This window comes from Netta rufina, assembly GCF_964035555.1.
Source record: "Netta rufina genome assembly, chromosome: Z".
NCBI classification, from domain to species: domain Eukaryota; kingdom Metazoa; phylum Chordata; class Aves; order Anseriformes; family Anatidae; genus Netta; species Netta rufina.
Window position 1 is genome coordinate 63062498 of NC_140126.1, and position 144179 is coordinate 63206676.

Consider the following 144179-nt stretch of genomic DNA (forward strand, 5'->3'; position numbering starts at 1 on the left):
TAATGACAAAGGATTGCAAAGGAGAGAGTGGCTCCAGTTTCCCAGAGAGATCCCCTTAAATGGATTACTAAATGGGACACTACATCAGCTAGTTCTCTAGCTGCCTAGATACATGCACCGACAAGGTACAGTACTCCCCTGTCCGCGTCCGTATCCGACGTTTTGGGGTCGCGGGGAGAGGAAGGCTCAGGGCTCGCCCCGGGAGCGGTGCGGGGTGCGAGGCCGGCGGCTGCCTTCTGCCTCGGCAGCGATCGCGACGCCGAGGGGAGGAGGAGGAGGAGGAGAGCCGCCTGCAAGTGCACACACTGCGCTCACCGCTGCCACTTTCCAGGCATCTCGTGGCTTCCCTTTTCTTCTCTCTTTTTTTTTTTTTTTCCTCTCTTCTTTTTCCTCTTCCCCCACCCTCCCACCACGGCTGCTTACCGTGCTAGCGTCCGTCCCTGCCCCGCTGGCACGGCTTGCATGCGCGGTGCCGGGGCTCCCCTCCGCATCCCCCGGCTGCCAGCCCCGAGCCCTGCTCGCCGGCCGGGGGGCTGTGGGGGGTCGGGGGGAGGTGGGCTCTTTGTTAGAGGCACGGTGCAGGCGCTCCGCGCAGAGGCGTAACCCCGCACACATCTCATCGGTGCGGGGTAGTTGGGCTTCGGCGGCATGCCTCGGTTTTATTCATTATTAGCGTTATTAATTGTCGGGCTGGGGCTGCGTGCTGGGGTGGGGGGAAGAGGCCGACAACCGAGGAAACTTCGGTTTTCCCCTGGTGCTGCCGAGGGCTTTGTTCGCGAGCATGGGCTGAGGCCGCGGGCTCCCCTCTCCGCTGGCCTCCATCTCCCGGCCCCCTCCGCCGCCGGCAGGGGCTGCCCGGCCGCCGCTTGGGGGAGAAGGGTGGCTCCGGGGCAGGGTCCATCCCCGCCCCCTTCCCCGGGGTGCTGCCAGCCTCTCCTCTCCTCTCTTCTCGTCTCCCCCGCGGGCCGAAGTCTCTGTCAGCCGCTCCTCCGCGGGGCAAGCCCCGCTCCTCGCCCTCCGCCCTTCCCCTGCCGCTCCCTGGTCCTCTCGCCTGCTGTCTGTCCCCCCCTCATCCCCCCGGGGGGAGAGCCGGGGAGCGGCGGAGAAAGTTTTTCTAAGGGGGAAGCACCGGGACGGCTGGCACAAAGGAGCTGCCGCCCGGCCGGGAGGGAGCGACACGGCTTATCGCCCCCGCCGGAGAGCCGCCGGTGCTGGGGTGGGCGACGAGGGGTGGGCTTCGCCCCCCGCCCCGTCCACGCACGGGCAGGGCTCAGCTCCCGTCTGAGGGCGAGGCTCGGTGGGAGCCCACTGATCCCCCCCTCTTTGGGCGCCGCTGCTGCTGCTGTCGGGGTCGTCCCTCGGGGGGGCGGCGAAGGGTCAGCACCGCCCCGGTGTCCGCCGACGGGGTGGGCGGCGGAAAGTTTGCGTCTCCTCCACGCGTGGAGAAACTACCTGCTCCTTGAGAGGGCTCGGCCGTCCCACCGCCCTTCCTGCTCAGGGAGGAGTCTCCCGGGAGTGGCTCCGGGCGGCGAGCGGGAGGGGGGCTGGCGGAGAAGCGGGGCTGAGCCTGGAGCCCGGTCAGCTGCAGCGGAGATGCTCTTCTGCCCGCCGCCGCCGAGTCGGTCCTGCCTGGCTCTTCCCGGGGTGAGTCGCGAGGCGGCAGCCGCTGGGTTTTCCTCGGGAGGGTGGCTCTGCCTTCCCTAACCTTGGCTGCTTCGTCGGAGGGAGGTTTGTTCTCCTTTTCCTCTCCGGAGATAATCGCTGCTTTCGAAGTTTGTAAACCAGCGCGCTTCCGCCAGCGCCTTTGCAGCATGGGGCTTTAGTTGCTGTACTCGGATTTTTATTTTTATTTATTTATTATATTTTTTTTCACTAATAGACCTGCAGAGGTAGAGGCTGTAGTCAGCTCTGCAATAAATTTTAACAGGCGCTGATTCCTGACTCTGCAAGGTGAACGCTTGATCCTACAAAGGGGCACACGCGGATTGCAGGTGTTGTAAATAATGAATCTCCACAACCATTTTCTGACACAGGGCTGCGTGCGGTAGCTCATCGTTTGACATAGATTCGGCTAACTTTTGCTTCTTGTCCTCCAGCACCAGTATTAATTATTAAGCTAACCCCAAAAATAGTGGGGAAAACCATGCCTCAAGCTACTCTGTATTTGCAAAAATTATTTCGATGACTGCATTTGGTTTGCATTCATTTAATGTGTATGTAATTCAGTGAGGCATTCTCGTGCCAGTAAGCTTTACTTGGCGGGTAAATCCTTTGGCATCAACGACCGGCAGAGTCAGGCTCTTTTAATTGCAGAACTTGTGGAGGTTTTGAGGAGTCAGTGACACCTCTCTGAGAGTAAGATTTATACAACTGTTATCACGTTCGGGGCTTCCCTTGCTATTTGTTTTTAGACCAAAAAAGCAAAATGATCTTGCTCTGGTTAACTTCTCTGGTCTTTTTTTTTTTTTTTTTAATGAGACTAATCTAGTGTATTGTGAAGAAAATTGGGTCTACTCCAGCAAACCCTTTTCTTCACGGAATTGCCTCATACGTGTTTGAAAGGAAATACTAGCTTCAGTAAGATCGGGAAGGTTCGTCACTCTTAGAAAAGTACAGTTGCCAAAGCGTTTCACTGTCTAGGGTATAATTTTGTCTAAAAGGATCCTGTTTTTAATGCGGTAGCTCCTTGTAAGATATATTCCAAACAGAAAATATACTAACTCTCTTTAAAGCCAAACAATTTCCTATGCATGAAAATGCTGATCACAGTTCACCACTACTCTTCATTGCATAAAATCTCTGGCTTTCATGCAAGTTTAGCTCAGCAGCAGAACACCCAGATGAGGTTTCTGTGTGAATGCAAAATGAATTTTAAAATAGTAATTAATACCATAAAGTATAATTGCTACATTTGCTCTTCCTGTAGTAGGAATCAAATGTTTGAAGCGCGGTTAAGTATTCTGAAGGAAAATGAATTGTATGGTCACAGATGTTCTGTGTATTCTCAATTAGTCTAAAACTATTATTCTTACTTCTAATGGCAAAACCAGCCTTGTCAAATAAGCTTGTACCTCTTGAACCAAAAAAACTGTTGGACAGTAACATCTATGAGAAACAAGACTGACTATCATCTTCAGCTACTTGAAGGTGGAAGTGAATGCCTTAGTCCCCTCTTTAATGTTTGTAAGTTGAGGAGAACATTTTCTGCTGTTTCAGAGTGAAGAAAGAGGTAGGTAGGTCAGTTTAAGGATAAGGAATTACCCTCATTGATTTTTTTTGTTTTTTTGGAGGGGGGGGGGGGGGGCAGGGGAAGTGTTGGAGGGGAGAAAAAAAAAAAAAAAGGAAAAATGAAATTAATGACCTGTGATAAATCCAGAATAGAACTGTTTGCATTAAAAAGGAAGTAGGTGATTGTGAACTTGCTTGTGCATGTTTTGTGAAGGGAAGGGGAAATTTGTCATCTTGTTTTGAAGAGCCATACGTAAATACACATGAAAAGAGTTCACATGGTTTACAGCAGGGGAGACATAAAATGTTTTCAGATTAAATTGACCTGAGCTAATATATGCCTCACATCCAACTTGTTTGCAAGAACACATTGTTATACTTCCCAAACAAATGCTTTGTATATAGTATCTGATTCCCATGCACTATACCAGAGTGCTGAAAACAAACAACAGAGTAAATTCTGGAAAATAACATTCTACACTATTAGGCAGAGCGTATGATAGAGAAAAGTTGAACTGTACTGAAACAGAAGTTTTTGCTAACCTAATTTGATACAGATGCTGTAGTATTTTACCTACTACTATTCATTTATTAAGGTGGTACATCTTTATCCCCTGTCCTTACCAGTCTTACTCACCCATGTAAGCTTTACTCACACAGCTACGCCTTGCTTGCCTGAGTAATTGGATGAGAATAAAGGCAGTTGCTGAAATATTACTCAGGGCCATTTTTTCATGTTTTGGTTTCTCCTGTTTTTGAATCTGTTATTGATTCTGGTGGGAATCAATACTTGATGAGGACCTGAAACTGTGGTGCGAGTCCATTTGCTCTGGATCTACATTCAGTGTTAAGTCAAACCTAGGTCTGAGTCTTCTGGAGCAAGCAGCATTTGATTCAGACCTACAATAAATTGTGACAAACTTTGCCTCGACAGGGAAACAGAAGAAAGAGAAGAATAAGTGATGTTTTCTGTGGGTGACCATTTCAGCATTTTATCATTGTTAATACTGTGGTCAGGACTACCCTGTGGTGGGTGAGGAATACACAGAGATCATGTTAATAATAAGATATAGCCAGTATTGGAGTCCGGCTCCAACAACATACAGCAGCCAGGAACAGTGTTGAAAGTCAGAAACAAGCAGCTGAGGGGAAACTCATTGCCTGAGAACAAAACCTCTCCATAGGAATATTTTTATTTTGGGCCTGTCACATCAATCACTTGAGTAAGGAACAACGTGGATGTCTGTAGGGCTTCTGAAGGCAGAAATGAACCTCCCCAATTCAAGTGGAAACCTGGCAGACCAGAGTTTGTATGCCTTTATTTTCTTTATCTGCTGTCTTCTGAGACAACTAATCCATTAATTCTGGCTGTGGAAATAACTGAATGTTTACGTTTATACATGTTAAGGGATCTTTAATTGTCCACAGCAAACAAGGCTTTGGTTTTGGATCTTGACATGGCAAGTATGGCAGAAAAGCTCAAAGACACTGCTTTAGGATTTAAAGGGAAGAGTGCCACCTACTGTGTCATAATTACACATATTTCATGTCCTGCATGTCTTCTGGAGTTCCCAAGCTGCTAACTCGGTTATCCTATTTTAGAAGCTGGGAGATATGAAAGGATTCAAAATTCCACATGATATAGGAATGAAGAAAAAAAAAAAAAGGCAGAATAGAGGTGTGCACCAGGATATTCAGAAAGTCTTAGGAATGGTTTATTAAAAGATATACATAGATGTATTTGCTGTTTTTGTCACTTCAGACTTGCAAAAGCTGCTAACAGTTAGTAGCGGGGCCATAGAAGATAGGAAATGGGATGAGAGATCTATGCCTGCCCCTATTAAAAAAAAAAAAAAAAAATCATATTATCAGCTTTCATGCACTAGACAAAGGTATATGAGGCTGCCAGACTTATGTCCTCTGAAGTCTAAAGTTAAGCTCTACTATAGTTTGAAAAAGGCACTTTAAAAAAAAAAAAAAAAAAAAAAAAAGGCTTCAAAAAAAGAAGGAGAAAATGAGGGGAAAAAAATCCATGAATTAGCTCATAATTCACTGGCAAAAACCTCCTGATAGTTAACTCTTTCCCAGTGTGGAACTGCAGTTATTTATCAGTGATAAGGAATGGTATACTTTACTCTGTGAATACAGAGACATTTCTATATGGAAGGAATTTTTCCCCAATCCCCAAAGTGTTTCCGTAGTGGATGAAATAGAGATGTAAAATGAAGTAGATAAACCAGCTATTAACAGAACTGCCAGTTGCTGTATCTCTAGAGTGAAGACATATGGTAATTCACTGCATTCAGTGATGACCTTTCCTTTAAAAGTATTGTTAATAATAGGCATTTCTATATAGAGTATCTATAACAGATACTTGAAATTCACATGTCATGGACTACCCCATGCCATTTTTAAATTATTTTTTTTTAGCTACTGACAGAACTGCTAATGAGGAACTTTTCACAGAAATACACTTTTACAACATTCATGCTGTGCTGAAGAGCTTCTGGGGGCAGATGCACAGTATTGCATGTGTGCTGTCTTCCACACAGGAAGCCTTTAGCTCCTTCTCCCACACACTTTGTATGTAAAGTTGTGCCATGGCTGTAGGGTCAGTGATAAGGGCTGAGAAAGCATTCCTGTGCTCCTATGATCTCTGTAGCCAATCACCTTTAGTGAAATCTTAATGTTTATAAAAGTGGAGAGAAATTAACTCTATTGTATCATTTCACTTTAGTCTGAAATCATCTAGTGGATGGGGACTATAATGGTGACATTTTTACTGGAGATAACAGTGGAAGTTTGATTATGTGCTTAAAAAAGGTATTTCTAACCTCTCATCAATTTTGCAATGACCCTGACAGACTCATGGGGCCTTCTAGTAATGAAAATGCATAGAGTATATAATAGATATGGTAGGATGTTCCAGTTCAGCAGATGGAAAAAGTACTCTCTTATATGAATCCCCAACACAATGGGAAAAATCTGTGTCCAAATATATTCCTGACTGCAGCAAACATTATTTCTACTTTCTTATCTCCAGCTGCTTGGCTTCATTCAGGTGTTCTGTATATTGAGTATTTTTACATAAGACTTTGATACTCAAATGGGAAATCTGCCGTGTTGGTTCCTTCACCATTGTTAGTGGACGTTTATCCATTACTTGCACTTGCACTCAAGGCAGCCATTCATTGAAATGTTAATGAGAATTTGAACAGTTTCTAGTTCTGTAGAATATTTCCTTTTAGAAGAAAAATAATACTGTTTTGTTGATGCCTTTCAAAATTTACTTTTTATTGGTAGATTGAGGTGGATTCTATGCTAATTCCTTTTGCATTCCTGAATTATGGCCTAGCTAGGCACTGTCGCTGGGATCTTCATCTATTAATCATGGGAGCTGCTTTCTTATTCGGTTGCCATAGTTTCAGGCCTCAGATAGTGTTGGGGTGCCTTGGGAAAGGCTTGAGATATACTCGGACTTGCAAGCCTTGCAGTTATTTTGGCAGTGGTAGCGCTCTGAAGGAACAGAGAACAGCATCCAGCATTATTCAGAGTTGGATTAAAAGAGGAAACTTCTGGATATGTCTCTCTGGACCTTGTTATGTGAACATCCAGCTGATATTTACTCCCAAGATTTGCTTTTTGTTTTGTCTTTCTGGTCAAATTGTATACTTCAGAGACTAATGGCTACCTTTATCCACTGCAAGAGCAAGAAAGGCTTTTCATTAGTTCTGCTGACAAATGGTTGGGTAAATTAGGGGAGTTAGGGTTTCCTAAGCAATCCAGGTAATTTGTTTTGTATTCTCTTTTAACCTAGCTACATAAAACATGACATCAAGTTTGTGACTGTGTTACCATTGTTACCTTAAATTTAATAAAATTACAATAAATACCCTTCTGTTAGCTGCAGAACAGCTTGAATTACAAAGTAGCAAAAGGGAAATAAACTTCTGCTACTAGTGTTCTTTCAGCATTGTGTTGATATTGGCTGTATTTTTTTTTAATTATGTTTCAATATCTGTTCACAAATTTTGCATTAAAACATGAATACTTTTTGAAATGCAAAGCTGTTAGTAGTAAGGAATAGTTTTTCTTGATAAATGAGGAAAGTGGTAAAGTAGTAAATAGATCTAGCAAAAGAAAAAGGAAAAAGTAGCTGGAAGACTATGACTTTTTCATGCAGTATTGGAAGTTTTTTTTGTTGTTGTTGTTGTTTTGTTTTATCTGCTACATATTATATAAAATAATGCACAAATGTCTTTCACTAAGTAAATCATGGCCCTTTTTCCATAAAGCCATAAAAAATTCATCACTACCATGTGAGCAGGAATAAGCCATGTTGTTTAGCAGAAATTTAAATCCAATTTCTCCTGCACTTTACATTACAGTGTCTCCAGAATTAAGTGATTTCCTGCTAGTTTTAATAAAGCAATTTAGTTCTTGCACAGATAAGCTTGATAGGTATTTTCTGTTCAGAAAAAAAGCCTTGAAAATTCACATCAAGCAAAGAATCATGTTAAAAGCTGTGCAGTTTAGCTTAAATAATTCAGTATAATTGGAACTAATCTGGAAAATTAGCCACTTTTTAAACTTTCAAATGGTTAGTTTGTATTCAAAGATGAGTTTTAAAGCTTCAGTCTGGTACTTTACTACTGAGTCTTGTCAATTTTTCAAGTGACATCAACAAGCAGGTTGAGAACATGTGCTTATTATTCGTAATCCACCCTCAGAACTCCTACCAACTGAACAGATTTTAAGTCCAAAACTTTCACAAAAATTTTAAAGATGATAAAACTTTGTTTGCTGGTGGATGTACAGAAAATCTGTATTTGCAGTGGCATACTCTTTCACATAGTATGCAAATTTCTGTTTTACAGTCTGTTTTTTGCATACTCTGTTGTATGTGCATATATTACATGAATTGAATCCCAAACTATTTTACTGTTAAACACACAATGCACACGTATATAGCAGACTGTCAGTCTGATAGGGCAGAGTAATATGCCCTGGTCATTTTGTAGTTATGTTTAGAAGGGATCTGGTGATTGCATTAAAACAAATGGAATCTGAATGCAAAATGAATGAATCAAATGCAAAACAAACTGAAAAAAACATCAGAAGTCAAAGGCTGTAGAGGTACAAATTCAGTTGGTTTGTTTATTGTTGTTGTTTTTTTCCCCTCAAGATTTACCATACTCCATTTAGCTTCAGGTTAGGCATAGAATTGCTCTGTATAGAAATGTATTTAAGCGATTCTCTTAAGGTTCATTTGTACTTTCTTTAACATTAAGTGAAGATGGATTGGTTATTTTTATTTATTTTTTTTAATCCCAAGGTACTTAGCTATGAGTGATAATTGATTGTGTACTCAGTATAGAGGTCAAGTCTCATTCCTGTTGAAGAGCAGAGTTTCTACTGAACACCTCAGCAGCAAACCCTTGCTCCACTTACAGTTCAATGTAGTCCTGTCAGTTTTATTTACAGTCGTTCGTAAGAGTTATTCTACATCCCAAGCAGCTAAATTCTAGTAGCAATATACTGGTCTCATCAAGGAAAGAAAATAATTATTACTGGAAAAGTAGGTATTTATCATATCTGTGTGTTTTCTTGTTTGTTTGCTTGTTTGTTTAGCAATTTTAATCAGTTTCCTTTGCAAGTCTTACACATGTTTAATAGCATCTTAATGCCTGAGTATTCCTGGAAGACTAGGGCTTTCAGTCTTGGGCTGGGTGTTCTTGAAGGGATGGGAAAAAGGAAAGTCCTCCCTTGTTCATCTTCTGGACTGCCCAGTACCTAGCCCAGCGCGCAGGGTACAGTTCAGTGTCCATCATCCGTTGGCAGCACAGAGGTTGAGTCCCGTGGGATTATCTGTCTTGAGTAGTAATTCACAAGCATGGCTAAATGCAGCCTGGTATTTGATTCAAAATGCCATTTTTATTATATAGAGAGGATTGCAGGCTGTTTAACTGCAATATTGAACCTCAGGTCATAGTCTTTATAGTAATGGCTTTTCATCATAGCTTTTTAATGAAAGAATGGCATAATGCATCAAAATCAACTTCTGAATTTATTTTGTGTATGAACTGAGTTTGGTACTATGTGTATAAACTTATGAGTGTTGAACCTATTCCACTTCTGAGTAATTTGTTCTTATTAATTAGAAATGCTCAGTTTTTGCAGTTGCAAAGTATTGATCTTAACCATCTAAGACTTAGATGGTTAACATCTTAACTGTCATCTGTTATAGGGAACTGAATATATGACATATTTTTTAAGATCTCATCCAGTGAGATATTCTTTTCTAGAAATACATTGGGCACAATTTTTTTCTTGTTGGAGAAGGGTTAGGGAGGAGAGTCTCTTCAGTTTGTGCAAAGAAGAAAAAAAAGCAATTTTCTACTGATTCTTTGGGATGCATTTTTTTCTTACCTACTAAAATTATTTTTGAATTTAAATAGGAAAATATGTTTCTTTTCAAATAAATTAAGGATTTAATCTTTTAAAGAGCTGTCGTGGGAAGAGGAAAGATTCTTGCATGAGCCACTATACTTTTTCATTTTTATCTGCAAGGTGTTTCCTTTTAATTCTGTTGTAGGGAAGTTCAGCATGTTCAGATACACTGATTAATTCCGTCACGAGACGCGTATGTTGTAGGGTGGTGTCGTCTTTTTTGCTTTATCCTGTTCTAAGCATAAGACCTAGAGATACTGCCAGAACACTTCCTTTCCCAAGATAAAAAATAAATAAATAAATAAATAAAATCCTGTTCCTGTTCAACAGCATGTGTAGTCCAAAAGGCGTATTTATCCAACCTGGAGCTAATAGCCTGAAGGTGTGAGATGAAGGCTACTGACTGACTGGTTGAATGTGAGAATAATGCAGTTTTGGTTTGTCAGAACATTTTTCTTAGTTTTCTTAGTGTTTTCTTTTCTACATAAGAGTGTTAAAGAATCTACCAGTAGGGAGAGAGAAAAAAAAAATACACCATTGAAAAGCAGTGTCTAATAGAATAAATTCTCTAACATATGAATTCCAATTCCTTTTCATCTCACCTTTTATATTTTTGGCCAATTGTTTTCATTTGTGTTCATCTGTGCTTATGTCATTAACTATCATATGTAGCTGAAATCCTGGAGGTGACATCACTTGCAAAAAAAAAACAAATAAACAAAAAAAAAAAAACAAACACAAGTAGCACCCAACTCAAGTGTTGTGTGAGTGAAAGAGGTGGTTCAGCCTGGACTTTTCTGCTAACGCATTGCTGCAACTAAATGCTGGTGATGTAGGGAAGAGTGGAAAATGTGGACTGTGTAATGACTGCTAATGTCAGAGAAGGTATCTGTAAGAGTGCTTGCATTGATTTACCTTGAATAGCAAATCAGTTCTTCAGACTTCTTTTTTTTTTCATAAACGGTCAGTAATCGGTTTTAGTTTAAAACAGATGAAAGAATTCATTGTTGTTACAGTCAAAGAACTTCTCAAAATATGGAATACCTATGTGGATGCATAGGTGGATTTTTTTTTTTTTTTTTTTTTTTTTAGGAGGACTAATCCTGACCTCATCCTTTGCGTTGTGCTCCCAAAATATGAATATTTGGATTTCCTGCTGTAAAACTCTGTACAAACAAATCACTTTAGCTTACATGAGTATGTCATCAGAAGCAATTATTTTACTTGCGTAAGTATATGTAGAGGGGCTGGGTCAAGGCATAAAAATATGGGTTAGCAGGACCTGACTTTTGATCTGTTAACATCAAACAGAAAAATGAGGTCACAGTTTTGCTTCAGTCTCTTTCTGTATTTATGTCTCCAGAAACTGGACTTGTCTAAAAAGGCTACCTCATTCATATTAGTGACATAACTCTTTTTGATTTAAGTAGTTGTTAATTCCAAAAATGTAAATTTTTGGAAAGAAATCACCTCATGATCCTGCTAATATTAAAACCATAAAGAAGAAACGGTTCTGCAGAATATAATGGCATCTATATGTTGAGTTGATATTTTAGCTTTAAAGAGTCTAGTACTGGATTTTTTTTTTTTTTTTTCCAAAACAAAACACCAGAGAACATGTAAGTTGCCAGGCTGTAATGTTGCTTAACAGCTGTGTTACTTTCCTCTAGACAACCACCCTATGACTGCCTGCTGTAACAACTGTCTGCCTTTAAAAAACAAACAAAAAAACAAACAAACAAAAAAAAACAACTTGTGGAAGAATGAACAAAACCCACTTACACAAAGAGGAGTAAATATTAAAGATTTCAATGGGTAGAACTTACTTAGAGAGAATTCACTCCATTTTCCTTAGATTGCATGTCTAAACCTGGAAGAAGGGAAATAACTTTTCTTGCTGTTATATGGTGGCCTTAGACATTGCTCTAGGTTTCCAGAAGAAAAGACCTTTCACTTTTTGACACATATTCTAAATCCAGGGACAAAGCTTTAACTAATAGCATACTGTCTAAAGAAATGGGAGGAGGGATTGGCCACATGTTTTTATGCTGAAAGTGAGAAATGCTTGTATTTTTCCTACAGCTTCTTCAACTGGACTATCTACATGGTGAAAACTAGTAGGAAAATACTGTGCTTTTTACTTTGCATGTAGGCTGCCCTCTTGTGTTTCAAAATCTCAGTGCAGACACTTCAGGCATCCAGATGATAACTAGGGTAGTGAAAAACATCGAACAGGAAATGATGGACACAAGCCATACTCTTCAAAGGCAATGAATTTTTATGTCTGTTGTCTTGCTGTTTACAGCGTAAGAAGCAATATAGTTTTCAGCTTTCTTGTGCAGACACAGAGATATTTGGAAGTGGGTTAGCCAAACTGATACGCAGAAAAGATCCAGGAGTCAGTTCACAGCCATGAGTAAAGGCCATAATGCACTTGATTAAAGCAAGGTGTGCTGCCTACACAAGGAACTGCTAAAAAGATTCTTTCAGTTTTCATGTCTGAGCTCTGCTTTTACAGGAAATAAATTCAAGTTTAGTCTCAGTGGTTGCACGATTCTGGCTACAGAATCTGTCAGCCCTACATGAGTGATAAGACAATCAAGCTATACGAGTGCAACCAGTTGAACATAAAATAATATAATTTGTGCTGAGCAAAAACTGTGGCTGTGCATATTTGCAAAATGGTGTCCTGGCTAAACATTCACTTGGTCTGTCTTGAGCTTTTGTCATCTTTTTGCTTATTTTTTTAATAGTCAGAGAAGGGCAGCAAAAAGCATGGATAATGTCAAGACAAATTAGTTGTGTTTTGTTTGTTTATTTGTTTGTTTGTTTGTTTGTTTGTTTTTTCTGAGAGAGGGAAATATAAAAAGAGGTTTCATCTCCTTCAAAGGTTTTTTTTTGTGTTTTTTTTTCTTCTCTCCTGCTGTTCAAACAGGATGGTAAAATTTGCTCCAAGCTATTAAACAGTTTCTGGCAGTAGTCCTAGCACTTCCCCATACTCATATGAAGTATATTTTATGTAGCTTAAAAGGGTATTATATACTCTAATGTTTAAAGAGCTTCTAGAATTTAGAAATATAGAAGAAATTTTTGCAGGACGAAGAACAATCTGCAGCAGATGTATGTTGTGCCAGTGTTTAGAAGAATAAAGCAATAGTAATTTGTGTAATTCTTTGATTCCTAAATTACATTTGAAATGGATAAAAATAGGTTTGATCCAAATATCTAAGGCCATTTTACTTTTTAATTTTCCAATTATTTTTTTAACTTCTTGAGGAAAACTGTGCATGTTTGGATTTAGATTTTTCCTCAGGTCAGTTCCAAGTGAACTCAGTCCTGGCTTTAAAGCACTTTATTTCTGTCTTGCCAAGACACAGCATCTTTCAGAATTCATTTGCCTTTTTTTTTTTTATTTAAAAAAAAAAGTAAAAATATTATAGGTCTAGAACAGGTAAAACACAGATTATAGAAGGGATTCTTCCGTCATCTTGCAATGACATTTGGCATCAATCCCAAGCACTCAAGTCTTGACAAATATAACTTGGAGGGATTCACACGTTGTGTTTTTTTGACTTCAAAGCAGGATACCCACAGAGTGAATTTTATATATTTTGGAGTAATTCTGCTCTCACTCCTGTGTGATATGTTGATCACGCAGACAGAAATCAGCAGAAGCTTGTGCTTATTTGGGGTCTGTTGACTTCCCTTGTGGTTTTAACCTTGTGCTGCTACCGAATCTGCTCTGCCAAATATTCTCTCCTGGGCACTGCTCCAGCAGTAGAAGGCCATTTAGAAAAGGTGACATGTTTTCATTTGCATGCTGCAGTTGCTGTATGGTTGGATGACTTAGAAAAAACCTCCTTTCCTCTTAGCCACATTCACACCTTTGCCCAATGCTCAATCCATGCCTCGGTCATGATTCAGTAAGGCTACAGATCATTTCCAACCTAAGTGATGCTATGTTTCTATAATTCCAACAAAGCTTTGGGTGGAAAACTGCTGTTGAGCAACTGGCATTGTGTGTAGAAGAAAGGTGTGTGCACAAAGATGGCCCTAAGTTCTTTGGTCTCATCTAATCAGGTCTCACTTTTTAAGAAAGACTGCAAGCATATAGTTCTTCTCAGTATGCACCACAGACTCTAGCGTTTGTCCCACACCATCTCAATACCCCCTGAACAGCCTGGAAAATAGGGAGGTTGTATGTTGGAGAGGATATTGGATTTTCAGTGGGACCAGCATAAGATGAGAAAAGATGATGAATATGTTCTATCATCGAGCCTTCTTTCTGAGAGCCCTCGCTCTGCAGGTACACTGCCGTCTCCAGCTCCACCATTCAGGTCTCACAGATTCAAACAAGGAAAGGTGTTTTCTTGGCTGTGTGATGCAGTTAGGAAGAGCAGAGGAGCCAACTGAATGACAAGACAATTCACTTTAACTATCAGATTACCTTTTCAGGAATAGATTGGACACTCCATAAGACATTGTTACACACTTTTGATGGAACCTGTGGTTATCCTAGGAGTATATGCAGTATTTCTACTGATATCAATAGATGTTAAACAAGGACGCTGACTTTGGCTGTGGCTTTGGCTTAAAAAACTATAGGACGTCTTAAAGTCACTACTGTCATTCTCTGCCTTGAATTCCGTCATACCTTTATATGATAGTGTAAGATATAAATAGATTAAACATTTGTCTGAACATGCAAGACTAAATGAAAAACTAAGGATAATATGTTTCCCCTAACTGCAGAAAAATCCTTACTTTTTATCACTTTAAATTAATCCGCTTCCTGGACTGAGTGCTTCATACCTAGTGCATTTTCTACATTAACTCCACAGGTTAAAGGATGGGAAGCTGTGTTGTCCTGCTGAAGGATATATTGGAGGAGAATAAGTAATGCAGAATTTATCCACATCAATATTTGTGGTGTCTTTGAAGTGTTAATAATACTTGGGAAAGTTTATATGTCGAACTCATGCCTGCTCTGCAAGCTTGAGAGAGAGATTGCCAGAAAGCTATGAATAATTTCCAGAAAATTGATTTTTTCCCTATAGCAAAACAGCTAAGATGGCCCAGGTATCGCTGTCTTGACTATGTTTTTTTGACTAATGCTTCACTTAAAATATTTTAATAAAAAGAGAGATGTTTTTGATTGGTTCTTCCCAATCATGCTGGAGTTAAATTTATGGAGGCATATCTGTGTTTTCAGTATATGTAATCTCTCTAAAACATTATCAGTGAAAAGATAATGTAATGAGTAAGTCAACCAGAAACCCATAAGCCTGTAAATTAAGAGTAGATTTGTCTGTGGAACAATTGTGGTCATGATTGATCCCAACTACTATGCAAGTGGAGGGACAAATACAGATACCCAGAGTAAGTTTTATGGAAAAATGGCTATGGGGAGTAAGGAATGTAACAAGCTCAGGACTGAGTGGAGGAAGATTTGTAGAAACAGAGGAGTTAAGTCCCTGTCAAAAGTATATAGGATGCTTACAACGAGAAAAATGGATGGCACAGGAGAGGAGAAAGTGACATCGTTTTTCTCTCTGCCTTATTTCTTCACCTTTTGTATAGAGCTTGGTAGGTGGAGGGAAAAAAACAGACAGTACCCTCCTCTGTCCTCATGCTCTCCTCCTGGTGCTCGGAAATCTCACATGATTCCTTTGATTTCTCTTACAAGCTGTTGGTAGAGAAAAGAGAATTTCTATCATTGCCAAGCCTCCCTAGTGGTGGGCTTCTCTCTCTAGTTGTGGGCCTCTCTGTGAGATTAGTATGCAGCAATTTTGTTGTAGTCTAACTCTTGGGTAAAGAGGAGGAAGGAGTCCTTACAGTACATGTGTTCTAAAGGAAGTTACTAAGGGCTATGTGAATTTCTAGATGCTGGGACAATGATGAGTTTACATGGCTGTGGCACGTGGGAAGGGCATTGGCATTACCCTGTGCAGCTGGCTGGTTGGCTGTGTGAAACAAGTTTGTGGCTTTTGTCCAGTTTCCAGTGATATAATAAAACTTCCTTTAAAGCAAAACAAAAACAAATCCTGCACCTGGTACTGTTTGTGAACATTGTCTGCAGCTTGGGCAGGGTAGTAAAAGCATAGGTGGGCACAGAGGTTGAGCTCCCTAAAGTTAGATTTTGATATATCACACTTTCTTTTTTAATAAATAAATAAATAAATAGATAAAGGTGTTCTGTGTTTTCCAAGAGAGGGCTTTTGTCAGTGGACCAGAAGAGGGAGAAGCTGGTGGCTCTGCAGGCAGTAGGCCCCCCAGACCCTTGCAGGACTTACCTTTGATGCCCAAGATGAACATCACAGCAAGGATCATCGCTTTAAGGCATAATGTCGTGTATTTGTTGTAAATGGTGACGTGCCCGTATGCCTGTGCTGCCTGTTCTCCAGCTCAAGACCTGGATGGCTGCAGAGGAAAACCCTGCCGAGCACGCGGCTCTGCAGCAAAGCAGGAGCACAGTGTGGTGGCCGGGTAACACCAGGAGGCAGGGCAGTATGTGCGGCTGCTCCATCTGCTTTGCGGTGGACATGAACAATCTGGTATTTGTCACAGGTCTTAAAACTAAAACCGAGTGTAAATAAAGAACCCTGCTGTGAGTGAGCGAGATTTTTATAGCGGTTTCCAGGAATGAAATCAAACCTAGACTGTGAGGGAATATTCTCTGCCATATCCAGAGTCTGTGTACAGAACTTTTCAAATAAATGCTTTGTAAAAATGATTTAATTCTGCTGTGATTATGAACCTTCACAAACACACTGTTTCACATTATTCTTTTAAATAAATTTTATTAGCAACAGCTGTGACTCCTCAATCCTCTGATTTATTTTTTTTTCAACAGAAGAGAGTTGAAGAAATACTCAAATTATTTTAAATGAAGATTTTGCTTTTATCTTAAGCTAAAAAGTGCCTGACTGTCCTAGTAATAATCAGACAGATGCACTCCTACTTGGATAGGCTGCAATGAGCTGCCTTTAGTTCAGACAAACTGTCTTTTCAATTCCTAGGACATTCTGTGAGTATTGCTGGCTCCATATCACACAAGTACTAAAATCTAACTTAATTGTGAATGACACTGCTTGGTGTCAGACTGCTTGAACCAAGAAGTAGACTGCCATTGCTGCACTGTAAATTAAACCACGTGCACACGTATATTTTCTAGTAGTGTTGGGTTTTAACTCATATCTGAGTATTTGCAGTGTTGTGCCCTGTGGAAAAAGGTAGTGTTTGAATGCTGAGAAGCCAGTCCCCACCTGCTCCTCCAGCACACAGAAGGCAGCCATGGTTCAAGAAGTTGGGGATATGCCCTGTGCCCCTGTGTTTCTGTGGTTTGATTTTCCCCTGAAGGTGCTGAGTTTTAATTGAAGGGCCAGCATAATGCAGAATTTTAGCTTGGCTGGGAGGATTGCCACCCCTAACTCCAGCTACCCCAAGTCCTACCGCTGTTCTGCAGCTTCCAGCATGTGTGGCTACAGCCTGCTTCTCTGCAGTTTGTGACATGAGCAGCGGCTGCAGGCGTAGTGTGCTGCTGTACAGCTCCCTGCTAATGAGCTTGTCTGCTAATTAAATAAAAAAACAAAGTTGGCAATGCCTTTGATATTTATTCTCAGTGTGGCCCTTTTGACTTGTTTAGAGTTTCAGGGTGGTCCTGAGGGAAGGGATTTGGTAAGCAGTTGCTGAGTGTGTATTATACTTTATCAACATTGAAATGAAGTTTTAAAAATACAGTTTTGTTCTTTCTAAGCCAGATAATGCAACAATTTAAAAAAAAAAAAAAAAAAAAAAAAGGAGTAAAGCTGAACCAAGACCAAACATGCTATTTAGAAGAAGAAGAACAAAAAAGTCATCTCAGAAAGTTCTTTTGTGGCATTTGTTAATGCTTTTGTATATGCCACACATGTTCAGTGACATCCATGATGAATGGCAGTCACACATTAAATAGCCACCTTACTTGCACTTTATTTCCTAATTCTTCCTCAAGATTACTAACCATTTCAGTCTTCTTAAACAGCTTCAGGGAGCTGCCAATTTCTTACAGGAAGAAAAAAATAAAATAAAATAAAAGGTTGCCTTTTCACCCAGCAAATGAAGAATTTTCCTATCTAGGAGTACATTTGCCAAGGATAAAACTTTTATTTCTTTTTTTTTTTTTTTTTTTTGCCTCCTAGTTGTGTGACTTACATGGGTATTGGAATGGAAAGCATTAATACGCCTAACACATCTAGACTGGATCGTTCTGAGATTTACAATTTGGAATTAGCTATGTTGTTGTGGTATTTTTTTGTTTGTTCGTTTTTTCTCCCTTCCCTTCTCTATCTACTTCTGAAGACAAATTCTAGCTAGCTACAGCATTAAATTTTGATATTCATAAAAGCATGCAAAGTGGTATGAAGCCTTAAGACAGCTTAAAAGTGAAATGGTACAAGCATTCAGTAATGCTTATGCTAATCATGGCTTTTCTCTGGAGGTTTGTTTATTGCTGTTGCTAAAGGTGGATGGTCCTGTAGGTGACCTTGTGGTCTTGATAGCCAGTATGACAATTCCAGTACCAACAAAGGTGTGAACAGCTCCAGATATGGGCCTTGTCTGCTGTTTGGCCAAAGGGTTTCTTGAGGACCTTTTGTATGCAATCTGAACAAAAACAATTAGTGTTGCCACTCTCGCTCTTTGTCATGGCTGGGTCAACAAAATAATATAGGAAAAGTTAGAATAACCATATGTCAATTTTGTGACATGGTAGTTTTCACTCATGCAGCAGAATGATGTCACCATTAGTGATTTCACTCAGTTACTTCACAGTGCTAATTTCAAGCCCATGAACTAAAGGACTGCCAGTCAACTAGTATCAAGTAACAACTGAGAGACTGTATCTCTGTATAACCTTTCCACAATAATTTCCAGTTTTGATTTTGGGGTGACTGTCAGGCTGGAGGTTCATTGCAGTTGCAGTGATTAAACAGAAACAAGTTCTGCTTATGCTTGTGTCTTCTGAATGAGAAGATTAAAGGTTTAGAAACTGGCATTAGGAAAATACTGTGTTAAAGATTATGAAAGTCTGCAGACATTAAAATTTGTACTTTGGAAAGGTGTTGAAGGATAGATGTATGTTGTAAAGGATGATCTCTCTGATTGTTTCTTGTTAGTGCATTAATATTCAGCATGTATGAGAACTGATCTAGACATTGTAAAGTAAAATGGAAATATGGCTAAATAATTTTCTTTGTAGGATTATGTAGAAAAGGAATCTGAATTAATTATCAGAGACCTACTTATGTATTGTACATTGGAGTGCTGGACTGGCAGGTAAAGAACTCTGGGTAAAGTTATTTTCATTCTGATTCCTTCAGTTATAGACATAGATGGCTTTAGGCTAGCCACTAAATACATTGTCTTAGTTCCATTTTTTCTTTCAAAATGGAAAAAAGATCTTTTCTACATAGGGTTATGAAGAGATGTAATATAGATTACCCATCCTGTATTTTTAGGAGAAAGGCTACAGAGCTATCAGTTTTATTATTTTGCTTAATAACGAAGGCTAATGAAAAAAGAAATGTTTCACTAGAAATGCGTGTGATGATTTTCACAGTATTGCAAATAAAGAGATTTTTATGTTTCTTTTCCCTAAGGGTTTGCTCTTATGGTTTACCTTCATTTGCATTTATGGAGGATTAAGGAAGGTGTCACGACTCTTAGAGTTGCTTAATATTCAACACTTCCTTGTGAAATCAGTGGCAATTGAAGGTGCAGCATGTTTCCAAAATGCAGGCCACAGATCTGTACTTTTTACTTGCAAGAATAGGCAGTACAGGTCTTTCCTTTAACCAGATCTTGTATTGTAGGTCTTGTTTATGCAAAATCTCTGTGGACATTTGGAACTGGGGAAGATGGGCTGTGGAATCAGCCCATCTTTGGATTGGAATGAGTATTTAAAAAAAAAAAAAAATAATAAATAAAAACAGTGTAATCTGCGTCCATTATCACCTTTTTTCCTGTTCCAGAAGGACCAGAAAGTATGATGATGTACCCTGGGGTCTCTCTGTTCAGCCCTTTGTAGGCATGTGCTGGGCTCAGGCCACAAGCTGCCATGATGTGGGCTGCCCACCCAAGCCCCACTCTACACCTTACATCTCCTCCTCTCCCCCTGTGTAGGTTCCCGAGGTGGGATGGGTGCTGCTGGAGGGCAGGCACCCCCTCGCTGCTGCAGGAGCCTCCCAACCATAGGCAGAACAAGCTCACCTCTGCCTGCAAGCACTGGTGCTCGAAATGCTCAGTTTTGTCAGTGGTTTGAGCTCCTCAGCCTGGGTCTGATTTGTGGCAGTGAAATATATTACTGAGTCTTTCCTTATGTCTAGGCATGAAAGCAGGAGAATGCTATTTTTTTCTGTAATTATGAGGAGGTAGGTGTTGTCAATGTCCATTGTTCATGTCTGCCAAATAGTGAAATCAGGAAGCTTATAAACTGTACTGAGGAACCACCGAGTTCTCTTACTCCTGGAAATCCATGACACAATTCCAGGAGCTAGAGCATCACTGAAAATGTTATCAGCCTTGTGACAAAAATTGCAGGAATTAGCAACACTGGCACATAGGAAAACTTCCCTTTACAGGTATAAAGATGTACTGTATTAGCTGGCAAGTGACCTTCTGGTGATTCTTAAGTTATCTTCAAAAAGACATATGTTTTTTTCAGCTGTCACTTAACACAAAGGTCGGCTTGATGAATAAAGAAAAAAAGACTATAAACTTTGGTGTTACTGTTCATTCATCGTTGGCTATCTCAGAGTCAACATGGAGACGTTCCCTGTGAGCAAACAGAGCGTGAAGCTAATAGTGTGCCTTCAGACCCCAGGCTTGTTCAGTGATGGATTTCTTGTAAATCAGCTGTTGGATGTAAATCATGATTTAAACTGCTTTATTCATAGATAGAGGGACTAGAAACCAAGGTCAGTGTAGAATCTGTCCTGTAGTTACTAAAGCTGAAGAGCATTGGCATGGTTGAAAAATGCAAACAGGTCTCTGGTACTTTATTTAAAAGCAAAATGGGGGGAGGGAAGGGGAGGGAGGGAATAATAATAATAATAATAAAACCACCTACAGTTCCGTGGTTTATATTGAGTATGTACTTCTGAGCTCTGAGGGAGCTAAAAACAACTTTAAAAATTCAGGAATGATAAGGTAGCATGAGAGGAAAATTGGAAAGAACTTGACTCTAGGGAAATAGTTTTTTACAACTTCTGGAGAATGTGAAAAGCAGTGACATTGCAGTTTGATTCTTGAACTTTATACAAAAATTTTTGGCTGTCATCAGCAGTCAGACTCTCACTGGGAAAAGAAGTATCTTCTGCAATGAACCCTTTTTGTTTGTTTGTTTGTTTCTTAAAAAATAACAACAAAAACCAACAACACAAAATAGCGGAGTCTTCAGAACTTTCATCTGATTGTCAGTCCTGTTGCATTTGAAAGTAGTAGGAACCAAAGCTGCTAAATCAGGCCTGACCAAAAAAAGAGTTGTGAGAAGGGAAGGTCACTCTGAATAGGCTGAGGATAGTTCCACAGTCACCAGCACAATTAGCAATGACTCTAAAAAAAAAAAAAAAAAAAAAAAAAAGTAGAAATTGGTCTAGTACATTTACTCCAAGTACATTCGCTACCTGGTGAATGGGTTTGCAACAGCTCTGTGTCCCTACCAGCTAGGTGGTCTTGTAGAGCAAAGCGACAAGGAGCAGCATTTTTAGCCTGGTGTATGTGGGCACTGGAGCACAGAAACAGGAAGAATGTTGTCATAGCTCAGCACACAGAGGTTCACCAATTGGCTTCAGTGATTTTGTGCAAGGCACTGTGTACGTGTGTTAGCACAGGGCTCAGCTGTGCTCGATATATTCTGTTTTTAAGTGATTTTTGGTAAGCTCACTCCTTTGTTTGGTGTAGGCTCACTGTTATTTTACCATATCAATATATACGAGGTTTGTATAAATTTTAGTGCTGGTAATTGTCAGTAGTACTGCTCCTATTAAACATGAAAAGAAGTGTAAAATTGTAGACAGAAATGTTTCCTGGTAATGATCACAAGTGAATCAGATAGACTTATGGATGGTAGGGATATTAAGATTTTGCACCTGCTTTCAAAAACAGGATATAGCCTCCAGATAAAGTAGATATATTAAATCAGTGCTAAGTGGTATCTCTCTTCCTTATAGAAGACCTAATATTTGATAATTACTTGCCATTAAAAAAAAAAAAATCCTACTTCTTCAGTTCAGATAAAAACTGTATTTGCAGCCTGCCTTTCTAGTATATAAACACTTTTGAAATGAAGTCAGTTAGTGGGAATGAATTTTTCAGTGGAAATCACAGTGGTTAGAAGCTATTATTCAGCCTATTCTCACATATCTAATTTGAAGCTCTTTGAAACTCTGCTGTGGTGAAGTACAATATTGTAATTTTCATAGTTCGAAAGGAGGGGAAAAAAAAAAAAAAAAACGAAAAAAAACCACAACTTTAGACTCTGACTACAGACTCTATGCAAGATGGTTCTGATTGCCTTCAGCAGCTTGTAAGATCACTGAGACTGGCAGAAACCTTCAGGAGCCTCGCACATGGCCTGATGAGGTTTTGGATTAGTTTGGGTTACAGAAGCCTGGCCTGATATGTGCTAGAGAAAGAAAGGTGTGCAAACACTATGTCACAGCTATGGCATGGATGTAGGGCACAAAGATGCATTGTTCACTACTTCTTCCCCCTCTTTCCTTCCCAAAACACCACTGTATGGGAAATAGTGGTTAAGGACACAGACTGGCAGCTCTGCGCCAACATCAGAAGATTCCCTTTCAGAAAATGCCTTGTCGTGGCTCAGCTGCATGGGTCTGTGGCAGGTTTGCCCTCCAAAGGAAGTTGAAAGCACTGAAAGGGTCTGAACCATAAAACTGTGCCCTGTGAGCCAGCCAGAAAAGTGCTGGCTGTTCTCGTGGTTCAAGAGCAGACATATCTATCATGAAACAGGACAGGATAAAAAAATATTTGTTAGCGTCATTTTTTTTCAACTCCCTTTAATTTTAGAACAGTTTTTATTTTTGTTACTTGTGCTTAAAACAAAAAGCTGCAAGACTTCATCTGAAAACCAATTGCCATAGACCTCAGCTTTTATCATGTATTATGGAACACAACACTTGCACGCCACAGCACTGGATTCTTCATAGATATGACAGGAGACATATTATATCAGGGTAAATAGAGACTCCAGACTCTGCTGACTGGAAATGGTGGGAAGAGTTACCCCAGATCAGGCTGTTGCTTGTACTAGCTTTATCCTTATCAGAGCACTCAACAACAGTTACTTGAGAAAAGTTACTCATTTCATCTGTTCAGGGAGCTATTGTGGATCAGGGCTGAAAAACGTCTCAGAAAGCATTAGGGCTTTCCCTCACTCTGAAGGGAGCAGGGTAAATAGACAAACCTTGTGTGTGTACGGGTGGCTGGGAAGGACCTAGTGGAACTGGCACATGACTGCTGGCAGGATGGCAGTGGGAAGTGGGTTCAACAGTGAAGGAACAACCCAGAATCCTGCAGTACTACCACCTCAGCTAAATTTTTAAATAACAGGAACAAGGAAGGTGAAATATCCTGTGCTCTCACTTGAAATACTTTTGCTTTTTTCAATGTTTCCTGTAGTAATACACACAGGATATCCAGCTGATTAGCCAGAGCAGACTTCATGATCTTCACAGAAACCTTCTAGGATGTAATATCTTGCTGGACCTGCAACAGAAACTTTTTACAACTTACCAGCAATGCCAAATTTTGCTCCTACATATAACTGTTTTGGAGAAATTGAGTGCAGTGAGGATGTCAAATATCTGGACAGCTGGGACAAAATCTTAACAACTTTTATTTTGGCAACAAAACTTTTTTCATGTCTCTTCTTTTCACTGTAACTTTTATCTCCCGGTATCTTTTCTCTGCATCTCCTTGTTCTCTAGGACACAGACAGTTAAGATTCATTGACTACAACCATGGTTTAATTAGAATGCATTGATCCCTGCATGAGTGATCTTATTCTGAAGTGGCCTTACCTCAGCTTAACTCTGCATGCTTCGGAAGATTAGTGTGTTTAAAGAATAAACTTCAAATTCACATCTTTCTTCAATTGTCTTAGTTTTCCTCAGGATCCCACTATTGACAAGCTCCTAATCTTTACTTCAGTTCAACCAAATCCTTTCTTCCTCTAAAGGATTCATATTTCAAGTCTTTCTTCCTTCTCTTTAATTGCAGCTGCTTTTCTTTCCACATCTTGATTGCAGTGGTGTCTGCTCCTTCATATCCTTCCTTCTTCTGCTTAGTTTCTGCCTCTTTACCTCTTGTTAGGTTGTCTGCTTGCCCTTGTCTTCTGCTGTGTGACATCTCAAGAGGTCTGATCATCGCACTCTTTGATTCATTTCACAGTCAGTCTTTGAGGAAAGACAGAACCACCTGAGGTTCAGGAGATCTCCAGAAAGCAAAGAACTTCACATATGCTGATTCCCATGTTATATCGATAAAGATACATTCTTCATAAGCAGGGAGCCTGGCACAGAAATGAGGCATTATTTATGCAAATTGTAGGAAAATGTGGATGGGATTCAGGAAGTGAGCTGGAATTCCAGCTTAATTTTTTCTCAGGTAAAGGTGATTACCACTAGCTCAAATAAAATTTAAATTTTGTATTGAAGGAAGAGACTTGAGTTCATTTTTCTATATCTTTGAAAATACGCTGGCCAACATAAATATCCTGCTAATATGAACTGAGTCATCACTAGCAGAGCTGTTCTGCTAGTTTAATCATTTTTAGTAGTTCCTGCACTTGCAAAGTGTTACCTATAGTGAATGCTTGGGGATGAGTACCCTATGGAACCAGTCACCTGCAGGTCTGTCTACATGATTAGCTGCAAAACATGTACCTTTTATTTATCTTAGGTTAATAACTAATGGCTACTGTACAAAGTAGGCAGAAACACCCACCAAAGTGATCTTCCTCTTAAAAGAATGAGCACTTTCCTGTTCTTAATCTTTTAAAAGTGTGTGTGCTTTCCTGCTGGCATCAGTGAGAGTGAGCGTGAGCCTTACATCAAGAGAGAAATACTTGCTCATGTGAGATCAGTGGCAAAAGTCTCACTGATTGTGATTTTGTTCCAGGATCCTGTGCAGCTGCTCTTAACATGTTGATTTATCAGGGGATGAAACATTTTGGGTCCCCCTCATTACTCCCTGTCAGCATGGTCTGTGATCTCAGCCCTCCAAACTAGCAGCAGACAGAGCTGCCTCTTAAGCAGCACCAGCTCTTCTCTTTCTCATTTGGATCAAGGCTGCTTTCTCTCCTCTTCTGAAACCAATAATTCACAAAAAGTGCCAGTGCAGAGGTGGGGTGTGTGTCTAAGAGCAATACATGTTGCTCCTCCATTTGGAAAGTCTGTAATAGTTCAAGTATTTTTATTTTAACTCTGATGCCTCCCTTTGTTGTGGCCTGCAATTTGTTCTGTTGATTTTAATGATGGACAAAGGAGGAAGTGAAGATGGAGGCAATCCTTTGACTGAAAATGAATTCTCAAAAGGGAAAATGAGATGGAGAATGGGAAAAACGAGGAGAGTCAGATCATCTTTCATGCACTGTGTTCGGTTTGTGAGTGGCTCACTGAAGCAGTCCAGTTGGAATCCCTGGTGACGGGGGCTGTTTCAGTGTGCTAACGAGGAGTGTATCCAAGATACAGTTGCTCAGGTCTGGCCAGAAAAAAATAATGAGCACACTCTCTTGCACTCTTTAAAGTTGCACCAGTTGCAGCTGGCACTTAGTCAAGCCTGTCATCACCTTCAGTGCCTTTGAAAGAATGTTTTGCTAAAAGGTGAAGGCTTATGCCTTTACCCTTGCTTCACCTGTACAACTTTTTATAATCTTCAAGTAAACAAAAATGCCACTTAGGCTGAAAGAGGTCTGTAGTCACAGTGTTGTGATTTATCAAAAATTTTGTTAGCATGTTTTAACATGTTAGTTATTCATTGCAAACAGAGTCAATGAATATGAGTGCAGACAGTCTTGAGAACAGAGTATTTTAAATGGTTTAAATGAACTTTTTAAGAAGCAAAGAATGTAGTTCAAAACTGGTTGTGAAAAAGAAAAAGAAAAAAAAAAAAGAATAAAATTGTTGTATTCTGAAAGTTCCTTAACGTGGGAAGTGTCATGCCTTTTGTGTGTGTGATTCTGGAAAAAAAAAAAAAAAAATTCTTTCCAGTTGGATTTATGCATTCTTAGTAATTACTAGATTGTGTTTCCCAAGTCATTAGACAAAGGGAAAAACAGCAAATAAAATGAAACATGAGGGTAATTGACAACATATATTGTATTAAATATTTGGTATTTATTTATTATTTATTATTTCAAGAGGAGAGGCCCCCAGAGCCTGTCCATCATGTTACTAAGCACCACAGAGGCTAAAAACATGTGCTTTGTAATGAGAACTGTGGAGGTTATCTGTCCATTGAATTCTAGTAAAAAGAGAGCTGTACTTCATTTTACTTTCACAGTGAAGGAAATAGGGAATTGTACTACTGAAGCAAACACCATTGTTTAGTATGAATGAACCTGGTGGCAACTGGGTAAGAATCCTTTATTTCAATCGGAAACTAATATGAAACTATCCTGCAGAGCAGAACAACTGGAAATCATGCACTACTGGAAATCATGCACTAATGCCACCAGTGTGTTCTTCACTGGGATTTGCAGGGTGCATATTTTTCAGTAGGTAGAAGATTAAAGCTCCACTTCAGGGATCACCATGATGGTGAACAGACATCAACAAGGGCTGAGGTTGTCCTCATGAACATCCAGGAGCACCTTCTTCAGTATGCTAGTGTAAGGTCTGCTGCACATCTTTGAATGCCTCTGTTCTATTTTAGATTAAAGAGATTTTATGAAATGGCAGGGTGAAACAACTCATTGAAGTAAGAGAGCACTAATTTAGTAATGGGAGTTACAGAAAGGAGGAAAAAACAAAACAAAACAAAACAAAAAAAATGTAAACAAGGGTATAGTACAGCTACACAAGAAAATTCCTGCATGGATAAATCAATCTTCTTTAAGGTTTACAGAACTTAGAGATTCTCCTGTCCTAGATATCCAGCCATGTGAAAGATACCAGCAAGCAAGCAGAATTGCCACAGTGTTTGAACCTGTAATGGTAATAACATGTTAAGTACTGGAAGACAAGACCAATGTTGGTGGACTATCATCATCAGTATATAATGATTAACCCTTCATTATATCTATGGTAATCTCCTTTTTTAGCTGTTATTTCAACCATATTTTTAGCACCCCATCTTATATGATTTATTAATTCAGAACATCATTTCTTTCAAATGAAATGTCTCTGCAGTTGTTCTTTTCCTTCCCAAAATGATCAGTTTGTTTTTAAAAATCTGATAAGTGGAAGGACTGTGCTGTCTAGTTTCAGTTCTGACATTGTTCAGGATTTTTAGACTAAGGTAATTCTTATTAATTAGCAGTTTGCTTCCGCAAGGCCAACATGTAATTCAAGCTTTCCTCAACTGCTGGGCCTTCTCTCACTACACCCTACACCTGCCCCTCCTCCCCCCAAATCTGTGCAAATGTTCATAGGGATATTCAGCCTTAAGCACATATGGCACAAAACCAATTGTTGACCTTCAAACACTTAGTCTTCTTTTAGAGAGCTCTATAAAAAACTTTTGCAACAGGGATGAGAGAGCTGAATTTTTATATTCCTGACAGTGTAACTTGTTTTAATTTCCATAGTTTACTCTAAAAACTCTGACGCTGACTCAACTTTGCTAGTGGAGATTTATTTGCAAAGAGTTTTTGGCCTCAGTTTAGAGACAGAGCAGTAAACTGTAGCCCAAGGGCTAAGAGAGATTAAAATTAAACAGAGAAAAGGGAAAATTGTGCCAACGAGGAAAAGGGGGGATTTCCAGGGAGCAATAACATCATCATACACTTGCCTAGGATCCTTTATTTGATTATCTTGTAGTGCATTATGAGAATCAATGGAGCCTCATAACTTCCTTGTGAGGCAGGTACTGTATTGTGATGCTGATTTGCAGAGGAATAAACAAAGGCCTCATGCAATCTGGACTCTCAGCAAAGTCATAAATATTCTCAAGAGAAGATGTGGATCTGGGGGCAAACACTAGCTAGCACATTGTGGACAGGTACCTACCAGTCATGCAATGTTCCACCTGAATTTGTTATGGCTTCCTTGCAAGCCCTCTTCTGGACAAAATTTGAATATGAGGAGAAGGGCATTAGATAACTCCCCAGAAGAACAAACTTGGAGACCAGGTATCTCAGTTGGCTCCTATCTTGCCACCAAGAATAGCCACTCCAGTCCTTCTCCGCCTTTCTGTACTGTGGTCTCCTGATCTATACATTTTTTTTCCTCATATTGTTACTTCAGCGCAATTCAAATGAGTCAGAAGTGGCCTGTCTCTGCTCAGACAAGGTTTGACTCATTCGTATAAACAGAGTTTCTAACCTCTCATTTATGTGGCTCTTATTTATTCAATGGGGAGTGAAGATTGGGAACTTGGGGAACTTGGGGAAAAAAATCACCTCTAAAAAAATAAGATGCAAGACTGCCATTTGGTGATGGCTTTGTATCTCCTACATTTGTTCTTACTAGAGAACACAGCTAGTGAGGGGACAGTGCTCCACTTTCACCACACCATGTAGATCAGGCTTGAGTTGCACTGTGACTGAAGGCTCGATCACTGTGTGCCAAAATACTTACCTTCTAATTGACATGAAAGCTGTTTCTGGCTTGGTATTTAGGATGTAACACAGCTCTTAGTGCAGGCTTGGTTTCCAGAATAAGGCATATTCTTTTCTACCTTGCATGTTAATGCATTGTCCTTCTTCTTTCTCCTAATAGCCCGTGAGATTTGAACTTGGAGTCAGGAAAGTAGAGGCTTTGTGAAGCACAAAAGAACACCAGGTTTTTATCACACCACGCCTGTATAAAGAGCTGTTCAGCCATTCAGTTGCTGCTTGTATTGTGCAGCTGTTACTCAGCTGCTGAGAACATCTTGCTGTCGACGCTGCCGTAGTACCTGAAGGAAACGCTGGCACACAGAGCTTTTCAGGAGGAGCAGGGTTTGGGATTTTGCCAGATCCCTGTGTGGAGAGTTGAGGTATTTTACTCCCCCCGCGCCTTTCCCCTTCTAAAATCCCTGCAAATAAGTAACAAATTCTTGTCCACCCGCCAGCATCTGTTCCAAGATTTTTGCATGATGATGTCGCCCCAACACGTTGACAGCCAGCTCTTGTTGTCTGCTCGGCCTACCTCCCCAAACTGCAAGCGGGGCTGCAATGGGCCATGGCAGCGCCATGCAGCCCAGCTCCCAGGGGGGCAGTGGGCTGGCACAACGGCTCTTTCTTCGCTGAACTGATGGTCACTATCTGGTCAGCCTTGGCTATTTAAAGGCAGTCAGGCAGGGACCCCAGCGCTCATGGAGAGGGCGCTTTGTTTGCTTACAAGTTAACAGGAAACTCAACTGTTTCCCATTAAATGCAAACAACTGTGTGAGGACAGTGTGAAGGAAGTGTCTGAAACCCAAAGAACTGAGGGGATTCAGAGATAAGCTGAGCCTCATTCAGTCTCCAGGGCTAAATTTGGCTCTGAGCAACTTGGGGTACAATTCCCACTGTAGTTCCAGGGCTGAAATTCTTCTGTGCAATTAATGTAAATGGATATATTTTTAGCCTGGCATCCTAAGGAAGAAGGCTTCTGTGATCATATTGTCTGCACACATGTGGGTGTCAGCTCTCCCACAGTAACTTTTGAGGGCTTGGGTTGACTTAGCCCAAACCAAGACAGTGGTTTTCCAAAGTACTGCAAGTTTCATGAGACCCAGCAAGCAGGTAGAGGAGTGCCACTTCACTGGGGCCTCCAGAGGGGAAAAGGGCACACAGGGAACTCTGTCCTTTTAAAGACACAAATTCCTAGCAAACCAGACTTCACAGGTTCCAGTGCTTGTTTAGTAGGAATGTTTCCATATAAATAAACACAGCATTCCTGCTGTAGGGTTGTGTGAGGCTGAATTCAGTACGTTGCCTTTCCCAGTGCCCGACACATCCTATAACATAAACTACCAGACTAGCTAGTGCAGAATATTAATTTCATAAGGTCTGACTTACTGGCTGCACTCCCATTGACTTTATTAAATTAAATGGCAGTTTTGTCTGACTATGTATTTCAGGATCCAGATCTGCAGTTTGCATTCTTTTAACAGTTTGAATGTATAGTAGTTCATAGCTCATGATCTTTGCCATATGGAATACGAACCTTATTTGGGACATGTAGCCCCATTAAAATAAGAAGGTATTAAAAAAAAAAAAAGGAAAAAGAAAAAAGCGCGTGGAGAAATGCATGGGAATCAATGAATGACTGCAAGGAACAGCAATGTGTTATATAACAGAGCATGTCAGGGTGTTAAGTATTAATGTCAAATATCTACTGTAAATACTTGGGATGTAAATGCCCTAATCTTAAATATTTATGCATCATTTTTATTTTCTTAATTGTTTTTGAGAAGAGCAATGTCAAAAGCATGTCATCCATATTTCTGACTGGGTCCTTTATATTCAGTGGGAATCTTTAAAAATTACCCTACTCTTTATTTCACTTTGGAATAGTGTAGAAAACATTTAAAACCCTTGAAAGTGCAATTTCAGGCTGTAAAATGGAGTACTGTAGACTCCCTTCTCATGTGGAATAGATTTGATGTCTGGGACTGCCAAATTCCAGTCCGATACAAATTGCAACAGCTGAGTTACAATTTTTAAATCGACCCTGAAGATTAGGGATTTATAATGGTTTCATGGGAAGGATGTTTATCTTTGCAGCTGTATGAAAATGGAGGTCTATTCTATTTAGATTTATCTGCCCAATTCCCATGAGCCAAGTGAGGTCCACGATGTGGTGGGCTTTCTGTGTATGTTCTTGCTCCTTGTTAGATCTTTGAGGATCCCTTTCCATTGTCCTTGCTATTCTTCTGCCTCTGTCCTTCCCATCATCTTCTTCCATGCCACTTTGAAGCTTAGACTTTTTTTTCCCCTCCTTATAGGCCATTTGTCAGTTCTCTCCTTTGCAGCCACTGTCTGAGGTGTATGATAGTGCTCGGCGGGAAGACATTTTCCCATGCTTTTATAACAAGTACATGTGCTGCAGGCAACAGGCACAATTACTATATAAATCAAGCCACACATGGATACACACAGGGAGCTGGGCCCAGACTTCAAATTCTTCATCTCTTAAATATAAGGACAACTCTCATGCACAGGCAAAATTCCCTTGGCTCAGTAAGTCTCTAGCTTTTTTAGTTTAAGTCTCACAAAAGTGATATAGTTGATTTGTGGACCACCTGCCTTCCCAGCCATGATCTAGAAGCTACTTTACCTTTTGCATGTGATCAAAATGTATCTCTGATACAACTGCAGTGACTAGTGACATGGAAAAGTGCATGTAAGGAAGTATTTACTGTGTTTTAATGTATTTATGTGATTTAGAAGCTGATAAAGAAGCAATGTCAATAGCACATGACCAGAGAGAAACTAACAGGAGCAATGTTTTTTCTACTGGCTTTTGGTCCAGTAAAGACCTACAGGCTGTGAACTTGTGTTATGCGTAGCTGTGGTACTGGGACCCATGGTCTTCCTGTAAGCGAGCTGTGGGGAGGGCAATGTCTTTGCCTGAAAAATTCATGGCACCAGTCAATACACAGAAGACTTCCCTGTGTCCTTCCCTCTCCTTTAATTATTTCTGTAAGATTAAAAAGTTCGTGATTTAGTAAAGGAACAAAATAACACATATCCATGAGACCCAATTTCTAAGCAGAGACTCCAAATGAAAATGAGTATAACGTTCAACAGTAGTATTAATGATGTGTTCTCTTACTCTTTCAATTCTTTCCATCCAGATGATGTCCTTATTTCCTTTTCTTATGAATTTCCTCTGAATCTTTTCTCTTTCTTCTCCCTTTGCCTGTAATTGCCTTCCTTCACTTCTAAAGATTCTTTTAAACATATCTGCATCTGTCTGTCTGCCTTGCAGTCTTTTTACAGCTATATTCATTTTAAAATGTCCTTCTTATCTTTATATTTTTCTCCCCATCTCCCACTCACATTGCCAGTCATTTCTCTCCCCCCGTGCCCAGATGCTATGACAGCTCTCCCTCCATAGCTGTTCCAGCTCTTTGAACTTCCAGCTTTTAGCTTTGTTTGTTCTCTGTTGCCCAGTTTCTTTACCTAGGTCTACCCACCTTTTTCCTCTTAAGCCTTGCTTTTCTCCATTTCATTTTCAGCTTTTTCCATCCATAAGTGTAAGTACAACTTTAACTTCAGACACTTCAGTTCTTTAGGTGTGGGAAATCTTTGTAGGAATCTGAGAGTGGGATTTCATCTCAACTGTAAAATGTGTTTTGGAGGTCTTGGTGGTGATTCATGTCTCCTTCTCACATTAGGCCAACTCCTGGTGTTTACTTAGGAGTCTTAATAAATCCCTGGTACTGTAGGAAATCAGACATTGGTTCGTCTGTTGATGGACATTCCTGAATCAATATTGCTTTGAGACCATCATAGCATGAGAACCGATTAAGACAGCAAGCACAAGAAGTGAGGTGTAGAGAAAAGCCTAGCATCAGCAACAAAGAACTATTGGAACTTGTAGTACTGCATCATATTTCTGCATCTTTGCATATGCTGAGTGATATTCATAGCTCTTCTGTGTTGGTCTTCACAGTACTTTCCACAAGGCCTAAAAGTTCACAGGTCCATCTAGGAGCACTGCATTGATTTCATATCTCACTGCATCTACCACCTGGTACTGTACTAGCTTCAACAAATGCCTTAATGCCTTCTTCTGCAACAGCTCCCAGTAGTGAAGTCAATGGGTTTTGTACATGCAGAATGACTGCCAAATTCCTCTACTTTTGAGTATAAAAACTTCCCAGGAGTAGAGATTGCATCTCTCTGTATCTGTACAGTGCTGAGCACACAGCTGGTGCTCAATAAATAATATATGTATAGGCCTGGTAAGAAGTGACTGTTCATCTAGTACAGCTGAGGTGAAGAATCTTTTTGTAATATGAGGCAAAACACTATCACTTTTACTAGTCTACTTTATAGTTTAGGTTTTAAATAATGAAAGTATATTAGCCAGCTAGTTCAGGAGATGTTCATTTACACCGCCTTCACACAACATGTCCCATGTTTCAAATGACAGGAAGGATAGCTAGTTCTCCACAGCTGAGTGCATAGTGATTAAACTGTCTGGGCACCAGCAGTAGGCAGCCATTGAACAGATCATTATTAAGATGGCTATAATTACAGAGTCAAAGAAGCCTCTTGCAGTGCACTGGTAATCTGCTTTGAAAACTGGGGACACAAAAGCATATCTCCTTTATGCGTTGAGGCCCAAGCTGTGTAAAGTAGCTGCAGATTTTTATGTTGTGTCAGTCATGTCTTAAGCAGTTAGCTGCTTCTGTCTGCTGTTTGGAAGCGCTCCCCCCACCACCCCCCCTTCCTCTCCCTCCCTCGGGGGGACCCAAGATAGACGTAAGTGCTGAGTAAAGGGCTGTTTAGAAAAAAAGTAGCTATGACACTTCCACATGAGCTCTCACAGTATTGCTTTAGCCATTAGCTGAGTGGATACTTGAGCTTAATCAGTATCAAAGGGACATACACAAAGTCATCTGTTTCATTAAGCTAATTTGCATGACTCGTCTTACCAAGAATCAAATTTTCATGTATTGTCCATCTTGATGTCAACAAAATGGGGGTGGGGGTGGGGGGGGGGAGCAGGGGGGGGGGGCAGGGGGGGGGGGGAGGCTGGGAAGTGGAGGGGAATGAGAATAGCAATGCAAGACTGAGATGAGGTGGTGTTTGCTACCTGCCTCTGAGATACTTGCTAGCCTTTTAGAAGCCTTCACTGCTTTTGGATACCAAAGATTAATAAACTCTATACAATACATTTTTAGGTTTTGTTTTGTTTTTAGAAAAACTTAGAAATCAAATTTACAAAGCCTTATTAAGTGCAAGTTCTTCAAAGCAGTGAGCAGTTGGGCTTTTAGCTGCTACTATGGTTAAAGAAGAAGGTGAGTGTTGATTCTCAGGGAGGCGATTGGAGGATTAGAATAGTTAACTAAAACAGACCTTCAGCCTCCTTTAGTCCCTCAGAGACACCAATGAAGTGTTCTGTGCATAACATTGCAGTCTCAAGGGAACTGCTGCTGCTGTTTATATCATGCAAGATCTGGCTGTGATTTTAGCTGAAAGCTGTAATGTGCCGGGTTGTATTTTTTTCCCTTCCTTTTTGTTACTGGTGCTCATGATATTGTTTTCCTTCAGACCTGACTCTTGACCCTTTGTCTTAATTTCTTTCTTAAAAGAAAAAAAAAAAAAGAAAAGTGATAACATTGTCTTATTACTACTAAAAATGAAACTTAAAAATTAATTACTGTTGATTGAAACCATATTATTTTAGCTCTATCATCTGGTAACTGTTTGCATGTTAAACCTTAAATTTGTCCAAGACATTCGGAGGACATCCTGAGAATTGCTTTTAAGTGTAAATTTACTCTGATGACTGAAGTATTCTATGTAAATGCGGCTGTTGCAGTCTAATAGTTAAATTTAATTTAACTCAATTGATTAGACAGAACAAAGGAAAATTTTTATAGGACAATTGAAAAATGTGGGGAATCATTTCTCTTGTTATTGAACCAAGACCGAGTGGTGAATTGTGCAATCCATTACCAGACCCTGCCCAGGTTTTTCAAGCACCAATGTTTCTGAAGTCTACTGATTAGGGAAATAATAATAATAATAATAATAATAATTAATAATAACTTTTTTTTTTTCCTATTTAAATAAGTTTTGTAAATTTTGTAGCTAGAAAAAGAGGTAACTCTGACTGATCAGTTGGTAATGATTGAAACACCAAACAAACAGATGATTATGAATTGAACATTGAGATGAATCAAGTTTGTGTTTCTTGAACTGGAAAACTGTGCTCCAAAGCCATGTCTCTGCCGAAACAGAAACTGCAAGCAATAATTCATCTGTCTTGGGGAACGCATCCATGTGTGTGCATGCATGGGTGGTTGAGTTTCGAAGGACTTGGTGCTGGACTGAAGGTCAGCAATTCACTGCGGTTGTTCAAGCCTAAAACTCTGTTGACCTGAGCAGCAGTTTGAGATGTTGGAACACAGTTATTACAGCGGCTCCTATGCTAAAGAAACTCCATCAATAGTTTCACAGTCTAGTTTGTTTAGAGAAAAAACAAAGTCAAAGAAGGCTTGTGTATTTACATCTAACTGTTTTTCTTGTAAAAAGTTGGGAAAAAAAATGCTTCATCCACAAATATATGTGTTGTCTACATGGATTGTAAACTTTTTAGTCTTTTTAAATTCTTAAAAACTGCAAAGCATTCTTGGGGTAAAACACAAATTTAGAAAAAGAATAACCAAAAAGAGCTCCAGTGGAGCAGTATATTCTTCCAACAGAGTAATATTTCTAAAAAATTATTTTCTTGCTGTTGGTAACTGTGTTGATCACATTCTCTGCTTTAATCCCGAGCAGTATTTTGCCGTATGGGTTGTAGCCCAAACTGTATAATTTGTGATAGGCAGAAACTGGGTTACAGCTTTACAACTTATGTGTAGTTGGATCTAGCTAGAAATAGCAACAATAGTTTGGACAGGGTGGGATTTTGTCAGCTTATACAGGACATTGATTGACTGTAGATGATGTGCAGGTGGTTTGTGACAAAGTAGCAATCAGTAATCAGATTCCTATTGTAGGAAATAATCAATTCATCTACTGTATAGATTTGAAAAGTCAAAGAGGAAACGGTATAAGAAGGAGGAAAGGTGAGAGCGGTTGCTGCTGAATAAACTGACAGGAGAGGTTTCTTATTGTAGCATTCAAAACTGTGTTACATCTGAAGTCAAATCTGTTTTTGCTAATTAGAGCTCCTTTATTTCAGGGCTGTCATAAAAGAGAGTGTACCTTTTGTCTGTATTTACATTAGAAATATCTTGAAAGCAGTATAGTGGAAAGGAAAGTTTTTAAGATAAGTTGTGTGTGTTGGTTCATGCAGTAAAATTAATCCCGTTTAAGAGAAATCTAGGCAGGAAGAACCTATGGAGCATGCGTTGGCTTAACATTTTTGTTCTAATATGTTTGACCTTGTACATTTCTAAGCATGCACAGCAAGAGATGAGAAAGCAGTGAAATTTCTTATGAAAAGATTTCTGTGCCCATTTGCATTTCTAGCCAGGAAAAATTCTTCTGGATCACTGTGTCATGCCCCTGGGGAACACACAGCAGGGACTGCACGCTTAGTTCCTGGCAGAGGGAAATGTTACCTTTGTTTGACGGGTCAAGGGAAAGCAGGGTGCCTAGCTCTAGCAACTGAGAAAGAGCAAGGCAGTTGGTCTGTATCCATGATGGAAAAAGAGGGAACATGGCTGGAGAGCTCCAGAAGGAAGCAGCTTCCTCTTCCTTTTCTTCTTCTTCCTTGCCCAAACCCTGTGAGAAATCTACTATACCTCTCTATCCCAATTCCTCCATATAAAACATCACTTCAGAGCTTAACAATATCCAGAAAAGAGAATGTCTCAATTCAGCTTTTACAAAATGTGTGTTAAAAGGTGTATTCCAAGTTTAGTCATCTCTCGATCTTAAAGAACCAGGTTTTGTTGTTGTTGATGATGATGTTGTTTTAAATTCTATTTTATGTGAAGCATTAGTGATCATCTGAAAGCACTCCCAAAATAAGGAGGGAAGATACCATATGTCCACACGAGCTTGCAGCAGAAATAACATTCTCAGTTTTGGGGGAATGTAAGGGTGTGTATGAGTAAGGGGAGTAATCTGTTCTGGTGTAAGGAAAGCCAAATCTGTTCTTGTGTGAGGAAATCCAAGTTATTTTACAAGAGAGTGTTCCTGGAAGTAACTGCAACTAAGGAAAGAGATTATGGGGAGATCCTTAAGAATTAAGAAAGGAAGAGAACATACATTTCTTGCCATCTGTACCAGCAGGGCATCAGTTTTCATTTTCACAAACAAATTTTGTTCTTTATAAAAACATTTTATTTAGCATTGCCAGTTTGCACCTCAGTCTTGCTAGTCATAGGTTCCTGCTGCCCCTAATGACTCCACATGCAGATCCTGTGCAGGTGTTTTTTTTCCTGTTCAGGGGGACTAGGTAATCTTTTAGGGACAAAGAGGAAAAAAGTATGGTTATTTGCTGAGGAAAAAAACAAACCAAGCAAACATGATTTCTACCTTCAAATTAAGGAGGAAAGTTGTAGTAGACCTCAGCATTCAATGAGGTGGTTCAGTAAATTTCAGTCTTTATTTTTCCATGTAGTTTTGAAATATGTAAGAACATTCTCAATATTCAAAATTAAGTTTTGTTGTTTCTTTTGTTTAAAATTTTTGATTGGCGTGTTTGGAGAATGACATTTGTTTTGTGGCTGGATGTGCTTCTGAATCCAAAAGCAGTGAGAGTAGCTGACTAATAAGAGAACTAAATACAGGGCTTCCTTTCCTGAAGTTTTTGATAGTGTGGAAAAGTTCTGGGCTATTTTTCCCACTGAGGTACATTTATAACAGATATCCAGGAAAAGCTATTGCTAAGAACCCTGAAGTAATGAAGATGTCAGGTAGCAGAGCTCAGCTCCCTCTCAGCTTCCTGGAAAGATTTTATTGGTTAGTGCTTTCTTCAAATTTCCACCGGAAGAAAAGTGCCTAAAGGAAGTCCTTTCACATGGCTTTGTTACTGCAAGTCATTGAGAGAGGTCTTCCAAAAAGCTGCTTCAGGAAACTTGCCTATGTTGTCATCTTTTGTATGTCACACTTTTTTTTATTTTCTTTAGACTGAATGTTTTAACACTTTTGTGTAGATGTGTTGTCTGTGCTATATTTGGATCTGAAAGCTTTTTACTGAGCCATCACAGACCATTATGTAGGTGATCCTGCTGTTCAGGATACTAGAAATTGTCAATATGTATAGTCATATATATTCTAAAGTTGATTTTTATAAAAGTTGACTTTTAATATAGGTGCATGTATGTGCAAAGAACAATCTCTTACTTAAATCTAATGTGGTAATGTTTACCACTGAAGAGTAAAACCCATGAGATTTTCTTTTGAATTGCTCACAGGCAAATTTTAATGAGAAGAAATACAACACGCAATATGACCAAAAGCATCTCATTTGGTTACTCTAAGAAAACAAGAATTCAAACTAAAGGATTTTCTTCTTCTGAAAGATTAATGACAACCTCAAATTTCACAGGAAACCTGGATATGGTATTTCCATTTCCTCACTTTAGATGAGAGACATTGCCCAAAAGCCATAAAGTTAGCAGAATGTAACTGAGTCTTTATGTAAGGATATGTGGTTTCATGAGGATGCAGTTGTTAAGTATGTGTAGTTCTTTGTACATGGAAGGCTTATAAATATGTGAAGCAATGTAACCCATGAGCTGATGCAGATGATCTCTACAGCAACTACAGCTTTCTCTGAAGTCCAGTGGGAACAGCTATCTAGTTGCTATTTACAATCCAGCAGATATCAAGATCAGCGTTTCCAGTAGTATAAATAAAAACAAGCCAATGTCCTTTAATCGTAACTGCTAACTGTGTAGTTCTGCTGCAAGCTGGAAAATCATTGCTCTGTGGTATGTCTGGGATGTTAGTCATATATGTAGGCAAGGCTTGATATGGGTTTGCCAGACTGGAGTCTATACCTTTATGGCAACCTGAGCTCTTCAAGCTTTTCTAGGGAGTTCAGCACAGTGCGTGCATTCAGTCTTCAGTCTCATTAGAAAGTAATTTGATTTTATGGTCTAATGTATTTTGTGCTTTTTTTTCTCTTCTCTCTACAGACAGAAATTTGGGTCTTGGCTGTAGGTCAGCTCCTGGCAGCTGATCAGCTGAATGTCCATATTATTGAGGCCAACCCAAAGTTAGAGGAAACTCTCTGTGCAGCATTTGATATAAATCACATAAGCAGCAGAACTGCAGAGTAAGAAATAACAGCAGCAGCTTGCCAGCTATACTGTCGTCTTCCCTGTTGCTACACAGGAATTTCTGTTCTGTCAGGGAAACTATGAAGAATTCACCTGGGTTCAAAAACACCTGGCAGACTTGTAGAAAACCCTAGACTGTGTGTGCCTATTCATCAAGCAATCTTGCTGAATTCACGTAGATGCATTCAACTAATGAACCGTTGCTTTTCCTGTGTTCCCTGTCTTTGAGGAGGAAAGTTGTGGGGGTGAACAGGAAGATTTGGAATAGGTCTTGAGTTGTCTGAGAAAACAGTGGTCTTACAGTTAGAGTTGAACTTTCCTCAGTGAACTTTTAGGTGAGACTCCTCCTGTTCTGGTACTGGTGGATGTGGTTTCACTGTGGGGATGATGCCTACGTTCTGTTTGTTGCACATAGTGTTGTTATTTTCAACTCCACTAAATTAGCTGGAGTATTAGTAATGATGTTTTCAGCATCAATCATTAGCTGGGTGCTGGTGCTGTGAAAATAACTTCTCTTCCCGTGTATCTCATTACTGTTGTTGGAACCTGAATGCAGCTAATCATTCCTAAAATAGCTGTAGGAACCGCAAGCAATATAAAAATGTCTTTGTCTCAGTGCTGTGCTAAAGGCTGCATAGCTGAGCCTACCCTAGCACAGAACCTGGAAACAGACTGCTGCCTCATCTGGGTGACAGTTGGGGTTGTCCTTTGCGAAACCCCTGCACGTGGTTTTGAAAAGGCAGAGAATATTTCCTGGAGAAGAAGAGCTTTGCCTTGCTCCACCAATGAGCCAGTGAACGGATTAGAGGCTTTTCCTATCCACAAGGAAGCTCATCCATCATGCCCCATTCAGGCAGTCATACTCTGTGGGCTCGTTCACTCTTGCTACACTGAACCTTTTTCTCCACAGCTTTTCCAGAGAAGTAAAGCACATAATAACAGAGCTATTGCTTTTGTAACTTGTAGTACAGGCATTTGTCAATGCTGCTTTTGACTCCCTTTTCTATGCTGCTCTAATTCCCTTGTGCTGAGCTAAGAAGCAGGTGTGACTGAACGTGTAAGGATGCTTGTATTCTTCAGTGTGTGGGTGAATGTGTGTCAGGAGAAGAGAGCAGTGTATTTGTGTGGTGCAGGGCCTCATCTCTGTCTAATTGTAATCTCTTTTCACTATTTCTGATCCACAATACCTCAATGTTAAGTTTGCCCTTGAAATCACATCAGATAATTTTGTGTTTCCCCTCAGTAACAGACTCCCAGTAATTAAAGTGATCTTGCACTGTTCTATTAATTAAAGGAATTGTGATTTTTATATGCAGAGGTTAATTGATGATATCTGTATATAGCATTTTGCCTCAAAGTAAATTGAATTACAGTAATTAACCTTATGTCCAGGTTAACTGACAATATAATTTTTCTCAGCAGTATCCTGGAAATAGGATTTTTTTTAATGTATCCGTTGGCTTCTTCTTTTGCCTTCTGAGGTGTTTTTTTTTTGTTGTTTTGTTTTGTTTTGGTTTTAATATATATATATAACCCTTTTGTGGTGCAGTGGAGATATGAGTGAAGAATATGTCATGTTGCCACACTGAGTTCATCCCTTTACCCAAGAGGCGTTCTTGGGGATAGGGTTCTTTCTAGTATTAACTTGTCCATAAAGCTGTTAGGATTATATGTAATGTAAAATTTGGGAATTGTTTGGGCGTGAATCTAGGCAGAACAAAGCTCAGAGACTGCCACTTGCAGCTAACAATTACTAGAAAACTGCAGGAACTGGATTATTGCAAGCATCATGCTCATCTCAGAGGAAAAGCAAACTACATAGATTTTCTGTCTCAGAGTCAGATTTATTTTACTCCTTTAAAGTTTCCAAAAATATCAGCAAAAAAAAAAAAAACAAAAACATTGGGCAGTGAAGAGTAATCATGAAAGACAGTGATCTATGAAATTTCTCTAAAGTTTTAATATAAACCCTTTCCTGTGATAAACAAGCCTTTTAAATTTGGGGTGAATATCTGCGTGTATGGACATGTAGATGGATGGATGGACGGACAGATGGACGGACAGACAGATGGATGCTCAAGGGTGAGAAATGTCAGATGGAGTGCTGAATAACAGTTTTCCCACTTAATTTGATTGTTTCCTTAGCACTCAGAGGTGTTTTTTTGTTTGTTTGTTTGTTTGTTTGTTTCCCATGCAGAGATTGCACTTTTTGTGGATGTTATTCATGTTTGCAGTAGTCTCTTTCATGCTCTTCTGGAAGGTGCAGAGAAACCTAAGAAAGCAGATATCATAAACAATTTGGGGACTAAAGTTATAAATACATACTGCAAACTCTTTGCTTACTTGCAGTTCTTATCTGACATGGACAAGCATAACTCATCAAGATGAATTTGCCTGATTTCCAAGGGGACAAGCCTTACCCGTTCTTTTGCCTGTAGAAGTTGGCTTGTCTGATGGCTCCATGTCTGCATTTCCTTGTGCTTAGTGGCCTTCCATAGCAGGTGATGCTGAGGTCTGCTGAAATCTTGCTGTTGACGTGACTAGGCTGCTGCCATGCGGAGCAGTGGTGGGCTGCCCAGATGCTGCTCCCTAGTGCAGCACTTTGGGGTAGCATGGCATCGTCTGCTGGAGTAATTAATATGAATTAATATGTAGATGTCCATGTCCATTCATAGCATTTGCAGCAGAATTAATTTAAATTTTTATATATTTATATTTTGAGGGTAGGGTAGGGGAGTACCTTGGTATTGTATCAAACCACTTCATACCCAGGCCAATTGGTGCCTTTCATTCAGGGTAAATTAAGCCATGTCAGTAGGTCAACTTTTGCAGAAATCTATTTAGGGCTGCAACTGGCCAAATTGCATGAAAACTCAGCAGTGTGATCTGGTTACTTAACAGATGATTTAAATGTGAGGATCTGCATTTCTCTGCTGTTTAATCACCTTACAAAAATCTCCATCACTTTTATTTCAAATAAATGGGACAAGTTTCCTGAAATATATAGCTGGTTTTCATGCGTAAAGATATAACATCATGTTTCTCCCATTAAAAAAAAATATCCCATTAAAAAAATATTTTTTTTTTGTTGCTGTTTGTTTTGTTTTGTTTTGTTTTTGTGTGTGTGTGATTATGTTAAGCAGCAATTAGGTGCTGTAAGTACAGCAGTATCTTCTGTGGGACCTTAACTTTGTCTTCAGAGTTAACCTGTGCTCTTGTGTATCAATCTGATCTGTCACACAGAGGTAAGAGGAGTGATAATTAAGGCTTTCTTTCTGCTCAGAGGGTGAAGAAGGGCTGGAATCCATTTAAGTATGTACCAACAATGGAAGCAGGCAGATGCTAAGGAATTGAGGAAATCTGACCTGAAGATCTGGCTGAGCTGGAGAGATTGTTTTAGGATTACTGCCTGATCCTAATGTTACATTTACAACTGACACGTGGCAGCTGAGACAATGTCTGCGGAGCTGTGTTCAAACTTTTAATCAGTGGCAATTGTCAATATTGCTGTGTAAATACAGCAGGCTCCATGTTTCACCTTTGTTATCTAAAAGGAAAGGAAAACAAAGGAAGGCCACTTTTCACTCCCATTATAGCTTTGGGTCACCTGCAGCTACATAATTTTTATTCCATCTATCAGATGAGAGAATGGAAGGTCAGCTGACTGGCACTGATATTTCCCAGGCAAAGTGAGGGTTGGGGAGAGTAATGATGTTGCTGGTAGTGTATCTGTTTTCTATTAAGCATGCTGAGATGAAACAGCAGAGTATATATTAGACATGGCATTCTCTCCTGTCAAAAGGCAGTGATTGCTACATTTAGCTCTTAAATCAATTCAAAACCTTGACAGAGGTTTGCTGAAGTCCCACAAATAATCAATAGAGCTATTTTTATCTCTTAAATGTGAGGCTTTTAAAAATAATAAAGACATCTTTGTAATGACCAGCCAAGCTGTTCCAGGGTTAGGTCTGTTGCTGTATGTAGTTGGGGGTGGTGAGTGAAAGGGGTTATTTAGGCACTGCCTTTGTTCCATTCTGCAGGTTTATAACCCCAAAATAAAATTGCAAATGTTTCTGGCAGTCATCCTCCAGGCACAGATGGCTTTCCTCCCAGTTTTGGCAAGCCTGATTTCAGTATAGAATTGAGCAATTATTAGAAAGTGAAATATTGCATGATATAATACCACTACCACCACCATCAACATCATGACAAATGGTGTGTTCATTGTTTCTGGTGCTGTGTGACAGAGCTAGTGCCACTGTGTTACCCCTTCCTCTAAAACCTGTACCTTTGCTATTCCTGGTGCTGCATAGACAGGGGGATGGAACAGAGCAGATGCTTTAGCAAGGAACTGTGGCCATTTTCTCATTTGCTTTGGCTCTATATTTCAATGCAAATATCACTGAACAGGTGGCTGACGAGGCCCCCGTGGACTGTTTACAGTAAAGGTTACAACCAAAATCGATAGGCCTGAGATGCTTCTAATTCCATCTGGGAGATGTTCATCTTCCATCTGACTGTTCCCTCTCTGAACAGCAGCATCCTATTAACGCGGCAGTCATCAGGGATGTCTCACCCAGGTCAGCAGAAGGTTTCTCCTATTTAGGCCTCCATTTGTTCTTTATGTTTTCTTTTCGTACTGTGCTGGATCGAGCAGTAATGTTGATCTTGACAAGACAGGTTGCCAGCATTAGGCATGCTGAGTTTTGCCTACTGACTTGACACCTGCTACTACCGTTCTGCAGGCTGAGGCTCATCAGTTCTGCCTGGGGGTTGTCCAAATCTTTTCAGCTTATCACTTACGGAGGCAGGAGGTAGTGATGTTACATATCATAGCTGACATTATTGTGCCTGATGTATGGCCTTGTAACGTTGCAAACAAAGGGACAGGAGAGCTGGTTAGTACTCATGTTTACATAGATCTGAACAAAATAAGGAGATAACCCTGAATCACTTGAAAAGCACTTCACGTTTTGCAAATTTTGCAAATTTTATTTTAGCCACACATTTTTGCAGATCTTAATGGAAAGCTCTGAATGGTCGGTGTATCTGTGTTTCATCAAACTAGTAATAAAGTTTGCATTGTTCTTTTAAATAAAGGTAGATGCTGTTGCTTACTATATTAGGCAAAATCACTCTCAATGGTGTCTTTCCCTTGGGCCTAATCATCACATCTGGCGTGCAGCCCACAGCAGCTGGGCCATGAGTAAGCAGCACTGAATCCAATTAAAATGGTAGTAAAGCATGTATAGCAGAGGGCACCCATGCATTGCTCTTACGGTCGGGGAGAGCTCTCTGTTACACAGAAAAGGTTAGAGAGAATGTGCTTCACACACAAAAGGTAGGTTCAAAAGGGATGTCAGAGAGGTGTGAGCCTTCCCTGGAGACTCTGCCTCCTTTCCCCAGCATTCAGAAGAGACCCCAGGCCACCATGTGACTTAAAGGAGTTGTGGTGATTGCCTACTGCGTTCACGCACCAGCCTCCCTGGCATAAGGGCCAGATACCTGGAGTGCTAGAGTGTTTTTTTGGCCACATGAAATGAACAGCCAGCTGTAGAGACAACAGGAGCAGGACAGGAGAGGAAAGATGAATGATGGCTGCACTGCCAGTCACAAAAAGATGTTGGAGGCTGGTAGTGGCAGTGGGCACAGAGCTGGCATGAAGTTTCTGTGGCCACCTGCACCACCATTCACGTGGCTGAGCAGCAACTATTAGAGAAATTACAAGAGAAAACAAGCTGGCCACCCTGGCCATTGTCTTGCCACATGCCAATTCTGTTGTGATGTCTGGCACTCCATGCTGCGTCTTGCTGATAGCCACTTGTGTCTCCTGTCTTCTGAGCCCCTCAAGCACCCGCTGAGCTTCTGTTTGCTCACATCTGCCTGATCCCCTTGGCACCATTCAGCCTGGGCATCTTTCATGATCCCTTCTGCTACCAGATGCTGCCACACAAGGTGCTTGAGGAAGAGTCAGCCCACCATCCAAACAGGCTCAGACAAAGGATGCTCTCCTGAACAGCTCCACTGTGCTGGCCTAGCTATCCTCATTTTCTGGAAACCGCAGCCTGCAGGTTGTATTCCTGTCTTCTTGTTGTTGATGTTGCCATTATTGTTGTTGTGTTATTACTAATTCCTTTCCCTGACTTGCAAAGAACTCTTGTCTTTCACTTTCTAGGAACTGTGAATTTAAAAGGGTAAGTAGCAGTAACAACATCTTCCACTCAGAAGTTTCCAAAGTCTTGGTTAGCCAAAGGAAGCAAAAGATGCTTGCCAGCATCACATGGCAAATCTGCATAATAGCGGGGAATAGAATTCAGGTCAGACAGCTGGTTTCTGCACTCTGCCTTCAACATGGCAAGGCGTGTGCATGCATGTATGTAGATCAGTATGTGCTTTTTATATATGAGAAGGTAGGTCTTGCTATCTAAGTCTCTTCTGATGAGACACTGAAGTAGAACTTGGGTTTCTTGTTCACTTGCATGCTTTTAAACCTCTTACCACAGGAAAGCCTCAAATATTTTTGTTATTTCTGTTACACAAACCTTCTGGTCAGTTTCAGTTGTTTTTGTTTTTGTTTTTGTTTTTTCCTGTGTGGTCCTTTTGCATTTACCAGGATAAGAAAATAAGGAATGTTGAATATGTGATGAGAAGGGCTTTTTGTTGAATATATCTGCAGTCAGTTCATAGAAGCTGCTGCTTTTTCTGGTTATGTGGTGTTTCTTATGCAGTAGTTCAGATTCATAAATTTTTGATTTCCTCAGTGTTTGGTTAAATACTATTCCTTTTCACTAGACTTCTAGGCTGTTTGAAGGAGAGTTTATTTCTACATATTTGTAGAAATAAAATATTTTGTTTAACACTGTCATGTTTTTTTTTATGGCTATTAGGTTTCCTGGTCTTGCTTCATGCATAACACAGACCATTGAATTTTGTCTGGTAATTTTCACATTAAGCCTCACAATTTGTGGATTGAAGTGCAGCTGTTGTGCATGAACACATCCCATCGTAGTGTAAAAAAGGTCTGTAATAAATGAATATAACAAGATCTGTCCATTACTGATCAGACTTACTGTGTCATGGGAAAATGCTGACATGGTTACATTCTATGATTTTTCTTGGGCTTTTACAGGGGTAGCTGAATGCAAAGTGAGGCCAAGGCAGCAAGATGGGAGGTTTTCTAAGATAGAATACTGTCTCTTCCAATCATTTCTTATAGATGTGTCATTGCTATTGCTGCTGAATTTGTTCTTGAGATCAAATCTGGCCATTCACTTTTGGAGTTTACCATTAAGTTAGCACTTCCATGTAGGACTTTTCATATGATGATATAAACTTGCTGGAGCTTGCATGCTTACAATAGCCCTGTTACTACTAGGGAGGTGTTTCTGTAGCCATGTGATCATTTCTTTGGCCAGGCAGTTATTCTATACCCATTTCCACCCAAACTGTTGTTCAGTAGAAACTGAAAAGTTCAGACAGCAGAAAGCAGAACTCATCATGCTGGATTCTGGTAGCCATCGATTCTAAAAACCAGGAAGAGCACTAGGTTCAGTCTTTCTTCCTTGATTTGGAAACCATATAAGAATGAATATTGTTTTCTTGAAGTCAGAAATTCCTTCATACCAGCAGCATGGTTTTTACTAAATTAATACTGATGTGTCATGCATATATGCTGTGGAGAAAGTATACATATATGTACATATATGTGTATATATATGTACTTGCATACGTATAAGGAGGCTTTGAGTAAATAAATATAATAGTAATAGCAATTGTATTGAACTAATACTCAAACATAATAAAAAATTAATATTCAAACAAAAACTAATATTTAAAAATCCTACTCAAAGGTGGTTCCACTTTGGGCTGCACTGTACAATCAGAAAAATATATACCATCTAAGAAGGTAAAACTTTGGTTTCCATATACATTAGGAAATTATATGGTCTGTTTATACTTAAACATACTATGACAAAAAGGAGGGAACACAGAAGGAACAAGAAAAAGTCATCTTATATATACAGTATTTCAAAGCACAAACTTCAGAAAGAAGAATCAGAGCATCTTGCATGAAGCTGTATTTGTGTTGGTCTTAGAAAAATGAAAAAAAAAAAGCAGGTTAGTTGGCTTTCTTGAAGCTTGGAAGAAGTCTAATCAATGCCACCAGCTCAATCACTACAAGGCATGCATTAGGCACAAATTCCAGAACATTCTAACATGCATGCAGTACTATATTCCAGGGGTCCACCAGTAAAAGAGCAGCACAACTCACTCTTCTTGTGAACATTAGCATGCTTTATGGGAGCAATAAGTATATTTCGAAAAGGGTTCTGAGAACTCTCTCTGGCTGAGAAGCCAGTATGACTTAAAGTAAGTTTGATTGAACTAAAGTGGTTTACGTTGACTGAAGGTCTCTCCACTGATGTTTGCAAAATGTTTATTTGGAGATGGCACCTGTACTCACCCAGCATTGCCACTTAGCTATTCTTGTTTCCTCAAACACTGCTTTTAGAAGCATTTTTGATTAGGAAGTAGCTTTAGTACAGTTGCAAGTGAGAACATTTACATCACTCCCAGGAGCTCAACCAGAGTTGAGGATTTGCTGAAAAGGAAGTTTGTACTAAAAATAAGCGTGACCTTCTTGAATCAGCACTCTTCTGAAATTTCACTGAAACAGTACAGTTCTTTCCACCATTGTAAGAGCAGCAAAAGTAACATTATGTTTGAATAATTACCTCCTTGTAGAAAGCTGCCTTCGGATGCAACTTGTGTTGTACTCAATGTTACTTTATTGGCACAGGCAGTGGTACAGGTTTGTAGTCCACTTGAAACGTGGACAGACCAAATTAGACATTTTGCAGTTGCTTTCTATGAATTCCAACAAATACATTAGTATTACAGCAACAGAGAATTATGCTTCTTTTTCTCTCTTCTCCACAGAAACTACCTTTAGGAATGACAGAGAATTCCATATACTTCTAAGCCTACTAATCTAATCTTGGTTAAAAGGCAATATGACAGTTCATTTGTTGGCTAATTCTTTTCAGGTAAAGGAAAAAAGATATGGTCTGATAACATATACATAAAATGACAGTGTAAGCATGCTGGATGTTGTTCATTTGCTGGCAGGTGTCTCTGGTATATATTTACGTGGAATGGTATTAATGTCTTAATGAGAAGAAGTCAGTGATTGTGCAGAATCACCCACAAGAAAAGTCTTCCAGGCTCTAAGGCAAAGAGGCTGCAATATGTCTGCAGTACCTTAATGCTTTCCTGGTAGCAAACACACGTTGTTGGATAGTGGATGTTGTGCTGATAGGGAGTAGCAGCAAGCTATTCTTCTGCTCCAGAGTCTCACTGTGAGCCAAGTGGTTTGAATTGTCAGCCTGCAGACTGATACTGTGAATGAATAAGGCTCAAGTGGAAGAAATGGATTGCTTGATAAGTTTCTCTCTGTTAAACTGTTGCTGCTCATGTGCATTTCAGAAAAGAGTTTTGTATTGGACTGTAGCAATTTCAAGAAGGAAATAATTTAAATCTCTGTACATTAAGATCAGATAGTTTGTTTGGCCACTTTCTGGTGACAAAATTTAAAAAGTGGTGAAATTGCATTTCAAATTCTGAAAAGAGAAAGAAATGTATGCCTTTAATGTGTACCTTACCTCTAATTCAAACCTTTTGAGGGAAACTATTTCCAAGTATTGTATTTACTTCTGATGTTTATTTCTACTTTGGGCATCCCTAAGGCCCCCAAATGAGGTTTCACTGGGCACAGAAACAAATAGAAAGAAACAGTTCCTGCCCCTGAGAGTTAGCAGTCAAGACAAAATGTAAGAGGTGATTAAAGAGACAAATGGAGGAAACAGTTAAAGAAAGTGTCTGCAGGCAGACGTAGCTGTGTCAGTAATCATACACAGCTATCAGCCTAACCAGTGCTAGATGGAAATGCTTCTCTTGGGGCTTGTATGTACTATTTTCCAGTATGCATTTTCACATAAGGTATAATAGACAGACAGTTTCTGTATTGTGCTGTATTTATTCTTGCTATTTTTATTCTTTGCCATCCGTCTGACACTTTGCTCAGTTAAGGTGTCAGTCATTGACTCACATTAAATTTTATTTTTTTTCCAGTCTCAGTCTAACTCAGTCTCTCAGCTATTTTGTTAATAGAAAGGGAGAATCAGCCAAGTTTCCAATTTGTGTGTTTGAATAATAGTCCAACACAGAACATAATAAATCATTAGTCCTTATGAACTGTATTGCCCTACAACAGAGCTCTATTCCAATCCAGTTAGGGGAACTGAAATTTTACTTAAAAGCAAATATCTGATAAGGGAAATTAATTATCATGACATTTTGAATTGTGTAAAAGATGGGGAATCAGCTGTGTCTGTGAAATTACAGATGAAAATGCAACACTCAAGACTTGTTAATGCTTTTTTTGGCATAGAGAAGGAGACATAGGTATCTAATATTAAGTGGTGTTGCAGAAGGGCAAGTTAGCACTTTGTTTGCCAAATTAAGTTTCAAAGACTATGTAGGTTATGAAGTTTGACTTTCTGCCCATAAATCTTGAGTGACTGACAGGCTACTGTAAAATAGCTTTGTTCAGAAGGAATCTTCACCAGACGGCATCAAAGGTTTGAAACTCTGGAAGGGATGAAAAGAAAACCCCACTTTTACACTGATTTCCCCTGCAGATCAACGTCTGTGTGAAATTTGCCTGGGAATTATGAGCTGTTTACTGTATTATGCACTGTTTTCTTCCACTGTATCTGAAGGCCCCTGTGGTTCCTTTTATCTTCAAGATTTAGGGATATTTTTTACATGAAATGTGAATGAGTGAATGCATCATTGGAACTCAGGGAAAAAATGCTGCTTTTAGACAGTTCTGTTCTCCCTTATTTTATCACAAGTTGGAGTATTGGTTTTATGGCACCTAAATTTATGGGTACATATTTTTATGGCAAAGCCCAATGACATGCTCTGCATGCTCCATCAAGTTCTCTCTGTGTTTCTTCACTTGATTCACTACTCTGCAGGGTATGAATCAGTCCTGTAACATAACCCTTAATCTCTTCTTAACCAGAATAATGTAGTGTAGTTCTTATTTATTTATCATGTATATCATCATCTAATTATGTAAAGAAAAAAAAAAAAAAAAAAACAATAAACAACAAACAAGCATGCAAACTCAAAATTTCCTGTAAAACTTGTCAGCTATTGACCAGTGCAGGACACAAGTTTCTCTCTTGCATGTAAGCAGATCAGGCAGAAAACTAATTCACAGGTACTTAAGCCTGTCTTTTGCCACAACATGGTACTGCTGGGGCACAGGCTAGAAGGGAAATGCATGGTGGGGCAGTTTCTACTTAGAAATTCAGCATACCTACTCAGTTACAGGAAGAAGCTTGAAAAGAAGGGAAGACCCTCTGTGTTGTGCCCCTCACTATAAGGATATTGAGTTGCTTGGGCATGTTTAGAGAAGAGCAACAGAGCTGGTGAAGGGACTAGAAGTCAAGGGGAGTTTAGTCTGGAGAAGTGGCTGAGTGGAGACCTCATCACTCTCCACAAGTACACAAAAAAAGAGGCTGCAGCAAGGAGGATGTTGGTTTGTTTTCTCAGGCGACAAGGGATAGGACATGAAGAAATGGTCTCAAATTGCAGTAGTGGTGGTTTAAGTTGAACATTAAGACAATTTTTTCTCAGAGAGGGTGATCAAGCATTGGAATGGGCTGCTTAGATAAGTTGTAGAGTCACCACTGGAGGTATACAAGAGATATGCAGACATGTCACTAAGAGATATGGTTTAGTGACAACACTTGGTAGGTCAGGTTGATGCACTTGATGATCTTGAAGGTCTTTTCTAACCTAGATGATCCTATAATTCTGTCCTTTTCATTTGTGCTTTCTATCTTTCCATGTGTACTGGTTGAAACTGAATGACTTATGCCCTTGTTTGTCTTCCACAGGGTGAAGTGAAGAAGTAAATTCTCCCAGCTGAACTACTATGAGGTCAGAAGCCTTGCTGCTATATTTCACACTGCTACACTTTGCTGGGGCTGGTTTCCCAGAAGATTCTGAGCCGATCAGTATTTCGCATGGCAACTGTAAGTATAAGAGGCCAGAGGTCTTCATTTGCTTAGCAGCAATCACTGGACTTCAAATCAACAGTATTTTGCTATTTGCAAGTGCAATAAATAAATTTGTTTTTCATGATTTCTCCCAGATCAACCAATTTGCATTCTCAGATACTAAGAACTAGATTTTCTTATGTTGATTAGTGGCTGCTGGGTGGTGAGCTGCTTGATCCCCCAAAACCACATTTCTCCTCCCCAAACAGACCTTTCAGTAGTATAATCAAAAAAAAAAAAAAAAAAAAAAAAAAAAAACCTTGTTTTATCCAGAAGAAAATGAAGGAAACTTTTTTCTCTTTTTTCTCCATGATCAAGCAATTCCTCACCTGACTTGAGAAACTGTAGCTCTGGATAACCCTTGATACATCTCAGGGTATCAAACATAGCACACTGAAACAGCTGAGTTTTAAAATCATAATTGGTTGAGCTAATACAAATATCCAGTCTTACTTCTTTAAACTCTGATGGATTCTAGGTTAGCATTTGTCCTTTTTGGCTGGAAATGTAGACATAAAAAAAAAAAAAAAAAAAAAAAAAAAAAAAAAAAGGCAAGACAACGAATCTTTTGTAAGAGAATATCTCTTCTTTCTTACCAGCAATTGGCAGACTAAAAAATCTAGGGTAACACAGACAGCTGCAAGCCAGTACTGAGATTTACTGACTAAACAGGTGGAGAGCTTTCTCTCCATTTCACCATGCAAGTCAGGCTTAACATAAGTGATTCTTTCACATTTACCACAGCTCAATTATGATTACTCTAAACAAAAGTCTTCTGAAGTCCCAAAGGTTGAGATATTTAATAAGAAGTACTTAGTACGTGACTCTGTAATGGCATGCTAAGGAATAGCAGGTCAGCAATGAATAGGCTTATGTTTAAGTCTACTTTGGACCAGGCATTTGATTATGCATTGAATCTCCTAATTGTCCCTGCTTACTGTGCTTTGTGGGGGCCTGGACACCCTGAAACCTGTTTGTCTTGGAGAACACAAAACTGAAAGACAGGCTCCCAGAGTGTAGTTGAAGTACTCCAACTGCTAGTAGGCATCTGGGTTACAGGAGCATGGCAGAACTGCTCTGAAGCAAACCTGACTGAACCCTGTCTGGTGTGGCAATTGGGTCTTCAGCACCAACTTTGTCCCAGTCCAGAAGGGCAATGCTGATTTTTCACATGAAACATGGGATGACTTCTCTCCAGCATATCATGAAATTCATATGAACATAAAAGCCCCAGCTCCTGCTACATCAGTGAGCTACAGAGGAAACAGTACTGAATAAAGAAGAGTTTGAAAGTTGGAACTTGACATTTTTTATGTAGGTCTTAGTCAGAAGCATTAAGCTTCTGACTTAAGCTTCCAAGATATCTTGGTTGGAATCTGATAATTTGTTTCTCCAAGAGTCCACAGTGTCTGGGGACAGATAAGTTTCTCTTTCTATCATTTTGTTGTCAGGCTTTCTGACACATGGTGCTCTCAAGTGCTTTGCAAAAGATATGCTGGCAAAGTCAGTACTTTGACCAAACTTGACAGGGAAAAAACCTTCAGAGGACAATAGCTAAAAACACTAAACTGTAACTGAGTTTCTGAAGAAACAGACTCCATCAAATATCTCCAGGTTTCTGAGAAAACATATTGATGGGGAAAAGGTTCAGGCATGGCTCAATGCTAGTCAAATCTGTGTAATGACTGAACACTGGCACAGGCTGCCCAGAGAGTCTCCCTTCTCAGAGATGTTCAAAAGCCATCTGAAGCCATCTGGACATGGGCTTGGGCACCCAGCACTGGTGGTCCTGTTTGAGCGGGGGGTGGTGGGCGTGGATTGGACCAGATGGCCTCCAGAGGTCCCTGCCAATATCAACCGTCCTGTGATTCTGTGAATATACTCAGACAGCAGTTCTGCCTTATGGTGATGTTCATCAGAAGTTTATCCTCTTCTTGTCTTCTAATTGTCTTTTCATTTGTTTAACTGTCTCCCTAGTCTGTGCATCTAGACATCATGATCATGTATTCATGCAATCTAACAGCAAGGTGGATCTCGGTCAAAAGGGTTCACAGTTGTTATAGAGTGAATAAATGCTCTTGCTACTTGGTAGAGAGAGGGAAAAAGCTGGCTTGTTGATAGCATAAACTCAACAGAGGGCTTCCAGTCAGTATTGTTGTCCAGTTGCCAGAAGAACTGCAGTATCCAACTGGTTGCCAAAATAATATGCAGTGACTTTCATTTTAAAAAGTTCAAGTAGTGGTTACCCACAGTTTCTCAGAAATCCCCACAGCTGCTTTACAATGGCAGTTCAATCCTGTAGGAAAGCCATGCAGCTGGCAGTTTGAGCCATGCAGAGCCAAGTCTTTTGCTTTAACCACTACCATTTCAGTCATTGTGTTGATTGATGGGCCACTGTAAAACAGCTTTGTCCTGCTAGATACATTTTGGCAGCCAGGAGCCAGCATTTAAACTCTGCAAGCAGTGAAAGAAAAACTGTGAGAAGTGCCATGTACCTGTGTGCCAAGAGCTCTAGAGCAGCTTTACATTTTAAAGAAATTCACAGTTTTTGTCTTCTAAAAAAGTAATGACTTTCTTCCCAACAACTGCAGACTAACCATGAAGAACCATCCAGCTCTTTGTGCCAATACCTTCCTGCCCCAGGCCATGCTGCTGGGGGAAAAGAGAAACCACAGATTTCAGCCACAGCCAGGCACCAGGGTGCTCTGTGTCAGCATGGTTTCAATTTGTGATTCTCTTACGTCTTGTGCTTCTTCTCCAGAACCCTGTTTTTCTTGCTTTCCCACAGATACAAGACAGTATCCGGTGTTTGTGGGTCACAAGCCGGGACGGAACACCACGCAGAGGCACCGGCTGGACATCCAGCTGGTCATGGTCATGAACAGAACCCTCTACGTTGCTGCTAGGTCAGTAGCCCTCTCCTTCACCACTCCTTCCTTGCTGCTTGCAGAGCAGAAGGGAGGAGAGGAAAGATATTCTGAGTTCTTCTCTGCTGGGCATGTTATTTTTAGGATTTTCTCACACTCAGAGAGGGGTTTGCAGCCTGTTAGCAAGACATATTGGACACCTTGTTAGTCAGTCAACTAAGGCTTAGTTTTGCAAGGTACTGAGCCATTCCTTTCAGGACTACATACCTCCAGCTCCATTTTAGTCATGGAAAAGGGAATTTGCCATATAAATTGTTCAGTGCCGTGGAATAGAGGTCTGTCCTAATCCCGTAATTTTGCTTGTGCACAAAATTAATTACATATTTTAGAGTTATTCTGCTAGTGCAGAAAGGCATGTTTGGTTAAGAGTTGTTAAACTTTAGTGTTGCTGGTTTAGGCATATTTTTAATATCAAAAAACAAACAAACAATCAAACAAAAAGTGATGTGGAAACATGTTTGCTACTGTTCTTTCGAGGTACTCAGGTTAATTGAATTTGGTGTTAGTGGGTTTTTGGTTTTTTTTGTTTTTTTTTGGTTGGTTGGTTTTTGGAGAGCTATACTCTGCAGATACAAACACATGCCCCTTTATAAAAATTGCCTATAGAGCCACCCATTTAGTCAATGTAGTTCAGCATAGCCCTATCAGCCTCTCTGGCGCTACACTGATTTATACAGCTGCCAACCTGGCACAGATCCAACATTAACACTTCCTCTCCCTGCCTGCTGTTAGCAAAGGAGGCTGATGATTTCATAGTGGGAATTACCTGACGGAAACAAGATGAATGCAGGAAGGGCCCTGATTAGCAAGGGTGGGTAGTTTATCTCAAGAGCTCTCAGATCCAGATCCTGTTTGGGAAACCTACCCCTCTAGTAGTAGCTTACTTCCTGACATTTTTCTGGTCCTTCTCCTCCACCTGAGAAATATGCAACCTTCTGTGTGCTACAGAGAGCCAGGCTGCTGCTGCAGATGGGAGAGGAGGTAGGTGAACAAACAAAGTGAAGGAACAGCTGCTGAACAGTAAGCCACTCACCACCACCCCTTTCCTCAAAGCCCTTGCTAGCCTCCAGGAGCTCCTTTTCAAATAGTCGCTCCCTGTCTTCTGTGTGGTCAGATGTGCCCTGTGGTGGAGATCTGCCTATTGATCTCTACTCAACACCAAATAATCCATTGCTTTACACCATCAGAGTCATTGGGTGAGGTTTTTACATAGCTGTTTCTATGGCTGCTTGAAAACTGCACTTGTAACTGCTCACCTACCATTGTATAGGCTAAACACAGCTTCTTCAGGCTTCTCATTTACTGGTTTTTGTATTTCATCCATGTGGCAGGCTTTTGGTCTCTCGCTCATGCCAAGCCGTGTTGGTTTCCCTGCAGCCTCCACTGCCATAGTTTTTACTCCCAAAAGCAACATCAAGAGCCAGAGTCTTAAAGCCAAGTTGTTGTGGAGTTTGAGGTTTTCCAGAAGAGAATAACATTTTTTTTCTGAACACTGTCAGTTTGTTTTTTGCTTTTTTTTCAAAACTGCTCTTTTTCCTGACCTTCCCCGAGGGGTCATCACACTGCTCCCCTCTCCCAGGGGTGCAGATCACACATCCCTGATGCCCTGATGCTCTGGCTCCCAGCCTGCACTCACATCAGGCCTGGCACTCGGCGTGGTATGGCCTGCTCTCAGGACGTGCCAAGCGACCTGGGCCAGCCCCTTGTTTTCTCCTTGCCTCAAGTCCTGAACATAGCATGTAGACCTAATACCAAGAGTGGCTTTAGGGCACAAGAATCCCTTCCACAAGGGATTCACATTCACCTTGAGATCTGTTTGCTGGGCAGTCTGCTGCCAGGCGCTCAGGCCTGGGGCATCTTCCCCCTTGTGCGGGAGCTGTGGTGGCACTGGCTGCAGTGGACAGCCCCAAGGAAAGGCCACCCTGCACTTCGTTCCAGCCCAGGGCTTAGCATTTCTGTTGCCTTCAGTGTGATAACGAGTAGGGCAGGGGAGTGGGCTGAAGCTACTTGGAAGGTGGCAGCAGGATTTCCTCCTTTTCATAGCTGAGTTCCCTTTGCTTTCCTTATTTGTTTTCCTTTAAACTAGGAAATCATTTGCAGGGAGAAGGTGGTAAATCTGTTTTTGTGAATTTTGCTCTGTTGTGTTCATAGTTTGTTCCCAGACTGAAAGATTGACGCAATTAGAGTTACAGTGCCTGAGTTTCCCAAGCCCAAGTTGGGAAAACCCATTTTGGAACACAAAACTACTGTGTGCATAAGTTATATAAAGAATGCGAACATTTGGGGTGAATATGTGTATTGGTGTGTGAATATATATTCTTACATATTCTGTAGCTATACATTTGTATAAAATATTTTATTATAATAGGAGTGCTTCTATACTCCTTGAGCCTATTGACCTGCAAAGAAAGCATAAAGTCTTAGTCTGTTTTGTATTTACACAGGCACAAAAAAATCTCCTTACACTTTTTTTCTTCTGATAACTCACTCTTTGACATATTCTTTTCCCCCTCCACATGTTACTGAATAAAGCCCCTGCTGGGCTGAGAAACCTGTGTTGTATAAGTTAAAATTCAAAGGTCATTTTTAAGTAATAAACTTCAGGGAATTAGTCATCTTGTGGTAATTAGTGTGAATGAAAGTTTACAATACTGCCTTTGTTTCAGAGGCAGTAACATCTAGAGACTGAAGTAAATGTGTACACAATTGAAGGTGTTTCTTAAAGAGTTTTGTAGCAAGATTCATTGAAAACTGCAGCTAACATAAATCCCTTAGCTATCATATCAGGTGTTGCTTTCATGCTTTCAATATGGCAATGCTAAATTTACATTTGTACCATTAGCAGAAAAGCAATCAAAACAAATGATTAAACATTGACAGTTTTGTTTTGCTGTTGCCAGTCTTGTGTTTTACTTTGTTTATTTGGTTGTTTTAGAAAATCTAGTGTTTGCTTTGCAGATAGTCTCCTCCAGTAGGAGAGGGTGAACTCAAGTTTCAGAACTGCCGGCACTTTATTACTGAGTGACTGGCACAGAACGTAATTTCTGTCTGTCCATCATGTCTTTTGTCATAAAGCATGTGTGACTTCTGTATTGAGTATTATCAAATGTAATTCTGTGTCACTTTGGAAAGGCTTTCATATCTCTGCCTTTGGAAAGGCAGAGATAAATTAGCGTAACTCAACCAAAGCCCATGAAACCATGTTGCTCTGCATCTAGGATGTGTGAGGTACAGTGTGTAAAGGAGCAGCTGTTTTCTTTTTTCTCGTGGGAAGGGTACCATCTTGCTGTCTCTCTCACACTCACACACACACACTTTTCTAAGTTTGCAATGCCTCCTCCTCCCACTGTCTTCAGTGGTGGCTGCTTTTGTCCACATTATCTGTCACCCTTCATGTGTGCGTACAAAACAGTTTATTGAACCCGTGAAGCGTCGGGATGGCTCCCTCTTCACTTGCCATTACCCATTTCCAGACACTGCACCGAGTGGCCAGGGGTCATGCACAGCCGGTGGCACGATTTAAATTCCCTTCCTCCACAAGATTATGCCATGGCAACAAAACTCGGTTCTGCTGACTGGAGGTGGGAAAAACGGAAGCTCTAGGATTAAGTCAATTTGTGTTAGAATAACTTAATTAGCAGTGAGCTGTACACATACCACAGCTAGTAGATAGTAGGAGTTGGGCAGCAGTGGGAAAAGGAGGGCAAGGACAATCCGTTATTGTCTTTGGCTGGAGAACCTTCCCCATGATCTGACAGCTCTCTCCCTCTCTACTGTCATTGTCAGCAACTTTGTTTCAAATGCAAAATGAGAAAGTGATATGTAATTTGCCTGATATTAACCCTTTTACATGATCTCGTAACTCAGGGTCTGAATTTTCTTTGAACCATTTCTTAAACCAGAAAGTGAGCCCGCTGAAAGATGTTTTACTGAGGGTGGAACTAAGCAACTCAAGCCTCTTTCTGAATAACATCACTGTACTTTTAATTGTCTTGTTTATAAAGAAAAAATCTTAACTGCTGTAAACTAAGACTGATAATTAAAATCAAGAGCTGTGCTGGAAGAACATTTTTAGAGATCCAGCAGCACCTAATTTGCAATTCAAGAGACTTTGTTCCCACTTTTATATAGTAGGAGTAACAGCAACAAAGAGCAATGTACATTAAAAAAAGGAATCGTGCAGTAGTCTATAAGACTGATACAACACTAACTGGTAATCTGAGCCCAGCACCAACCCTGACCACTGCTCTGCCAGTAGGGTCAGGCCAATAATAAACTGAAGCATTAAACCAATCTTGAGAGAAAATGACAGTTCTGGTTTTACAGAGTCTGGAGGAGAAAGATTAAAAAAAAAAAAAAAAAAAAAAACCAAAAAAAAAACTCAGTTTGGTGTCTTAAAAAGTAAATAGCCTCAAGTGCTGTAGCAGACAGTAGGTTTTAAAAAGCCAGTTCCATGTAACAATGCTGCCTCTTTTCTCCGCATGAGAAAAGTGTTGCTAATTCTTGTTTTGATAATGTTTTGTGTTTGCTTTATTTGAGAGAGAGCACTGTTTCCCCCAAACCCAATAAAGTGAAGCTAGTCTTAACAGCAGAAATTTATAAAATGGAAGCAGTCTGCAGTCTGTATCTTACTTTCAGCAGACGCCCGTGTAGACCCTTTTAATGCCCTGGATCATTCTCCAGGTGCACAGCTTCCCACATTTTTTAAAAAAGTTGGTGTTATTTTGAGAAGAAATTAGATACTCAATATTTTTTCTCTTCATTCTCAATTTGGTGTGGCTGCTACTACAATGTTGTAACATTTATTTTTTTTATTTTCAGATTTTAGGTTCAGAAATGTTCTTATTCTCAGTTTGTGCAGAAAAGAATATTTAAAAATGCTTCTTTACCTGAGTAGCTGAGTCTATTTACTCTTTCCAAAGAGAGATTGGCAGCTAATTGTAGAGAGAGTCAGGCTCTCAGGAAAACAGAAAAGCAAATGCAAGTTTAGAAATGTGAACTTTTTCAGAGGAATATTTTAAAGTTTAGTTTGGCCATCAGCGTGTGAAGAGAAGAAAGATTCCTGGGAAGAGTTTCATGGCTGTCAGCCTTTTGCCTACCATATTGTCAATCAAATAATCACAGCTGAGGTTAGACACATAATTAGAAAGAAGGAAAGAAGGAAAGAAAAAAGCATTAACCTCTTTTTAACCCTGAATGGCTTAATATGGCACAGTGACTGCTAGCCCAGGATGCTGGCAGAAGCTGTCACAGACTATTGCAGCTGGTTTCAGATACATAAAAGCATCTGCATGCTAGACCATGGCATCTGCTCTAAGTCCTATGGAGTAGAAAATATATAGGGCTCATCTCCTTTGCAAACTCTTATTTGTTGAAACAATCCCTTTTAAGAAATAATATTGCTTTGAAGTGTTGTAGAATTTTCCTTTTTTTTCCCCTCCTTTTTTCATAATGGAAAGGAAGATAGTTTATATATGGAAGTGCTTTTCTGAGAGAAACAAGCAATGCTGTTGGTAGTGCTTCCTGGTGAGACCTGTGATCTTTTTTTTTTTTTTTTTTTTTTTTTTGTATGGATTATGGATTACCTCGTGATAGATAATTCTCCTCATAATAAATGAATGGTTTGACTACTTCATTTGACTTTGGATTCATTTGCCTTTGTTTACAGGGACCATATTTATACTGTTGATATGGACACATCACATACAGAAGAAATTTATTTTAGCAAAGTAAGTAGCTTTTATCATCTTCCAGAAACCAAGGACACTAGAACAAGCTTCAAATAAAAAGGAAGATGACATTGTTTCAAACAACTTGCCAACGCTGCTATAAAATCTGTAATAAGCAAGTAGGATGGCATTGCTAATCATATTTGGGGAAAGCTAGAATAGCAATCATGTCCTCTGTGAATTTCTGATAAGTGATTTAGCTGGGCTGATAAGCTATCCATACTGAAATATAGCGTGGTCCCTGATGGAACATACGTCAAACATATTCATTTATATTCAGCAGCTTTCTATAATGGCTATACTATCCCAATTAAGTATACTGAAACTTTCATCATAAAAAGCGAGTGCTATTTACATATTTTCATGCACACAAATTCACTCATGCAAGTACTCACTAAATAAAATCTTATTATAGCATCACTTTGTAGATGTATTCACATTATCTCCATGGGAAGTTACATTCAAATTAAGAAAGAGCTTTGTCTGCATTACCACATTGCATATTAACATAAACATGCTAGAAATAATCTTCCTTCAGCTCCTTTACATTGCACTCACTTTATGTAACATGTGGCAAACAACCTTGGTCCAGCAGACAACCATATCAATTTGACCATTGGGTGTAATCTGCTGTAGGAGGAGTGTTTCATTATAGCTATGAAAGATGCTGAAGATGAGTTTATGCCTTGCTGCTCTTCAAAAAAGTGAGGTCATGGATTTGTCATGAAAATGAAAGCAATGTTGCTACATCCATGTTTATTCTTTCAATTTGGAGTCCTTAGGCAAATGGATAGTGCATCAGTTTACTAATGGGAAACTGTCAGGAGGAAAGTCATGGTTAGAGTGTCTAAGGTGTTACTACTGTCTTAGACCAAGCATTCTTAAATAAAGTTTGATTATAATTAATCAGCCTACCATGTGTAACATTTTCTGGAATTCACTGTAAAACAAATAAATTAATCAATAAAATAAATAATAAATTAAGGCTGGGATTTACCTTTAAGTGTTCCAAAGGAAGAATACTGGTGGATAAAGTCAGTAATATCATGATAGGTACCGCATTCTCTGAGCCAGTTGGCTAACTTGAAGTGATAAGAATTAGCAGAAATGCAATCTCTTTGCTAATCTAAAAAGTTGGCTTCCAAAATACATACTAAATTTAGGTTCCAGCCAGGATATATAGTCCATAAATGTTTCTTCTGATTTGCAAAATAATATCAAATTAGAAGAATAGAGCATCTAGTACTTTTAGAAAAGTGCTCATATTTTCAAATGTTAGCCTACTGTGGAATTCAATAGTTTTAGGCTTTCACAAAAAAATGGGATAGATTTCTGGTCTAATGAATAGGCAGCAACACAAAATTAAGTGAATGCTCCACATCACTGATCTTTCATTGTTACGGTGAATTAATCATGGAGAAAGGGTGTGGAAAGCTTTCAACAAATATATGTTCAACAGTAAGTCTCCCCTAGGGGACTTCTACTTCTGAAATCAAATGCAACAGCCTCTGGGCTCTAATTGATTTTTTCTTGATCCTTGCAGAAATTGACATGGAAATCTAGACAAGCTGATGTAGACACATGCAGAATGAAGGGAAAACATAAGGTAGGCAATTTTCATTTCTTCTGCATCTGCCACTTTAGTTTAGCTGCTTCACTATTATCTTAGGCTGTTGTCTGTGATGTGGAATGGATCATGCCATTCACTTCTCTGCTTGTAATTGCTTTTTCCATCAGCCTACTGAAGGCTTTAATTTGCAAAAATAGTTTACTTTTAATGTGATAAAGCATTACAACAGGAGCCACAGCAACATCCTGAAATGCTTAGAGCACTGGAGATTTTGAACATAATGCTGAATGTCCTGATTTTGCTTAACATTGCCTCTAAAGCTAAATGCTGCTGTCCATCCTCCTTTACGAGTTTACTGAGAAGTTGTGGAAGCATGGGTGTGTACAGATAGAGGAGCACTGTTTCTCATACCAGTCTTCCCTTAGTGTAGCTTATGACTAACACATGTCGAGTCAGAATTAGATGCAGACTCTGATTCTTTTTACCTGCTTCCTCTTCTAGTTACAGCTGCTTTATACCAGTACATTGCATTGATGATGGTACTGTCTTACAGCAACATAGATGAGAAGATTAGATTTTCACTCTTGAGGAAGACAACAGTGTTCAAACAAAATTATCCTAAGTGAACAATAGTAGAATCTGAACTATAATATGAATATCATAGCCTCAGTTCTATGTAACCATTTTAACTAGAATGGAAATCAATTGCATCATGCTCATTGTCAGTTAAACATAGTTGAAATAAAGCCCAGAATATCTCAGTAACTACCAGCCAACTTCATTTTAGACCTGACAATGAAAGATCATATCAACAAAATAAAACCAGACGACCAAAATACAATAGTTTAAATATTTTTTTATTATTTTTTCTTCAGGATGAATGTCATAATTTTATTAAGGTTCTCCTAAAAAGAAATGAGGATACATTGTTTATCTGTGGAACAAATGCGTTCAACCCTTCTTGCAGGAACTACAAGGTATGTGATCTGTTTGTGGGATTTATGACCTACCTTTCTGTTGGATTTATTGTGACTATGCTGGCAACAGCATGATGTGTGTCATTCAGCTACTCCTCTTTCAACCCTGTAGCATTTATCCTGATTTGTTTCAATGCTACAGAGCTCAGTGTTGATTAGATTTCTGAGGATTGCTTGGATCAGTTACCTGCTTCTTTGTGGCTCCCAGACATCAGAGTTTATTGCCACTTTGCATTGCCCTCCATAAGTGCAAAGACCTTCAGACTCCTCTTTCCAGATGCAGTCACTCATGAGAAAGTTCCTAAGCTTGCCACTGACACCCACATCAACACAGAGGCTGATGTTGAGCATTATTTCTGGGGTAACATTCTTAAATGTCACTGTGGTCCTGTTTTCCATCCCAGAGACACTTCTGAAGACACTTAAGGAGTCAGTGCCTTATAACCTGGGAAAATTAGTGTTGGGAACCTAGCAGATATAGAAGTGTAAAGACTCTGCAGTGTTACATACTGTAGCAATGCCTGACAGCAAGCCTCCACAGGGAAAGACACAACAGCAGGGCAGTTGTGGATATTGGACATTAATTCATTGACCCCAGTTTCTTCTTTTGACATAGTGTGTCTCCATCATCTTCATATTGGCAGGGTCCATCTAATCAAATATTTCCAATTTTCTCAGCCATGCAGCAATATAATGTGATACAACCCCCATCAGTGGATGTCTTTGGAGCAGCTGTGAAATTAGTTCACTTAGGCCTTGATATCTAGACTTTGTTTTTTTCAGGCACTGCTATGACTCACAGGTCATTTCTTATCCTTTGAGAAAAAGAAAATTTAGCTTCACTGATGCTGCTTTTGATGAAATCATGGCTCAATTTTCGTTCTCTTCAGTGTTGTCAGAGTAAGAAACAACATAAAGACATTAACATTGAGGAAAACAGCTTCCAGAGTGGTATTCACTGTGACTGCTGTTCTTCCTTGCTTTTTCTGCACTGCTGATTTACCTTGTTTAGCCATTATAATGGCCATAGTCTAGGAAATACATTAGAGGAGCTCATCACAGTCTTTCCTTTTAGTCTGTGGAGGAAGAATCAGATTTATTCACATACGAGCTTGCATCATGGTAACCATCTGATACAGATGGCTGATGTTCTTGTAACAGCCATCTCTCCTCTTCTTCCTCTCCTTGCATCTCGCTCTTAGCGTGCAGTGAGGCTTCCTGGCTTGAGTGCAGTATTCAGTACTACAGCACTGTTTTGTTATTGCTTCATGCTCCGTACCATTAATGCAGCTAACAAATCTCTAACAGCCAGTTTTGTTGGAAAGCTGTCTTTTAATATAACTGCAGATTCTCCTTGGCATCTGGTTGTGGGGGTTAAAAATGGCCCTTCTAACCATTGCTGCAGGCATCTCATTCTCCTGATGCATGGCCTCTGCAGGCTACCTCACCTGTTGTTGAGCTGCTGCTGCCCAGGTAGGAATGCTTCTAGGAGTCAGAGCAGAGCACCTCCCCTGACCTTTCCTCTGTAAACTTCTGCATTACAGAAAGAGAGCACTAACGAGGTGCCAAACACAAAGCAGGGCAGTCCCTCCTCACGGCAAAGTGGAAGTGCAGAGCAGTCTGCAGTGCCTAGATCAGTAGAAGGAGAGCTGCTTGGGACTGCAGCTCATTTCCCCTCATTATTAACTGAAATGCTTTTCTGTCCTCAAATAAGTGCAGCTAATTCCCTTCACAGTGGGTTTTGACAGAAAAGACTCATGACAGAAAACAAATGCTGACAGATCATCCCCACTGGAGGACTTAGGTGCTGTAACGTACAACCTAGAAGTTGGTGGGAGTAGGTGATGGTGCCAGATGGGTTGTTTTTCATGCTTTGTGAATCTGTACTGTATGTGGTTTTCATAGCGTGAGCTCCTCCAATTACCTGAGCATGCTAGGGAGCTGCTTATTCCCAAAATACTGCAGTATAAGAATCTTAAACAGGTAAGAGCTGTACGTTTTCCAGATAGCTTGCTAAACCCTCTTGAACTTACTGTGAAGTTGATCTGTGTATTTGTATAATCATCGGTGCCTGGGGTGAATTTGTCTCCCAGGAGTTACACTTAAGCCTCAGACTTCTGCACAGATTAATTCTTGCCTGATGGTAAGAGGATTTCTCTATGACACAGACTCAACTGATGCAGTAACACTTGGAGAACATCCTTCTGAGTATGCAAATCAAGGAAGAGAGCGCCACTGTTGTGACTAGAGCAGAAGGATCTCCGGACTTTGGGGAGAAAATTGCATGCACGGATAATTGTCCTAGTGTTGTTTCTCCTCACTACTATGGCTTGCAGTCTTTTGCTTTGTATAAGAGCGCTTCTGTTGGACCACTGCTCAGGATAAATTTTGAGTCCATGCCAGAACCACAGACCACATAGCCTGCTACAGTTCAACAGGAAGCTTGTGTACAGATAAAATATTGACTGAAGACTTTTGTAAAATGTATGTAAAAAGTAGGAGTGATTAGTTGTGAAAAAATGCCTGACTTATTGGACGTGCTTTTTTCAGCCTGATTTTATTTAACACTATGATTTTTGTCAGGTTCTTCATTCATAGCCAGGAGCACAGTTGTAGAAAAAGCTTTCCTCCCTGCCCAGAAATGAAGAAATGCTACCATAATCCTGGTCTTAGGTAAGAGGTTTATTTTCTATTTCTGAGGAGATCCCTTTGTTTTTCAGATGGATACACTGGAGTTCCTGGGAGATGAGTTCAGTGGAATGGCCAGGTGCCCCTACGATGCAAAGCATGCCAACGTTGCATTGTTTGCAGGTAAAGAAGAATAACTGAAAAAAACTCTTTTGCTTTCCTTCCTGTAACACAGGCTTGCCATAGTACTGTGTTTCTTGAGTCCAGAATGCCAAAATCTAAAAAGTGGCAAAGGGAGTGAATAATGACTAAAAATAGGGGCCATTAGGAAATCACTTGCACAGGAAGCCTTGCTTTCTCTGGGATTAGTTTCACTACCACAAACAACTTTGCTCGAAGCCTCAGTTTCCTGGCTCAACATTTCAGTATTTCCTGGATTTGCGATAATATCATGCCAGACCAGTGTGAGGCACCATTTCTGGCAGCATCTTGCTTCTACAGAGGACAAGGACAAGACTTGTATGAACTTTGAGGAGGAGGAGGAAAGGTATGCCCTTTAACAACTCTAAACTTAAGTTGGCGTTCATAATAAAAGAAAGAGAATATGCTCTGATACGACCTTTCCTAGGTCTAAAACAGGAAGGGAAGGTGATTTTATTTTAAAGCAGAAAACATCATGATCTTCCATTACCAGCTTACTAGGCAATGTAGAGAAACCTGTTAGTTAATGATGATTTATGCTGCATGCAGCAGAATACAGTTAATTCTGATTTCTACTAGAGTAGGTAAAATAGGGAATGCTTATTAATGGGGTTAGTTTGAGCTGTTGATTGTGACATGTTATCGTGGTATCTCTCTTCTTGAATTCCAGATTAAACTGTTTATTGAAGTTCTTTTAGAATGAACCTTGCCAAACAGTTATTAGATTTGGCTGTAAAATGGATGGCAAAGGCAATACAAAAGCCACCCATGATAACATCAATCCTCTTCAACAGGTGTGCTGAAAGCAGTGACTGGATTATTATGTGGAAATACTTCAGCAATTCCTCTGAGGGTGTAGGAGTTTATATGTATTCCAGTTATCCTTAAGGAAAGACCATGTCTGTGGCCAAAGCACTCTATTAGCCACTACTGTGTTTGAGCTGGCATGATCTGCTTAACAAAGGAGAGATTTCATAGCAAATTGCAAAAAATATTTTTGTTTCCTGTATATCAATGGGTTCTTTTGTTTCAAAATAATGATGGGTGTGATGATGGTGTTACTATGTAATTTCTTAGTTATAGTTAAAAGGTCATAAAGTAGAAATTCTCTGTAGCAGAGAATAAACCGAAAATGCAGAAACACACCTTCAGAACAAGATACGTCCCAAGGTTCATTCCACAATTCCTATCCTTAGGGCAGTCTGAGTCACCTGTCTGACATGCCTTGTTCACCACACTGGCCAGAGTAGGCATTTAAGAGCAACTTAACCTAGACATTTACCTACATGTAACTGAAGTTAGGTAAAAAGAGTACCACTCTGTCACTGAAGAAGTCCTCACATTATTTGAAAATTAAAATAAATATCTGGAAATCATAATTATATCTCTTGGGATGGTTCAGAGTAAAAATTATACTGTTCAAATAAATCCTTAAAGAATATATCTGCTAAAATCACTGTTTGATATGGCATACATATTTATCCCCATGATAACATTTCAGAGTGTAGCAAAAAGCAGTTTCAGAGCAGTTCAGGGCACTAATCCAGCATATTTTAGTCTGCTGGGTGCACTTACAAGAATATGGCTCTTCTTGCAGCTTGTAGCTATTTTAGATGATATGTGTGAATTGTAATTAGTCACATGGTCTTCAGGAACTTGGCAGGAAAGAAAATAAACGTGTGATTGTATTAACATGAGTTCAGACACCCATAGCTAAACAATTCAGCTTTTTATTCTATTTTAAATTGTTTTTAGTATTTGCTTTTATTTGCTTTTTTTTTTTACTTTTTTTTGGTTTTGCTAAGAAAAAAGAGCCCATTTCTAAGTAGCCAAATGCTGATTGGAATTGCAGGGTTCAGAAAGAAGAGTACAGTCCTGCTAGTAAAAAAAGCAATTATGATTTTTAAACCTGGAGCTGAAATTAAAAGTTGTTTTTAGGTACAATAAGGGGAACTCATTATCACAAGGGGTCCTCTGCTTAGCCCTGAATATGCAGTCAATGCCTTCAAGGCCCAAACAATTTCTGTCAAGCTAGAGGCAGGCTGTTCTGATTTTCTGTAGAAACAACAGAGACAAGCTGCTGGGGTTCACGCCATGATGCTTGTGATACTACCAGCCACCATGGTTCCAAGGTCTGTCTCACAAGTGAAAACAGCCCTGTCTTATCATGACCTGCAAACAGTTCTGACAAGTATCAATTTAAACTATTGGCAGAGCTTGTGCTTCTACATCCAGATACTATTGGTTGTCCTTGGGGTGCCATTTTGTAGGCCATTTCTTATCACTTGTCCTCCAGCATTCTTTAAAGGAGAAGAATGCATAATTCATGTGTGAAATGCCTAAAACACATTTTAGAAGAGAAACATAGACAGGCAATCCTCCTTCATGTCTTTGCATCTCTGCTTTGCCTGGGCTCCCTGTACTCTGTTTAATTTTTGACTAGTGACCTTTGGCCCAGAAGTACTCACAGAGGGAGAAACTTGAAGAAATGTCAATTAGCTGGCGGTCCCCAGGACCTGTCTGGTTTTTCCTCCTGGTTAAAACCAACAGTCCTGTTGAGGCACCTCCGTACTTGTAAGCAGAATTTATAAGTATTAAGCTAGAGAAATTTCCAGATAAATTGGATAGGGTAGATTAGTATGCCCTAGCTAAACTGGTGAAGAACTACTTCATAAGGTTTCTTCTCCCACAACATCCCTCTTTTTAAAAATTGATGTTCTGTCCCATTTACCGTGTTGGATTTTTTCACTTCAGTGTTCCTGAAGGAGATTCTCATTTGATTCATGAGCAAAAGTAATTACATTTTTCCTATCACTTCCCACCTTGTTTCTTCTTTCCTTCTTCCTCAGAGGGAAAGTTGTATTCTGCTACAGTGACTGACTTCCTTGCGATAGATGCAGTCATATACCGGAGCCTTGGAGACAGCCCAACTCTGCGGACAGTGAAACATGACTCCAAGTGGTTGAAAGGTAGATAAATGAAAATAAATAAATAAATAAATAAATAAATAATAATTAAAAAAAAAAAAAAAAAAGAAGAAGAAGAAGAAGAAGAAAAAAGAAAAAAAAAAAAAAAAGAAATAAAGAAAGCCACATCTCTGATGATAATCCTGGATTCCTGACAGACCTCTCTGTCATTTCATTTCAGTAACTTTTTCTGGAAAAAGAAGGAACTAAATTACATCTCTTTACTTATGCTGATCTATTTATCTCTTTTCCTCTTCTCCCAACCCCAAGTTACTGGTCTTGACAAAAACTGTGAGCGTAGTAGGCCAGAATATATTCCAGAGACTTTTCCAAGCTGAAATAATCAATTTACAGCTGTTGGATGTGAAGGCTGGAATTTGCAGGGCTCTATGTATTTCATGTACTCAGGCTCTGTTTGAAGCAAGCCATTCCTTGGAAGAGTGTTAGGTACCAGCGAGGGCTTCATGAAGGACAGAGAAGTTGTCCTAAAGCATTAAGATTCATCAATGAAAAATAAAATTATGGGAATATTGCACAAAGGCTTCCTTTTCTACTTCCTAGGTACTGTGCAGCTGCCATTGAATTAAGCAATGTGTGCTCTAAATGCCCTCATTGTTAAGAGCAGTGCTGTTTTGCTTCACGTAGGCGTTATGAATAGTTAACATTTGGAGTGGTTTTAATAGTGAGCAAAACTGAAGTTTGAAGGCTTTTGCTGCATGCAGAAATGTTTTGCCAGGTGTCGACTTTAGCTGTCCCACTTTGCTTGTTGCTGCAGACATGTATGGGCAGAAACAGTTATGGGGATTGTTATTCCCTCCACAGACAGCCTGCAGGCCATAAAGAGCCCTGTTTGGAGCCCTCAGGCATGCCATTACATATTGCCTCTCTACATTTCCTTGTTCACCGTGCAGGGCAGACACAGCAGTGCCTAACACCTCACTGCCTTGCAGGGACTTTCCCCAGGCTGGCCTCCAGCTGTGCTGTGTGTCCCAAGCAGTGGTTCTTCTGCAGTGGTGCCGCTGCCTCTTCTGACAACTGAGCAGGCTTGCCTCATATGTGCATTTAATTGTTGACATTTAGTGTGAAGGAATTTGGCTTCCCTTTGCACCTATAGTGTGTTTGTGTGCTGTATACTGTGCATGGAGCACAGATAGGATGCCTTCTCTGTTTTTTCTAGAACCATACTTTGTCCAGGCAGTGGACTACGGCAATTATATTTACTTCTTCTTCCGGGAAATAGCAGTGGAGTACAACAGCATGGGAAAGGTAAGGGCAAAAATATTGCCTCAGATGACTTAGTGACATTCGGGAGGAGAAAAACATATGCTATTCTTGGACCAGTGCTATTAGGAGTGACCTTGAAATGAGAACCATAAATCATAATGACAAGGTCATCATTTTGAGAAGATTCTTATTGCTCAAGCCAAAAGGTGGGTTGGAGTGAAACATTGCACTGTCTTGAAAGGATACGAGGTGGTTTCTGATGGTGGCAACATATGCCAGAATCTCTTTTCCTAATCATAAAAAGCACAAGGCAAATGTCGTTAGTTCAGCATACTAGGAAGATGTTAAAAATGGCTTCTAAAGCAAGGAGATATTTCTTTTTAAGAAATCTGAATTGGAGTAAACAAGAGTAGAAATTTTGTGCTCTGCCATTCTTCGAAGAATAATTAAACACTTTCTGCATTTTTGTGAATTTCACAATAGCGTTCTGACTAAGCAGTCAGAAAAGCTGACCAAGGTCACAAAGGTGGAGGGCAGGAATAAAAGCCCAGCGAGATTTGCATAGTTTTTAAGTGCTGAAAATACAAGAGTCAGAGCAGGCAGCGTGGGCTGCAGGGATTGTGAATATAAAATGTGCTTTTGTTTGGGGAAATAGAAAGCTAAGCAGTCTGTATGGAAATGAGTTTTATATGGGTTGAGAACAGATCTCCTGAAGGATTTATGACTGTATATTAAATGCCACAGCCTTATCTTTTATAGCACACTGTTCCAAAGCTGATTTTTTTCTGTTTCTTATTTGTCACAGATTATGGAAACATGGGATTAAATTAAGCACCTTGCTGTGTTATTTCAAATGTTTTAAAAGTGAAATTCCTGTCGAGTCTTCAAGTTCAAACAAACATTTCATTTTCTACATTATTTTTGCTCTACTCTTTCCAGGTAGTTTTCCCAAGGGTGGCTCAGGTTTGCAAAAATGACATGGGAGGATCTCAGAGAGTGCTGGAAAAACAGTGGACTTCCTTTCTCAAGGCTCGTTTGAACTGCTCAGTTCCTGGCGATTCGCACTTCTATTTCAATATACTGCAGGCAGTTACAGATGTTATACATTTCAATGGCCGGGATGTTGTTTTAGCAACCTTCTCCACTCCATATAATAGGTAATAGGCGCAATAACCTTTTGTTTCCTTTATGTTTCGCTTTTTATTGCAGTTTGTTTTTACTCCATAAAGGTCCAAGAAGTGATTGCTCATACAATGTAATTATTACATACCATGCACTTACTGAGAGTTTGTGTTTCATTTTAAGGTACCCTGCCATTGCTTACTGCATTTTATATTTGATAATTTAGAGCAGCTTTCAAACATTTACTATCTGGACACATTCCTTGGACATTTTCTTTACATGAGAATAATTCAAACCAGCCACCAAGAAGTTTTGCGGAGTGTAACTTGCAGGTTATTACAAAGAGAAAATACAGTTTTCCTTTCTTCCAGAGAAAGGACCAGGTCTGTCCTGTTCACATCCTCCTTTCCTCTATTTCATGCATCTCTACCAACATTTTGTCCTGGGAGAGCCAATGTTCTCATACTTCCTGCTCTCTGCAAGGAAGGTCTCTAGATCAAAGAGAAGGAAGTAGGGGAGCTGACTAAAGCTTCACAGTCTGTCAGGTCCTACTTTGCTTATTTATTCTCATAAAGGGGTGTCTTGAACCCTTCATACTGAGTCAGCCAATCTTTCAGCTTTTTAACCCCTGGAGCTGCAACCTGTGATGCTCTTAACAGAGGTTTCTGTTAGCAAGGGGGAAAAGAGGAGCTGAGCTAAATCAAAAGTCTCTTCCTTTTCCTGGCCACATCAACATGACTTTGTTCTGCAGAACCTACACACAGGAGTCCTAACCTTGCTGAAATACAGCCATAACACAAGCAGGTACCAATAACACAAGCCATTCTTCAAACACCTGTATTTTCACTGCTCATGTGGTTTCCAAAAAGCATCAGTTCATCTGTTAAGAATTTATTGCCATTACACATTATAACATGTTTCTCCAGAAGTTATTAGAATAGTAACTATCTAATTATTGAGTACTCCTGGAGAAGTTAAAAAAAAAAATACTAACAGTCCAATTAAAAAATATATTGCTGTTTCATGGTGTAATGCGTGAGCTGAAAGGGGAATTTTATTGCTGAAATTCATCTGGTTTTGCTGTACACTTGCCACCTCTTGTCAAAGCCTGACCTTAGTGAGGTCATGCACAGAGCTGATTTCAAATGAGAGTAAGACTAGCCCTCTTCTGTTTAATCACTGACTTTGACATCAAAACAGTAGGAATTGCAGTGGAAAAAAATAATGCCAACAATAGGGAATGAAGTTTTATATTCTCTCTCTCTTTTTTTTTTCTTTTTTTTTTTTTTTTTTGTAAACAGTTTAAATAAAACCAAATAGAGAATCGGCATAAGCAAATAGGCTGTATCTTGAGATTATCTATACATTGAGATGTTCTAGTCTGCTAGTATTTCATGAGGTATGTCATGATAAACTTTTACTTGAAACCCTGTGTTTTAGAATCTAAGTACTTGTTTTTAAATTCAAATTTCTTTGATCTCTGGAACAAGAGCATCCCCCTAGAGTGAGTTGGCACAGATTCCTCAATCCAATCTGAGATCACCCTGGGTGGGAGCTGGTGGTGGGTTGTAGTCAGTAGGTAAGAGATTGCCTGTCTGTGACCCACAGTGCTCCATCCATATTGTTTTATGACACTGTGGACCTGCTAATTGCCATCCTCAATGGAAAAAGTTTTTGCAGTCTTCTCACTGTAGTGATCCCTCTTACACTGTGGAGATACATGATGAGGACAGTTCTCAGTGTGTTTAGTTCTGTAGAGTAAGCCTGAAGGTTTTAGGGTTGTTTTTTCTTTAGTGCTTAATCCAACAATGTGTAAAACCTTCTATCTGTAGTGCGACTTGCAATGCCTTAGGATGTGGTCCTGCATGCATCTAAATACACCCCTGACCAACCCTGACGTTGAAATATATGTGGCTGCCTTGCCTTAAAACTCTTGCTGTGCAGTATCGTGTTAATATAAAGCTTTGAAGTGAGTTTCCTTCCATATAAAAACCTGTCCTGTGGAGATGAAAGTAAGAATAATACCATCTCCCTACTTGTTGTTTCCTTCAATAATAAGCATTTCAAAACCTTTAAATATTCAAGCAATTATTTTCCTATCAATTTATGTACCCTTATGAGTTTAGTTTTATTCTCTGTAACAGTATTATAGTTCCTACGTTTTCTCTTTGGTGTATAATAACCTACTAGCTAAAAGCAGGATTGAAAGCCTCAGCCAGCTGGGTTCATGCTATTTATCTGATAAAATCAAGCAGTGAAAGTCAGACATGAATACAGTAGTTCATGTGTAAAAAAATAAAAGGTGGGTAAATGAATAATTCATGCTTCCAAGTGACTGACCATGGGAAAACCCTAGGCTTTTCAGAAAGCATGTAGGTAAGGTTATAATTATGTTTAGACAATGCTACTGTGCAGTTGCATGCAAATAATCAAAGAATTGAAATTTACAACTTTATCATCTAAAAATGTGATTGTATTTGCTTCTACAAGCTCTTTACACCTCATTGAATAATTGAGTTAAGCAAATTGCTGAGCATAGTTAACTTCTTTCCATTGGGAAAACCTGCCAGAGATGAGGCTGTAAGAGGATGGAGTAATAATATGCAAATGCCAGGCCAGTGGCACAGTGCAGTACGTTTCCAGTTTGATCAGCTCCAGCTTCTGAACTGTCTGCAGTGTGTTTTTGAGGCATGACAAGGACTGTGAAAATTCATACTGAGAAAATGTTGTGACTTACAAGAACTTAAATTTCCAAATAATGGGCTCTAAATGAGACTGGCTATTTCTTCTCATGCATTACCAGTGGTACAGTTTCCCAGATTCTTTCCCCTCTTCAAGATTATTGCAATTACTTCTTTCTATAGAGGCTTTGAAACAAGTTGTGCTGGCAGGAGCTGTCTGCCGATTGGTATGTTTCATTTTTTTCCACGGGGCTGGCTTTTCCTGTCAATACTCAGAGGTTACAAAGTTCGGGATTGAGTAGCCTGTGACAGGAAGACTTCTATACAGCATGTTTTTCACTCAAGATTTTATGCATAACTGCAGAGTGAGTAACAATTTCTGGGAAATGTCACTTTGCAGCATCCCTGGCTCTGCAGTCTGTGCCTATGACATGCTTGACATTGCCAATGTATTTACTGGGAGATTCAAAGAACAAAAGTCTCCAGATTCCACATGGACACCAGTTCCTGATGAACGAGTACCCAAACCCAGGTATGTTTCATGTGTAGTGATATTGTTCTGCTGCATGCAGAGTTTTGACAATTTGAATAGCCTTTTAAAGTACAGATCCAAATGAAGATATATATTGTAGTAATGAAAAAGGAGTTAAGTTGTATTTAGAATTAAGATATGAATATGGGATTTTTTTCATTTAGATCACATTTGTGTAAAATAAATCAGGCCAGTATCATATCCATTTGGTCAGAATAACTGGCATTTTAATAGAGCTATGAGTTACCTGTTGCAAATTGGTTCAGTAATGGATGTTTCTTGTAGCAAAGTCTACACTAGTTCTGAGAATTGCTCTTCTGGGGTTAACAAACAATTCACTTGCAATAGAGGATGGGGAGGCAGGGCATGCAGCGTTCTGTCAAAATAGAGGTTTGTTTTACGTCATTTTTCCCGAGTTGCTTTTCCTGCTTCCACTTCCCTCCTGTTTGCATGTAGTTCCCTTATTACACTTTCTTTGTACTACCTACAAGCACCCCTTTTGTGCAAAATGGTGTTGATAGTCATTTGTTAATCCATTTACACGCTCTAAGAATATGATGTAAATGTCAATAGCGCAAATTAATTTATCTTGCACAACCTCTACCACTTTAATATATGTTTTATATTACCTTTGTTATCTTTCATAACTTAAAATAAATAAATAAATAAATAAATAATCTAAAACTCTGTGGTGGCTACTTCTACACAAGTCCAGATTTAGCCCACTGTGTTTTAGAGACTTACCAAGTATACTGTCCCAATGCTGTGTTTACTCTGAGGTTGTCCGTCAAGAGAAGAACCTGGTAATGCCTGGAAAATCTCATAAATTCTGTGTCTGCTTTTAGTCTGAGCCCTAGAGAGGCATCTACCTGCACTGGCCCTGGATTTTCTTCTCCTTTTTGCAATGTTTCAGCAACTCACTGGATAGGCTGCCTTGGTGAAGAAAGGCTGCAAGAGTGCTCCAAGATCATTTATTTGAAAACAATATTCATATAAAGAATATTTGCAGGGACAAGGGAAAAGCATAAAGAAAAATTTTATTTCTTTTCAGTGGGAGGGGGGAAGAGAAAGTTGCCTTGTAAGTTTATGAGATGATCCAATAGCATGCTAACAGTCACAATGAGGAGAGGATATTGTTCCTTCTTCTAAGTCAGTAGGAGATAATGATAGCTGAACCAGTAAACAGTGTTTCATATAATACTTGGCCATCAATCCGCTTAATGGAAATAATCATTACTAGCAACTCATGTTGAAATTCATAAGAGGCAAAAGATGCCTTTGAAATAAGGTCATTTTTGTTTGGATATCTCAGTATGGTGCAGAAACATTAGTGCTCCTATTGATCCTAACATTTGTCAGAGGCTTACTGGAACCTTTCAAGAGCCTTGCTTCCCTTTTTTGTTGAGATGAACAGGAGGGTTTACTCAGTTTTATGTTTATTCAATTAAGCCAGTTTTGAGATTATAACAGAATTAATCCAATTATGTGATTAGGATTTAGGAAAAAATAGGCCTCCAGATTAGATGTACAGAAATTCTAGGTACTGAAGTGCCAGAAAGCATAGGCTGCTCCCTAGAGAATTTCACCCAATAAATCAATGCATTTGTCAAGGACTTAGGAGATCGGTGATGCCCTTTATTTCTCCTTCTCTCCCTTTATTGGTAATTCTGTATGTAGTCACAAAAATAACCAGAATATTTTGGATCTAGAGAGGCAGAGCACACAATCTGTGCACATACTGTTTATTACACATCTGTGCAGGAGTATATTCATTGACCCAGTTAATCCCTTCTGGTCCTGTGTTAGCTTCCTACATAACATTTGGTTACCTAAGTTTTGAATATTTATCTAAATCAGAGTGGCAGATATGACAGAACCAGAATTACACTTTGTTCAAGGTGGAATTACTTCATTGATGTTAGTGGCTCTACCTACTTTAGATCAAATGAAGATTGGACACTGCAGAATGATTATGAGTGGATTATCTTCTCATCTCACAGTGGCTCAAAGGCTGAAGAATCATAATGGTCCAGGAAATGGGATCAAATGAATTTTTTGTTGGAGAATGTAATCCACAAATTATTAATAACAGGCAGAGAATGATGCTGTTGATTACCTGTTGAAGCATGAAAGTTAAATTACCTTAGAGGAGGAGGAGAGATTTTAGGAATACAGTGAGTAGATTTGCATTTAAATTGTCCAAGAATGATTATTTAACTTTTCAGTCAAAGTCCTCTATGTGCTACAACACTTAAATTCTCCCTGAAAGAAGGGTAAAATCAATGCTTGCATGGATGCTAGCTGGGTTGTCTTCTTCAGTAGTCCTTCTTCTATCAGAAAGTACTGAAATCAGCACTCTTTGAACCATGAAAACAAACTCCTTCCATATGATTTCTTTTATTCCAAGAAAGAACGAACGGTCAGCTAGTCAAGTTACACATCAGAAAGTGTCTATGACAGTGAACATCATTAAGTCAAATACACAGATACGGTAATTAGGTTCCTTGTGAGTGGACGAACTACAAGCTGTGCACATCGAACTCTGCTAAAGAAGTGGATTTGTTCTTTTACATGGCAGCATGGAAGTTCTTTTGGTCTGGAGTGGAGGATAGAAGGCTTCAGGCTTTCCTGAGGGGCTGAACAAGTCCAAGAGACTTCTCAATCCTTCGTTTAAGACATTGCAATGCACTTCAGATTTTAACAGAAGACATCATGACAGTTGTTACAGAAATGAGATTTGCACTTAGACATCAAAGAAGTGTTCTGGATTTGCCTTCTTGTTTTATTTAGGCCTGGTTGCTGTGCTGGCTCTACATCATTAGAGAAATATGTAACCTCTAATGAGTTCCCGGACGATACTCTGAATTTCATCAAAACACATCCACTGATGGATGAGGCCGTACCTTCTATTGTCAATCGACCCTGGTTCCTGAGAACGATGGTCAGGTAAGTGCCTCCAAATGGACACTTCCTCATTGTAGCATGCTGTCAGGTTGTGCTAATGATCTTGCTTACAATGCTCTCAAATTCTATAAACATCCCTGGTGTGCTGGGCATGACTCCAGCTAGGAAAGATGGCAGATGCTGTAGAACTCCCTGAGCAGCTTCCAAGATAGGAAAAAAACCTCGCTTCTTTCCAACCATGCTGGGCTGAAACCGGATCCTGGGGGAAATGAAGTGCAGGGAATGTTGACCTGCCTCTTGGCTTATGGGTCAGTGTTTGAGACAGCTCTGTAGAAAACTTTGGGCAAGGATCAACAGATAGCCTAGGGATATGTATACAGGATACAAGCATCCGTACCAGGATATGTTCACAGGATATGAAGATGTCTGTTGTGATTATGTACTGGTATGTTTTACTGTTTACAGAAGTGTGCAGGCAGAAGTAATCACATAATCTATATTCTTTCTATGACAACAAGAGAAAAATAATAAAGAAGAGACTTGAACAAAGACTCATAAATCAAAAAGCCTCAAATACACCATACCCTTCCTCTGAAAATATGTCCCCACTCTCCTGTGTCATGCTGTGGTCACTATGCTACTTTTCTGCCCTCCAGCTGTGGTTGGAATGAAGTGACTAACTTTTGCCATATTTCCCATATTATTTGCCATATTATGAGTAGTGTTTAGCACTGGAAGGGTTTAACTTAGTTTTATGAAGTGTATGTTCTGTCAGGTACTTATGCTGGATCAAAGGCCACTGATTTTCTATTTGGAGCAAAAAACAATGACACATGATGATCCCTGACTAAGATCAGTTCTCTGATCTTAGTCTAGTCCTGGACAAGCTGCTTCCCACATGGACCATCTTTAGCTTCCAGTTATGTTATATCTGGGGCCTCACTTGGGAGCCAAAATGCCTGGGCTGGTGTGCCTTGAGGTTAAAGCAGAGACCCTGTGTTTAACACTGTATGAACAGCTGGTGCAAAGAGTTGTCGTGAGGTCATGGTAAACTACGTTCCTGAGGAAATGTTGAAAACCCTGGGGTTTATAAAGGCCAGGTGGTTTAAGGCCCAGCAACATTGCTCTACTTCATTCCAGTTACATACCTCCAACCAAAGATGAGAACAGCAAGCTCCGTAGAGTGCTTTCCTTCGATCTACAGTACCTGATAACTATTACCAAATAATCTCCAGTACTCATCTTTAATAAATGATGTGATCCCACAATTTATACTGCCTTAACACTGAATTTGCTTAGTGGTTGTTATATGATTATTTTTAGTCAGATAAAATAATGTTTACTTTCTCAGCATTTTCTCAGCGTTGTATAGGCACAGCTTTTCCTGCCAAAAAAAAAAAAAAGTTGAATGTAGATCTGTTACCAGTATTGCTGCTTTTAATGTAACTGAACATGAAATTAAAATAAATAAATAAATAAAAATCACTGTGCTGATTTTCTTTCCCTGTCTGTAGAAATCATCAGGCTAGTACTTTGGTTTTGTTTGGAAGGATAATTCCTAAATTGTCTCAGACTCTTAACAGCCCTTCAGCCTTCTGCGTGAGGTTTGCTGTTGCAGACATGTCTGCTAACTATTTGACATCTGGATAAGCACAGAAACACATGGAAATTCCCTACCATTTGGGGAGCCAAACTGGTACAGTCTGTATTGACTTACAGGGTTTTTCAGTCAGAAGTGCTTAAATATGCTATATGGCTGCTCAAAGGCTATCACACAGTTACTTGAAGTGGAAAACATGATAAAATAAATGGCAATCTAATCCACATGATGCAAAATGCGATATTGTTTTTCTAGATACCGTCTGACCAAAATTGCTGTTGACTCTGCTGCTGGGCCATATCAGAACTACACTGTGGTTTTCTTGGGATCAGAGAAGGGAATCATCCTGAAGTTCTTGGCACGGACGGGAAACAGTGGTTTCCTAAATGACAGCCTTTTCCTGGAGGAGATGAACGTTTACAATCCTGAAAAGTGTGTATCTGATTCTTTGTACTCATGTATGGGTGACTTTTGACACTTCTGATTTTCCAGAGATCAAGTTGTCCCATGAAAAGGGAAGCAGGCTAGAAGAAGCCAAGTTCTCTGAGTCATTTTATATTGTTTTGGGGGGATGTCTGGTTGTCAGTCTCTATATTGAAATAAAATATTTTTTTCAGCATGTCTAGAAAATAGCCCATCATCCTATGCAGCAGTTGAGGGATAATTAAAAGCAAAATTCTGCAAAGGAAGATTAATTTTCTAATCCTATAAAAAACTGATTCCTCTCCAAATAACTCACTAACCAGCAAGCTACTCTCCAAGGGAAATTTCCCACATTTTCGCCTTCCTCAAATATGCCTAAGGGGGCTTTGAAGTGGGTCATAAGCATGCAGAAATTTCAGCTACTTTGAGTGCTGGAGAAGGATAAACAGAAAAACTGAAGGGCCCTCAGAAATCTTGTCTGGTGTGTAGTATCTCTCTACTTCTCTGGCCCCATGCATTTTTAATGCATGCTTTAATACTTGCTTATATATCTTTCTGTCACTGCATTTAATGGCTATTGTGTGTTATTTTTCTTCCTTGGCTTGTTCAGTTCTCCCCTTTTCAGATTTTATTTATGTTTTTTGTTGTTGTGTTGTTTTTTTTGTTTGTTTGTTTTGTTTTTGAGATTGAGGAATCATTAGGTTTTCATTTGGTTTCCAGGGGAACTCACTTGTAACTTTATCTCACATTTTTGAATCAGGTGCAGTTATGATGGCGTGGAAGACAAGCGGATTGTGGGTATGCAGCTTGACAAGCCCAGCAGCACCCTTTATGTTGCCTTCTCTACCTGCATCATCAAGGTTCCGCTGGGGCGGTGTGAGCGCCATGGCAAATGCAAAAAGTATGTGCTTTGTGGTGGCACTTGCCCTCTTGTTGTAAGCCCATGTTCCAGGTGTGGGGAATACGAGAGCACTCAAGAATGCCTCCTTCTGCTCTTCTTTCTCAAGGGCCTGCATAGCATCCCGAGACCCCTACTGCGGCTGGGTGAAGGAGAGCGGGGTGTGCACACAGCTGGTCCTTGGCGCTAAGTGAGTAATGGCTCTTGCTGGAAGGGCCTTGAAGCGCTGGCAGTGGCGCCGGACAGACTTGGAGTGAGCTGTTTGAAATGTGGGGCTCTCAGGGTAGAAAAATGCGTGAAGTGTTTGTTCCTACCTTATTTGCATTCTCTGAAATTTCTCACAATTATTTTTTTTTTTGGTGTGAACTGTCAGCTGATTGGTGACTGCTGAAAGAAGAGGAAGAATAAAATGAAAGAGCTGTACTAAGGCCCACGTGTTGTTGAAAAGAGGGAACTGGATGGCTGTGTCTGGACCAGCCCACACTGGAGCCATCACAGCTGATTAAAGAGGCAATAGAATCCAAATTAAATTACTGAAGCAATTTGTCCACTGAAAACAAAACCAGTCCTTCTAATTTACTGTGCATTACTAAGAGGAATCACAGAGCACAGTAAGAGCTTAAAGTAGATTCAGAGAAGTGCTGGATCTCCGCTTGCTTAACAGTAGAATTTAATTATTTTATAATAATGAAAGTCTGTGAGGTTTTGTTTAAGTATGGTTACTTAAGCCTTGCAGGAAGCAGACCTACTTCAGACCTCTCATTTCTTGGACACATTTGACACAGCTCACACTTTCCCACTCTAAACTTCAAGATAATGGTGTAAGTGTAGCATAAACATCACATAACCCCAGCAGCCCCACAGCCAGCCCAGCTTAACCCTGTGTCTGTATAGGTCTTCAGCATATAATGGATGAGTTATCATGTTCTTAATTTGCCATTTCAATTCAAATAGTCTTGTCCACTTTGAAAACTATAGCTATGTCTAAATACTTATATGCTTTATGGAGGCTGTTTCTGTTGGATATTTGGTAAAATACCATTGAAGTTCACCTGTGTGCATATGAGGTTTTCTCAGCCTTCTAGAGGTGCTTGAGGTTTTTTGCACTTGCCAGGACAAGGTTATGGGGAGTTTTGTACCTTACTTTCAAAAATGTCTCTACTGTTTATCAATAAATCCATCAAGACAGGAGCAATGCAGCTTCCAGTGGTGCAGTTCAGAGGTGAGCATGGCAGGTTGCTCTCTATCCAATACAAACCACATGGGAGGAGATCCAGATCAATTGTTCGGATGTCTGGTGGACTTCTAAATTAACCAACAGGAGGCAGAGATGTTAGGTGCCCTCCTGGAGTAGGTGACAGTTGAGCAGTAGTTTTAAGGACATAGTGCTGGGAATTAAGTGTCTATATGGGTAATGATGCCCCCACAGAAGGATCCTGTCTAATGTAGACAGGAGCTTGTATTGGAGGTTTTCCAGGGCTCTTGTCACTCATCTCTTACTGTATCAGGAACTTGGAAGAACAGCTTCACTAGTTATCCAAAATCACTGGCACAGGTTAGGAGTCTGAATTGAGCTGTCAGCTAGGAAAGCCTTTAAGTATTAATCAGTACAGACCCTTAAATTCAGCATAATTCACTTTGTGATCTGGACCTTATGCCCTGCGACCATGTTCAGTGCACTACCTACAAAATTTTGAAAATGCAAGTTTTTCCCCCCAGCACAGTACCTAGCCAATAGTTTAGCTTCCTTCCCATTTCAAAACATTAGTGCACTTTGACTACTGTATGGACAAGTCAAGGTAGGATTGTAACTGCTCATGATAATGTCTTTTTTTTTTTTTTTTGATTGAATAGTTTAAAAATATATGAATGTTTGCCTCCCTTGACAATGAGGTATGCAGTAGATTTTGAAAGAAGAAAAAAAACAAAACAAACAAACAAATGAAAAACACAAGGAGTCATCAGAAGTCAAAGACTCACTTAGCAATGACAAAAGAATTGAATGCCTATCTTGGAATTTTTTAGCCTTCACGGGGAAGTTTCAAAGAAATGGCTGGTTTCATGGTGTGTCTTTATTTCAGTTGCAGATGCAATAATTTCTTTCTGGTGGTGCTTGTGACTGTCGTTACTCATACTGTTATGTTTCTTCCTATTATTTAGGCTGGCATTTGAGCAGGACATAGAACATGGCAATACAGATGGCCTGGGTGACTGCCAAAGTAAGCAAAGCTTTTACCCTCTATTTACCATGTGTAACAGTGTCTTTCTGAATGCCTCAAATCACCCTTACCTGTCGAGCATTCTTTTGTAGCAATGTAAGGCACAACAGGGATGGCAACTGCAGCTAAAGGTACAGGAAGAGGAGGCACAGCTGTTTAAATGTATTTAAATAGCCCAATTGATGTGATTTATACAAACACTGGTCTTCATATCAGTTATGTACTGGAAAGACCATGGTTCTACAGGATATTGATTATAGCAGTGAAATAATGAGATGAGTGTTCATTGTGTTTATCAGTCGTGATGGTTGGATTGTTTATCTAGATGTGCAGAAGGAGCTTGGTTTCTTGTATAGACTGTGACTTGGACTACACTCCCATGCATAACAGGGAGACAGTGAAACATGTCTTCATCTTTGGATCAAAATCAAGAAGTGGGAGCTTATGTGTTTGTGAACCTTAGTTGATATTACAAACAGGCTGGACAAAGTAGCAATGCTAAGGATCAGGTACTACTGATCCTGTCTAAGAAATGTTAATGGTAAACCTTAGGTACTGACAGCATGAGTTGGAAGCTTAAACACAGTCTTTAAACATTTACATTTTGCACTGAGATGCTTAAAGATGCCCAGCTTGCACTATGTGCAAAGAAACCTTGGATGTTGATTTCTGAGCTGTCAGGAACACCAGCAGCTGTATAGCTTGTTCAAGACAGCTGTTGTTCCAAATGTTCTTGCCAAAATTGGTTTAATTCTGAGCCCCAACTATTATTTACAAACCTTATGAAATCAAGAATCACATTCTTTTTGGTGCAATTTGCACTAATGCCTGTAGACACACACCCAAAACAAAACAAAACAAAACAAGAACAAAAAACAAAACAAAACAAAACAAAACAAAAATAAATTAAAAAAAAAAAAAAAAGCACTCAGGAAGTGAGAGAGTCATTACTTTTGGAATATAGCACAAAATAACAGAGGGCAAGAGTGTGCTCTGGGATACAGTGCAGTCCATAATCTATGGAGAAACCTAGAACTTTCTTGTGCCTTGCACATCCTTGTTCAAGAGTCATTTATTATTGTGATCACTGTACTTATGGGAGTACAAGGATTTCAGTCTCTGCATGCCCTTGTCTCAGCTACACCTCCCTGTGCCCTAAAATTGGTCCATTTAGGGCTCTTTAAGTTTTTTGAAGGAGGTGTACTCACAGTCCGTTCTGTGATCCCTGTAAAATGGGCTAGCACCAAAACCGGGTCAGTTCCCAGCTGGTACAACTTTGCCCTTTTCAGCCCTTTTCAACATAGTTCTGCTCTCCTTGGGCAAATAGGTTAGACAGGATTGGAGTCTACCTGACATCAGTTACACATTAAAGAAGTGTAGGAGATGATTCAGAAAGAGCAAGTTGTGCTCATGGAGAGAGTTCTGCTCCTGTACAGCGAGCAGTAAAGCCAATACCCTGTCTAAGTCCCTCTTCAGCCCCGAAAGATGCATTGAACCTTGACACTGCACAGGGGTAGATTTCACTCCCTGCTAAGCTAACTGACCTTTTTACTTTATGTGGTCTTGTATCATGTGAGTTTTGTCCTCATCAGCTCATGATTATAGCTTTATCACTCATTCTGCCTTGTACTGGAATAGGATGTGACCTTGCAAAGAAAGCCATGGCAAAGGGAAAACTGTCCTTCCCATTTGTCCCTTGCATGGGGCTAGTCATGAACACTTTTAGAGTCAGACATTGTTTAAAGGTATGTCTGAATATTAATTTTGCCTGGATCCTTAGGATAAAAATCATATACATATAGATACCGGCTGAAGTATAAAAGGTTGCTAGCAGCAAACTACTAAAAACAAAACAAAACAAAAAGAGAGAAATAATGATTTTTCCCCTGTTATTTGTCTTTCAGATTCCTTCGTAGCCCTGAATGGTAAGGAAGTTCGTAGTTTCACTTTTTACTGACAGAAAATCCATTTTGGAGGAATCACTTTTTACTAAACTTTTACGTATTTTCATATTTATTGTTTTATTTAATGTTTCTTCCCAATTTATTTTGTTCATAGACATTTCAACTGCTTCACCTGATCATGAAATGTCTTACCACACAGTGTATGGTCAGTTTATGGGTGTTTTAAATATTCTTCCTGGATCTTTGTATTAGCTAGTAGTTTCTCTAGTCAAATAACAGCTAACGCTTTCTTATTTGTTTTGTCTTGGTTTTGAGGGCCTGATTCACTAATCACGAGTAAGGTTAAGTCATGCTTCTTGATTTGCAATCCCTCTTTCCTAGTCCTCCCTCAAAACTCTCTCCATTGAATTAAAGTCAGATATGGCCAATTTTAATGGCACTCCAGCAGGCATGATTAAGAGCACGCTTCATCTGAACACTCAGACAAAGGAACACTTGGAAACACTGATGCATCTTATCTGTTCCCTGGGAAAAACAAAATAGCTTACATCCCACTCATGAGTTGTCCAGGCTGGTGTTATGACTGCTACAGCAGTTAGTCACTGATAACTTAGGGAAAGGAGCAGAACTGTCCATGGGTGATAGAAAATCTCTCATAAAGCAAATTAACTATTACCTGTGTCAGTTGAGATGGGGTTATGCCCTGAGTCCCAAAGGTTTCTCTCACTTCTGGAGTAAGTAATTTTTGTTGTACATGCTTGCAGTATCATAACACCCCTATGGTACCTGGTCTGTAAATAAAAAGGGGGATTCGCACACCAAAGTTGAAAGAAGCATTCTTGCTAGCCTGGAGTAGCAGTTTCCCACTAGGTAGCTGTTAATCTGCACTTGCAGTACTTTACACCACTTTGTTCTATGTTTGGAAGTGGATTACAGTGTCACTTGGAGTGAAGAATAAGTGTCTTCTTGAGGAATTATTGCAGAATAAATAATCACTTTAAATTCAAACCTAGACTTATATTGCAATAGTTTCTCTTCCTAGACATCCTGAAAAAAACAAGTACTCACAAGCTAAGAGGATGTGTGATAATGTTCCCAATGAAGGCAATGGCTAATTCCCATTTGGAAATTTGGAGGGCTGGGAACTTGCTTGTGAAATTGCTTTCATTCAGGCTGTGCAAGACAAACAGTTCATCAGAGCTTGGAGAAAATTATAATATGTGTGGCTGAATATATCTAGAGGTAGGTTAGTTTGCTGTTGTGACGATGCACATTAGATCGGTCCCTTCGTCTCCTGCCTGCAAAATATGTAGATGCAAACAGAACCAATGGCAACACATGATAGTACAGCAGAATATAAGTAACACAATAATACTGATCAGCATTTAAAAATAAATTAAATAAAATTTCCCATGTTATTACCAGGAAATGGAAAATGTGCAGGTGAAATTTGTTTGCAAGTCTGATAATAAAAAACAATGAGGGGAATACACAAAATCTAAGTTGAGACTTCATAATGTATGGAAGACTGATGGTTTCATCTGTATATAGAGTTTGTCGTTTCTTTCTGTTGAAAATTGCTATACATCCAAAACATAGAGCAGTAATTAAAGGATAAGTAATAATAATAAAAACCATACTGCTGAATCTAAAGAAAAAGAAAATAGCCCTGGGCCTACTGCTAACATGCCAGAAATGTCTTTGGATTCCTACTACTAAGTGTGTTTGGAGGCTGCACAGTTATAGCTGTAGACTGTGGTTCTGAATCCCATCAGCTACCATATTAAGAAGGACTTTAGCCAAAGCTGGTATTTTAATCTGACCAAGAAAGCAGAAAAATGGTTTAAGTGAGTGTCAAAATGAAAAACTGTAGTCCCAGAGGAGTACAGTATAGTATAGGTATAGGGAGTATACTTGCATGTCAAGCACAGTGATAGATTTCATGAATGAACCCAGCTCTTAAAATAAGATCCTACTGCCAAATGTGAGAGAAAATCTTTCACAGATGATTTCATTGACATTTCTAATGTAGATTCTGATACATGGTCACTCAGCAAGACAGCCTTTCCTTTATGGGTTCAGTTGAAATAACCTTGATGATGTTACTGTAGTTAGTCTCTTTCCACCTACCAGGGCAAAATACAAAGGGAAAAGTGCTAGTCACCTCTCTTGATCTTCCCCAAGAAGACTGTAGGAACTTCCAGCACTAGACAATAAAACAGTCTCAGTAAACAGCTCATGTTTGCTAAATGTTATGTCTGCTCTTTTTTTTTTTTCTTGAGCAAATAAAATTTTATAAATAGTTTATTTTAGTGTTATTGAATACAATTAAATATGTAACTAAATGATAATTCATAATAGATTAAACCTCAGAACACTGGAACATACCAGGATGCCAATCAAATGAATGTTCAGGATGCCAAATGCTCAAATGCAAAAGACTTATAGCTAGATTACCCCTTTTGACTGATTTACACCACTATAAATCAGATCTCTGGTAGACTTACTGCCACTCTGTAGCAGTGTACATGAAAGGAAAACTGAGCCCTTAATCTGTGTATTCCTTACATCAGCCTCCTTCTGAAATTGGCAGATGAGCTCCCTTTTCCGGGGCAGTCTTACATGATCAGTTGTAAACAAGTAACAAAAGTGCAAAGTCCACACAGGTGACTATTCAAGCACATCATTTTTGACACCCAAGGGGAGAGAGAATAGGAGGCTGAAGTTGTGTTGCAGAAGGTCAGAGATGAATGATGTGAGAGACATATTTAAACAAAGAGATGAGCTTAGATTCTTCCACAAAATTGTAAGCAGCTTCAATTACCTTTGGAAACATCAATTCTTAGTGAATTGGGCCCTTATCTCACCCCCTAGCCATATTCCTTTCTCCCTCTGTAGTATTGATTTAGCCTTTCCCTCTAATTGTCTAATTGGGTTGCTATAGCTGTTAATAGGATAGTGTGTGGACATCTTAACCTCTGAGATCCTAATGACTTGTGCATATTAGAGCAACTATCAAATACGTATTGAATCCCTGTCTTTGTTTTAAAGCTGAAAAAATCTCCTTATATTTTACAAGTGCACTTCAGAACAAGCTGTAGTTACAGAAGTGCAGCCCTTCTGAATCATTATCCATGCCCGTAGACACTAAGTGCTTTTACTGAGGTCCTATTACTTGATTACAGCACTCCAAATGAAAAGTTTTTGCAAATAATGGAAGCACCCTAAAACAGATTTTTTAAAAGCCTGTCTATTTTGAAATTTTCATGTTTGCTTTAAACAAAGAAGTTTGAAAAGCACTATATCTGCAGCTTTTCAGGTGGATTGTTTTAAAACAAAGGCAGATCTTTAGTTTTTAGATGTTTAGGTGTATGAAAAGCTAGTCAATACTAACATAGATGTACTGGCTACACCTCAGATACGTTAAAGCCTCTTTAAATTGCAGAAAAGCCTATTTACACAGTCAGAGTGGTAAAAATGGTGTGATGGGGGAAAAAAAAGCCCACTACATGTTGCAAACCATACAGCACATTGTAAAGGTTTAATAATGGCTGCATGTGAAAGGGACAGGAATGGGTTGCCTGCCACTTCAGCCTTTTCTCTGTTTATGAAAGAAATAACTAGCTCATACATTTCTGGTGTCACTCAGCTCGGAGGTGAAATTCACCCAGCGGGACTGACTGTTCAGCCACTTACAAGACACAGTGATAATGCTTATGGTGTCTGGTGTGGCAGCCACTGCCCAGTAGCAACTGTTTGCAGAATACAGCTCCAACACAAGCAGGGTAGGTTATTAAGGTTAATCTGCTCCTGCCCTGCTTCCACAAAATGGAAGAAAGTTTATGTTGATTACATGTGGAGGACTGTTTCTCAGTGTGTACTAGACTAGCACATTAGTAACAGAGCAAATAGACTGATTTCTCATGATTGTGTGAAACCTTCCTCTACCTAACTGCCATCTGGTATACATTACTATCTTCACAAAGCCTAAGCTTTCAATTTCCAAGAACTTCTCCATGTATTTGCAGCATATGGTTGAGGAATTTTTTTAATTTTTTTTTTTTTTTTTTTTTTTAGAAAATGCGTCCCTTAGGCATACCTTTCCTCTAGATTACTGTATTAAGAAACATTTTTCTTCAGCCATACTTTTGTCTTTTCCTTAAAATTGTCCCTTTAAGCACACCAAAAGTAAAAGTGTCTGGACAGAGATATGGACATATAAATGCATATGTAAGGCACGTATAAAATATAATTACTGCTTTGCAAGATTTCCTTCTCTTCCACCTCCTTATCAAGCTTTGACTAATTGCTTTCTTATGTTGAGTGCAGCACTATTTGTAGGCTGACCAAATGTTGTACACATTATTGTGGCCATTGAATGGGGTATTAACTTGGAGACTGAAACCCCATGAATTCTGGCACTGTGGTTTAGTTCTTAGGGAAAAGAAGACATGGAAATCTCATAACTTTGGCCTATTCTCTGGCCTATTCTATGTCCCATTGTTCCTCTTATTTCTTGAGAATGAGCACAGGAATTGACAAGCGTAAAATGGTATAGAAGTGAAAGCTTTCATGCTCCAGTGTATTCTTGCTTCAAAAGGGCACGTATTTTCAGCCACTGGGCCTCTACCCATCCTTTTGGAAACAGGCAGCCCTGTAGAACTGCTGTGGAACAGGCAGCAAGTCTGGATTGAAGCCCATCATCCATCTAACTGTGTGTTACCAGTGCTTCCAGCCATGCTGTTGCTTACAGAAACCTTCTAGTAGAGAATAATATTTGGCTTCTCTTTCCTATTTGAGCAACATTAAAAGCGCCATCTTAAACAAAATACACCCTGTAGTTTGCCATGTTAAAGAAAGGTGGCTAGAGGAGACCACCCTTCCTACCAGGAGAGAGAAAAAATAATACAGTGCCCTCATCAGCATAAGCCCTCAGCCTGAGGTCCAGTGCTCAATTAATTGTATTAATGATTACGTGTAGTACCTGAAGGGTGAGAATTCTGCATGGTGAGAATGCTGAATCTCACCAGCTTGCCCTACAAAGAGCGCTGGTTATAGAAGTTAGTCCTCTCCATATCCTGTGCAAAACACAGTCCAAAGTACTGCTGCATACAAACCTGCACACTAAATCAAAAGTGCTCCTCAAACATATGCAGAGGAGCATGGGCATTTTCTTCCCCTCCAAGATCATTAATATTCAGCAGAATTTCTTTAAATCATAGCAGCATCTTAACAGAAGCTGCAGCATTTTTGCTGATTTCATCAATATTTCAATCTGATGAAGCTGCTAAAAGGGCTGGATAAAATGAAGCACTTGTCTGTATCGAAAAGCATTCAGATTTCTGATGTCTAGAGGGTAGTTGGGAAGCTGAAGTTCATCCGCTCTCCATGCACTGAAGGGACTGATGTTGCTTCTGAGAGCAGGGACCAGAATGGCCAAAGCATTGGTGCAAGTGGTGAAAAGGAACTTTCAGAAATATGAGTGATTTTAAGGTCAGAATGTGGTGTGGTTGGAGTTTCAGTGCCCACTTTCCCAGGAGTCATGGAGCAGCTGAGCCACTGAGAAGTCCAGCTTGGGGCCATCATTCAGAAACCATAGACTCCAAGAGTACTGCATTTTGGGTGTTGACCTACTTCCTGGGGTTGAGCTGCAAAGGACATACATATCTACAAATACATTTATGCCAAAGCCAAACCACTGTTAAAATTGTACAATGTTTCTGGTAGGTCATGTCCTGTGAGTGTGCTGTTAGGGTGTGTTCAACCAGCAAGGAGTTCCTCAGTCATGTTCAGGATGGCAGTGACAATGTCTAGAGTAGCTGTGAAACAGGGGAGCCGGCCTGTAATCCTCTCTTCCAGTCAAGAGGTCTACCCTGTGTGACAAATGCAAAGCAGATCACATCCTAAACTTTCCTCCTTCAAAACGGGCCTTCCAGTGTTCAAAGGGGCCTGAAGCAAGCAAGCAATGCCACATCTCTGTCCTGAGAGGTCTACCAACCAAGTGTGCTTTGAAGACAGTTACAATTTCTTGGACAGATTCATGTAATAAGGCCTTCACTTCACTGTTAATTTGAGCAGAAATGATGTGTGGCTCTTTGCTAGCAGTCCTTACCTCAGAGCCATTGTAGACCACTGCTCAGACAAGACTGGTGGAAATGGTGCAAGTAGGCACAAACCCAGTGTTTTTTCCATCCCCAGTGCACACGTTCTGGGCAGCCTCTCATTCCCTCAGGGACACGAGGCAGAGGGCAACAAACATCATCGTGTTGTAGCTATTCTGGCATTCCACTCCAGTTCTGGTGGTGCTAGAAGTTGTTCCATTTTATTGCTTAAATTGCTGTTGAAATTGCTTTTCTTCCTAAGCCAGTGCCAGACAGTGTGGACTGATGCTTCGGTATCAGGCTCATGTGCAGAATACAGCTGAAGGACATTTGACTAAGATGAAGAGTCCTCATGCTGCTCCACATGCATTTAACACTGCTGAGCAAAAACACACAATTGCAATCTGAGCTGCAGTCAACCGCACTCACATGCAGCCATTAACACCATCCCACTGGACAGTTTGGAAAGTCCAAATTCTGTGTTTCCTTCGAGCAACACTTTGCAAGGCCTTCAAAGCCATGCTCAGCCTACGAGGTTCACCCATGGAGGAAAGCAAAGGTTGTGCTCCTGAGCATGAGGTGGCATGGTAAGTGACTAATGAGACTTGTCTTCCCTACCTGTATTTATAATGTAAACAGGACACTCCAGTTCACTAGTTCCAAGCACCACCTCTTCCAACTCTCGGGCTCGACAGGGTTATGATGCTAGGGGACGCATGCTGGATTGGAAGGATCCGCTTGGTTCATCCGAAAATACAGACCCATATGTGGCAGTTTCATCCCATAATCATCAAGACAAGAAGGGTAAGGCCTTGGAAATGACTTCCTGTGGTGAGGAGGGAGGGGGGGGGAGGACTGAAGTGTAACTGCTTCCAGCTGGCTCAGAGCAACATGTAATAAAACTCCTGTGCTATAATTAAAAGCTTATCGTAAAGCCTGAAACTAAACAGCCAATCTCAGACTCAGTCCTAGATAATTCACTGCCTGAGGAAACCACACAAAACAAATAGAAATGTATGCCTTTGCCGTGTGTATTGTACATGTGCATGGGAAGGAGGGAAACAGTGGGGATTTAGCTCTCTTTAAACTTGATCTTCCCCGTTGTCTGACAAAGGCAGATTCATGGCTTTCCATTTTTCTTAAGAGTGCACTTTTATATTGCCTTTTTGTCTGAATTCCCGGGGCAGCACAGCAGGTCTCAGCTAATTTCACATTATTTCTGTCTCTCGCTGTCAGGAAGAAATACTGAAGCTCCGAGGTTGGCTCTACTTTAACTGGTGGAGTTACACAGATGCTGGTCCTAGCCACTGGACCTGAGCATCAAATGCCTTTGAGAATGAGGGCTGCAGAGATCATTAGTGTATTTCAAAAGATCCTTAGGTGGTTGCTGGTGGGGAGAGTTTCTCTGCTGCATTTTTAAAGAGCCAAAAGGTGCTTTGATTTAGGTGGTGTTTCACCCTGTTCAGCCCTGTGCTGAAGCATGCTTGTGCCTGAGACAAGGGACAGCCCTGCCATTTGGCCTCTAGTCCTGCTTTGCTATGCATGCAGAGAATTAGAGAATTGCCTAAACTTGCCATTTGAACCTGCTTAGGGACAGAGTAGCTTTTCTCCTGAGCGAGGATGGTAGTGACCCATAGTTCTGCCATGGCCCTCCATCATTCTTCCTGCTGCTTTCAATCCATATCTGAATGAGGTTAAAATGGTTCCTTTGTAAATAGGGGGCTTAGGTTCAAATATCTCCTCTGCCTAGAGAGATTTAAGTCCTCGTTATTCTTCTCCAGGGTGTTCTTAGATCTCTTCTTTCAATCTCTTCCCTGTTGAAGATGTTTCACTCTGTATGGACTAATTAAGTACTCAACGGGCCAGAAGGAGGATGGGTATAAGCAAAACTCACTTGCTGAGTGGTTAGGGCACTCACCAGGGGCAGGAACACACATGAGCTTCAGGCCTTTCTACTATGAATACTTTATAAAAAACACTTAAAATATTAATTGAAATGTGGATTCCAGTCTCTGTTGTTCATGCATTTTACATGAAAAACTCATTAGACAAAAGCATCAGCTGTTCCTGGAGAAGCTACTAGCATGCCAGACCTACTGCTTTGAATTGTCTGCCCAAACTAGTAGGTTACTAAATCATATTCCTTCCCCTCTGCCTGACCCACTGAGTCTTGAATTCTCTGCACTCACTGTGGAGATTTTCAGCAGGGGCTAATGAGCATGTTAACATTGCAATACAGTTTTCAGCAGAGCTTCACGAGCAGCTGGCAATGGTCTGGACTGTAAACTCGGTGCCTGGCATTCACAGCAGCTCCAGACACATGATGTCTCCCACAGTCTTGGGATATCTCAGAGATTTCTCATTGAACTCTTCTCAAAGAGCCTTCACAGCTCCTGTTCACAAGGGCAGTGTGCATCACCTGGCTGGCCCACCCGAGACAAAGTCTGAAGCAGCTTTCTGGCTGACAAGCTGGTCAAATTGGGCAGAAGAAGCAGTAAAATTTCTTGAGATGCCAAGGAGACAATTAATCTAGTAGCCTTGGCTTTTAGGCTTGATAGCAGCAAATAGAATAGGAATAGCTGAAATCCCCCAGGCAGAAGATGTGACTTGTCTCCCACCTACTAACAGTTTTTCCTGTAAAAACTTCCATGTATTCTTTTTCCTTCAGGTGGATTTTAGAAGAGGCTACTGTTCCCAAATTATATTTTTTTTCTGAGCTTGATCATGTAGACATGATCAGGATAGGAGGCTAACTGCAAATCTAAAGGAAAAACTGAATTTCTGAACCTGGTCAGACTTACCTGTGACATAAGTACAGAGCTTCCCTGTACCACACAGACCTGTGGGCTACAGAGTCTCTGCAGTAGAATTTCAGGCAGCTGCATTACTCCAATTCAAAACCATAATGTAAGGGGTAAGTCTTTGGGGGCGTTGAAGACAAAAGGTCAGATTCCAAATCCCTGCTTAAGCTTAGTTTGAGAAATCATCCTCATTTCTTGAATCTGAACTCTGTTCCTCAGACCTTGCTCTTCAGCTGCAGAATGGCAATTTTAAAAATGTTATTTCTGGGTGTCAGGTATGTAGAGGAGAGAAAGCAGATAAACCTGCATGCTGTTTTAAAGATGGCATGTGATCTACCTATCACTCCTTTTTATCAGAGAAATAAATCAATGACAATGCTGACAGCTTAAAAAAATATATATTTTTTTTTCTTTTTCTGTCTGGCCTCTTGGTAACACCTGGTATTCAAACTTCTTGAGCTGAGACAACATTTCCTAGAAAATCGTGTTCCCTCTTTTGAAAGTAAGTAGTGTTTTTCTCCTCCTCCCTGAGAAGAGGGGATGTCATTAAGCAGACTTGATGAGGAAGGAAGGAAAAGATCCTTGAACCCAGCTCTTCTGCTGGTATCAGTCAGGGATGCTAGGTCAGAAATCACCAATAGTGGAAGATCTGGCCCTTTATGTACCCAGAGGAATGCAGAGATGTGTATGCATTTTAATGACAGTATTTGTTATGTGTGGATCTGTACTTTACAAATCTTTTGCAAAGCAGTGCTTAGTAGATGGAAAACTAGCTCTTAAAAGCATCTTGTATGCCAGCCACAGCTTTCAGAGGAGCATGCAGTGAAAATATTAATAAACGTATAGCTTTTGGATTTGAATAATTTTCACTTCAATTCATTGACTGATGAGGTGGCTTACATTCAATAGTTCCCTGCTCAGGGAGTGATAGTTACCAAAGATCCTTATTAGCACTTGACAGGGTCATTTAAATATCATGCATTCTTTGTTGCCTAATTATGAATATTGACAAAGCTGGAAGCAGTCTACACACAATCAAAACAATGGCGGCAGAGGTGACCGCATGGTTGTTTACCATTACCATCTACTTGTGTGTTGTTCTCCTTGCCTTGCCCAATCAAAGCCGGTTGGCTCCAAAATTGCTATTGATTTGTTGTTTTTAAAGGGCAAAGGAAAGAGTTCTTGCACAAAATTAAATCAGAAAATGTTAAGCTTACTATCCTTTCATCAAGGTTTTGTTTTCACTTTTGCTGTGGTTTCTTTCATTTTTGCACATTCACAGAGAAAAAAAAAATGTTTTTTTTTGTTTTTTTTTTTTTTCTTTTTTTTAACATTTTCTCTTTGTTTTGCAAGGTGCTTTGTGATGTTCTTCATTGGTTGTGTCTAGTCCTTTGGACAGTGTTTTCTTTCTTTTCCTGTACTCACAAATGACTTCCTTCTGATTGTACTAATTGTACAGAATCCACTTGCTGCTTTTTTTTTTTCTTTTTTTTTTTTTCTGTAACACGGGTGCTTTGATGATGTCACATCCATCCATATGCTTCACTTTTAATTCAGTGCAGGCATCTTGGGGAATATCTGTGGGGGCGTGAAGAGGGGGTTCTTTAAAACGGTTGACTCATGGGAATGTGACATTTGTGTGCCACAGCTTTAGTAGCTAAATATACTCTGGGATTGTTGTTTCTGAGCTACCTCACATTTCTTGCCAAGATGAAAATGTGTAGAGCAACCCATAGAGTGGGAATTATGCGTTGCCATCCCACTGGCATTTTCATTTTGGCCATTAAGGAATCTGCCCCTCTGCATTGCAAACAAAAAATCAGCTCTGATTGGGCAAACTGCACCCTCTTTCCTCTTCTCCATCTCCTCCAACAACCAAAAAAAAAACAAAACAAAAAAAAAAAAAAAAAACAAAAAAAAAACAACCAACCAAACAAACAAACAAAAAAACATGTTCTAGAGTATGTTTATGTTTTATTTCCTTTCTTGCTGTGTTTTAGCCTTAATTTAATTGTGTGTTTCTCACCTTTGTCAAAAGAGTTTTCCTAACCTTGCAGTCTAACCTCCCGTTCTGCTGCCATTGTACTGAGCCTCCCTCCTGCCCTCAGCAGTCGTGAAGCTCCTCATGTGGAGCACTCCAAGGCTTTACCCTGTACACCCCAGTAGTGACCTAGTGCTGTGTCTCTGTAGTTGTTCTACTAACGAAGGGAAAGTAGATAATATAGTACTTACTGCTAGCCAAGAGACCTTCATGAAGAAAACAAAGTAATTTTCTTCAGGAGGAACTGGCCTTGCTCCCTTATTACCCTCCTGGCCCTTCTCTGCTGTCTCCTGTCCCTTCTGCCTCCTTCTAGAAATGCCTCATGTTTTTCTAGTCCTGGGTTTGTTAACACAATGTAGCCAACTGCTTAGTTTTATTATTCACTCCCTAAATGTATGGAGCTTACCTTTCAATCACAGTACTGATAAACTGGTTGTAGAGATTTGGCTTATGATTTCTTTCCACAGCTTCTTTTCTGATGCATTCAGGTGGACATGGTTTAGCTGGGCATTGACTGCTTAAAGTGTAGTGTTACTCTGAACAGGCTTAATGTTTGTAATCTTACTTGTCTCAACACTCATTAAGTGACGATTATGAAGTGGTGTCTCCTTTTCTTAACAAAACTTTTGTCAATAGCCACATGCCAATTTCAAAAAAACTGTCTGGAAGTGGGATGTGCTGCACACAGTTTATATGGTTAAGACCTGCTGGAGTATTTAGATGTCAAGAATGCTCCTGTGGATATGTCATGCTTTAGAGTCTATTATTTTACGTATAACTGTTAACAACTGCAGCCCTTTGGGTGGTACAGACCTAGGTGTCATTAGCAGTAGTGAACAATTTGGAGAGGTCTCTGTTATTGGGGAGCCCAAGGGCTGTTAATTTCAAAATCTGACTCCATAAGATGTTTCTTATTGTACACAAGCGGCAGTGTTACTAATTTTTACTGTGATTATCACTACTTAAAAGACTTGCTAAGTGCTGACAATGCTTGTCTCTGGAGAGTCTGCAAATGTTACAGCAGATTCTGCTCCAGGGAGAAAGAATTGTATGAAATTTCAGGTATAGTTATAACAAAGAACACAAAGTGCTGATTTAACAAGATACTTTCCACGTAGACATGAAGAAATCTGTGGCAAAGCAAAGCTTCGGACTCTTTTGGCATAAATTAAGCAGCTAGTCTTAATCATGGGAAGGCTGAGTTTTCACCAGGAAGTACATTTGCAGTTTGTTTTTACACAGAACGTTGTATTCTGATATGTGCAAGGCTCTAAAAGATTCAAAACATGTTTTATCAGAGGAAGCAGGGAGAAGTCATTATTATCTTACTGGCATTTGGTAATAATTCAGAAGAGGATTTAAAGTGGCACAGAATTTGTCATGGCTGTCTTTGGAGTCAGCGTTTGCAGGTCTGAAGGGAAGGGTTTGGATTTTCAAGGTGAAGCAAATTCCCTGTATTTGATCTGTATCATAGTTCTGGCAAAGTCGGAAGGAATTGACTGCTTCCTAAAAAAGTGTTAGGCTAATCAGAGGAGAGTCTGCATCATAGTCAGCATTGACTAGATGTGGCTCAGGAAGCACTGTAAATTCAGAGCATATGGGCCTGGAGGAAGCTATTACAAACATTGCTATTCTTTTCCCTGTCTCAAACCACTGTCCACACAAACATAAAACAGATTGCAAGTACTTTGCCATTCACTAACACTTTTGAGTGCTGAGGAAACAATGAAGACAGAATCAGACCTGATCCTTCACTTTCTGTACATTTAAATCTTCTACCCACAGTCCCACAGTCCAGTAAAAGAGTGGTGTAAGAAAGGGAGTAGTGAATTTGTCCTGACTGTCTATGGTTTGGAAGCATTTAGCTGAGACTTGAAGTGAGAGGTTTGATTACTTGGAGCTACAATGCTTCACAAAGGGATTTCATGTATACAAGACTTAAATGGATCTAGCCCATTTAAGTTTTTATAGATTCACATCTAGATTAAAACCTAATTACTTTTCCCATTAGAATTTAAACAGAGACTGGTTGGATGAGTGCATGCTAAACCGAGCCCTATAGATTTTATTTGTTAAATGTTCTTAGGTAAATTAGCACCTGTAAACATCCCTGTTTTGTGAGGACACCTTATTTATGTTTGTCACATATACTAGTTGCTTAGGTGGAATATTAAAATATTTAAAAACAAAATAAAACAAACAAACAAACAAACATATTGGTTTAGAATACCTCTAAAAAGCAACTTGTCCAGAAACTGATAGTCTCAGAGACTAATCACAGCATACCGAACACCTTCCGTAGGATGCCATTTTAGCTCTGTACCAAATCAATGCCAGAAGACCATTGATAACAGTTAAATGAGACCAAATTTCTCAGAAGAGCTTCTATTAGCCAGATATCTATATCATAAGACCAGGCTAATAACTTGCAAACATGCCAGGAGGTTGATAACCTCACCCTGCTGGAGCTGCAGGTACTCTGTGACACAGACAAGAACACTGTGCAGTCAAGATTAAGGGAGCACACCAGACCTGTCCATCCAGAGGAGTGACACTGATCCTTCCTCTGTTCTGTCTTGTATGTACAAGATCTGTTCCCAGAGCTGGTGACAGCTAATCATCCCAGATTGCATCCCTGAGTTCAAACACTGGGAGGAGAAAACTAGGAGCTAATAAATAAATAGGAGTTGTATGTGAAATTGACAAAAGAAGAATGCTGGAAGGAACATTCCTGGCAACAGATTTTCTTCAAACTTGCTTTCTTTATGGTTTTTAAGTTTCTATGAGAACAAGGGTAAAGTGACAGTGAGGACAGTAAGCATGCAGAAAAGACAAGAAACCAAGTCCATGGGCAGTGCCGCATCCTTAAACCCATTTTAGCTTAAAAGGGGGGATTGTGATAGGAATACAGGGCAGTGGTTTAGTGTGTCTTCTCTGTGGCTAGACTTCATTTTGAACCTAACTTCATTAGAAAAAAATCTAGCTCATTTAGTCACAGATTTTCTGTAGGATCTTTTTGAAAGTGTAAGGAGAGGAACACTTTTCTCTGTGTTTCATATGGTAAAGGATGATCAATATAAGGGAATGGGTATATTCCAACACACAAACCATGCCTAAAGAAATAACTATACTTCATCACTAGATCTAGCTTGCATTTTTCAGAAATCAAAATGTTTCCATGCTTCACTAGCAGTATGGATTTCAGATTTAACTAGCCAAAGTGGAAATATGAGTAGCCAGCTTTGAACCAAGGGTCAAGTGACTTATCATTTATTTAGTATTAAAAAAAAAAAAAAAAAAAGAAAGAAAGAAAAGAAAAGAAAGAAAGGAAAAACAAACAAACAAACAAACAAACAAACAAACAAAAAAAAAACAAAACAAAACACATTTTTGATAATATGATAATAAAAGAGGTTGTGTTGATGTGCAAGTCCTGGTTATGAAAACCAACAATGGAGCTTTCCTTTGTAAATATGCCCCCATACATCAGAATTCTCCAAATAAAGGAAGGGTGAAGTTTAAAATAGACCTCATCAAATGTTAAATGTGGCTGCAGGAAAACAGCAGGTGTCCTTGACCTGTAATTGTCCACCTGCATAGATTTAAAGTCAGGTTATCCATTTACAGGCTGCAATGAGCAGCAGAAGCATGTCTTACCAAAACTGAAAAACTGTCATTGCCCCAGGACCTTGATCTACTTTTTCAATAAAAGAGGCCATGTCTAATTTGTCAAGGCAGCTGCTCAGAGTTCAGGGCATTAGAGCTATTGTGTGATGGACGAGATTCCCAGCTGTGTTCATCCACAGTCACCCGGTGAGGACAGCCTGGTGGAGAAACACAGGCTGTCTCATGCTCTTGTTTGACCCTTGTAGTGCTGACATATTTATCAGGGGCTGAGAATTCACTGTAGGCTACGCTGGCCCTACAGGGCCACTACTCTTTGTGGAAGCTGCGAGGAATAATTGGTGTTCAAGATGCTAAATAACACCACGTTTCATTCTGGGGATGTATATGTTGAGTACAGGGAGGCATTGTGCAATGCAAACATGCTGAACGGGCAGGAAAGAACTTAGCCCTTTAAGTAAGACATTTCTGAAACGGTTTCAAAATGTGAAGGGATTTAACAGCAGAAAATCTTACAGCCAGAAGAGACTTAAAGTGCCTTTTGGTGTTAAATCAGTGCCAGTGTATAATTAAAATGTCAATATGCTGTTAAAGATATTTGAATAATTCATTTTTCTTACATAGGATGTGCATAGTTTCAATAATTGTATTAATTAATAGGTAAGATGTCCTGTAGTAAATTTTCAACAACCTAAGCATTGACAGTCCTGGTTCAGAGCACTTTCAATATAATGTATGGACTGTGAACTGTTTATTAATCACATGACTGTACAAAACACCACATAATTTCTTCTCATATAGATAACCTTTCAGTGAACAGTATCTATATCTCTTTCCATGGATAGGATACTGACTGACTGTGTTCCTTTTTTGTTTAGTTTTCTTTAAGACTGTCAAAAAGCAAGCATATTTTTTAACATCAAAATGGGCTGGTGTGTACTGTTTACAGGATGTTGTTAATTAAAAAAGACTGGAGAGGTTGTAATTTAGATTTTGCCATGTTAATCATATTTAACATTAAATACGGATAACAAATGTTGTCACATTTGGAAAGTAGTCTTTTCTATGAATATCCTTAGTTTAGCCAGGTGTTTAGATGAGTGCTACTTTGAGCTACTTAGCAATTTAGCAAGACACCATAGTCTCTGGTCTCCAGTTACCATTTGTATGACTTTTTCTAGATTTTAATCATGTGTTCCAAGATTTTTGTGCCAGTAGCTAAGAAAGAGAAGAGAGAAAAAATATGTTATTATTCTCTTCTTACCAAAAAAAATAATAAATAAAATAAAATAAAATAAAATAAAATAAAATAAAATAAAATAAAATAAAAATAGTCTTACGGGCATTTTATTGAGAAGTTTTTAAGGGGATAGAGCAAATTTACCATTATATCAAAAATGTGCATCCTGACATATCTGTTTGGAAAAAAATAGCTCCACTGGCCAAGTTCTAAGCTATTGAAAAACCTCAGTCTGTTCATACCCAGAAGAGACTTGTCACCATTTGGCAGCTAAATACACAGACAACTCCGTGTACACTGAGCATTGGTGGTATGATTGATAAGCACTTTAGCTATCCAGCTGATAGTCTGACAGCTCTCACTGCCCCAGCAGATCAGAGTAAGTCAAAATCTCTGCTGAAGTAAATTTTAACAGCTGCATTGATATTGGAAGAGCTTAGGGCAGTTTATAGAGAAGTTGCTCAGGGAGCATTAAGGGGCATCTCTGGCACAGCTGTACAATACAGCAAACATTTGGAAATGGCCAGCAGCACATTTATCATCAACTTCATGTTGACCAAGAAGAATACCTGTAATGCTCTGAAACAGTGAGTCCCAGTGGATAGCCTCCAGACCAGTCCCAGCCTTCCATGCCTACCAAAATGTGTAGCCCCAGATATTAAACTGTAGTCCTTCCAGCAACAACCAAAGATTTCCATTTTCTGTGAAATAAAATCTCAGATGAAGGTGCATCTTCATAACATTGTCAGAACTGGGCATAAATGAGGCAGTTCTTTCATATGCCCAACAAGGATTTTAATTTTTTTAATTGAAAAATAACACCAGCTGCATGCAGTCAATAATATTCCATCTTGTTCATGCTCCATCCCATCTTACCCACAATTGTGATAGAAAATAATAGAGCAGCTGTTAAAAAAAAATAAAAGGGAAGGGGGGGAGAGAGAAGGGAAAGGGGAGGAGGACCAGACTCATTTTTAAAGCCTTACAAGGCTACTGTTATTCAGTATCATGTTCTTACAGAAAGAAACAGCTTTTTTTTTTTTTTTTTTTTTTTTTTGAGAGAGAGAGAGAAAGAGAGAGAGAGAGCGAGCCCAAAAGATCTGCAATTGCTAAAACAAACAATACCAACTCAGACACTAAATGGAAGACTGCATAGAAACACCTCCTGAATGGCAGTACACCAAAGCCTTCAGCAAGATAACTCCAAAAGTCTTTTGAGAAGAATATATTTTCCAATTGTTTTCAATTGGAAAATTCAGAAAACTTTACTGAGTTCCTGTTTGCAAACATAGTTGTAATCCTGAAAAAAAAAAAAAAATCTAGAACAGTCATTCACGTTGGTAAATACAATGAATTTGTTTCACAAGAAGCTATGGAAAAAAAAAGAGCAAGGCACCTGTCTATCTCTGTTTATAAAGTTAAACTCAGTCTAGCTAGCTGATGAGGGTAAACGAGGTGTAAGTCATAAAGCTATGTAAAAACTGCATAGCATTTTTTGTTGTCATTGTTTTAAGAAGCTAGCAGAAGCGGTCTTGTCATTTGGTGCAGAAAAGGCAGTTGGTAGTTGCTTTGAGCCTGTGGTCAGCACGGGAGAAATCTAATTTCTGCCATCAGCATACAGTCTCCAACAAACAGTTCAACCATTCTCCATATGTGTTTGCAGCTGAGTGACTCCCATCAGATCTTCTCAGAGAAGGGCACAGAGCAGGGGTGCCCTCTGTCCCTTCCTCTGTGTGCATTCCCTACTGAGCCTCTTGCATTCACCACAGAGCCTGCCCAGACAGAGGTTTGGGCAATCTCAGCTTATAATAAAGAACATAAAGAGTGCTGCTCTTTTTTTTTTTTTTTCTTTCTTTTTTTTTTTTTTTTTCAGATAACATTCTGCTTTATCTCTGCAAAACACTAGTCTCTATTCAGCATCTTAAAGAGGTCTTACAGTCCTGCAGCACTTTATATGCTTTTAGTCTAAATATGACCAGGCTACAGGCAATGCCCCAAGGCACTCACCCAGTAAGACAAAGTAATTTGCTATACCCAGTGATCCCTGGGGGTATTTATGTAGCTTGGTGTGCAGTTCTCACACACTGAACCAAATTAGTATTATCAGCAGGTACTTTCAGACACCCAGCATGAAGACCTGAAAAGACAATACGGTTTATCTGTGCTTGCTCATGGCAAGACAACTCGATAACATCACATATGCTTCCCTGAAAGGTTTGGACTCACCTACACTGTGTTTAGAAAGGAGGAAAGAGAAAATGTATCACAGAGATTGTGATAAAACTTGTTATAGTCCCAGTGCCAGGGGAAAAAAAAAAAAAAAAAAAAAAAAAAAGAGAGAGAGAGATGCTAACTTCTGACATGGAAATTTGTGTATCTGTAGATCAGTAAACATATCTTGAAAACTAGCCTACAGATAATGAGAAAAGCCAGTCAGTTCATTGTTCTAGCACTTACCTTCATGTTGATTAATTAGCTGTGCAAGCACCCCTGATTTGCTTGCAGCAGTGGGAAATACTGACCTAAAAAAGATCAAGAGCAGAAAATGAACAAATGCTACCGTAAATCCAGAAAATTTAAAAAAAAAAAATAAAAAAATGATTTGAAACAGTAGCAGAAGCAAGTGGAGCGTTGAGGAAGTTGTTGTAATGCAGACACACTGATGATGATGTTCCACAAAGCAAATATGCCTGGCCTGTGGCTGGGTGGCTAGAGGTCGCCTGGATGGGCTGTGAGTGTGTTGCAGAGGAAGCTGGTTTGGCAAGATTGCTGCTGGCCCCAGGGCAACGATCTGAGAGCGAGGTCAGACACCTACTTGTCATACCACGCACCCTAAAATGAAGTTACAGAAGCCACTTTAGCAGATTGGCCACCATAATTAGTGAACATGTTAAAAAATTCACAAATATGAAGCGTCAGTGAAGTTACAGCTTTAAAGCATAGATGTGCATGCGGTTTCTGCAAGATGGGGAGATGGTATAAATAAATAAATAGATAAATAAATAGATAAATAAATAGATAAATAAATAAGGTTTTAAAAGTCAAGTAAAAAAAAAAATGCAGAGAAATTGGACAGACAAAAGGAAAAATACATGAAAGAAGCCAGCACTGGAGATAGAAAATGAAGTGAGAGATGATAGCAGCAGCAGGATGAGAAGACCAGTAGGGAAATGCTGTCTTTTGCCTCAGGATGTAACTGGAGTAACCCTGCTTGCTTTACTGGAGGGATTGCAGATCTGAACGAATATAACTGAGAGGAAACAAGGCTTCTAATACTTATATTGGAAGAGTAGTGAGATACAGAGAAAGAACTAGAGGTAAAATCTGTCTTGCTTACTGTTGTGGCCAGTGTTTCAAACTCACTCCAGTTTCCCAGTTGCCTAATGTATTCAGTGACAGATGAGACTATGGGATTACAATACAGAGGGAAAACATATACCAAACACCAGCCATATATAATTTTTTATAATATTTTTGGTCTACAGACCCAACCCTGTAAATATTTCTAGTGGTCGTTTACCGACGACTGGGAGCATGTTTTAATTCATAAGTCCGGGTCTTGAAGAAAATACCTGCATGAGTGTAGAGAAAATGAAGAATTAATCCACAGTGTTGCTTTCTGTCAGAAAATACACTTTTTAGGCATATGAGTGATGGAAGAGGTTTCATATTCACTCTTTAGAAGAGGAGGCCTAACATGGGGTCCAGCTATGTTCCTAACCAGCAACCCAGCTGTGGACAGGAGGACTATCTCTAGGAAGTACAGTCAGTATGCATCAGTAAACATAGATGGCTTGGTCACCTAGCTGTTCAACTTCAATAATCATTTCCAAAGACCTCAAGGAATAGAATATATAGGGCACAGTCTTATTTAAATGTCTTGGATGTTTAATAGATGGCTCCTATGGTAGTTCAGCTGCAATGTGTTTAGTCATCTGCTTAAAACCATCATTTCCATTTTCTGTGTATTTAAAGAAGATCAGACTTGATGAGGAAACAATTTTTGTTTCTAGGTCGTATAAAGTGTTTGAAATTTAACCCCAATTCTTCTGTAAGGCTACTTTGAGTTTCAGCCTGCTAAGCAAAGCTGCTCTTGTTGACATTCAGAAAACTTCACTTCTCCCTGTTGTGCAGAAAGGCCATAGTTCAAAACAGGCTGTAAGAAAGGAAAAGGAAAGCCACAGAATTTCTCAGTGACAGCTTCTCTTTCCTTGACACTGTACATAAAAACTGCTTCCAGAAAGGCACTGGGTTGCCTAGAATACATAATGCCCACACCAGAAAAAAATAAAAATAAAAAAAAAAAAAACGCCATTTGTTCTGCACTGTCAGAAGAGCTCCATGCAGTGAAATGGGAACTGTGAAGATGAGAGATTCACTTTGCAGGCTATGACAACTTCTCTGGAGCCCTGGAATCATGCATATTCAGCCAAACATATGTAAATCTGGTTTAACCCAGCTGTGAAAGATCCCCTGAAGTAAACTAATAAAGAGCAGCTGGGTATGTTTAAGCTCATCCCAGGCATAGTAGAAAGGTCCCAGAATGTGCACTGAGCTTCTTTTACGTCATTAGAGGAAATACAGCAGACTTTAAAGGAAATTTGTGTTTTTAAGATGCAAAACAGTATAAAGCTTGCCTCTACTGAGACAGGCTACAAAAGAATTAATTTTCCTTGACATTTGGGTTTTATACATCTTGTCTCAACTATTGCAAATGCCTAGTTTACTGTTTTAAGGGGCCTTCTATTTCTGCTTAATTCCCCATCACACTGGCATCAAAAAAAAAAAAAAAAAAATTGTTGCTCACTGGGAAAGGGTGAGAGGTGAAGGAAAATACTGAAATCAGGAAAGTTCAAAGTGATCAGTCACTCCATGTTGTCTGCCAGTGGGAGAAAGGTTCTCAAGTGCTTTCTAGTGCAAGAGTTGGCCTTCAGCAAAGCCACTGCAGCAAATAAAATTGGACTGGCTTTCTGGACTGTGGTGAATCTCATTGCATTGTAGATCCAGGAGGCTGTGTACCTCAAAGCTCCTCTCATACCTGACAACTTAATAAATTGGCTTATTAACAGAGTTACTGCATATAAGTAATGCAACTTAAAATATTCTAAGCGCTTGCTGCTCTGGTCATTTTCCAGTCTGGCAGCCCTTCATTTCAGTGGGGGTGGGAGATATCTGGGCATTAATTTGCTAGTTCAGAGTTTGTAATTTCCATCTATATTAATCCCTTTCAGAAAAGGCCTGATCCCTTCTAATTTGTCAAAATTCACATATATGTCAATCGTATAGGTTTTGTATGGCTGCTGTGACATGCAGAGAAACTGGATTGCAGGCTCATAAAAACAGATAATTGAAAACTTGTTTGAAAATGGTACTTCAAGACTCACATGTTATCTCATAAGGACTTGGTGGAGTCATTTCTTTAACCTTTCTTGCATAACTTACATATCATAAGAAATGCAGGAATTAATATTCAGCATCTTCCCATTAAGAGCAGATCTATGTGTTGATCTCACCTCTTCTAGAAAGTTGCAACCATCGTTTTTCTATGGAGAGTTGTGTCGAGATATTCATCAGATGGGAGAAGTAACAGAATTTGGACCACTTGAAAGAAGTAAAACCACCCTTAAGGGTCAATAGATGAACCTGTCCTGGAGGTATTACTTCTGAAATTGGTCTGACTATGGGCCAAAACACCTTGACAGAGGACTCTGTGTCTGATCTGATTGCTTAGATCCTTCTCAGGCTTGTTACATGTTAGTTCAGACATGTTATGTGTCAATTTTCTTTTCAAAGTTCTGACGTACATTTTCTCTTTGTACCTCTGAGGATCCTTGTGCCTCTTGCAACTGAAGGCTTTTTCTTTACTAAACTCATTCTTCTCTTCAAGCACATGCATCCTCTTTTTGTTTGCTAAATATCTGAGCTAGCTTTGGCTACTGGCTTTAAGAGCCATGAGGAGGCATTGGAGACATAAGGAGATGGATTGCTCTTTTCAGCAGTCATGCAAAACTTCAAAACTTATGGTTACAGACCTTTACAAATCAACAATACAGCTTTACAGGGGGAGGGCTGTACTTACCTTTAAGTAAGAGGTTACTTACCTTTGTCAACAAAGCAGTTCCAATACAGTGGCTAACATCAAATCATTTGGATTATAATGTGGTTGGTTTATTCTGAAACTTTGAAATTATTTCTCCAAGAAAAACAATAAGATGAGATCTCAGAAATGCATGGTAAACTCTGGTCATTCCTGAACCTGCTGTCACTTTAATTTTGCTGTCCAGTCTACCTTCATCTGACTTTTTTTTTTTTTTTTTTTTAATTCCTATGTCTGGTTAAAAAAAAAAAAAAAAAAAAAAAAAGGAAGAAGAAAGCTTGTTAATACCTGCAGAGATTTTCCAGGCTGAAATAGTCTTTTAGCAGCATGAGACTGCCTGTAAACACAGTTCTAACACCTGGAGACACATGTTGAAAACCTTTTCAGTGGCATTTAAAAAAGATGTTCTGAAGCCTGTAAAAACCTCCATTCATAATGAGCCTATACCAGCATTCTTGCAAGTCTAAGCAGAGAGAGACATACATCAGACAGAAAAGCCTGCACAGAAGAAAGAAATTAACTGCCAGGTTTTCTCCTTAAGTAACAACAATAACGAAACCATTGTGCCTTTGTGGAACAATGACTTGCTCTGTGGAAAGTCTCAAGTGATTTTGTAGGTGTTGGAGATGGAAGTGGGTTGATTTCCATTTAGAGAGGTAAAGTTTAAGACAACAAAGACACCCACTCCCTGACTGCTGTTAATGTGTGGTCTAGGCTTAAATATTACCTTATTCCTTGGTAGTTATTCCCCCACTTCCCTGCCAAAACATCATTCTTCATTTCCCACCTCTGTTTTTCAGTTTCATGTGTGCCACCATTTTGGGTTATTACTTTACCATCTGTCACAGGCAATATTGGAAAACTAGACAACGAAAGCTCCCTGCAGTGATGCTCACAGAGTGTTCTTGATGCACATGGCATGTGGTCACCTCATTGTCCAGCATGCACCTCTCAGGGCCATAAATCATATCTGGAACAGAGGTGTCTTTGTATCCGCACCGCAGCTAGCTGTAGTACTCAAACAGAAACGCATTATTTTTGATGACAGGTAATGAGGTTATTCACACACAGGAACTTGTAGTTACGGGACCAGATATTGCTCTCTGCCCTGCTCCTGTTATTCCCACTGACTTTAGCTTGGTCATAAAAGCAGACCGCATCCGGCCTCTTGTATCACTAAAGCAGCCTCACATTAAGCTAGTCAAACTAGGAAGTAGGATTGTTTGTTTTTGTTCATCAAGCAGTTGTGGGTGTTATTAGCTGGAATTTCCGTTTGTGAAGCACAGACAGAAACAGATTTAGAGGAAAAGTGACTGTGGGACTCATCTTGAGGTTTTGCCATCTCTATCCCTGATCACAGATGAAAGAAAGAAAATCAGCCTTCATCAGAAAAGACTTCTGTTTGTGCTGCACATGCTAAAGGGATACAGCTCTTTTGCTAGACCTCTGGACTTGCAGTCTCCTTTCTGCAGATGAATTGCTCTTCTCCTGAGACAGACACATTCATTCAAAACAGATACAAGGAAACTAGTGCTCCAAGAGTAGTAAGAATCCTTGTGGACCCACTGCATTTATACTACTACCCAGTCCACCTTTACCTAAGGAACTGTTTTGGTTCTTTATTTTGTCATACTTCCACCATTTAATTTCATAACATAGATTACATACTTATGAAAGTTTGCACCTCCTTCCACAGAAAGAAAACCATTTACCACAGCTTAACAAGGGTTCCTTGGACTTCCCATTGTCTAAATAGGGAATCCTGTGGAGGACAATCTACTTCAGGTCTCTTTCCAAACAGATCATTGATCAATACTTCTCAAGTGCGGCTTTTCAGCAGGTGTTAGATCACTTTTATTTGCTTGTGACAAAATGAGTCAAAATGTATCATACTTAATGTTTCTCCATAAAAAGTAAATCATTTATCCTGTCAAGGAAGGAAGTTTAGCTAGTTTAATATAATTTATTCTTGGCAAATTTGCTTCAGTTTATATGTATATAATGACTGTATTATCCTTAGAATGATTATAACATTGGTAGTTCAATCATTCGTTCTACTGTCATTCCCATTCTAAAAATTGGACTGTCAGGTCTGTCGTCTGCTAGGTTCTCCTTTTGGCCCATCCCAAAGACAGGTAAAATGGTTGCCCTTTTCCAGAGCTCCTGCTACTCATAGTTCCTTCAGCATCATCCAAGAACCTGCACAGAGTCTAGAGACTGCTTTGGCCAATTCCATTACACAATTTGAAAACATACACATGATCTGAATTTTTGTATCTCTTTTCTCTGTTCTGGTCAGCACCACATTGCCTGAATTTGTTACATTTCTGATCAGAGACCAGAGTGTGGATTCTTGCTTAAAAGTGAAGCAGGAAAAATTGTAAATGCTTCAATCTCTGTATCTTTCATTATTTGTCCTCCTTATTCAAACTTACCATACTGGCATTCATTATTCCTATTCTGTTATACTCATGCCGTATATTCTTTAGGATGTTGAACTCTGTTCCTTTGTTTACATGATCCTGATTCTGCCCTCAGAATTTGGTGGGTTTGTTTGTTTTTCTTTTTCTTTTTCTTTTTCTTTTTCTTTTTCTTTTTCTTTTTCTTTTTCTTTTTCTTTTTCTTTTTCTTTTTCTTTTTCTTTTTCTTTTTCTTTTTCTTTTTCTTTTTCTTTTTCTTTCTGTTAGAATTAGAACAACCAGAACATGCAGAGAATAGTGTCATCAGGGTTTCCATGTGGTAACACTTTCAGCACTGTGCACATCTTGTTGTACTGCTTTTTAACAGGTGTTCAGGTGAAGCCTTAACCCTTAAATACTTTTGTTAGCTGATGAGAAGAAGCCCCATCTCTTTCCTACTTCCTATCTACTGTTCCATATATCTAGGTCATTACATCACATCTGATCTTTTCTCTCTTATTTTCACCAAGAGGCATTCAAAAAGTTTGTTTCTCACTTTTTCCAGAACTTTAGAAAAATTATTTCTATTATTGTCATAAAATGTATGTCTCCTTGCTTTTTCCCCAGCTACCTTTTGGGGAACAAGTTAGATCAATATTCTAGTCATATGATTTATGCAAGCACTAACTCATTTCAGAACTGGAACACTTTGGATGTTCGGAAACATTTTTCTTAGTGTCCTCTTAACCAACCAGTCAGCCATATCTTATCTATAAGCTCTGCTGGAAGAAGTAGTGACTTATATATCAGGTCTCCTCTTTCATTAGATGAGCAAGAAGAGGTGATTTTTTGTGTTCCAGATTATACAACACATTACAGTATACTGTATATTCTCAGAAAAATTAATGTTAATGTTAGATGATACAAACAAAAGGACATGGGGTGAAATTACAGAAAGCTAGTGGAGCAGGAAGGATCAGGTTGTCTGTAAGAATCACAATAGCCATGGAAAGTGGAGAATATCAGGTCACTAGCCTGGCCCTTTTAGAAGACAGAAATAATAGTACATCATGCATATGAAGGCTCTGCACTCATAAGCCCAGTTGTGATTCACAAGGAACAGAGTTTGTCTTCAGTGGAAGACTTCAGGGAGACAGATAAGTGCAGCATGTTTGTGGCATTACATGTAAAGCCTGATCCTTGAGGTTGCAAATATTTAACCTCATCTATGTCTTTGAAGCTGTTTGAGTTTTACTGCTATTTTACCACCAGAACTTTCCCAAATATAGTGTTAGTACAGGTAATAGAGTAGCTGTTAATAGAGTAGCTGGTTTCTATCTACGATGATATGTCTTCAGGTGCTACAGAAAACAAACAAGAGTATGGATAAATACTATGTCAGTAGAAGCGAGCAGAAAATGACAGATTTCAGAACTCTGCAGTGTATAAAGCCAAGCAATGCTAGGAAGGAAGGGAGACTTCTCAGGGCACAGTCAAGGTTAGCTAATGATTTCTATGAAAAAGGAACACATTACTTTTCTCTCAGCTGCTAACACTGACCCACTGTTTTACAATATGGTGATATTAGGAAGTATTTGCTGGATCAAGTGAAAAAAAGATCCAAATCAGTAAATTATAATGTTAGCAAAAGACGTTTAGATGTAGAGCTTAGGGATATGGTTTAGTGGGGACTGTAGCGTTAGGTCAGAGGTTGGACTCGATGATCTTGAGGTCTCTTCCAACCTAGAAATTCTGTGATTCTGTGATTCTGTGATTCCAAACTAATAAATGAAATAAACAGTGCATTTTCATATCTGGAAAGAATGTACTGCAAACAAGAAAGTGCTAGAGAGAATATTTTAAAAGTGCAAGGTAATAGTATTTTGTACAGATTTTTTTTTATTATTAAATATATGATGAAACTAATATAACAGTATTTATATCTATCATATTTTACAGTCTGTTCCCATAGTATTTTATGCAGCCAGCTTAGTCAATTTTCCAGTACACAGTGTCAAGAATGTCAGGTAACATACAGTTATCAGACTTTTCAGTAACAGACATTTCCTCAAAGCTGGTGGTTGAAATATTTTATCTGACTTACAAAAATGTAGACCCTATGTTTTTTCAACTATTTTCTTCATTTATTTTAATCCTTTCAATAATGTGTGCTAATGAATGATGCCAAACTGAGCCTTGTGAACAGTTCTTTAAGAACCACAGGATGTGTAAAACCACACACAATGAAGTATATAAAGTGGCACAAACACTGTTTGCTTTCAGACTGGCACATTCTGGGCCCATCACTGGGATCACACACTTGCCTATTCATCCCATTCTGTGAAGGCAGTTGCTACTGATGCTAGGGGCTTGAGATGTTGATTGACAACTGCAGTAGCCTATTTCATATTAGATTTCTCTCCCCGTGGTCTTGATAGCAGGATGCTGAACATTCCTCATACTTATTCATTACTTAATTGTATCTGTTTCATAATCATTAATGCAGGTCAAATCTTGCCAATCCTAATCATTTTATTTAGGTTAAAGTTGTTGGGATTACTTACATAAGACACTTGGATGTGATCCATCATAAAAACTAAATTACCTCATTGACCTGAGATTGTGTCCAGAGAAGATCCACCTGCCTAGGGCAAAGCCACTAAAGTTAAATATCTTTTCACTCTAGTCTAGGAAACCTAACAAACTTCAGGAAGGTTTGAGCTCAGGAGGAACTATCTAAAATCAGAACTGTTCTAAGGCCCTCATAAATCTCTGCTCATAAAACACCTGCAGTGCGACCTGCAGCATTTCAGCTATACTTTTCTTGAGTACACATGGTCACTCAGTTTGAAATGTGTGGTAATTTTGTAACGTGAGTTGTAATGAGTCCATATCCATTGGTAATGTAAAACCGATGGCAAGATTTCATGCTGCTTTTGTATGCAGGGATGCAGGTTTCTGTTTTACAGCTGTCAGTCATAGAATAGCCTGAAGCAGAAGGCTGAGTGAGGAGAGCAGCCTCACGTAGCCATCAGGAAGTGCCAGGCATGGAGCACCCATCCATCTATCATTGTTATACCAGGCTCCACACAGAGCAAGTAAGCTTCCCCAGAGCAAACTGGTTTATCTGCTGCAACGCCTTACTGGAAAGAGGTATAACATGTGAGAGAAATCTCTGTCCCAGTGATTAGTTAGTTTCTTTTTTCCTCACATGTGGGGAAAAGCTTCTCATACCTTGTGTCACCTGGGTTCAAGTCCTTCTACAGAACCAGACAGGGAAAGCTGAAGACAAGGCTTCTGTTTTCTGCCTCTGTGCCACAACTGCAAATGACAGTTAAAGTGCTAGAAATGCATAAACTAGGAAAAGTCTAGTCTGAGCAACCTGGTCTAGTGGGAGGCGTCCCTGCCCATGGCGGGGGGTGGGGGTTGGAATTAGATGATCTTTAAGGTCCGTTCCAACCCAAACCAGTCTGTAATTCTGTGAAAAGTCCTGTCCCTTCCTCTCGGGTTATGCATGGCTTCTGCTTCCAGACACAGACAGGCTTAACGATTGTAGATGCTTAGTTGAGCTGGGATTTTGAGTCTTTTTTGTGAAAAAAACACAAGACTTCAGCACTCAAAGGAGCATTTCTCTGAGAAGTTTTTCAGTGGAAGGTGTCCCTGAAATCAGGCATTTTAAGTTGAAGTTTTCCTTAATATCTTGCCTAGCAATGCATTTCTTGATAGACATTAACACTTCCATGACCATCCTTTCCACCCATTCAAGACTTCCCACTTTTGATTTTCCAGCTAATGACCACAGGCAGTTTTACAAGTGTGAAAAAATTTGGTCTGAAAATTATGACAGTACTAGCAAGTAAATATTGGCAGGTGTAGGGTTCATAGAAGACTGTCACCTTTGCAGTGAAGTGGAGTTCCTATTGATGATGCTGTGGCCACCAGATCATGCTTCTGATCTACATACAGCAGTCTTGTGTGTGAATTTAAAGGCTAGGCACTACCACCTTCTGTTAGGTGTTCTTGACAAAGAGTAGAAAAGTCTACCTAATAAAAACTTCTGGGCTTTGAAAGAGGGTTCTGTGAAACATTTGATTTGAAGATTGTTTTTACTTAGACATTGTTTCCTGAGGTCTTCTTTCCTCCCCCTACTTGTGAAGACATTTATATGAATGCAGACTCTTAAGTTTCCTAAGGGATCATGTGCCCTTGCTCCTTATTCTCCTCATGAAATCACAACCCTCTGTTTGTCACAGCATGGTAATTTCCATGGCAAACAGCTGTGATGTCACCAGCAGAAGCTTATGATTTCAAGAGCTGTTTTGCTTTTAAATATAAAGTTCCTATCTTGTAAGCAAATATCCCTTGTCCAACTAAACACTGTAATTAAATGGGGACAGAAAATACATGCTGTGGAAGCAATACTGTATCTACCCAGAACACTTATCAAAGGTTTCTGTGAGATAATGGCAACTTTTCAGTACTCTTTTAACATAGTTTGCTGAGGAGTATTTTGCATTTGGTTCTAATTCTGGGCCACAAATACCTTGTCTGCCAAATACACAAATAGACATTATTCTAAAGGAGAAGGTGATTTATGACATGAAAGTTTTGTATCTTCACAAGGCCCCAGGAGAGCGTTGGAGGTACTTTTCTTCCTGTCTTGCTGTCTCTCCTGTAATAAGGATGTGGCTTATATTTCCTTAGAGCATGTGGAGCTTTTAATGCCCTGGCATTTGGATGCTCTCTGGAGAAAGAGGTGGGAGAGACGTTCCTTCAGCTCCTTGTCAGGCAGTGGCTGTGCCTTGTTAAGCATTAAGAACAAAACCAGAAATGGAAAAAAAAAAAAATAGAGCCTCTGCGCTTGTGTTTCATTAGTGCTGTTGGCTTGATGCCCAACTATGTCAGGAAAAAGTTCCTTTCTTTAGAAATTCAGAGTATTGATTAATGCTGTGTGAGGGACTTCAGACTGAGGAGACACACTCTGCCAAAGATGCCCTCTCTGACAGGGAGTGTTTGGAGGGCCAAGTAAGATTTGACACTAATCTCAGACCACAGCACAGAGCCACCAAATGAGGCCCTCAAAGTCAGAGCTTTCAGCTGAAAAAGGATAAGCTTCACTGCAGAGGTCAGCCTATTCATGTGTCCAGAACAAGAGAGAGCTTTAAAAATTGGAAGAGCAAGGACAATCCTCTGCAAGGCTCAGTACATTTCCACACTGTGCTCTGTCTTTCATGGTTATTTAAGCATCCTCCTGAAGCTCAGGCATGTGACAGTGACTTTTAAAACACATGACAAAGATAACAGAATGACAAGCCTTAAACAACATGGGATGCACTTCTCTGATATTTGCAGAGCTTCTCTCTCCTCTCTTCCTTTTACAGGATTTTCAGTCTGAACAATATACAGTAATAAAAGTAAGATGTCATTAGCTGAGGAGAGATGGGATAGAGGGAGGGGAGGAATGAGCAGTATGTCAGACGAAGAAAAGTAATAGCTCTGACCTCTCAAAGTCAGTGTGAATTTGCCCAGGGCATGGATTTCAAACTGATTTTAACTGCCCTGCAAGTGAATTCTCTCTCCCTCCATGATCTTCATAGTGTTCAGCTCCAGATCTGAAAGCTGTACTGAGAGCACAAGGCTGTGTATGTAAGATGTAGCTGGCAAGGACAGTATGCCTCTAAATTTGGGCAAGCTGATCAAAAATCACCTTGAAGTACACAAACAAACCTCCCAAGGAGTACCTTTGAATGAAGTAGTTAATGATAAGTGGCTTTTCCCTATCCTTGGTTTACTTAACTAATGTATGCTGTTTATTTCAGGAGTGATTCGGGAGAGTTACCTGAAGGGTCACGATCAGCTGGTGCCAGTTACCCTGCTGGCCATTGCAGTAATTCTTGCTTTTGTCATGGGGGCCGTCTTTTCGGGAATCATAGTGTACTGCATCTGCGACCACCGCCGCAGAGACGTGGCTGTTGTGCAGAGGAAGGAGAAGGAGCTGACCCACTCCCGCCGCGGCTCCATGAGCAGCGTTACCAAGCTCAGCGGCCTCTTCGGAGATGCTCAGTCCAAGGAGCCAAAGCCTGAAGCTATCCTCACGCCCCTGATGCACAATGGCAAGCTGGCGACCCCAGGCAGCACTGCCAAGATGCTAATCAAGGCTGACCAGCACCACCTGGACTTAGCTGCCCTGCCAACCCCTGAGTCTACCCCAACCCTGCAACAGAAGAGGAAGCCAAGCCGTGGCAGCAGGGAATGGGAAAGAAACCAGAACCTCATCAATGCCTGCACAAAAGATATCCCTCCAATGGCCTCTCCCGTGATCCCAACCGACCTGCCGCTCAGGGCTTCTCCTAGCCACATCCCTAGCGTTGTGGTCCTGCCCATTTCCCAGCAAGGCTACCAGCATGAGTACGTCGACCAGCCAAAAATGAGCGATGGGGCTCAGATGTCTGTGGAGGACCAGAATGCTACCCTTGAGTACAAAACCATCAAGGATCACCTCAGCAGCAAAAGCCCCAGCCACGGGGTTAACCTGGTGGAGAGTCTCGACAGCATGCCGCCAAAGGTGCCCCAGAGGGAAGCCTCCCTTGGGCCCCCAAGCACCTCGCTGTCCCAGAGTGGCCTGAGCAAGCGGCTGGAAATGCATTCCTCTGCCTACAGCGTGGACTACAAGAGGAACTACCCAACAAACTCGCTCACAAGAAGTCACCAAGCGTCAACTCTCAAAAGAAACAACACCAACTCCTCTAACTCGTCCCACCTCTCCCGAAATCAGAGCTTCGGCAGGGGTGACAACCCACCGCCTGCTCCGCAGCGAGTAGACTCCATACAGGTCCACGCCGCGCAGGCACAGGCCGTGACTGTATCTCGACAGCCGAGTCTCACCGCGTACAACTCTCTGACGAGGTCGGGGCTGAAACGCACGCCCTCGCTAAAGCCAGACGTACCTCCCAAACCTTCTTTTGCTCCACTCTCCACATCCATGAAGCCCAATGATGCATGTACATAATCACAGTGGGGTGGGGGGTAGAACAGCAATTAAGCAGAGGTTGCCCTTGAAAGCCAGTGTTCTGCAACTGCTCCTCTGAGAAGATGGTTGTTGCAAGCTGAGGATGTGTTGATTCTGCTCTCTGGGAAAAGTGGAATATTTTTTTAACCCGAGCCATATGACCCATGGTCGAAGGTTTGCGACTGCAGGACTCACCCCCACAGCCCTCTGGTTCTTTGTTCAAAAGACTAACTCTCCATCACAAACATTGAGCCAAAAGCACACAGGTGAAAGATGACCGTGACATTTCACCCTCCCAACTGCACAGTGCATTCCTGAACTGGGAAAGAGTGCTCTGAAAAGCAAAACCCATAATTACAAAAACAAAAGAAAAAAAAATATTAAAAAAAAATAAAAAAAATAAATAAAAAAGAATGCATTGATAAAGCTAACTCTGACTTAACAATGGCAGAAGTTTACTAAGTGCAGGTACTGTGAAATGCCCACCAGTGTTACAGCCATTTGGTTACAGCAGTTAAATGCCATGCTGGGCAAACTATGTCATAGATTTCTGCTACCCTTCTCTTTTAATGAATAACATGTGACTGTTAACGAAAGTAACTCCTCTTATTTATTGTTCAACTTTCATTTTTCCTAAGGAAATGACTTCTGCATATCATCCTGTGAGCAGCTCTTCAGAGAAGTACCTTGAAAGTTATACCTATTTAACGTGAAACCTATTAACTGGAGTAATTAAAACTCTTTTATTTTTCCAATAAATCCACTGAGTTAAATAAGTTGGAGCTGGAATTCTGAACTTTGTGCCTGGACTGTCTGATTAGCTGAAAAAAACAAAACAAAACAAAACAAAACAAAAAAAAAAACGGGGATATCTATTTAAGTCTCTCAGCTAATTAGCCGGCTGGGCCTCTGACCTAAGACAGCAACAAACAAATACCACAAGTTCATAACTTCTAACGCAACTGCAAGAGAAACTCTTAAAAGCCGCACATTTGTGCACCATTGCTATCAACATGGCTTTGTCAGTAGCTAATACTTTCTGTGAAGGCACCAGCTTGTGATGTGCCATCTCATTTCACCTTGCATGTGAGACGGCAAACAACATCCTCAAACAGTGTGAACTAGTTAATATGCCGGCTGTTACCATGCATAAATTATGGTCTTATCACACGGGTTTTTCGTGGGAATATATCTGTGAATAGCCTGTTTTCTTCCACATGTAAATTTGTGCCTTACACCCTCAGTTGTGTATAATTGTGAGCTGTAGTATGTAAAACCTTTTTCTTTTTCTCCTTGGAGTAATGCAAATATTTATTGGTCCTTCCTCCTCTAAGCCCTCTCAAGAATCAGAGCAAAGACATTCGAAGAAGAATGTAGTGGCTGTTGGCACAACCTCATGTCCCTCAAGATACCAGGCCAGTGCCGAACCCTCCGGGTCAATCCCACTTTCAGCTGTGCCAAGTCCTCTCCCAAAACCACCCTCCGGCTGTGCTGCCCCAAAGGCACCGTGCCGCCCTTCCCTGCCTCCCGCGCCCCGTCTACAGTGATCATTCTCCCTGGGCAGCAGAGAAGCCACAAACAACCTTGTCCCCTGGGGCTGGCGTGTTGCCTGGCTGGGGACAGGCACCAGCGAGTGGTGCCAAGCCCCGCAGCACACCCAGCCACACGTCCCGCAGCACGCAGGGCACACGGAGCTAGGACAGGCAGGCAGGCTCCTGCTGCAGCTACCTGCTGCTCCAGAAGGATGCTGCATATACTCCTCTGGGGAAAAAAAATGTATTTTTTTTTCTTTGTTTCTTTTGTGTGACTGTGCATGTAGCTAGTGTGGGAGTGTGCGTGCACACAGGTGTGTGCGTGTGTGTGTGCGCGCAGGTGTGTAAGTTCCTTTCCAGTCTTTCAGTTTATGCAAAAATGTAGATGTGTTTTTAATCTGTTACAATAACTGTGTCAACATACTGTAGACAAACGATGGGGATCGCTTCTAAGCTTTTTATATATATATATATATCTACTGAACAGTATGTTTGAGTAAGGTGGTTGTTTCTGTTTCAATTTGTTTTTTAAAATTTTATACTTCCATTTGTTTTTCAGGGTTTTGGTTTTGTTTCTGAATGACTGAAAAGACAGATTTTAAGTCCATTAGCTTATAGATGGTATATATAAAGTCTGGATGGTCTAGACCAAAGTGTGTAACAAGGGTGCTTGCATGTTCTTTCATTTCATCATGGCTTCTTTTATGAAATAATTTTGTTCACCCTTAGTGAACTATGCAGACTGGAGTAGATAGATCTGTATCCAAAGCAATGGTGTTGTTTTAATAAAAACAAACAAACAAACAACAAAAAAAAACTTTGAAAACTGTAGGTAGCAAGGTCATTTTTGAAGAGAACCCACTCACAACTCTCTCACCAAGCTCCAAACCCCCTGAGTACCAAATGCACAGGCCCCATTGCTATGACTCAGCAAAGCGTCCTGTCAAAATGCAGAAGTGAATAATCACAGCAGCAGCTTGTACAGCAGCCTGCCTTTGTAATATACATCTTGTCCGCTACCAGCTTGACCTTGAAATTCTCATTTGGTACTCAGCGGGTCTTCTCTGCTTGTCCTTCCCCGTCACCGGTTCCCTTCCACCCCTTGTTTTGAGGGGTTCATAAACCTATGTGTGCCTTTGCTTTCCACCCTTGCTATACACTGGTAGATGCAACAAATTCAGACTCTCATTTGTTGTAAAGTTGTAGAGTATCGTGATGTCACCAGTTTCCCTACATTTCCACATCCCCCTAACATCTGATTCACAACTTAATGTATGTTGTAAAAAAAAAGAAAAAAAAAAGAAAAAAAAGAAAAAGGAAAAAAAAAAGAAAAGAGAGAGAGAGAAAACAAGAAAGATAAAGAAAGAAATGAGAAGACAATGGGAAATAAAAGCTCTTGATTACATATGGTAATAAAACCAGACTGTTCTACTTTATTTCTTGTGTCCCAATTCTTTGGTTCCTGTGAGGATTCATCTTTTTCCTTCATAAATAAATAAATAAATAAATTCAATGTTGATCATTTAGGCCAGGTTAGAGAAATAAATTTGTTGTTTTCTGTCTCTTGAAGATGAACTTGACTTTAGAATAAGGCGATGGTAATTAAAAATTGAATCACACATTTGCTCTCCCTCTATTCATATTCTACATTTTCTTTTTATGAGCTTGTTCATCATCAAATATTTATGGCAGACTTGATAGTTTAAGAGATCAAGGATGGGATTTAAGCACACGTGGTCCACCAAAATAGACCATCATACAGATATGACTTCATTTCCAGGTTTTGCACATTAATAATGGGGGAGCCTGTGTTTTCTTTTAGCAGGCATAAATCTATTGTGCTTTATAGGCCTGATCTAAAGGATGTTGCCTGAGACTTTAATTCTGCAAGAAAATGGTAGTAAACAGATAAATAACGAAAGCATATACAATGTCCCTCATCCTGACAGTGATTAAAATGTACCAACATCCTCCGCATGGATTTTGTGTAAGTGCGGACAACATACTCACAGCCTCTCCCCTGAAGCTGAACACTCATCTGCTTTAGTAACTGGACTTAGTAGTTTTGTTTTGTCACACAGCTTTGTGTTACCTGCTAGAAACTTGGCAGAGCGTGTCATTTTCAGTCTACAGCTGGTCCCCTGTGAAGATACACTGTCCAGCTTGTTCTGAAACCTTTCATACAAGCTGCATCTAAAGGAAGCTACGCAAAGGTAGAGATACCTCTATATTAACATTAATATTAGTATTCCTCTATAAATAACTGCAGGCTGCTGCTTCATTGCTCCTTCTTGTTTGTTTTTCTAAGTTAAATAACCCCTGGTCTTGCTGAAGGTGCCCCTCAGCTGTGTGCTGTGCTGCCAGATGGCCTTAGTCATTCCCATGGATCAGGCTTGGCCTGGGGAGAGGCACCAGGATCGCCTCTGGCAGCAGCACCAGCTGACTCTCTAACAAGGCTCATTCTGCTGTTGCCAGTGAGAAGAAAGTCATGTTAAAGCATGGGCATGAGGGAGGGAGTGAGGGAAGGGGATGCCCTAATGCAAGAGCCCTATAGGCTCCGCAACTGTTCTGCCTGTGTGCCACAGATTTCTTCCCAAATGGGGGTGTTAAACCTTAAAGCAATTTTCCTTCTCAGTGTTTCCCCAGGGCCCATGCACATAGTCACCAGGAGAGCTCTGTCTCACTATATGGCTGTGCAGATAGGACCAACTAAAGGACACAGGGTGTGTCAGATCCCATTGCCCTGGTGGGACATGGGCCTGCGAAGCAGCAGGATGCCAGCAAGGACAGGTTGCTCCACTGAGCACCCACAGCTCACCCAAGAGAGGCAGTGCCCTCAGCATTTCAGTTCAGATGATCGAGTAGGGTGGCTTTTGACAGGGGAGAAAACCTCTAAGCTATCTGTATGGTGAGATCCATCCCCTGAAGGAAGCACTGGTGCCACTCCATGGAAATCAGTGGGTTTGGCCTGGACAAAGAAGATACACATGAGAAGCAGGGTTGATGATCTGAGCAGTTTGACTGAGTTAATGTTAACTTATTCATCATAGTAATGGTACTCATGTTAGCCTCATTTAGCATGTCATTGAGGATGTATGGAAGTTCCTTTCCAATCAGCATTAATTTCAACATTTTTTTTTTTACAGAAATGTAACCTAGCTGATTTACTCAAAGCCATAGGTAAAAAAAAAAAAAAAATCACATTCCACTGCCCTCCTCTCTTCTCTCCCTCCAGTAGAGACACCTTTTCAAACTACACAGTAGTGTAATTTCAAACACAACCTTGTTAAGTCCTGCCCCATTGCAGCTTTGACAACAGAGAATATTTTGCATCTGGAAGATTCTCAGATGAAAAGTTGCAGGCAGAAACACAAGAAAAGCATGGGCTGTTCAGAGCTGTTTACGTACAGAAAGACAGATGATTTTGCATAACAGGAGTTGGTACCACAGCAGTGATGTACCGATATTGGGAACAACATAGTGGCTCAGCCAGTGGTTTGAGTCATTTTTGGGATGTGACTCCAGATCATTCCTCCAACACAAAACCAGCCAGGGTATGATTGCTCTCCTGGGGCTGGACATGAATTCCTGCTCTCCACAGCCTCCTTATAGATCTTATTTAGAGCAATGTAGAGGACCCAAAGTGGGGTCTTGTCTGCTTCACATTGCAGCAGGATCAAGCAAGCTTAACCCATTCTTGCCAGCTGTTTGTCCAACCTCTCCCTTGTGAAAGCAGTTTACTCTGCGAAGAAGCAAAAACCACCCAAGGGAGCAGCACCAGGCTTTTCAGAGTGTCTAAAGAAAATAATAAGCTAAGACAGTGGGTTGTACTGGCTTAGTTAAGACCAGTTTTCTATTTATCCAATTAAAGTTAATTTCCCAGAAGTATGGCACCTGCTCGAACCAACAAGTGTTAGAGGAACACACTGTGTGTGTAATATTCATACATTTCCTGCAGTGTGCCTGCTAATGAGTCTCTGAGTGGTCTTTTTACTACTTTTTTTGCTTTTTAAGAAAGGAGGTACTTCTCTTTTTGGAATAAGCACTAAGACCATCATCACATGCCTTGTGCAGGAAAACGATGATGTGTTAGACTTCTTTGTATGAATAGAAACAGGTAAATAGTCATCTGTCCCCTGCCTTTGTAATTTAAACAGTGTAAGTCAGTAGGGAAAGGCTATAATTGGAGTCAGAGTAAGTGAGGTGAAAATTGCTAGGTGGCAGTACCATCTGCATCTTGTTTTAATTAGCCAAGTTTATTATCAGAATATAAAACTTTCTGCTATTCAAGTCCTTGGCTTATTTCAACCATCAGTCCAAAGCGATTGCCACATGTCTAGGTAAGCACAATTACTGATCAGCAAAGGAGAATTATCCTCCCCACTGATCTAGCTAACAGTTACCGTGTCTGGGAGTAGGGATAAAAATATGACTAACCAAGATCATTGTCACATCTGCTTAGTGTTTCATGACAAACTCTATTAAGGCTAACAGCACCACTGTTAATTCAATTAGATCAGTGTTTTCCTTTGCTGGCCATGATGCATTTGGAAGGCCAGCAACTGTAGGCAGAATGTGGCTGGCAGTCCGCTGCAAGGAATAATAGCATCATAAATAATATATTAAGACGAAGACAAATCTAGCAGGCTGCAGTCAGAGCACATCAGCCATAGAACTGAACCCTGCAATATCACAAGGGGGGAGGAAAAGAGCAGCTCTGACAGGAAATTATAACAACTATAAATGACAGGGACCCAAACTCGCTAGGTCAGCTCTTTAAGCAGAGTGCTGGGGAAGCACAGGGCAGCGGGCCTGCAGCAGTGCAGGCACCGCCTGCCCCCATGTGCACCCTCCGTAGGATGAAGGAGAAGACCCCATATAGTGGGTGTGAGGGAGAGCAATGGGCACGGACAGGGCTCAGCAGGTTCCTGGCCTGGTCTCCATGTGGGGCATGTGTGGTTTGGGGCACAAGTCCGCTGCTGCTGCTGCCTTCTGGATTTTGGCGATTGGACGGCAACACATTGGCACACAGGCACAGATACATGGTGGCGAAAACCGAGTGAGACTCGTGCTAACAGAAACCCTGTTTCAGCATCTTCTGTGGTCAAAGGGGAAAAAATGAAGCACAACATGCTAGAGTAAAGGCATTGGCAACAGCTTCCTGAAACAACTTCTAATTTGTTTTTAATGCTGACTTTCTGTGTAGAGAAAGACACTCTACATTATGTGTATGTATGGGAAGAACCAAGATTTTATTTCTCTGACTTAGAAATGATGACATAATCTTATCAGTTCTCAACAAACTGAAGTATTCAGTCTGCTGATAAAGGTATTGCCTCTGTTGGTGCAGCAAACTGCAGATTGAGCTTTTTTTAATGCTGCTTAAATTGCCTGTGAAGCAGCCTTTTATGAGATATGGTGGTTCAAACAATTTTGCAAAGAGCAGGAGACAAAGAGTTCGTTTTACACTAAACTGGTTTCCTAGGAAACACTGCAAAATGTAACATGATATCTCTTTGTGGAAGTTCAAGGACTTGTGTGTGTGCATGTGTTTCTCCTGACCCCCTTTTTTTTTATTATTTTTTTGGTGCAGTGTTTGGTTTCGCTGGCCAATTTTACCTTTTGATGGTATCGACAAGAACAGCACAGGTCTGTACTACAGCAACCCGCAATCTGAAGGGCATTTTTCTCTTTGATAAACAAATGTCTTCTCTAAACAGAAAAGAAGAATCTTGATCCAAACCAAGACTCTTCACCCACAGCCCTATTGTTTAAGAAAAGGGAAAATCAACGACTGGGTGTCCTCGGAGAAAAATTTCAGGCTTCACACAGTCTTCACACCTGGCCCAGCATGTTTTCTCATCAGTGTGGAGCCTGCAATGCTAATCAGAGACCTGGACAGGTATGTTGCAGAAAGGCCAGGGTATTTAAGCTCAGGAACCTGCCCTTCTGAGAGGAGCACTTTGTCCTTGCCTGTGTGCAAGCAATGTGTCCCCAGAATGGTGCAGTTTCTAGCTGGGAAAAGCCAACTCTCTATCTAAGCAAGAGAGAGCCACATCTGAATTTACCTGCCCACATGCCTTTTCCACGTGGCTTCTTTTAATCTCACCACTAGCACAATCTTAGAGTTGACAACAGTGGTGCAATATAAAAACCCTTTCCTCAATCCTGACAGACCCTTATTCTCCGAGCCAGGTGCACTGACATCCCCTACCCTGCCAGCTGCACGCAACATGTCCTAGATGATGTTTTTTTTTCAGTTTTGTCCAGCCCCAGAATCACTGGAAAGTGTCAGGGCAGCCAGAAGCCACCCTCACGTTACCAGGATGGAGTCTGAGGAGTGCACGCCACACGCACCGCACCGCTGCCCTGCCCTCATTGCCAGGCCTTCCCTTCTCATTCATCCTGGGAGCAGAGTCAAACTGGAGCACACACAGTGACTGTCCAGAGCTGGTCCTGGGAAAGGTTCCTGTCATGTTTCAGTGCTGTAGTTGTTGGCAGCCAGGGTTAAAATTCACAGAAGGGCATCCTCAGGTGTCAGCTCAGCTCCTAATGGGCCAGCAGAGCCCCAGAAGCTGGTAGGTCAAGGGTTGGCATTTGCCACTGGTGCAGAAATGTGAACTTTGGGGAACTAAATTCATCAGGGTGGCTGGGAGTAAAGGACAGAGCACCCTGGAAGAGCTGGCACTCCTGCCAGCAGTGTAACTGAGCACTGATCCAGGGGAATGCTTAGCTTTAGGCATGGTTTCATTCAGTGAACTCCTGGGCTTAACACTGGACCCAAACAACTGCTTTTCTAGACAAAGCCCTTCCTGAAGAAAGTATGCTTACCACATGAAAACCATGCTAAGTTTCTTCGAAACCAACTCAGAGCAGATGGCCCCAGATCCTCCATAAAAACAGCCCTCATTGAAGGACTGGAACCTCGAGGACATACCTGGGAGAGCTGCATGGGGTTACAGCAGTGCCATGCCAGTGAAGGTTAGCTGACAGCTCAGGGCTCGTTTCTGTCAGCTTTGCTCACAGGTCTATAGCCCTATGTGGTCACCCTCTGTGGCACTCACTCTGTCCTCACCAGCCTGTTCCTCACCAAGGATAGAGGAATGGGATCTGGCTCTGCAGCCTGTGACAGGATACAGCCTGTGTACTGGCTCTGCTGTACTAACAGGGCTGAAATGCATTTAGATGAAATTTCATCTCTAAGATTGACAGTTAATCAAGCCCATGGAGCTGCACTATTGTTATATAAACACTGTCTTAGTAGAAGTGCATCTCACTTCTCCGCTGTCCTAAAACTGCCTACACTGGGTGCCCTGTTACTGAAGATTTGAATAATTCACAGCAGCTCCCCTTTATTGTTAGGCTGTACATTTAAATAACCCCTAACTGCATGCATTTAGTGATTAAAAACCCTATACAGCCAACCACATCTCCAATGTGAGTTATTCATACTACAACATTAGTCAATGCAGTGAAACCTGACTTTCAGGCAGGGGCTCTCCAAGGTGGAGGCAAGCCATGAGTTAGCCTGCAATGCCGGGGCTCTGGCTCTGTCTCCCAATGTAATAGCTCACTACATGGTTTACTGAGACTGTCCAGAAGCCATCTCACCCATAATCAAAATGATAGAGGATTTTCTCAATAGTTAGAATGTGAAATGCATTAGACTGACTGGCAGAAGACTGAATAGTCTCCAGAGTGTTTGCTTTTAAATGAACATGCCATTTTGCATAACAAATACAACTCTAGGATCTTTGTTCGTCATAATTTTTCAATAAAAGTAAGAAAAACAAGTCTATCCAGAGATCAGACTACTAGCTACAATGCTGGACTTCACTCATAGAGTTGGCCTAAAAGAAATAAAATAAGTCTTTCAATTCTGTGACTACATTGTATTGAAATTAAAGCAGGAGGTATAAGAGAAAGGATAAGACCTAAGTGCTCTTTCGCCATTCCTTTAACAACAGAGGTGAAAGGATATTGGCACCGCTCACCCTGTCAGTATTCTTTGTGCAATGTCTTCACCCTTCACCCTTCATGTACCACAGTACTGCAGCTGTGACTGACAGGACTTGGCGCATCTGTGGGACCTTTACCTGTGTCCCCTACTGGGACAGGAAAGTCACCACCCCTGGGGCCAGCACTGCAGAAGGTGGGTATTTATCAGTGCCACAGGGCGGGGATGGCTCTGGGTGGTACAACCAGCCCTCGTGCTTGTGGTCTTCAGTGGTGGTGGCAATGACACAGGAGAATTGGATGGATGACCCATTTTATGGGCAGGTAAAGTGAGGGCTGAAGCCACCTTGCCCCCATCTACCTGCAGGTCAGCAGTAGAGACAAGGGGCAGCCACAGGAGTCTTGTTCGCAGGTTACTGTCATCTGCCAGAAGATACTTCCTCTTCCCAATTGCCTTGTTTAGTGGACAGCTTTCAGGAAAGGTGCAGCCCCAGATCTGGCAACCTTAGGTGGCTGAAACAGAGGGGGCATGGAGTGGGGGGAAAGTTATTAAAAGAAAAAGAATGGTCTCGTGTGAAGGACTTCCATATAGGGCATGCTCACAGGTATGGCCATTTCAAGCAAAAGGAACAAAAGATGTTCTTTTCTACAGGGCAGAAGAAGAATGAAAGGGGAAGACATGGACTGAGAGCAAGTTAGGGTCAGCATGATACCGTGGGGGGACAGGTCTTGCACACCCCATCAGTGTGGTACATTCACACCATGGGTCCCAAACTGGGCACCAGCCAAGACACCAGCAACAGGGAAAAAAAGAAAAAAGAAAAAAAGAAAAAAAGAAAAAAAAAAAGTGCAAACAAAAGGCTATACTCAGCTTGAGATTATACTACAAAGTAAATGCATATATTCAGTTCTTGGTACAGCAAGTAGTTCTCAGCAGTGGTCCTTTATGAAGTTCATTGCTCAGGAGCTGATGATCGCAAGTCCTTTCTCCCTTCTCTCCCTGACCCTTCAAAAACTAGGTTTTCTAGCAGTGGGGAATCTGGTGCAAGCAGACCTTTGACCCTTTTTTAGCTCCACATGGCTTTGCCAGGAAAGCCAGGGCTGCTCAAGGTGGCGGGGACAGGGTTGGGGCTCCCTCCCCAGCTTCATCAGTGCCCCAGGGTTTCAAGGATGATCAGTGGTGCCACCACTCCCTGCGATGTGAAGGTCACTGGCATCAAGCACTAGTCAGAAAGGAAGCTGTGCTGCTGGGGACCAGGAAGCAGGCTTTTCCACGAGGAGGGTAGGAGTAGATGGGGCTAAAAAACTGTTATCTTCCCACAAAAGAAACAACCTTATCAGGCTGGAATTTAAGTCATTTAAGAGAGACAGGGTGGTTTGCTCATGCTGCTAATTAGAGGTTGCCTCACGTAAAGAGGGAAAAAAAAAAAAAAAAGCGTAACATTTACAGCAATAAAAATGATGAGTGATTTGTTCCCAAATTGTGCCAAAGAGAAAAACCCACAGAGCCAGAGAAGTTTTTTCCCCTTTTCCTGAGGGGTTTGAGGACTGCAGGCAGCCAGCTGCCTCCTGCCTGGGGGGGGATGGAACTGGCCAGGAGCAATTAGATACTAGATTATAATTGGGCTTCGGTGAGCTACCTCTCTAATCAGACATCAGCTGCACTGCTGCTGTCAAAGTGGGCCTTCCCACAGCCTTCCTACTTGTTTTTCTGCGGAAGGATTTGTATGGGTTTGTTCTCAGTTCTGGTGGCCCTTGGGACCTAAGGGCTGCCACTTCTGCCAGGGCTTGGGGAGGGAAGGGAAGGTCCTGTGGGTGCCCCACGTCAGCCACCGGCGGGATGCAGGTGTGGCAGCCTCCTATAGTCTGCCTGCCTACTGCCTCACCACCGGGGCCAAGGAGGCAGCTGCCAAGGAGGCCAGAAGGTCTCCAGTCCCAGTCACATCCGTCTTCCTCCTTCCTCTCGTCTCAGGATGTTTTTGGTCCCTGCTGGATCCTGACCAAGCCAGAGAGGAAGCCAGACCCACCAGGCAGAGTCATGGGTTTGCACAGGTCGCTGAGATGTGTTTTGGCATCATAACTCTTCAGTACACTTTTATGCATGTTACAGAACCCAGATGTATTCACGATGCAGCTGAGACTGGCAGGCACCTGCACAAACCATCCCATCCAGCCCCCAGCACCAGCACCGCCAGCTGCAGCAGGCTGCCCAATACCGTGTCCAGATGGATTTCGAGTATCTCCATGGCTGGAGATGCCACAGTGTCCATGGGTGACCTGTTCCTGCATTAGATCTCCTCCACTGCAAGATAAACAAACAAACAATTAAATAATCTTATGTTTAAAAAGAACTTCATGTATTCCACTGTGTGCTCAGTGCTTCCTGTCCTGTCATTGCACACCACTGAGGAGTGCCTAGCTCATTCCCATCAGGTATCTGTATCTTTATATGTGTTTTTAATACTCTATGTTTAATAGAAAAATTAAATAGGTCTTCTGTAACTGAAGTGAATACTGAGCCGAAAAACATATTAAGGAAGGGAGGCAAATTACCAGGCTAAGGAAAAAGGGAATGCAAAGCTACATGGTAAAGCACATAGTTAGCCTGTCTGTCTGCATATGAGAGCATCAAGATTTGTTGTCAGATGCTAACAAATTTCCTTGGATTGTATATTTACATATCTCCTGAACTGTGTGTTTCAGTCAGAATCAAAAGGATTTTCACTGAGCTATCACCATCCTAATCCCTCACCACATTTCAAAAGCTTGTGCTATTGTAAAGCACCCCTAAAACTTCAAGACAAGGCATGCTTGAGATTTTCAGATGCAACAGGGAGAAACTGCCTCTCTGCAGCTGCCCAAACCACTTTTCATTGTTCCACCAAACCAAGCTCCTTGTGTTCTTGGTGGACAATGCCTGGAGATGCTGCAAAAAAACAGCAAGCAGCTTCTTGCAGTGTGGAAAATGTTTGAGAGCCTAAAGTACAAGCACACATTCACCCACATCCTGTCATGTCCATTAAAGCAGGTAATTCTGCTGCAATTAAGAACAGTGCATTTCCCAAGAAGGTCTAAGAAGGCACACTTAATCCATCTGTTTAGAATAGTTTATCAGAATAACATCTCAGATGCCACTATGTGGTAAGCACTGGCAAATAACACTGTTTTAATGCTAAGTACTTTGTGTACCATTCTTACTTGAAGACCTTTGTGCATTAAGATATTTTCCTTCTGAATAGTTCCATTTAATTTCTGCATTTTCAATTACTTTGATGCACAATAGAAACACTCACAAGCCAGGTTCATTTTTTTTATTATTATTATTATCCTGCGCTTAAGCCAAAAGAGTTTTTTGTCCGAATTGTACTGAGGACATATGAATTTTTTGGAACTTTTCTGAATCCACTTCCATGGCAGGGCAATAGCCACATTGCAACATGATGTCCTGCTGTTGGACTTACAGCTGCAGTAGGACATCTCTATAGGTTAAGGCAGCTCCCAGTAAATGAGCCCTGTCACTCTGGGTAGCCTTCCTCCCTCTGATTTCCTTTGTGTCTTATTAAAGCATAAACTCCTGTCAGTAAGTTGAAAAACGTTTTGCAAGGCTTCAATTAAAAACTCAAAACTTGCCCATATGTACTTCAGATGACGGAAGGAAACAATGCTGTCTTTAAAAGAAACTGAAACTCCAGGGCAGACTGAGGATGCAGTGGCTCCCATGTTCATGGCCATCCATCACCTGTTTTGCATTTGTGGGAGGAAGACTTCACAGACATCATCTTACTTATTAGTAACATATAGAATAAAATATCCACAGGCGAGCCTAATCACAGAGAGAGAGGCCCCACAGTGCTGCTTTACACAGAGGTAAAGCCCTTTCTGCTGGCAGGCTACCAAGAGGGAGGGCAAATGTCCATCATGTGTAGGAGGCTTTACAAGCACCATGAGTAATAAATGACAGTCAGACAGGTATTTTCAGTTAAGTATGAAATAATGCTTCTGCCTAAAGCTACGAATTTCGTCAAAAACTTTACCCAAAGGAGATGGAAACAAAGATTTCTGCATCTACATCCCATTTTGTTTCAGGCTCCTTTTTTTCTGTTTTCTGTTATAGACAAAACAATTCATCTTGATAGGAATGCATTTTCCTCATGTTTATGGATATGCAAAATGGCTTTATTAGACCAAAGTGTTATTATGCTTGTATCATTTATTGATATGTCTGAAGTCTTTTAAGAACCATGGATAAAAGGTGCTACACAGGTGCCAATTACACAAAAATTTATTAACTTTTTCTTCAAAATCTTCTTTCTCAGTCTTCATCTCATCTGCAAATACGGATTTCAGAGTAAGATACACAGAATGCCTTTCTGTAACTCTTTCCTTCTCACTACCATGGCTGTGCTGTGTGGGATGAGCAGACCCAGAGCAGAACATGTGCTGTCTTCTGCAAGGCTGCAGTGAGAGCACTCCCCAAGGCAATCTGAAGATACCTGGTACCTGAGAAACTGTGCAGGCCTCCCCATTCCCCCACATTAAATATATATGTATATAAAAGAAAAACACATGAACTGAATTAGTTGACTATTTGATCTTGCTTCTTTCGGTTCATCCCCCAAGGGATGCACAAGGAAGGGATGGTGAGGGCAGTGTGGCTAAAAGCAGGCAGCAGCCATGTACAGCCCTGCCTCACTGCTGTGAGCAGCCGTGCCTGGGTAAAACAAATTATGCAGCTGCTGCTGGGCATTTAAAATGTATGTGAACAAGCTGTCAGTCCACAATCTAAAACTTATTCAGTTATTCAAACTAATTCAATTCCATCACCCAGCCCTGACACCCCCGGCGCCTCCTGCAGACCATTTTAATGGGGAGCGATGTGTAAGTGCAAACACCTGGGAGGCGGGCGGCGGGGGGATTTTTCTGATACAACAGTCATCGCTGTGGCTGTTAACAGCGCTGGCATTTATGTGATCCTAATTACACTGTGAACGTGAGACAAGCCAGGAAGGCTCACACCCCTCCTCCTGCCCCCTCTGGCGCAGTCTGTGGCTGTCCCCCGGCTGTCCCCATGCATCCTGCACTGACAGTGCATCATGAGCCTTGGGTGTCCCTGGTAGAGTTTACATCGGCATCATTCAAGCCTTCAGCCAGGTCGAGATGCTGATGGGTAGCTTGAAAGAAAATGATCATTTGCAAGAAAACATTAGCAGCAGTGAACTCTCCCCTCTGTGAGTCCATCTTCATTTAACCACAGCTCAGATTGCTGTGACTATGAGCAGATCTGGTAGAGCCACTCGCCATATCTACATTCATGTATCTTTGTACAAGCAGTAAGAGAATAAAAGGAGGTTTTGCTTTGAGACTGTTTCTGATTTATACTGAAGTCTCCATCTGCAGACATTGTCCTTCAGGATTTTGAAAAAACAGCAAAGCCCAGACAGGGATGTTTTGGTACCAAAACAATCCTTTGTTATCTGTACATGAAGGCAAACCACAAATGGGCTCACTGTTAGGTCCCAGAGCATGAATGGGGTTGGATCTAACAGGTTTTGTGCAGGACTGGGCCTTGGTCTGACATTATTTGGTTCGTTTTTAATCGATATTCCAAAGCAGGTGAGAAATCTTTGATGGCAGTGCTCTAATGATTACCCAGCACCAGCTGAAAAGCAGGACAGACTGAGTCCTGAATCGAATGCCACATTTCAACCATCTGAGGGCATGCAGGACCCTACCGCTGGGGCAGGATAATACAGGCAGGATGCATGGATAGCTCATCCCTGCCAAGCCCACCAGTGGCAGGATGTTCCGGGGGCTGCCAGACAGCTTAATAGCTTGTGATTTACAGGGGCCAGGCTAGGACTGCTTGGCGCTCATGTCTGGCCTTAAGCCCTGTGGGGCCACGGCTCTGGTGAGTCGCTATTGCTTCTATCAAAGCTGTTTCAGGTCAGAAATCCAAGAAGGTGAAAGGCAGAACAGAGATTAAGGGACATAGCTCAGGTTTTACATCCCGTTAATGGCCAAGCCGAGGGGAGAGCCTGCTTCCCAGCCTGGCACCCAGGCTCTGACCTTGCTCTCGCAGCAGCTGCTCTGAAACAGAAAACCAGCTTTTAATGAAGTTTATGTAATCAAGTGGATCTCTTAAATACAGCGGTAGTTTTTAGCAATTTCTAAAGCAATTCATCATTTGCTAGTCAAGGTTGCCATTAAGAGGCTTATTGTTGATTACTTTATTATTATTTTTTTAAACTGAAACCACTAAATTTGCAGCTTCTTCATTCACGATTGCCTACAGCACCATCTCACTGAAAACAGCCTTAGACATGGGGCTCCTCTAGAGGCAGGGAGCTGCAAATCCCATCCCCTCTGGCGCTGCAGCCCTCCTCTTGTCCCCAGAGTGGGATGGCTGCACCCCTCTGACACACCAAGCACCTGCAGGACAGACAAGCAATGCACATGTCAGGGGACAAAGACCACTTAGGAGAAAAAAAAAAAAAAAGTTTAAAAACAGTAGGATAGAGCACTCTTAATGTTATTTTGTGTCATCCATGAGTACAAACTGTGATCACGGCTGAAAGATTAGTGTAGGTCCCTCAAGAGGAGATTTGCTGATGATAGATTACTTTATTTAGGAATTTGTTCTGTGTCTCGGATGAACTAATTATTAGAATAGACAAAAAGTGTTATTGTTTTCACACCAACAGTGTTTTCACTTACGATTAACTTCTAGCAGACATGCAAAAAATGTAATAAACACAACTGTAGGAACCTGTACATTGGGTTTGTTCATTTTATCTCTCAGAAGAAAAACCTGTGTGCACCTAAAATATTTTCAGATTCATTTGCCAGAGGCACTGAAAAGAGCAAGACCCACTGCAAATGTTGATGTAATTACAATTTTCTGATATAAAAGGGCTTTGCTTATGTCTTCTTAAGTGATTGTGTTGCATGTAGTAAGAAGCATAAGCATCATTAATTCTTTATATTATTACTACTTAACATGCATATTTCAGTAGGGCATAAAGGACATTATGATGCCGACATAGGCGCTTTGGCAATGCAAAGCTGGCAACCAGCTCATGACTCACAGCACGGGGATGTGGAGGAGCACCTGACAAGAGGCGACAGGGCTGGCTGCTTTCTTCTTTCCCATCCTTTGCATATTGGGAGCAAACACCCGTGGCCTGCATGTCCCAGGGACATGTCAGGGAGAGCACAGCTCTTTTCCCCTAGCCAGCCTGCATGGAAAGCCTCAAATTCAGATTTAGAGTTTGACAGAGTGCTGTGCACCAGTGCAAGGCAAACTAAGCAGGGTAGGATCAGCCCAGAAATAACAATCTCTCTTTTTCATTATGCACACAGGTGAGAAGTTAAATCTCAGATTTGGTTTTCAGGCCACTTTGGGGAAGGGAGGGAAAATGCAGGTTGTGGTTACAGATGTCACTGAATAGCTGGTAACAGCAGAGTTTCACTTAAAATAGCAGTAGGTCACGCTCACACGATGCTTTTCTAAGAGGGCAAGGTCTGGTGCTAGCTGTAAATGGGGAGAGCAGCATGTGGGAAGCAGCTCAATTGACAGGCAAGGACCCAAGAGGTCACGTAATAGGGTTCAATCTCTGTTTAACCATGCAAAGCCGAGCTTGGAAAGTGCCTGTTAAAGCTCCGGCTAGGTGAGGCACCGCTTTCTGCCTCGAGTGCTGCCCGGGTTGCACCCCTCCAAAAACCAGCCCTGCCTCTATCACACAACCCCCTCCATCACACAACACCAAGCACCAGGACCCCAGGAAGGGAGGGTGTGGGGGGTGAGGCACCTGCCACCCCTGGAGGGATTGCTGAAGGGGAGCAGTACCCCAGGGGCTCCAGCCTGGGAGGGCAGGACGTCTAAACTGGCTTCAGGGGAAATTTCCAGCGCAGCCAGGCGTGAATGCAGACAGCTTTTAGCCTAAAACAGCACGCACATGGGCAAACCAAGCAACAAGAGCAGTTCAAAGACATCTCGTTTACTTAGAAGCAAGAACCACATTCATTCAGAGAAGACATGACAGGGAAAACCTAGGGGACGCAGAGCTTTGAAAGGGGACGTTTCAAGCAATATTTAACCCAGTACTGAAATACTTCAGCCTCTATTCACATAAAAGTTGAACAGAAGGAAGAAAAAAATACTAATGCCTTTCAAAACTTTCATGAAATAGCCCTGCTCTTATTCTGTTTGTTACACTTCACAACTATCCTGAATTAGCTCTTTGTTAAACCAACTGAGCCCTGCCTGTTAGACCAGAATTATGGGTCACATAGGAATTATCCGACACTTTCTTTTACAAAACAAACAACAAAAAAGTGACTGTTTTGCCAAATGCTGTTTTGTTTATCGATCTTAGTTTTGTTTTCAACATTTTATTTATTTTGCATAAAAATATTAGTACAAAAGAAAGGGAGAGGAGAAAGAAGAGGGAGAGGAGAGGAGAGGAGAGGAGAGGAGAGGAGAGGAGAGGAGAGGAGAGGAGAGGAGAGGAGAGGAGAGGAGAGGAGAGGAGAGGAGAGGAGAGGAGAGGAGAGGAGAGGAGAGGAGAGGAGAGGAGAGGAGAGGAGAGGAGAGGAGAGGAGAGGAGAGGAGAGGAGAGGAGAGGAGAGGAGAGGAGAGGAGAGGAGAGGAGAATGCTAATTTTAAAACTGTAGAAATTCATTCTTCAGTCCTCTGCATTTCAGTATATGTTTCAGAGCCTGTGTGTATGTTTTATGCATGCACCTACACACTCCCAGTGTCAGCTTGAGTGCTCCTCCGTTTTGCCAGCTTGAGCTGCTTTGTTCACATTGCTCACTATGTTGTTACAGACTACAGCAAAGAGACCAGAGTGAGCAATGCTCTTCTGGGAACCACTCCCAGTGATGAGACTGCACCTGAGGGAAAGGACAGGCTGAGTAGAAGGAGGCATTCTGCTCTATGTTGCACCTCTTCTTCAATGAATCTCTTCAGAGAATATCCTTGCTTTGCTCTGAAATCTCTTAAGCTGCTTCTGGTCCATTGCAACCCCAGGACAGAGGGTGCTGCGTGACACTTGCTCAAAGCCCAGGACACCAGGTGGTTTTGGTCCTCTGTAGCCTAAAGGAGCAACTCTAGTAACTGATAAAATCTTTCTGGAGCACAAGTTCCTTTATGAAGATTAAAGAACACGTTTACATGCCCCATTGACTCCCCATCTCTTTTCAAATCTCCTCTGAAAACATATATTTTCTCCTTCACCTGTATCTCTTAATTTCTCACTCCCTCAGATATTATTTATTGTTCTGCTTTACAGCTGCATTATTTAACTGTACAGAAATCTGTAATTGTATATTGCACAGATGATTATACATAAAATAAAACAGTATTATGGATGTTACCCTAAGGCATTATATTAAAGATGAGCACATGAAATACACCTCCAAATATACTGCAAAGACAACTCTCTTGTGGTGTTCATGCTTGTGAGAAGCCAGGTCCTGGATCACACATGGACTTGGTGAGCATCTTGGGGGTGCAAGAAGGGACAGCTGGGCTCAGACTGCATGGCTAACTCTGGCCTTAGTGTGTCCTCTCTGCTAGTAAAAGGACCATCTTGTTTTCCACCAGTAAGATACTTTCAAGACTAAATTCTACATCCTTCCTGATACTGAACTTATTACAGCCAAACATCAACAGGGTGCAATACAGTTCAAGAGCAGCTGAATTACGCTGTCAGCAGACAGCAGACAAAACATTAATAGGAAAAAAAAAAAAAAAAGTATTTTTTTAATTAAAGAAAAAGGTAGAGTGGCTAATTATCCAGATGCTCTGCTTTCCTTAGGGTTATACTTCACAAATATTTGGTTCCCATAGTAATTTGCAAGCTATGTATGTGACACTTCTATAAATATTAATTACATACTATGAGCCATGTCTTTACACCTCAGCCTGCAGAAGCCAAGTTACAACACGCTCTCTGATACCCAGCAATGACCTCCAACAGGTTCATGTCAGAAAATTAAATGGTTTCTTCCTTCATGTTGCCTGATCACTTCATGGTTCTTCTAACAGACTGACCCTTACCCCTAAAGCAGGAATGTCCTGCCTGTCCTACATTGCCTCTGAAGCACGAATGTCCTGGCCTATTGTACAGCTCGGGAGAAGCTGAAAGGATCAGCAGTGCTGGAGGGGCTGCAGGCAGAGCATCAGGTTTTCCTACTGCTGATGAAACCTGCTGAGCTTGCAGAGACAGAGGATGGAGCAGGATCTAACCCACGCGTGCATTAGGTAATGCAGCTGGCGGCACTTGGCACACCTCTGCTGGCTGCAACAGCACTGTCAGCCTATACCCACCACAGCTCTTGGACCTATGTCTAAAAAGTATATATTTCATCTACCTTTGATAGTCCTTGTAACAAAATACTGCAAAGTGCATTGCTGGAACCGAATCTGCCTCAGCAGGACACCAGAGTGGAAAGCCTAAGATTTCCTTCTGTCTCTCTGATATCTACACTCACTCACAAACGTGGTAACGTACACCAGTAGATGCTTTTTGCATACCTATGCATTTCTCTGAAGGACAGGAATATTTTGCAATTCATTTCTATTACTACTATTCATTATGCTATTCAATTACATTAAGTGCCCTAATTACTTATTTACAAGGGGTTTGTAACTCTGCACTTTCTACCCGACATATGTACTGCACCCGGAGGTGACAAATATTTTGCGTGCTTACCTCTGGCTGGTGGCTGCACTCAAAGCCCCATCTTTCCCAGCAGGCAGCCTTGGAGGGCAGGCATGACTTTTGGCTGGTGGAAACCACGGGCCGTGTGTGCCAGGGGTGCTGGTGCTTTCCCACAGCAGACTTGCCGTGGTCTTTATGTTGCTCCTGGTGTAGGCAGGGATGCCAGGCCCACACTACCACACCCCATGAGGCCGATTTTCAGCAGCAGAGGCAGGAGCAATGGCAGGAGGCTCAGGCTTTCTGTGAGGCCTACAAAGGACCATGGGCTGAGAGGAAGCTGGGCATGGGGGATCCACTGCTGGAGAAGTTAGCCTGGGACACCACAGACCTCCCTGCCCTTGCAGGCTGCCCCACAGACACAATGTTTTCCCCTCAAGGCCTTGTGGCCATCAAGTCCTTTCTGCCTGTCCCAGAACATGCTGTGCACATGGACCCTCCACAAGTTGTTTTGCCTTTCAAGGCTCTCCTATCTCCAGCTGGGCTTTTCTTCCATGGCTGAGGAAGCACAGTTTGTACGGCTCGTCTCATGTCATCTTGTCTATTGTACTACTCCCACGGCCAATGGCCAACCTGGCTCTAATCAAGTCAGCTGCCCTCTTTTTTGAGGTGCAGTGTCTAAAAATGGACCCCATAGCTCACAGACTTTCTTGCTGGGTAAAGCAGAAGGTGGTCACCTTGTGCCTTGTCTCTTCACAGTCCTGTGCATGTACTGTGGGCAGGTGGGCTGCTTCTTGCCTTGTGTCTCCATATAGCTGCTTATTTCTGTTCAAAGTCATATGAAGCCAGATATTCCCCTGCCCTTGCTTGTGCAGCTGGTGTATTCCTCACGTGTTACACCTCACATTTATCCCTATTGAGTTGCACCCTGTTTTTTTCGGTCCATAACTCTAATTTGTCAATGTTATGTGGAATGCTAATCCAGGCTTCCAGCCTGCTTGTACTAACACTGATAAGCACCATCGCTACCCTCATAGTCAGGTAATTAGTGACTTACTGAATAGTCCCGGTGTTAGGAGCTGCTGAACTGGTGGCTTGGCAGATACGAGGTTGCTGCCTCTCCCTGTCTCCCAGTCCACCCAGAAGCAAGGCTGAGCACGTATTCCCGGTAGGCACACAGCACCCATCCCTGGAGGTCTTTGAAAGACGTTTAGATGTAGAGCTTATTGATACGGTTTAGTGGGGACTGTTAGTGTTAGGTCAGAGGTTGGACTCTATGATCTTAAGGTCTCTTCCAACCTAGAAATTCTGTGATTCTGTGAAATGGGAAGCGTGTGGATGGCCTGGTCCTGGTTATTCTCTCCTTTCAGTGAGTGCCTGTGGCCAGGCAGACTCTGCAGCAGCTGCTCCTGGATCCCCAGTGTCCCTGGTTACCCTACAAGCCCTGAGCACAGCCCCAGGCCAGCTCCTTTCTGCTGCAGCTGGCCCAGACCTACAGCCTCCCTGATACCCATCTACCTTCACCTCACGTGCTGGCTTGACAGGCTCCATGCCCAGGAGCAGGTTGCACACCCTACCTGGTGGTCCCCACACAGCCCTGTGACCATGGCCAGCACCCCGCAGCCACCTCTCACACTGTGCACGCAAATACCCACAAGAAGTGCACTGACCAGCCCTGTTACCCCACCATGAACAACGCCTGCTTCCCAGCTCCCAACATGACCACCGGACTCTCCCATGGGCCTGTGCACATCCCTGGGGAGAGCCAAATAAAAGGGCAGGCATTCCTGTAATGAGGGTGTGCTGTAGGTTTCCTGCAGTGTGTCAGAGACACAGGGATGACACAAGCTGAGATGTCTGCTAGGCTTGGTTGCTCTGGGGCTGCCAGCCAAGGAAACTCACAGTTTCTGACTTGATGAAAGGGCTCATAGGCAACTGATGCCATGATGGGGCATGGATGTGCACACAGACATAGCTGGAGTGGGCGGAGGAATCTTCTTTCTCGAGTCCTGCTAACATGCACGGTATCAACAAAAAGCCACACACAGAGGAGCTGGATGCTGGCTACTGTGTCCCAGTATGGACCTGGCAGTCCATTGGTGGAGGACACTTTGTTGTCCAATTACTCTCCAATTGCCCTTAAATCAAGCTGCATTGGTATAGAAACATTTAATCACAACATTCAAACCAGATGGGACAATTAAGTTTTTGGAAGACATGTTGAAGAAATGAAGGGAAAATTTGCTTAGTATACAGCCAGTAAAATATGAAAGGTCCCTCTGTTTGTTCCTCTTTCCTGGCCTTCCTCTACTGCTGGCTTGATAGCTCCTGGCCATGGTAGAGCATGGGAGCTCCTGTGGTTAATATCTTCCAAAGGGGTTTAATTTTTCCTTTGATATGCCTGTGCTCCTTTCTTCCTCCCCCAAAGCATATCCCTCAGATTGTCCTGCCACTTGCTAACCAAAACAAATGTGGTTCAGCTCCTCAGAGGGCAAACCTTGCTTTGTGAGACCAAGCGCTTTCTCCTGGGCTTTGCCAGTTCATCAGCTATTCCTGGAGGCAAAGAAGGCCTCTCCCTCCACTTGCACCACAAATTTGAAACCAATCCGTACACCGGCAAGTGCAGTCAGAGCACCGTCATCCACATGGGATGGATGCAGAAGGCACAATGCTGGCTTTCAGCCCTCCACAGCTGTGATCAGCATGAGTGGTTCAGCTCACGGCAGCTCACTTGGGCTACACCAAGGCAGAAGCATGAATGAGTGGCTGTGCCTCCACAGCATCACCGGACACGAAGCTCAGAGAGCCTAAATCCCCTTTTTCCAAGCTGGAGCTGGGGGTGAAACTCAGGGGGCAGACCAGAAAGTGCCAAGGAAAGGAGCTGCAGGCAGCAGGGGGCCCATCCTCACGCACACAGCAAGAGTGCTGGCTGCAGCTCTCACATCTCTGTAAATATTGCTCTCCACAGAAAGTCAGCTTACTTCCACGAGCACAGGCTGCTTTCATGTTATTACCCAGCATGGGGTACGTGAGCTGAGCATAGGGATCCTGTTGTGGCAGTTGTGTAAAGTTCCCTAAAACAATAACGTGTGGGAGGGGGAGAGAGAGTTTGGAAAATACAGGCACAAAGTGTGACACCTACACATAGCAGAAATATTAAGGCATTCTAGAAATGCTAATGCTAATTTTAACATAAATTTGCTGAAACTGCTATTATTTCATTATGTGGTTTTGTGCTGTGAAGAGGATTTGATTGGTGAGAGAATTACTTTGAGATGCATTTAAACCCTGTATAGAGCGAAGCCCTGGTAAATTAAGACCTATCTGAAGGGTAATATATTTAAATGAGAAGACACCTTCCCCACTACATGTCTATGCATGCCACGGTATATGTCACCAGCTAGCAAAATCCTTTAATATCCTGTACTTATTTTATTTGCTGAAAATAAATCCATGCAAATGAACATAATGGCATACACCTAAAAGTAACACATAACCAGCTTAGTTATAAAAATCAACAAAATTTTAATTCCTACATGATGCTGCAGAAAATGATAATTTGAGAAACGTCTGATATACCAGATTACAATGTACTTAAAAGGTCTTTGCTTCAATATTCACTGGGGAGGTGTGGAAAACTCAGAGCAAACTGACAACATGTTTGATTTATTTTCCAGAAATCTCTGGAGCTCTGTCAACTTATCACAATTAAGTCCAAATGCAAAAAGAGCTTAATATTGTGTGTGTGAGAAAAGAATTGGATGCTGTCTCAGACTGCCTTCTGACAGGAGGGAGAGGGAGAGGGAGAGAGACTACTTCATACAGCCGTTTGAGGCATTTCAGTTTTATTCCTCTGTTGTGACAGTGTAGCACAGAAAAAGCATCCTGGGGTGGTGGGTTGGCTTGTTTTATACCACCAGCAAAGTGAAAAAGAAATTACAAATATTTTTGCCTTCTTGTCGTCAACAGTGACAGCTTAAGGCAAATAGGAGCAACTCCTCCAAAAGCTCTGTGCACCGCTACTCCATTACGCCGGCAGGCTCACGTACGAACAGACTCAGAGCTCGCTCAGGCTGCACAACACACCCGTACGTTCTTGAATAATTTAGATAAAATATATAGACACACCGGGCTTCTCGCTGTAATTATTCAATGCTGATGCTAGCCCTTCCAGAAATCTCAGAAATGCTGGCAAGGTAGACTGGGGGCTCGAGTGAAGTAGAAACCTAAATAAAGGAATTGGCCCAAAGAAGTTGCTCATACTTGCACTAAACAAATTGTCTGCATCCTTTGCGGGCAGAGAACATCCTGGATTGGTAAAATACAGCAGTCAATAGATATAGCTTGCCTGACTGGCACTCAGAGAGCGGATCACTGCAGACCTTTACAGTATAGCAGAGGTCATAAAGAAATAGAAAAGAAAAAGAAATACATCTCTGGAGTATTCAACATAAGCAAGGACTTTCTTTTTTTTCTTTTTCTTTTTTTTTTTTTTTTTACAGAGCAGACAGGTAGCTCAGACTTTCCTGTTCCAATTTTGCATCAGCATAGCTGATGCACTGTGAGCACAGCAGGGAGAGGTGCTGGGTTTGTCGGTGTGCTGGGATTTATCCCAGGACAACCAGGGCAGCGAGGAAGCTCAGGCCACTGCTCCCACCTCTCTCAAGCCCACAGTACCCTGCTATTACAGGCTGTGCCGCTTGTACCGTGCCGCTGCTGTGGGAAGGATTGCTATTGATCGTCTCCATCCTCACACGCAGAAATCCATATTATTATTTTGTTGGGTATCTCCAGGGAGGGAAGTGGCACCAGGAGCAGATGGTAAGGGGGTAGCAGCTTTCTGAAAATCAAAGGTGGCAGTTTTGCATGACTGAAATGCTTAGAGAGATTTCTAGCCGGCACCTCTCCCACAAATGCAAATTATCCCCATCGCTGGGCTTGCGTCTCCACGGGCAGAGCGCATCCAGGGAGCGGGGGGAAGGGGCGGCAGCATCAGCCCTGCATGTATGGGGGCGAACAAAGCCAGCCAGCAACCTTGGGCTGTGCTCTGCATTGGCAGGATCTGAGGAAGGGCCTCCGTTAGCCCAAATTGCTCGGATTTCCTCCCTCATGGAAAAGATCTGGACAGTGATCGCTCACCCATGGGTGCCATCAGGTTGCTCATGATGCCTGGCGTGTGCTTGGCATTGATTCTGCCACAGGTGCAGCAGCACCAGCACCCAAATCGCCTCCTTCCTGCCCCAGGGCACTGGTGAACACAGACATATGGACAGACAGATAGACCCCTGCTGTGCCCAGCTCCCCCGAAGGGATGCTCCAAAATGCCTCTCTGCCAATGCAGACCCTAATCCCCTGCCAGACCCTGCCCCCAAAGTGGTTGGAGGGCAGCACAGCGCTGTCTCCAATGTTTTCCTCAGAGATAGCACGTGTCTGCTTCCAAAAACCTGCTACGGACAGCACGTCCCTTAGCACCAGGACTGTGTTCACCTTGCCTTTGCTGTGTGCCTGTTCATGCACCCTTCAGCACTGCAAAACGTGGAGCTGTGGTTGTTCCACCGATGTCTCTCAAGACGATGTGATTAGGCTAACTACTTGAATATGTATTGCTTTAAGTAACAGCTAAACAGACACTTCTCACCCCAGCATGCATTCAGGGGAGATGTGGATCTTAACATCAATGCAGATTAAACTTGGAGCGCCATGGAAAACTCCCACAATTGGTGCAACTCAACTGGTTTCAATAGAAATTATCTGTGGCCCAGAAAGAAGCTGTGAAATGGTCTGGCTGAGACAAGAGAGGGCAGACAGAGAGGGGAACAAACACCAGAGGAGACTAAACTGGGAAGAAAAGCTGAGAGAGTACAGATGTGCTTTCAAGGGCGCCGAGTCCACCCCAGCAGCAGCTCTTGCCTTTTCCCACAATGAGCTGTTATCTGGAAAAGAAAACAAAGCAGGCAGAAGTGCGCAGCTCCTGCTCGGTGCCAGCGCTGGTTATCAGCAGTGAGGCCCGACGTCCCACGGAGTGCTTGTACGTCAGCTGCCAGCTTTGCCCGGTACGGAGATAGGCACATTGTGCACTTATCTCGCCCAGGACTACCAGTGTTTTGGGGGCTTTATAGTATCAGTTACGACTGTGAAAATAAAACAAAGGGCCTGAGACTAAATAAATAAATAAATAAATAAATAAATAAAATTAACTCCTTATGAGCCAGAGGACCACTTTGCATTTCTGTATGGGTTCCTAGTGCAGACAAAAATTTACACAATTGTGCACAGGGATCTGTTTATGTAACACAACCAAAGCCTGAGCTTGGTGTGTTATGAGGATCTCAAGGCACAGTGATTCCCAAAGGAGAAAAGCATCTGCTGTTGTTATTTAAACACACCATTACAGCTTTTATTCGCATATGAGACAATGGGTAAGAGAGCTGCTGAGTTCCCACAGTATGGAGAGAGATTTTCAGGTTTTCTTTTTTATTGTATTTGACCATGGCACAGGGCTGGGGCAGCAAGATGGGGGCTGGAGTGACACAGAGGGTACAGACGAGATGGAGAGAGGGACAGTGCTTCTCCTGGGCAGGGGACATGGCCTACCTTGGGTAAGGCAGTGAGACAGAGGTGTTAAACACAACACGTGCTGGAAAAACTCAGGACTTCAAGAAGAGATCTTTTGCCTTCCTGCCCTGCTGGGAGACCAGCATGGGGGAATTCATGGAAGGTACCACAGGCAGACAGAGACACTCCATCACTATCATTTCCAAATGTAAAATGGAGTTTACACAGCTTCAGAGGCAGTGTTTGCATACCATTTAGCAATGGAGAAAAGAAAATGCTAAAATGCATTCTTCCAACAAGCAGACCCCAGGCTATTGACAGCTGCTGGAAAATTAGAACATCCACAAAGGCTTTTTCTTCAAAGAGTATTAATTTGAATTAAATACATCCTAATAAAAAGATATATATTAAAATATAGTGGAGAACATGACACATTGTGGACATCTGCACGTGTTGTGATCTCACCGGCCTGCTCAGTGTATGTACCAAATTCAAAGGAAATTTATGAAAACAGCCTCTTTGTAGAAATATTCCTTCATCTCCATATTATTTCCTAGGGAAAAAAAAAGAAAAAAAAAAAAAAAGGCAAAAGAAAATAAAGAACGCAATTGAAAAAGTAAAGCTTGAAGAAACATGAGTTATTAAGGCTTTATTGTTTAGAATTGCTTTTGATTAAAGTATTTTGATAGTACTACTTGCAGAACTGTTTTGATAATACCAGTTTGTGCTAGAGGAATGACAGATCCCTGACGATGTCTCCCTGAGTAGCATCTGGACACTGGAAAATGAAGGTATAACAAAAAGCAAGGAGAAAAAGTGATTTTCCTATTGATCTGAAGTTACTGATCTGGCACAAGGGGCTGCAGCTTTGCAGGTGCCTGGAGTCATACATGGCACGTGACGTGGCAGCTCTATCTTTGTAAGAATCTGGATACTTAATCAATCCGGAAAACGTTATCCACTAGCTATAGGAACCAAATGTAAAATTTCCATGGAGCATTCCATGTAATGCATAAAACCCAGCTACAAAACAAAAATGAAAATGCCTAGGAGAGGGAACTGAAAAGAAGGTGAAGTGGATGAAGGACGCCAGTGCAATGGTGGCATGAGAGACACATTTTATCTTACCTCTTAATATAGCTTCTTGTGAGAGAAGGGTTTTTGGGCAACAGGGCAGGGCACACTCCCTGAAGATGTTGGTCCAACCCACAGCTCAGCAGCAGGCTGCAGTGGGGCCCGCAGCACACCAGGTCCCTGCAAGCCCTCCAGTCGTCACGCAGGGAATGAACACTTTCAGCTCTCCCCAGGAAAATCTGGTGCAGCAATCTCTTTGGCTACCATCCCTGTGAGCTGCCTGTTCTGCTGGCCTAATGAAAGGTTTACAACCCTTTGACGGACCTACCCTGCTCTGAGGAAGGAAAACACTGCTCACAAAAGCTGGCTTGCTACAACCATCACCCGTGGCACAGTCTGCAATGGACTCAGGCAAGTGGAGCCTAACCACTTCTCAACGGGGCAAGCATGCTATTTTACTCTTTTTTTTTTTTTTTTTTTCCCTCAGATTTCCCAAGGAAGGACATTTACACCAGGCGATGCTGCCTGCAAGGAAGGGAGCATCAGCGGCTGCCCAGCAGAGCCAGTGCCAGCATAGCTCCCGTGGGATTGCTTGCCGCCTGTTCGCAGTTTGATCCCACTTAGCACAAGCAAATATCAAAATATTTTGTTTCTAAACAGAAGACTGAAGACTATTATGCAAATCATTCTTATCCTAATGCACAGGCAAATGATTGAATTAGAGCAATAGGATTAAATGCTAATTTGTCAATATGATAGTTCAATTTAGAATATATTAAAAAAAAAAAAAAAAAAAAAGGAAAAAAGCTGACAGTAGATTTTCTGTTCTACCAGTCAAGTGTTCCAAGGGATGACGTCTTCTCTTTCTGGAGAAAATTCCCCTAGAGGAGAGTAATGGACTAATTAAGGCAATTACGGGTGAAGGCATCGGGGGCTTCCCTCCAAATCACTGTGCAAAAGCCGCACAGACACCGCCCCTGTGCCTGTGCTGCCTGTGGCGCAAGGTGGGATCTGTCCCCATGAGCATCCCTCCCCAGTGGGGCAGACAAGTTCCTGGACCCCCACCTAGTGAGTGGATGCCCACCTGTGGGCATAGAGGGGCATTTATGGGCATGGCATTTCTGCCAGGCTAGCACTACCCTAGAGTATTTCCTGTATTTCTGTCGATGATCCTCTGCTTGCTGTTCCAGCCCAGCAGAAGAGACAGCAGTGCTTTAGGGTGGTGTCATACCATGAAACCCGTGCTTCTCCCCAGCTCTGAGGTGCAGCTGCTCGCCACGTGGTCCTTCCCCTTTCTTTTGTCTCTAGCTGCAGAGCAAGCCCAGCCTGCTGCCTCACCTCCAGCAAAGAAAGATGAGTGGAAGTGCCTGATTGCTTAAAGTACAGTACAAGTAGCACTAGGCTCTGATATAGCAATTCCTGTCTGAGACAATTTAGCTTTTGATCTCTGGATGCAGTTAGTTGCTAACTACGCAGACGTTCATGGAGGAGAAAACAATCACAAGCAATTTTAGAAGTGAGATGCTTGATGCTTAATCTTGCACCTGTCCTAAGAACTGAAATGGGCTTTTCTTAGCCTGCATCATGCTGCACAGAGCTGCAGATCAACTACAGGCAAAACATTTCAAATGTCAAATAGATGCAGATACACTGCTCGCTC

At 41.0% G+C, this 144179-nt stretch overlaps 1 protein-coding gene across 3 annotated transcripts; it reads left to right on the plus strand.

Moving 5' to 3' along the window:
- Nucleotides 1-1548: 1548 nt before the first annotated feature.
- SEMA6A (semaphorin 6A) lies at nt 1549-117648 on the plus strand. Of its 3 annotated transcripts, none has more exons than XM_084305514.1 (19): nt 1549-1644; nt 50760-50897; nt 53710-53827; nt 59517-59577; nt 61121-61183; nt 62023-62124; nt 64845-64935; nt 67803-67922; nt 69097-69185; nt 70083-70300; nt 73347-73478; nt 76269-76424; nt 78238-78414; nt 79166-79306; nt 79413-79493; nt 81464-81522; nt 83427-83447; nt 90167-90331; nt 113549-117648. In XM_084305514.1, the coding sequence occupies exons 2-19, from the start codon at nt 50798-50800 to the stop codon at nt 114736-114738; spliced, it is 3084 nt and encodes a 1027-aa protein (XP_084161640.1). In that variant the 5' UTR covers nt 1549-1644; nt 50760-50797; the 3' UTR covers nt 114739-117648. The 3 variants fall into 3 exon arrangements, with proteins under 3 accessions (XP_084161640.1, XP_084161642.1, XP_084161641.1); XM_084305515.1 differs by having other exon boundaries at nt 1615-1728; XM_084305516.1 differs by lacking the exon at nt 90167-90331.
- Nucleotides 117649-144179: the final 26531 nt, after the last annotated feature.

What these genes read in the sequence shown, in the direction of transcription:
- SEMA6A (XM_084305514.1), top strand. Translation starts at nt 50,798, where the DNA reads ATGAGGTCAGAAGCCTTGCTGCTATATTTCACACTGCTACACTTTGCT. An exon ending in CTTCTTGCAGGAACTACAAG is followed by an intron (nt 62,125 to 64,844) that starts GTATGTGATCTG and finishes TTTGTTTTTCAG; the next exon opens with ATGGATACACTGGAGTTCCT. An exon ending in TGGCCTGGGTGACTGCCAAA is followed by an intron (nt 81,523 to 83,426) that starts GTAAGCAAAGCT and finishes TTTGTCTTTCAG; the next exon opens with ATTCCTTCGTAGCCCTGAAT.